The 144,179-nt window shown below is 32.8% G+C and overlaps 1 protein-coding gene across 1 annotated transcript; it reads left to right on the forward strand.

Annotated features, from left to right (window-relative positions):
• The first annotated feature begins 126,236 nt into the window (after positions 1-126,236).
• On the forward strand, positions 126,237-129,431 carry LOC143922335 (uncharacterized). The gene has a single exon (XM_077445559.1). It carries the CDS (start codon positions 126,237-126,239, stop codon positions 129,429-129,431), a length of 3,195 nt encoding a protein of 1,064 aa, XP_077301685.1.
• Positions 129,432-144,179: the final 14,748 nt, after the last annotated feature.

Here is a 144,179-nt window from a genome sequence, read left to right on the forward strand (position 1 = left end):
CAATCATTAATTACATTTAATTATTTTGTAAAGATGGTTCAACCGCAAATTCATTAATAAAATAATACTTGACAATTATAAATAAATAATTGTAAAGTATTTAAAGGTTTGAAAAATTTGGTTAAAATGCCATATAAAACACATATTTAGAAAATATTATCCTTTGAGGAGTACATACGAATTTGTCATCTCATTTGACAAAAGCGTTTTATTAAACTCTGCAAAAATTCAATGATGTCCTGATTCGACGAACTTTTTTTCCGTTGAACAAAATTTTCGTTTAATTTAAACTAAACTACATACGTAAATATGTACATATACATACATATGTAGTTACGCTGACCATACATCCTTTATTTAAGAGGACAGTCCTTTATTTCACAGCTCTGTCCTTTAGATTTATTTATATCCTAAAATTGCTCCTTTCTCCTTTTTACTTTATTTTTTGTAATATCGACTATCGCTAAAAATATTAACCCCTACATATTTAAAGATGCAATTCATAAATTGTATCAAACCTGTATTTGAGTACACTGAGCAAAAAAAAATTACCGCGAGGAGACTGATCAATCTTAACTAAATTTAACCCATTAAATTCAAATATGACAATGTTTATGGTTGGTTTTTTTTGTTAATGAGCTATGAGCGTTTAAATAATTCACAATTTTTACAATTTTTTCAACTTTTACAGTCTTTAACTGAAAAGATAGAATTGTTATGCCAAAAGTGAGTATTGAAATCAATAGTCAGATGTTTTCCCTATTAATTGTGATTGTTTTTTTTTATTGTGTTAAAAAGCCAGCAGTTTGGCTTAATGGTAGCGTGTATGTTTAACACCAAGTGATCAGTGGGTTCGATCCGCCATACTGCTGGTTAGATTTGCGGGTATTTGTGACTCTAAATCGATCGTTTCTTATTAGAGTTTGCCAATTTTATCTAATCATTGTTGAAACAGTTCTTTAAAATTGGCAAAAAATCATCTTTCCTGTCGTCACAAATTTTCTGTATTTATTGTGTGTATAATTTGTAAAAATGATGTACAAAATCTAAATCCATAGATGTCTCAATGGATTAATTATGTAATTAATTAATTCATTAATTGTTATTTCGTGTTCTTCAGCTTCTGGAAATACAGTGATTTATGTAATAATAAAAATTGCTTCATTGTTTGTAATTAATTCTCCAGGAAGGTGCATTGGGGTCTTGCTGTCAAGCCTTCCTAGTATATATGTATGTATCTATGTGAAAATAAAAATAAAAATAAATAAATAAAATACATATAATTGTTTATCTAGCAAATTTAACAATTCAAAAATATACTTTTTTTACGGAACTTGATGAGCTTCGCTAATTTTCCACTTAACTACGTTTATTGGTTTTTTATCTCAATGTTTTTTTAATCCGAGCGATAAATGTCTTTTAAATTTTAATAATGTGTAACACACATATGTATATAATTGTCCAAAATTCTAAATTAATGTTACTAACTTATAAAGCATGTTATAAAATGATTATTTGTTCTTTAATTTTCTCCAAAAATGGAAAAAATGAAAGGATGGGCATGGTCACCGTACATATAGTACATATATAGTATATATGTACGTACATACATAAAGTTGATAATTGATAACACTGAGCAACAAAAAAAAAATACCAGAGCGGAGACCAGCCAATCTTTACTAAGTTTGACCCGTTGAATTGGAATATGATATTGATTTTTGTTGGTGGGTGATCGTTTACGAGATATGAGCGTTTAAAAAAATCCGTGATTTTTATAGTTTTTTAGCTTTTGCGGTCTTTAACTCAAAATTTAGGATTGTTACGATCAAAGTGAGTATTGGAATCAATAGTCAGATATTTTTCCTATTTGTTTTTATATTTCATTGCTTTAAAATACTTCTAATTAATTGTCTAGCGAATTTTAAAAGTCAAAAATATATTTTTTTTTACGGATTTTTTTTCCGTGCTATTTTTCATTTATTTGGCAAATTTTTTATTTCTCCACGTTTATAAGGATTGGTTTTCTATCCCAATATATTTTTTTTTATCTAAACGTACTAACTCGAGCGGTTTTTGCGTAAGAAAGATTTTCATTCAGATTCCGTAATGCGTTTGTGCAAGCGAGAGCAAGCGAGATGGCAAGTCCGTCGCTTACGCGCGTGTGCTGGAACTCTCCTTTGCCGTCTCGCTTGTATAAACGCTTGTTATACATTCATACATTCATACATATAAACATGAAGCTGTAATTTTATATTCATCAAATTTAACATAAGTGCGAATACTATCAGGACAGCAGCAAACTGTAGAAAGTACATATGTATCAATCATTGTACATACATATGTGGGTCTCGTGAAATGATCTATTGACCCGGATTAAATGTGATAAATATGTAACGTCAGAAAGTGAAGCATGATCATATGACGATTTATTACATATGTGGCAACTTTTAATTGGGTGTAATCAGTAAATGTTCTTCAATATACATACTTTTTCTAGGCAAATTTGCAACAAAAGTGATACTTTATCATAGATAACTAATGATAATGTGGCTCATAAAATTGCAAAATGACCCGGATCAGATGTCAGATCAAATAATCTAAAGTTATAACAGGGATGCATAACTAATTGTCGGTTTATTGTTTATATGTTAGTGTTTAATTAAACTCAATCCATACAAATTTTCTGAAGAGTTAAAATACTACATACTACTAATACGATGCACTTTTAATGTATAAGGGCAATAGGAATACTTTTTAAAAATATAGAAATTATTTAATGTCCCTTCAATGTTACAACACATTGCACAAATGCTACAGCATGCTCGTTTCTCTCAAGTCTCGCGAGCTTTTGTTAATTTACTTCAATTGGAATAATTTGATATTAAAAAAACCTCACATGGGATATTTCTTCACCTTATTAAGGTACGATAAAAATCTGAAACGTTACGCGCGTACTTTAAACGCCAATATGATCGCGTTTCCGTTCATTATCAATGTGCCTTAAACATCGATTTTTATGTCTACTATGTATTTATCAAATATAATATAATTTTAAAATAATTTTATGTCTTGAAGTATTTTGTAGAGTAATTTGTATGTACATAAACAACTCATCTCATCAATATTCGTGATTCCTGATATTTGCAACAATTTCGAGTGGGCGACATCGTATGGTATGTATCATGTATCTTTATAATATATGCATGTATCAGTATCAGTTCATTCATGGAAAGATTCACGCATACTTCAACTTTCTTTTTTCCCGATAGCTGCTAGATTTTTACGTAGGCGTCTTGTAGGTAAGTCTGAAAATTCTCAACTGCAAAACCATATACATATGTGTTGAACTCAGTTTCGATACATTGTTTTGAAATGAGAAAGGATGATAGGCTGAAATTATATTATGCACTATGACTAATATAAATGAGGTCTATACAAAATATCGAAATAAAAAATAAATAACGAGCGTTTTATTAACCGAACGTGTGGTGCCATCAGATTTGAGAAAATTTTACCCGAGAACGGTTGGACGAATTTTGCGCTTCGTATTAACTCTCGTCGGACTGATGTAAAATTTATCCAACTTCAAGTTCAAATACATTTGCACATATGTATATATCTGCAGTTGGATATACCTATTTACATATTTAGGGCAATAAAATTCAAAACTTGGAAAGTTTCCGAAAATTGACAAGAAAATTATAACTACAATAAACACAAATCACAACCGGTCAAAATGTCTTATTTTATGTAGCTAATGTCAAATTTGTTGGTACTTCGTATGTAAACAACTGACCCCATTAATATTCTGGATTCCTGATATTTGCAAGACTTGTGTGGGCGAATTCGTATGGGAACGTAATTCTTTCATTGACACAAGTTAGTGTATTTGTATGTACATTTGTATCGTGTGTCATTATAATACATACATATACACATGTATGAGTTAATTCATGGAATGATTCACAACAACTTCAGATTTCTTTATTCCTGATAGCTTCTTATTTTTTATGCAGGCGTTGTGTATTCTGAAAATCCTCAAGTAACAAGACGTTTGTTTGTGTGTAAGCTAACATTGGTTCGCTAAATTCGTGAAATGATCAAACTAGATAGTCGAATCAATAATATGCACTTAATAAATTGATTTTAATGTAAATAACGAACGATACGATTTTTAATCTAGAGCTATATTTGAAATTCATTTGTTGTAATTCAAACACCACAGTCAATGCTTTTTTATAAGAAAACTATTCACCGACCAATTTATTAAATTAAATTATATTCTACCGATTTTTATTCTAAGTTTTTTTTTAATTAAAGCACCGTTTAGTAGATTATTTTTTTTTAATTTACATCAACATATAAATGGAATAATTTAATATTAAGAAAACTTCACATGGGATATTTCTTCACATTACTAAGGTACGAAAAAAATCTGAAGCTTCGTCGCGTGTACATTGAAAATGAACGGAAACGCGCTCATATTGGTGTTTAAAGTACATGCGACGTAGTTTTTGTATTTATTTCGTCCCTTAGCAAATGTGAAGAAATATCCCATGTGAAGTTTTTTTAGTATAAAATTATTCCATTTATTGATTATGTAAATTAAAAAAAATAATTTACTAAACGGAGCTTAAATTAAAAAAAAAACTTTCAAAATCGGCAAAACATAATTTAATTTAATAAATTGGTCGGTGAATAGGATTCTTATAAAAAAAATTCTTCTTCTTCATGTGCCATGTCCTCCTAGGATGTCGGCAACTAGATGTCCCATTCTTATTTTGTCCATTGCTGCTCGGAATAGTGCTCGGGTGCTGAGGCCGTACCACTGCCGAAGATTCTTTAGCCATGATGTTTTCCGCCTGCCCCGGCTGCGTTTGCCTACGATTTTCTCTTGGATTATAAGGCGCAGGAGATTTTTTTTTTCGTTCTGCATCACATGTCCGAAGTACTCCAATTTACGCCTTTTCACACTTTTGAGCACTTCGACATGTTTTCCCATCAGGGTAACCACCTCGGCATTGGTACGATTCGCCATCCATGAGATTCTCAGCATCTTTCTGTATGTCCACATCTCAAATGCCTAGTTTCTCTATGTGACATCCGTCAGGGTCCATGCTTCTGTTCCATACAAAAGGATGCTGAAAACGTAGCATCGTAGAAGTCTAAGTCGGAGTGCTGAGAATACTGAGATCACGTGTGGTTAGGACTTTTTTCAATTTCAAGAATGTAGCTCTTGCTTGCTCCACGCTAACGCGAATTTCCTTTCCACTTTCATACGTTTCACCCAGATAGCACCCAAGATATCTAAAACCATCCACTCTCTCCACCACGTTGTTATTGATCTGTAAATGAGAGCTGAGCGTATTGACTGTGTTTTTAAAAAACATTGACTGTGGTTTTTAAATTACGACAAGACATTTCAAACGTACATATATTAAAAATCGTACGAATCGTATCGTTCGTTATTTACATAAAAATCAATTTATTCAGTGCATATTATTATTTCGGACTATCTACATATTTACATACTTTGATCATTTCACGAATCAAGCGAAACAATTGAACTTATTTCGAATGTACATACATATGTAGATATGAAACTGTCTTGTTTACTTGGATTTTCAGAATATACGACACGACGCCTACGTAAAAATTGAGACACTATCAGGATTAAAGAAAGCTGAAGTTGGTGTGAATCATTCTATGAATGAACCGATACATTTATAATGATACATAATACATGAGACACACTACTTAAGTATTCTTAAAGAAAAAAAAAATCTTACATTTGCTAAAAAAAAATATCTTGAATTCGCACTTATGTTAAATCCGTCAGATTTAACATAAGTGCGAATACTATCAGGATGGCAGCAAACTGTAGAAAGTACATATGTATCAATCATTGTACATACAAATGTGGGTCTCGTGAAATGATCTAGTGACCCGGATTAAATGTGATACATATGAAGGTGAAGCATGATGATATGACGATTTATTACATATGTGGCAACTTTTAATTGGGTGTAATCAGTAAATGTTCTTCAATATACATAACTTATTCTAGGGAAATTTGCAACAAAAGTGATACTTTATCATTGATAACTAATGATAATGTGGCTCATAAAATTGCAAAATGACCCGGATCAGATGTCGGATCAAATAATCTATATGTAATATTTAATGTCCCTTCAATGTTACAACACATAGCACAAATGCTACAGCATGCTCGTTTCTCTCAAGTCTCGCGAGCTTTTGTTAATTTACTTCAATTGGAATAATTTGATATTAAAAAAACCTCACATGGGATATTTCTTCACCTTATTAAGGTACGAAAAAAATCTGAAACGTTACGCGCGTACTTTAAACGCCAATATGATCGCGTTTCCGTTCATTATCAATGTACCTTAAACATCGATTTTTATGTCTACTATGTATTTATCAAATATAATATAATTTTAAAATAATTTTATGTCTTGAAGTATTTTGTAGAGTAATTTGTATGTACATAAACAACTCATCTCATCAATATTCGTGATTCCTGATATTTGCAACACTTTCGTGTGGGCGACATCGTATGGTATGTATCATGTATCTTTATAATATATGCATGTACGTATCAGTTAATTCATGGAAAGATTCACGCATACTTCAACTTTCTTTTTTCCCGATAGCTGCTAGATTTTTACGTAGGCGTCTTGTAGGTAAGTCTGAAAATTCTCAACTGCAAAACCATATACATATGTGTTGAACTCAGTTTCGATACATTGTTTTGAAATGAGAAAGGATGATAGGCTGAAATTATATTATGCACTATGACTAATATAAATGAGGTCTATACCACTCATGGGTACAAAATATCGAAATAAAAAATAAATAACGAGCGTTTTATTAACCGAACGTGTGGTATAGCCATCGACAAATACCCTTCGCTTGCCTTCGTTGGCCCGGTGAGTACGCACTATTAAGAGGGCTGGATACCCGTTGTTGCCTTTCCTTTCTTCGATATATATATTGAGTGAATGTACATATATATTGAGTGAATGAGACAATATATTATATATCAATATATTAAGTGAATGCGGCAGTTGCGCTTCGACCAGATAATACCTATTTTAAATCGACAAAATCGAAGTTTCGTATTATCCAGTTTTCTCCTCCGAAACTGGACCAATTTGAAAAAATTGTCTTCGTATTTTTTTAAAAATCGTTAAATTTGAACGCTGGACTCTTTTCGTCGGTGTAAAAACGAGGCGATTTTATAGATGTTTGGTGGCTCCTAACTCCTATAAAAAATAATTAATAAAAAAAATAAAAACATAGAAACATGCCTATGGTCGATATCCATAGCATATTAAAAATAATTCTCTAGTGCCATAATTGAGGAAGGGAAAAGTGTAATACGTTTGTATGGACAAGGCGGTGGTATCCAGCCCTCTTAAACATCATTTTTATGTCTACTATGTATTTATTAAATTTAATATACAATTTCGAAAGAGACTTTGAATGTACATAAGTATGTAAGGTTTGGGTAGTAGAATCAGTGACGTTATATTTAATAAAAAAAAACAAATCAATATTGAAATAAATTTAAATAAAATAAAATTATCCAAATAAATTTAATAAAATGTTTACTATTAGATTAGCCATGTTTAAGCGGTTTATGTTACAAATACCGAGCGAAGCCGTCTAAAACCACAAGTATAATATAATTTTCAAATAATTTTATGCCTTGAAGTATTTAGTATTTTGTATGTAAACAACCCATATCATCAATATTCGCGATTTCTATCATTCACAACACATTCGTGTGGGCGAATTCGTATGGGAAGGGAAATATTTCATTGACTCATTATATTTCTCTTGTAAATGTATGTATCATGTATCATTGTAATATTTTAATGTATTATTTCATTATTTAATTCATGGAATGAGTCACACCTACTTCAGCTTTCTTTACTCCCAATAGCTGCTAGATTTTTACGTAGACGTCTTGTAGGCACGTCTGAAAATCCTCGAGTAACAAAACTTTATATAACTACGTACATAAGTGTTGAACTCAGTTTGGATATATTGTTTTGAAATAAGTATCGTAAATAGACTGAAATAATTATACACGCTAAGGCTGAATAAATGAATTTTAATTTAAAAAATGAATAACGCAAACGTCTCTAGAATGTTAGAAATCAAAACGTTTGTGGCGTGATTTATTTAATTGCATATGTATGAATGCTTCGACTAAACCTGTGCGAGAATCCTTGAGATGTTTCAGACGCAAATTCGCCTACGCAAAATCTCAAGAGTATTATGAATTAAGAAGGGTTGTGGGGTGATTCTTTTAATAACGATTCTATTAATAACGAATGCGTAAATATCGAACATATGTATGTGCATAAGATGCAATCAATACTCGACTTGTCAACAAATTTCAGACCCAAATTCGCCAACGCAAAAGTCCCACGAATATTATGAGGAATTATGAATAACCGGGAGGTGATTTGGTTAATCGCATATTTATATACATACATATGTACATATGCACATATGAATGTACTTTCGATGACAGATGGATGAAATAAGTGCTCGAATGGTACCCGAGAGAATGTAATAGGGTGCAGGGAAGGCTGTAAGGGGGATGGGTGGATGAAATCAAAAAAATGTGTGGGGTGAGGTGAATGAGAGTTGCTCAAAACAGAGATGAATAAAGCATAGGAGAGGCCTTCTTCCAGCAGTGCATGGCGAATGACTGTGAATGATGATGATGATTTGAAATAATAAAAAAAATCACATTCGTGTATTGAATTTCTACATATGTATAAGTCTGTAAATATAAAAATACAATACTATTAATCATTCGAGTTTTTATCCAATAAATATAAATTATTACTCAATAAATAAATTAGAAAATGACGGGTGATCCTTAATGATTCTATCCGCTTTTTTAATGTTCGATTTTTTTTTAACTTTTACAGTGCAGCGAGTGCTAACAGTGAGAAGCCTAGTTGTCATTCAATTTTTTTGGAAGCCTATTTTTTCACTTGATAATAATTTAAATAATATATTATATAATGGTTAAAAGCTAAGGACATCCATTCCACTGAAAATATCTTCAAGCAAAAATTAAAATATTTTAGAGTTTTAGAAGGTCTCGACCATAGATATAAAATAATAATTATTCTATATCTACAACATCTATATTCTATATTTAATGATTAATCTACAATTAATTACTAAGTATTTTATCGGGAATTAATTTATTTCAATTGCACCAATTGCTTAAATAAATAAATCCTGGTAGATACCGGTACTACCGCTATCTTACTACCGCCGCTGATACCAAGTTATAGCTTTATAAGATTAACGGGTGTTGGAATTATCTCCAAAATATAAAGACACACATATTTTTCTAAGCCACGAAATCAGTGATCGATTCCGAGTACAAAGTCGAAAAAGGTTTCATCTACTGTATGTGTGATTCATTATAATATTTTCCACAGATTCTTTAGAATTATGAAACAAACTAAAAACGTTATTATTTTTTTATGATGTACATATTACATTTTTCATCATTGAATACAACACAAGAAGAAGGTCCGTAATAAAAAAAGAAAACGTGTTTATGCGTAACGTAATTTACAAGCGCACACATTTCGCACACTTACAACCAATTACCCGTTGTATGCGAAAAACGTTACGATTTGTTGTCCACAAAGTAACCATTTTCCTCCTCTTCTTTTTTTCTCCTTCACATTATTATATACATATATATTATGTACATGTGCATTTGTTACAAGCCAGTCTTATAATATGCAACCCCTACGACCGTTACTCGTATTAATTACCATTGCGCGCAGTTCAATTGTGCACTGTGGTGCATTTTGTCGCGAAAAAAAGAAACAACAACCTTTTCTTGAATGGACGGGTCACCGCCGGATAAGGGTTAGGTCCGGGTCGAAAGGTTGACCTTTTAAATTATTGCGCACAGTCCGTGGAATGCCCGAGATTGACCCTTTGAGCGCCGGGGTGAACTCCCCGTTACCCCGTTTCGGACCTTTGATTTATAACAAAATACATAAATTAGACGAAGACCCTTTCCGGGGGATGGGGAGTGGGGTGGGGCAGGGATTTTGCAACAAAAGTAACCCCCGCCCCACCTCCCCTCCCTGGGCGCTCATTTAAAGCGCATTAAACTTGTACGACCTCCTATTGATGCTCGATTTGCATTCAAGTGCGACATTGTAATGAAATTTTATTGTGCATAAATTCAGCGAATCCGACTCTCCCCTTATAGGTGATATAATATATTGCTTTGTGTGTGTGAGCGTTTCTTACCCATGCTTTTAGAGACGACAAATAGACCCGTCTGTAACCGTTTGTCTAATCAAAAAATAGACCCATGTCCAGTGTTACCGGTCTAGTTGAAAAATAGCGAGCGAATTTTTTTTTTTTGGCTACAACAAAGATGCAACTGATTTTGCAATGAAGCGTGAGATATTTTTATATACATATACTATATAATACTATGTTTAAATGTTAAATGTACGAAGAGTCGATGCGACATGCTAGAATCTTGCATAAAATTTTAGGTTGAGAAGTGTGACATACTATGAGCCGTTATATTATATTTCAAAGTCGCGGATGTCCTATTTTCAGTTACAAAAACACTGTTTCTCTGTGATTTAATTCACACAGTTTCACACACTTCGTTTGATTCGATACGTCCAGAATCTTAGAAATGCAGAATAAACGTTTGATGTTAAAATAAAAGTGATTTAATAATCGCTGCCACAGTTCGAGAACATGTGCGACAACAAGCATTGTACCTATATACATATGTATTGTACGTGCAGATAACGCAAGCTCTTTGTCAACACGTGAATGCAACAAAGTGCATCGTATGTATATCCGCATGCACCGTATGCACTCCTGGCATTCTCCGATTTTCACATGGTATCAGCACATATATGTATGTATTATACATATATTGAACTCGTTCCAAATCTCTCGTGTGCAAATTTTATACTGAGAGCGCTTGCCAAACTACACTTCGTATTTATGAATACATACATACATATATTGGATACTCTTTGATGCACACCAAATTGCATAGTATGCCCACATCTAATATTGTAGACGAATTGTTCAGCATTTATTATTTTGGGAAATTCTAATCCATTTTATGCCCCACATTTTTCTGATTACATCCACTCATCTCCCCTGTGGCCGTTCTTGTACGCTTTTACATTCTCTTGGGTACCATTCGAGCACTTCTTTCGTTAATTTATCTAGTTACGTGACCCATCCATTGCTATTTCAATCTCTTCACTCTCTTCACTATGCTGACTAATCTTGTCATACTTCTCCACGTTATGCCAAGCATACAACGTTCCAAACTTCTTTGAGTGCATTGGATGTTGTGTAACAGCCTGGCGTTCAATGTCCAAGTTTCACATCCATACGACATTCACTAGCAAAACACATTGATTAAAGATCTTTTTCTTCAGGCGAAGTGTCATTTATAATTTGAAAACTGCCTTCATTCGCTCAAATTCACTCCATACTAATCTCATGCGTCTATTTATTTCAACTTTTTTATTGCGTCTACTGTCTGTATACTTTTATAGTGACCAACTCATTTGATTCAAGCAAAACAAACCTTCTTTATCTTTCTAGATTCCTGATAGTTTTGCGTAGGCCAATGTGTCTGGAAGAATTCTATTATAAAAGTATTGTACGGTATTGATTATCTGTAGTTTGTCAAATAAACAATAAACCGCTAGGTTTGTATGTATTCCTAATACCCAGCTATACCCATGATAGCATCCCGACATATTTTATTACAATGTATTTGATCCGGGTGATTGGCTCATATTACGAGACATACTTCCTTCGATTTGCTACTGTCCTGATAGTCGAGGCGCGTAGGCGAGCTGATGACAATCGAAGACAATATATAAACATACATATATACATACATACATTCAGCAACATAACACTTAAATAGATCATCCCATATGATTTCTTAATTCCTAATACTCGTGTTAATTTTATCTTGTCGAAGATTGTCATATGAATACATATGAATGGATGTATGTATATACATATATACACTTAAATAGATCATCCCATATGAGTTCTTAATTCCTAATATTCGTGTAGTTTTGCGTAGGCGAATGCTCGTCTGAACTATTTTTTTTACAATTCACATGTTAATTTTATCTTGTCGAAGATTGTCATATGAATGTACATATATGCACTTATATGAATCATCCCATATGATTTCTTAATTCCTAATATTCGTGATATTTTTGCGTAGGCGAAAGCTCGTCTGAACTATTTTTACAACTCACGTGTTAATTTTATCTTGTCAAAGATTGTCATATGCATACATATGAATGTATGTATGTATATACATATATATACTTAAATAGATCATCCCATATGATTTCTTAATTCCTAATATTCGTGATAGTTTTGCGTAGGCGAAAGCTCGTCTGAACTATTTTTACAACTCACGTGTTAATTTTATCTTGTCAAATATTGTCATATGCATACATATGAATGTATGTATGTATATACATATATATACTTAAATAGATCATCCCATATGATTTCTTAATTCCTAATATTCGTGATATTTTTGCGTAGGCGAATGCTCGTCTGAACTATTTTTTTTACAACTCACGTGTTAATTTTATCTTGTCGAAGATTGTCATATGAATGTACATATATGCAATTATATGAATCATCCCATACGATTTCTTAATTCCTAATACTCATGTTAATTTTATCTTGTCGAAGAATGTCATATGCATACATTCGAATGTATGTATGTATATACATATATACACTTTAAAAGATCATCCCATATGATTTCTTAATTCATAATATTCGTGATATTTTTGCGTAGGCGAATGCTCGTCTGAACTATTTTTACAACTCACGTGTTTATTTTATCTTGTCGAAGATTGTCATATGAATGTTCATATATGCACTTATACGAATCATCTCTTATAATTTCTTAATTCCTAATATTCGTGATATTTTTGCGTAGGCGAATGCTCGTCTGAACTATTTTTTTTACAACTCACGTGTTAATTTTATCTTGTCGAAGATTGTCATATGAATGTACATATATGCAATTATATGAATCATCCCATACGATTTCTTAATTCCTAATACTCATGTTAATTTTATCTTGTCGAAGATTGTCATATGCATACATTCGAATGTATGTATGTATATACATATATACACTTTAAAAGATCATCCAATATGATTTCTTAATTCCTAATATTCGTTATAGTTTTGCGTAGGCGAATGCTCGTCTGAACTATTTTAACAACTCACGTGTTTATTTTATCTTGTCGAAGATTGTCATATGCATACATTCGAATGTATGTATATATATACATATATACACTTAAATAGATCATCCCATATGATTTCTTAATTCCTAATATTCGTGATATTTTTGCGTAGGCGAATGCTCGTCTGAACTATTTTTACAACTCACGTGTTTATTTTATCTTGTCGAAGATTGTCATATGCATACATTCGAATGTATGTATGTATATACATATACACACTTTAAAAGATCATCCCATATGATTTCTTAATTCATAATATTCGTGATATTTTTGCGTAGGCGAATGCTCGTCTGAACTATTTTTACAACTCACGTGTTTATTTTATCTTGTCGAAGATTGTCATATGAATGTTCATATATGCACTTATTCGAATCATCTCATATAATTTCTTAGTTCCTAATATTCGTGATATTTTTGCGTAGGCGAATGCTCGTCTGAACTATTTTTTTACAACTCACGTGTTAATTTTATCTTGTCAAAGATTGTCATATGCATACATATGAATGTATGTATGTATATACATATATATACTTACATAGATCATCCCATATGATTTCTTAATTCCTAATATTCGTGATAGTTTTGCGTAGGCGAATGCTCGTCTGAACTATTTTTTTTACAACTCACGTGTTAATTTTATCTTGTCAAAGATTGTCATATGAATGTACATATATGCAATTATATGAATCATCCCATACGATTTCTTAATTCCTAATACTCATGTTAATTTTATCTTGTCGAAGATTGTCATATGCTTACATATGAATGTATGTATGTATATACATATATACACTTTAAAAGATCATCCCATATGATTTCTTAATTCCTAATATTCGTTATAGTTTTGCGTAGGCGAATGCTCGTCTGAACTATTTTAACAACTCACGTGTTTATTTTATCTTGTCGAAGATTGTCATATGCATACATTCGAATGTAAGTATATATATACATATATACACTTAAATAGATCATCCCATATGATTTCTTAATTCCTATTATTCGTGATATTTTTTTTGCGTAGGCGAATGCTCGTCTGAACTATTTTTACAACTCACGTGTTTATTTTATCTTGTCGACGATTGTCATATGAATGTTCATATATGCACTTATACGAATCATCTCATATAATTTCTTAATTCCTAATATTCGTGATATTTTTGCGTAGGCGAATGCTCGTCTGAACTATTTTTTTTACAACTCACGTGTTAATTTTATCTTGTCGAAAATTGTCATATGCATACATATGAATGTATGTATATATATACATATATAAACTTAAATAGATCATCCCATATGATTTCTTAATTCCTAATATTCGTGATATTTTTGCGTAGGCGAATGCTCGTCTGAACTATTTTTACAACTCACGTGTTTATTTTATCTTGTCGAAGATTGTCATATGAATGTTCATATATGCACTTATACGAATCATCTCTTATAATTTCTTAATTCCTAATATTCGTGATATTTTTGCGTAGGCGAATGCTCGTCTGAACTATTTTTTTTACAACTCACGTGTTAATTTTATCTTGTCGAAGATTGTCATATGAATGTACATATATGCAATTATATGAATCATCCCATACGATTTCTTAATTCCTAATACTCATGTTAATTTTATCTTGTCGAAGATTGTCATATGCATACATTCGAATGTTTGTATGTATATACATATATACACTTTAAAAGATCATCCCATATGATTTCTTAATTCCTAATATTCGTTATAGTTTTGCGTAGGCGAATGCTCGTCTGAACTATTTTAACAACTCACGTGTTTATTTTATCTTGTCGAAGATTGTCATATGCATACATTCGAATGTATGTATATATATACATATATACACTTAAATAGATCATCCCATATGATTTCTTAATTCCGAATATTCGTGATATTTTTGCGTAGGCGAATGCTCGTCTGAAATATTTTTTTACAACTCACGTGTTAATTTTATCTTGTCGAAGATTGTCATATGCATACATATGAATGTATGTATATATATACATATATACACTTAAATAGATCATCCCATATGATTTCTTAATTCCTAATATTCGTGATATTTTTGCGTAGGCGAATGCTCGTCTGAACTATTTTTACAACTCACGTGTTTATTTTATCTTGTCGAAGATTGTCATATGAATGTTCATATATGCACTTAAACGAATCATCTCTTATAATTTCTTAATTCCTAATATTCGTGATATTTTTGCGTAGGCGAATGCTCGTCTGAACTATTTTTTTTACAACTCACGTGTTAATTTTATCTTGTCGAAGATTGTCATATGCATACATATGAATGTATGTATATATACATATATAAACTTAAATAGATCATCCCATATGATTTCTTAATTCCTAATATTCGTGATATTTTTGCGTAGGCGAATGCTCGTCTGAACTATTTTTACAACTCACGTGTTTATTTTATCTTGTCGAAGATTGTCATATGAATGTTCATATATGCACTTATACGAATCATCTCTTATAATTTCTTAATTCCTAATATTCGTGATATTTTTGCGTAGGCGAATGCTCGTCTGAACTATTTTTTTTACAACTCACGTGTTAATTTTATCTTGTCGAAGATTGTCATATGCATACATATGAATGTATGCATATGACATTTTAAAAATCCTTTCTTTTAACAATCTTTCTGTCAGGCGACGACATTCTGATGCTATATTCTTCTTTAAGCTCATAAATGGTTTCCTTGATTGTTCTGATTTACTGAATAAGGTTAATTTCAGAATTCCAGTTCGATACCCTAGACGCGTTGCACTCTTTTCACTTGATCCTTTCAATACTAATTCCCAAAAATATTTTTATCTGCAGCGCGTTTATCGTATGTTTAACGGAGAGCTGAATGAGGTTGATCTGTTTGGTATTTCCCTACATCAATTCAGGTCTAACATCAAGAGAATCTTGACCGATTGATTCATTTTTTCTTCTATTCTATTTTTCCAATATTTCCATTATTTTTATACTTTAGTTTAGTTATGTAATGTGCTATTTAATCATATTATAGCTTTCATTCCTTTCCATTTCATTTGTTTATTTTGTATTTACCTTTTTCATTTGTTTTTTATATTTGTAAATTTCAATTTCTTCTTATATTCTATCTTATAACCTTTTCCAATTATTTTAATACTATAGTTTAATTATGCAATGTACTACATATTTTGTCATGCCTTTATTCTTTACTTTTTAATTTGTTTTCCTTATATTTATCTTTTTCATTTTTGTAAAAATCTATTATTGGACTCGGGTGTTACATATATTATTTATTTATTTTTTGTGTTTTTTATACCTATCTCTGTACATCCTGTCTGTTGATTTTTCAATTAATAAAATAAAATAAAATAAAATATATAAACTTAATTAGATCATCTTTTTTTACAACTCACGTGTTAATTTTATCTTGTCGAAAATTGTCATATGCATACATATGAATGTATGTATATATATACATATATAAACTTAAATAGATCATCCCATATGATTTCTTAATTCCTAATATTCGTGATATTTTTGCGTAGGCGAATGCTCGTCTGAACTATTTTTACAACTCACGTGTTTATTTTATCTTGTCGAAGATTGTCATATGAATGTTCATATATGCACTTATACGAATCATCTCTTATAATTTCTTAATTCCTAATATTCGTGATATTTTTGCGTAGGCGAATGCTCGTCTGAACTATTTTTTTTACAACTCACGTGTTAATTTTATCTTGTCGAAGATTGTCATATGAATGTACATATATGCAATTATATGAATCATCCCATACGATTTCTTAATTCCTAATACTCATGTTAATTTTATCTTGTCGAAGATTGTCATATGCATACATTCGAATGTTTGTATGTATATACATATATACACTTTAAAAGATCATCCCATATGATTTCTTAATTCCTAATATTCGTTATAGTTTTGCGTAGGCGAATGCTCGTCTGAACTATTTTAACAACTCACGTGTTTATTTTATCTTGTCGAAGATTGTCATATGCATACATTCGAATGTAAGTATATATATACATATATACACTTAAATAGATCATCCCATATGATTTCTTAATTCCTATTATTCGTGATATTTTTTTTGCGTAGGCGAATGCTCGTCTGAACTATTTTTACAACTCACGTGTTTATTTTATCTTGTCGACGATTGTCATATGAATGTTCATATATGCACTTATACGAATCATCTCATATAATTTCTTAATTCCTAATATTCGTGATATTTTTGCGTAGGCGAATGCTCGTCTGAACTATTTTTTTTACAACTCACGTGTTAATTTTATCTTGTCGAAAATTGTCATATGCATACATATGAATGTATGTATATATATACATATATAAACTTAAATAGATCATCCCATATGATTTCTTAATTCCTAATATTCGTGATATTTTTGCGTAGGCGAATGCTCGTCTGAACTATTTTTACAACTCACGTGTTTATTTTATCTTGTCGAAGATTGTCATATGAATGTTCATATATGCACTTATACGAATCATCTCTTATAATTTCTTAATTCCTAATATTCGTGATATTTTTGCGTAGGCGAATGCTCGTCTGAACTATTTTTTTTACAACTCACGTGTTAATTTTATCTTGTCGAAGATTGTCATATGCATACATATGAATGTATGTATATATATACATATATAAACTTAATTAGATCATCCCATATGATTTCTTAATTCCTAATATTCGTGATATTTTTGCGTAGGCGAATGCTCGTCTGAACTATTTTTTTTACAATTCACATGTTAATTTTATCTTGTCGAAGATTGTCATATGAATGTACATATATGCACTTATATGAATCATCCCATATGATTTCTTAATTCCTAATATTCGTGATATTTTTGCGTAGGCGAAAGCTCGTCTGAACTATTTTTACAACTCACGTGTTAATTTTATCTTGTCGAAGATTGTCATATGCATAAATTCGAATGTATGTATATATATACATATATACACTTAAATAGATCATCCCATATGATTTCTTAATTCCGAATATTCGTGATATTTTTGCGTAGGCGAATGCTCGTCTGAAATATTTTTTTACAACTCACGTGTTAATTTTATCTTGTCGAAGATTGTCATATGCATACATATGAATGTATGTATATATATACATATATACACTTAAATAGATCATCCCATATGATTTCTTAATTCCTAATATTCGTGATATTTTTGCGTAGGCGAATGCTCGTCTGAACTATTTTTACAACTCACGTGTTTATTTTATCTTGTCGAAGATTGTCATATGAATGTTCATATATGCACTTATACGAATCATCTCTTATAATTTCTTAATTCCTAATATTCGTGATATTTTTGCGTAGGCGAATGCTCGTCTGAACTATTTTTTTTACAACTCACGTGTTAATTTTATCTTGTCGAAGATTGTCATATGCATACATATGAATGTATGTATATATACATATATAAACTTAAATAGATCATCCCATATGATTTCTTAATTCCTAATATTCGTGATATTTTTGCGTAGGCGAATGCTCGTCTGAACTATTTTTACAACTCACGTGTTTATTTTATCTTGTCGAAGATTGTCATATGAATGTTCATATATGCACTTATACGAATCATCTCTTATAATTTCTTAATTCCTAATATTCGTGATATTTTTGCGTAGGCGAATGCTCGTCTGAACTATTTTTTTTACAACTCACGTGTTAATTTTATCTTGTCGAAGATTGTCATATGCATACATATGAATGTATGTATATATATACATATATAAACTTAATTAGATCATCCCATATGATTTCTTAATTCCTAATATTCGTGATATTTTTGCGTAGGCGAATGCTCGTCTGAACTATTTTTTTTACAATTCACATGTTAATTTTATCTTGTCGAAGATTGTCATATGAATGTACATATATGCACTTATATGAATCATCCCATATGATTTCTTAATTCCTAATATTCGTGATATTTTTGCGTAGGCGAAAGCTCGTCTGAACTATTTTTACAACTCACGTGTTAATTTTATCTTGTCAAAGATTGTCATATGCATACATATGAATGTATGTATGTATATACATATATATACTTAAATAGATCATCCCATATGATTTCTTAATTCCTAATATTCGTGATAGTTTTGCGTAGGCGAAAGCTCGTCTGAACTATTTTTACAACTCACGTGTTAATTTTATCTTGTCAAAGATTGTCATATGCATACATATGAATGTATGTATGTATATACATATATATACTTAAATAGATCATCCCATATGATTTCTTAATTCCTAATATTCGTGATATTTTTGCGTAGGCGAATGCTCGTCTGAACTATTTTTTTTACAACTCACGTGTTAATTTTATCTTGTCGAAGATTGTCATATGAATGTACATATATGCAATTATATGAATCATCCCATACGATTTCTTAATTCCTAATACTCATGTTAATTTTATCTTGTCGAAGATTGTCATATGCATACATTCGAATGTATGTATGTATATACATATATACACTTTAAAAGATCATCCCATATGATTTCTTAATTCATAATATTCGTGATATTTTTGCGTAGGCGAATGCTCGTCTGAACTATTTTTACAACTCACGTGTTTATTTTATCTTGTCGAAGATTGTCATATGAATGTTCATATATGCACTTATACGAATCATCTCTTATAATTTCTTAATTCCTAATATTCGTGATATTTTTGCGTAGGCGAATGCTCGTCTGAACTATTTTTTTTACAACTCACGTGTTAATTTTATCTTGTCGAAGATTGTCATATGAATGTACATATATGCAATTATATGAATCATCCCATACGATTTCTTAATTCCTAATACTCATGTTAATTTTATCTTGTCGAAGATTGTCATATGCATACATTCGAATGTATGTATGTATATACATATATACACTTTAAAAGATCATCCAATATGATTTCTTAATTCCTAATATTCGTTATAGTTTTGCGTAGGCGAATGCTCGTCTGAACTATTTTAACAACTCACGTGTTTATTTTATCTTGTCGAAGATTGTCATATGCATACATTCGATTGTATGTATATATATACATCATCATCATCATCATCATTTACAGCCATTCGCCATCCACTGCTGGATGAAGGCCTCTCCAACACGCTTCCACTCGTCTCTGTTTTGCGCAACACTCATCCATCTCATTCCGCACATTTTCCTAATTTCGTTCACCCATCTTCCTTGCGGTCTTCCTTTTACTCTTTTGCCTTCTCTCGGGTACCATTCAAGCACTTCTTTTGTCCACCTTTCGTCCATCCTCCTAGCTACGTGACCCGCCCATTGCCATTTCAATCTCTTCACTCTATCCACTATGTCCACTACCCTTGTCATATTTCTCACCCACGTGTTCCGCTTCCTGTCTTTCCTCGTTATGCCAAGCATACAGCGTTCCATACTTCTTTGAGTGCATTGGATTTTATTTTGCATCTTGGCGTTCAGTGTCCAAGTTTCACATCCATACGTCATCACTGGCAAAACGCATTGATCAAAGATCCTTTTCTTCAGGCAGAGTGGCATTTTTGATTTAAAAACAGCATTCATCCGTCCAAATGCACTCCACCCCAATTTCATACGTCTCTTTATCTCTTCATTTTTACTACCAGACATGTCAATTATTTGACCTAAATATAAATAATTATTTACTACTTCTACTGGTTTATCATCTAAGGGGATGCTATCAGGCATGCAATAACTATTGAACATTAGTTTAGTCTTATCTACGTTAATTTTTAATCCTACTTTTCTACTTTCCCTGTCCAGCTGTGTTAGTCTGATAAGTAGGTCAGCTGAATCACGAGCTACTAAAACTATATCGTCTGCGAACCGAAGGTGACTCAAAAAGCGACCATTGATGCTTACTCCGGCTGTATCCCAATCCAATTTCCTGAAAACTCCCTCAAGCACCGCATTGAATAACTTGGGCGAGATTGTATCTCCTTGTCTTACTCCTTTTCCTATGCTAAATCTATCTGTACCTGAAAAAATTTTAACTGAAGCTGTGGCATTCTTATATATTGTAGCTAACAGTCCCACATAGGGTTCCGGCACTCCCTGTGTTTTTAGAGCGTTAAGTACTGCATTATGACTAACTGTATCGAAGGCTTTCTCATAATCGACGAAACCTAGGCACAGTGGCCGTTGATATTCGTTGGCGCGCTCGATTAGTTCGCCAACTACTTGGAGGTGGTCCATTGTGCTGAAATTTGCCCTAAACCCTGCCTGCTCTATAGGTTGGTTCTCGTCGAGGATATTCTTCAGCCTTTCTGTAATAACCTTCGTGAAGAGCTTGTAGACCGCTGAAAGTAGACTAATGGGTCGGTAGTTCTTGATATCGCTTTTGTCGCCTTTTTTGTGTATTAAAATGATAGTTGCGTTATTCCATCCTTCTGGTATAGCTGCCAAAGGGTTCCTGCAGTATTGCCTAGCGAAGTAGAGGCCGCGCTAAAAACTGCAAAGAATGGTAAAACCCCAGGGGAAGATAATATTCCCATCGACTTACTAAAATGTGGCGGCCCCCCCCTAATTAATATATATACATATATACACTTAAATAGATCATCCCATATGATTTCTTAATTCCTAATATTCGTGATATTTTTGCGTAGGCGAATGCCCGTCTGAACTATTTTTACAACTCACGTGTTTATTTTATCTTGTCGAAGATTGTCATATGCATACATTCGAATGTATGTATGTATATACTTATACACACTTTAAAAGATCATCCCATATGATTTCTTAATTCATAATATTCGTGATATTTTTGCGTAGGCGAATGCTCGTCTGAACTATTTTTACAACTCACGTGTTTATGTTATCTTGTCGAAGATTGTCATATGAATGTTCATATATGCACTTATTCGAATCATCTCATATAATTTCTTAGTTCCTAATATTCGTGATATTTTTGCGTAGGCGAATGCTCGTCTGAACTATTTTTTTACAACTCACGTGTTAATTTTATCTTGTCAAAGATTGTCATATGCATACATATGAATGTATGTATGTATATACATATATATACTTACATAGATCATCCCATATGATTTCTTAATTCCTAATATTCGTGATAGTTTTGCGTAGGCGAATGCTCGTCTGAACTATTTTTTTTACAACTCACGTGTTAATTTTATCTTGTCAAAGATTGTCATATGAATGTACATATATGCAATTATATGAATCATCCCATACGATTTCTTAATTCCTAATACTCATGTTAATTTTATCTTGTCGAAGATTGTCATATGCTTACATATGAATGTATGTATGTATATACATATATACACTTTAAAAGATCATCCCATATGATTTCTTAATTCCTAATATTCGTTATAGTTTTGCGTAGGCGAATGCTCGTCTGAACTATTTTAACAACTCACGTGTTTATTTTATCTTGTCGAAGATTGTCATATGCATACATTCGAATGTATGTATATATATACATATATACACTTAAATAGATCATCCCATATGATTTCTTAATTCCTAATATTCGTGATATTTTTGCGTAGGCGAATGCTCGTCTGAACTATTTTTACAACTCACGTGTTTATTTTATCTTGTCGACGATTGTCATATGAATGTTCATATATGCACTTATACGAATCATCTCATATAATTTCTTAATTCCTAATATTCGTGATATTTTTGCGTAGGCGAATGCTCGTCTGAACTATTTTTTTTACAACTCACGTGTTAATTTTATCTTGTCGAAGATTGTCATATGCATACATATGAATGTATGTATATATATACATATATAAACTTAAATAGATCATCCCATATGATTTCTTAATTCCTAATATTCGTGATATTTTTGCGTAGGCGAATGCTCGTCTGAACTATTTTTACAACTCACGTGTTTATTTTATCTTGTCGAAGATTGTCATATGAATGTTCATATATGCACTTATACGAATCATCTCTTATAATTTCTTAATTCCTAATATTCGTGATATTTTTGCGTAGGCGAATGCTCGTCTGAACTATTTTTTTTACAACTCACGTGTTAATTTTATCTTGTCGAAGATTGTCATATGAATGTACATATATGCAATTATATGAATCATCCCATACGATTTCTTAATTCCTAATACTCATGTTAATTTTATCTTGTCGAAGATTGTCATATGCATACATTCGAATGTTTGTATGTATATACATATATACACTTTAAAAGATCATCCCATATGATTTCTTAATTCCTAATATTCGTTATAGTTTTGCGTAGGCGAATGCTCGTCTGAACTATTTTAACAACTCACGTGTTTATTTTATCTTGTCGAAGATTGTCATATGCATACATTCGAATGTATGTATATATATACATATATACACTAAAATAGATCATCCCATATGATTTCTTAATTCCGAATATTCGTGATATTTTTGCGTAGGCGAATGCTCGTCTGAAATATTTTTTTACAACTCACGTGTTAATTTTATCTTGTCGAAGATTGTCATATGCATACATATGAATGTATGTATATATATACATATATACACTTAAATAGATCATCCCATATGATTTCTTAATTCCTAATATTCGTGATATTTTTGCGTAGGCGAATGCTCGTCTGAACTATTTTTACAACTCACGTGTTTATTTTATCTTGTCGAAGATTGTCATATGAATGTTCATATATGCACTTATACGAATCATCTCTTATAATTTCTTAATTCCTAATATTCGTGATATTTTTGCGTAGGCGAATGCTCGTCTGAACTATTTTTTTTACAACTCACGTGTTAATTTTATCTTGTCGAAGATTGTCATATGCATACATATGAATGTATGTATATATACATATATAAACTTAAATAGATCATCCCATATGATTTCTTAATTCCTAATATTCGTGATATTTTTGCGTAGGCGAATGCTCGTCTGAACTATTTTTACAACTCACGTGTTTATTTTATCTTGTCGAAGATTGTCATATGAATGTTCATATATGCACTTATACGAATCATCTCTTATAATTTCTTAATTCCTAATATTCGTGATATTTTTGCGTAGGCGAATGCTCGTCTGAAATATTTTTTTTACAACTCACGTGTTAATTTTATCTTGTCGAAGATTGTCATATGCATACATATGAATGTATGTATATATATACATATATAAACTTAATTAGATCATCCCATATGAGTTCTTAATTCCTAATATTCGTGATATTTTTGCGTAGGCGAATGCTCGTCTGAACTATTTTTACAACTCACGTGTTTATTTTATCTTGTCGAAGATTGTCATATGAATGTTCATATATGCACTTATACGAATCATCTCTTTTAATTTCTTAATTCCTAATATTCGTGATATTTTTGCGTAGGCGAATGCTCGTCTGAACTATTTTTTTTACAACTCACGTGTTAATTTTATCTTGTCGAAGATTGTCATATGCATACATATGAATGTATGTATATATATACATATATAAACTTAATTAGATCATCCCATATGATTTCTTAATTCCTAATATTCGTGATATTTTTGCGTAGGCGAATGCTCGTCTGAACTATTTTTTTTACAATTCACATGTTAATTTTATCTTGTCGAAGATTGTCATATGAATGTACATATATGCACTTATATGAATCATCCCATATGATTTCTTAATTCCTAATATTCGTGATATTTTTGCGTAGGCGAAAGCTCGTCTGAACTATTTTTACAACTCACGTGTTAATTTTATCTTGTCGAAGATTGTCATATGCATACATATGAATGTATGTATATATATACATATATAAACTTAAAAAGATCATCCCATATAATTTCTTAATTCCTAATATTCGTGATATTTTTGCGTAGGCGAATGCTCGTCTGAAATATTTTTTTACAACTCACGTGTTAATTTTATCTTGTCGAAGATTGTCATATGCATACATATGAATGTATGTATATATATACATATATACACTTAAATAGATCATCCCATATGATTTCTTAATTCCTAATATTCGTGATATTTTTGCGTAGGCGAATGCTCGTCTGAACTATTTTTACAACTCACGTGTTTATTTTATCTTGTCGAAGATTGTCATATGAATGTTCATATATGCACTTATACGAATCATCTCTTATAATTTCTTAATTCCTAATATTCGTGATATTTTTGCGTAGGCGAATGCTCGTCTGAACTATTTTTTTTACAACTCACGTGTTAATTTTATCTTGTCGAAGATTGTCATATGCATACATATGAATGTATGTATATATATACATATATAAACTTAAATAGATCATCCCATATGATTTCTTAATTCCTAATATTCGTGATATTTTTGCGTAGGCGAATGCTCGTCTGAACTTTTTTTACAACTCACGTGTTTATTTTATCTTGTCGAAGATTGTCATATGAATGTTCATATATGCACTTATACGAATCATCTCTTATAATTTCTTAATTCCTAATATTCGTGATATTTTTGCGTAGGCGAATGCTCGTCTGAACTATTTTTTTTACAACTCACGTGTTAATTTTATCTTGTCGAAGATTGTCATATGCATACATTCGAATGTTTGTATGTATATACATATATACACTTTAAAAGATCATCCCATATGATTTCTTAATTCCTAATATTCGTTATAGTTTTGCGTAGGCGAATGCTCGTCTGAACTATTTTAACAACTCACGTGTTTATTTTATCTTGTCGAAGATTGTCATATGCATACATTCGAATGTATGTATATATATACATATATACACTTAAATAGATCATCCCATATGATTTCTTAATTCCGAATATTCGTGATATTTTTGCGTAGGCGAATGCTCGTCTGAAATATTTTTTTACAACTCACGTGTTAATTTTATCTTGTCGAAGATTGTCATATGCATACATATGAATGTATGTATATATATACATATATACACTTAAATAGATCATCCCATATGATTTCTTAATTCCTAATATTCGTGATATTTTTGCGTAGGCGAATGCTCGTCTGAACTATTTTTACAACTCACGTGTTTATTTTATCTTGTCGAAGATTGTCATATGAATGTTCATATATGCACTTATACGAATCATCTCTTATAATTTCTTAATTCCTAATATTCGTGATATTTTTGCGTAGGCGAATGCTCGTCTGAACTATTTTTTTTACAACTCACGTGTTAATTTTATCTTGTCGAAGATTGTCATATGAATGTACATATATGCAATTATATGAATCATCCCATACGATTTCTTAATTCCTAATACTCATGTTAATTTTATCTTGTCGAAGATTGTCATATGCATACATTCGAATGTTTGTATGTATATACATATATACACTTTAAAAGATCATCCCATATGATTTCTTAATTCCTAATATTCGTTATAGTTTTGCGTAGGCGAATGCTCGTCTGAACTATTTTAACAACTCACGTGTTTATTTTATCTTGTCGAAGATTGTCATATGCATACATTCGAATGTATGTATATATATACATATATACACTTAAATAGATCATCCCATATGATTTCTTAATTCCGAATATTCGTGATATTTTTGCGTAGGCGAATGCTCGTCTGAAATATTTTTTTACAACTCACGTGTTAATTTTATCTTGTCGAAGATTGTCATATGCATACATATGAATGTATGTATATATATACATATATACACTTAAATAGATCATCCCATATGATTTCTTAATTCCTAATATTCGTGATATTTTTGCGTAGGCGAATGCTCGTCTGAACTATTTTTACAACTCACGTGTTTATTTTATCTTGTCGAAGATTGTCATATGAATGTTCATATATGCACTTATACGAATCATCTCTTATAATTTCTTAATTCCTAATATTCGTGATATTTTTGCGTAGGCGAATGCTCGTCTGAACTATTTTTTTTACAACTCACGTGTTAATTTTATCTTGTCGAAGATTGTCATATGCATACATATGAATGTATGTATATATACATATATAAACTTAAATAGATCATCCCATATGATTTCTTAATTCCTAATATTCGTGATATTTTTGCGTAGGCGAATGCTCGTCTGAACTATTTTTACAACTCACGTGTTTATTTTATCTTGTCGAAGATTGTCATATGAATGTTCATATATGCACTTATACGAATCATCTCTTATAATTTCTTAATTCCTAATATTCGTGATATTTTTGCGTAGGCGAATGCTCGTCTGAACTATTTTTTTTACAACTCACGTGTTAATTTTATCTTGTCGAAGATTGTCATATGCATACATATGAATGTATGTATATATATACATATATAAACTTAATTAGATCATCCCATATGATTTCTTAATTCCTAATATTCGTGATATTTTTGCGTAGGCGAATGCTCGTCTGAACTATTTTTACAACTCACGTGTTTATTTTATCTTGTCGAAGATTGTCATATGAATGTTCATATATGCACTTATACGAATCATCTCTTATAATTTCTTAATTCCTAATATTCGTGATATTTTTGCGTAGGCGAATGCTCGTCTGAACTATTTTTTTTACAACTCACGTGTTAATTTTATCTTGTCGAAGATTGTCATATGCATACATATGAATGTATGTATATATATACATATATAAACTTAAAAAGATCATCCCATATGATTTCTTAATTCCTAATATTCGTGATATTTTTGCGTAGGCGAATGCTCGTCTGAAATATTTTTTTACAACTCACGTGTTAATTTTATCTTGTCGAAGATTGTCATATGCATACATATGAATGTATGTATATATATACATATATACACTTAAATAGATCATCCCATATGATTTCTTAATTCCTAATATTCGTGATATTTTTGCGTAGGCGAATGCTCGTCTGAACTATTTTTACAACTCACGTGTTTATTTTATCTTGTCGAAGATTGTCATATGAATGTTCATATATGCACTTATACGAATCATCTCTTATAATTTCTTAATTCCTAATATTCGTGATATTTTTGCGTAGGCGAATGCTCGTCTGAACTATTTTTTTTACAACTCACGTGTTAATTTTATCTTGTCGAAGATTGTCATATGCATACATATGAATGTATGTATATATATACATATATAAACTTAAATAGATCATCCCATATGATTTCTTAATTCCTAATATTCGTGATATTTTTGCGTAGGCGAATGCTCGTCTGAACTTTTTTTACAACTCACGTGTTTATTTTATCTTGTCGAAGATTGTCATATGAATGTTCATATATGCACTTATACGAATCATCTCTTATAATTTCTTAATTCCTAATATTCGTGATATTTTTGCGTAGGCGAATGCTCGTCTGAACTATTTTTTTTACAACTCACGTGTTAATTTTATCTTGTCGAAGATTGTCATATGAATGTACATATATGCAACTATATGAATCATCCCATACGATTTCTTAATTCCTAATACTCATGTTAATTTTATCTTGTCGAAGATTGTCATATGCATACATTCGAATGTTTGTATGTATATACATATATACACTTTAAAAGATCATCCCATATGATTTCTTAATTCCTAATATTCGTTATAGTTTTGCGTAGGCGAATGCTCGTCTGAACTATTTTAACAACTCACGTGTTTATTTTATCTTGTCGAAGATTGTCATATGCATACATTCGAATGTATGTATATATATACATATATACACTTAAATAGATCATCCCATATGATTTCTTAATTCCGAATATTCGTGATATTTTTGCGTAGGCGAATGCTCGTCTGAAATATTTTTTTACAACTCACGTGTTAATTTTATCTTGTCGAAGATTGTCATATGCATACATATGAATGTATGTATATATATTCATATATACACTTAAATAGATCATCCCATATGATTTCTTAATTCCTAATATTCGTGATATTTTTGCGTAGGCGAATGCTCGTCTGAACTATTTTTACAACTCACGTGTTTATTTTATCTTGTCGAAGATTGTCATATGAATGTTCATATATGCACTTATACGAATCATCTCTTATAATTTCTTAATTCCTAATATTCGTGATATTTTTGCGTAGGCGAATGCTCGTCTGAACTATTTTTTTTACAACTCACGTGTTAATTTTATCTTGTCGAAGATTGTCATATGCATACATATGAATGTATGTATATATATACATATATAAACTTAAATAGATCATCCCATATGATTTCTTAATTCCTAATATTCGTGATATTTTTGCGTAGGCGAATGCTCGTCTGAACTATTTTTACAACTCACGTGTTTATTTTATCTTGTCGAAGATTGTCATATGAATGTTCATATATGCACTTATACGAATCATCTCTTATAATTTCTTAATTCCTAATATTCGTGATATTTTTGCGTAGGCGAATGCTCGTCTGAACTATTTTTTTTACAACTCACGTGTTAATTTTATCTTGTCGAAGATTGTCATATGCATACATATGAATGTATGTATATATACATATATAAACTTAATTAGATCATCCCATATGATTTCTTAATTCCTAATATTCGTGATATTTTTGCGTAGGCGAATGCTCGTCTGAACTATTTTTACAACTCACGTGTTTATTTTATCTTGTCGAAGATTGTCATATGAATGTTCATATATGCACTTATACGAATCATCTCTTATAATTTCTTAATTCCTAATATTCGTGATATTTTTGCGTAGGCGAATGCTCGTCTGAACTATTTTTTTTACAACTCACGTGTTAATTTTATCTTGTCGAAGATTGTCATATGCATACATATGAATGTATGTATATATATACATATATACACTTAAATAGATCATCCCATATGATATCTTAATTCCGAATATTCGTGATATTTTTGCGTAGGCGAATGCTCGTCTGAAATATTTTTTTACAACTCACGTGTTAATTTTATCTTGTCGAAGATTGTCATATGCATACATATGAATGTATGTATATATATACATATATACACTTAAATAGATCATCCCATATGATTTCTTAATTCCTAATATTCGTGATATTTTTGCGTAGGCGAATGCTCGTCTGAACTATTTTTACAACTCACGTGTTTATTTTATCTTGTCGACGATTGTCATATGAATGTTCATATATGCACTTATACGAATCATCTCTTATAATTTCTTAATTCCTAATATTCGTGATATTTTTGCGTAGGCGAATGCTCGTCTGAACTATTTTTTTTACAACTCACGTGTTAATTTTATCTTGTCGAAGATTGTCATATGCATACATATGAATGTATGTATATATATACATATATAAACTTAAATAGATCATCCCATATGATTTCTTAATTCCTAATATTCGTGATATTTTTGCGTAGGCGAATGCTCGTCTGAACTATTTTTACAACTCACGTGTTTATTTTATCTTGTCGAAGATTGTCATATGAATGTTCATATATGCACTTATACGAATCATCTCTTATAATTTCTTAATTCCTAATATTCGTGATATTTTTGCGTAGGCGAATGCTCGTCTGAACTATTTTTTTTACAACTCACGTGTTAATTTTATCTTGTCGAAGATTGTCATATGAATGTACATATATGCAATTATATGAATCATCCCATACGATTTCTTAATTCCTAATACTCATGTTAATTTTATCTTGTCGAAGATTGTCATATGCATACATTCGAATGTTTGTATGTATATACATATATACACTTTAAAAGATCATCCCATATGATTTCTTAATTCCTAATATTCGTTATAGTTTTGCGTAGGCGAATGCTCGTCTGAACTATTTTAACAACTCACGTGTTTATTTTATCTTGTCGAAGATTGTCATATGCATACATTCGAATGTATGTATATATATACATATATACACTTAAATAGATCATCCCATATGATTTCTTAATTCCGAATATTCGTGATATTTTTGCGTAGGCGAATGCTCGTCTGAAATATTTTTTTACAACTCACGTGTTAATTTTATCTTGTCGAAGATTGTCATATGCATACATATGAATGTATGTATATATATACATATATACACTTAAATAGATCATCCCATATGATTTCTTAATTCCTAATATTCGTGATATTTTTGCGTAGGCGAATGCTCGTCTGAACTATTTTTACAACTCACGTGTTTATTTTATCTTGTCGAAGATTGTCATATGAATGTTCATATATGCACTTATACGAATCATCTCTTATAATTTCTTAATTCCTAATATTCGTGATATTTTTGCGTAGGCGAATGCTCGTCTGAACTATTTTTTTTACAACTCACGTGTTAATTTTATCTTGTCGAAGATTGTCATATGCATACATATGAATGTATGTATATATACATATATAAACTTAAATAGATCATCCCATATGATTTCTTAATTCCTAATATTCGTGATATTTTTGCGTAGGCGAATGCTCGTCTGAACTATTTTTACAACTCACGTGTTTATTTTATCTTGTCGAAGATTGTCATATGAATGTTCATATATGCACTTATACGAATCATCTCTTATAATTTCTTAATTCCTAATATTCGTGATATTTTTGCGTAGGCGAATGCTCGTCTGAACTATTTTTTTTACAACTCACGTGTTAATTTTATCTTGTCGAAGATTGTCATATGCATACATATGAATGTATGTATATATATACATATATAAACTTAATTAGATCATCCCATATGATTTCTTAATTCCTAATATTCGTGATATTTTTGCGTAGGCGAATGCTCGTCTGAACTATTTTTACAACTCACGTGTTTATTTTATCTTGTCGAAGATTGTCATATGAATGTTCATATATGCACTTATACGAATCATCTCTTATAATTTCTTAATTCCTAATATTCGTGATATTTTTGCGTAGGCGAATGCTCGTCTGAACTATTTTTTTTACAACTCACGTGTTAATTTTATCTTGTCGAAGATTGTCATATGCATACATATGAATGTATGTATATATATACATATATAAACTTAAAAAGATCATCCCATATGATTTCTTAATTCCTAATATTCGTGATATTTTTGCGTAGGCGAATGCTCGTCTGAAATATTTTTTTACAACTCACGTGTTAATTTTATCTTGTCGAAGATTGTCATATGCATACATATGAATGTATGTATATATATACATATATACACTTAAATAGATCATCCCATATGATTTCTTAATTCCTAATATTCGTGATATTTTTGCGTAGGCGAATGCTCGTCTGAACTATTTTTACAACTCACGTGTTTATTTTATCTTGTCGAAGATTGTCATATGAATGTTCATATATGCACTTATACGAATCATCTCTTATAATTTCTTAATTCCTAATATTCGTGATATTTTTGCGTAGGCGAATGCTCGTCTGAACTATTTTTTTTACAACTCACGTGTTAATTTTATCTTGTCGAAGATTGTCATATGCATACATATGAATGTATGTATATATATACATATATAAACTTAAATAGATCATCCCATATGATTTCTTAATTCCTAATATTCGTGATATTTTTGCGTAGGCGAATGCTCGTCTGAACTATTTTTTTTACAACTCACGTGTTAATTTTATCTTGTCGAAGATTGTCATATGCATACATATGAATGTATGTATATATATACATATATAAACTTAAATAGATCATCCCATATGATTTCTTAATTCCTAATATTCGTGATATTTTTGCGTAGGCGAATGCTCGTCTGAACTATTTTTACAACTCACGTGTTTATTTTATCTTGTCGAAGATTGTCATATGAATGTTCATATATGCACTTATACGAATCATCTCTTATAATTTCTTAATTCCTAATATTCGTGATATTTTTGCGTAGGCGAATGCTCGTCTGAACTATTTTTTTTACAACTCACGTGTTAATTTTATCTTGTCGAAGATTGTCATATGAATGTACATATATGCAATTATATGAATCATCCCATACGATTTCTTAATTCCTAATACTCATGTTAATTTTATCTTGTCGAAGATTGTCATATGCATACATTCGAATGTTTGTATGTATATACATATATACACTTTAAAAGATCATCCCATATGATTTCTTAATTCCTAATATTCGTTATAGTTTTGCGTAGGCGAATGCTCGTCTGAACTATTTTAACAACTCACGTTTTTATTTTATCTTGTCGAAGATTGTCATATGCATACATTCGAATGTATGTATATATATACATATATACACTTAAATAGATCATCCCATATGATTTCTTAATTCCGAATATTCGTGATATTTTTGCGTAGGCGAATGCTCGTCTGAAATATTTTTTTACAACTCACGTGTTAATTTTATCTTGTCGAAGATTGTCATATGCATACATATGAATGTATGTATATATATACATATATACACTTAAATAGATCATCCCATATGATTTCTTAATTCCTAATATTCGTGATATTTTTGCGTAGGCGAATGCTCGTCTGAACTATTTTTACAACTCACGTGTTTATTTTATCTTGTCGAAGATTGTCATATGAATGTTCATATATGCACTTATACGAATCATCTCTTATAATTTCTTAATTCCTAATATTCGTGATATTTTTGCGTAGGCGAATGCTCGTCTCAACTATTTTTTTTACAACTCACGTGTTAATTTTATCTTGTCGAAGATTGTCATATGCATACATATGAATGTATGTATATATACATATATAAACTTAAATAGATCATCCCATATGATTTCTTAATTCCTAATATTCGTGATATTTTTGCGTAGGCGAATGCTCGTCTGAACTATTTTTACAACTCACGTGTTTATTTTATCTTGTCGAAGATTGTCATATGAATGTTCATATATGCACTTATACGAATCATCTCTTATAAATTCTTAATTCCTAATATTCGTGATATTTTTGCGTAGGCGAATGCTCGTCTGAACTATTTTTTTTACAACTCACGTGTTAATTTTATCTTGTCGAAGATTGTCATATGCATACATATGAATGTATGTATATATATACATATATAAACTTAATTAGATCATCCCATATGATTTCTTAATTCCTAATATTCGTGATATTTTTGCGTAGGCGAATGCTCGTCTGAACTATTTTTACAACTCACGTGTTTATTTTATCTTGTCGAAGATTGTCATATGAATGTTCATATATGCACTTATACGAATCATCTCTTATAATTTCTTTATTCCTAATATTCGTGATATTTTTGCGTAGGCGAATGCTCGTCTGAACTATTTTTTTTACAACTCACGTGTTAATTTTATCTTGTCGAAGATTGTCATATGCATACATATGAATGTATGTATATATATACATATATAAACTTAAATAGATCATCCCATATGATTTCTTAATTCCTAATATTCGTGATATTTTTGCGTAGGCGAATGCTCGTCTGAAATATTTTTTTACAACTCACGTGTTAATTTTATCTTGTCGAAGATTGTCATATGCATACATATGAATGTATGTATATATATACATATATACACTTAAATAGATCATCCCATATGATTTCTTAATTCCTAATATTCGTGATATTTTTGCGTAGGCGAATGCTCGTCTGAACTATTTTTACAACTCACGTGTTTATTTTATCTTGTCGAAGATTGTCATATGAATGTTCATATATGCACTTATACGAATCATCTCTTATAATTTCTTAATTCCTAATATTCGTGATATTTTTGCGTAGGCGAATGCTCGTCTGAACTATTTTTTTTACAACTCACGTGTTAATTTTATCTTGTCGAAGATTGTCATATGCATACATATGAATGTATGTATATATATACATATATAAACTTAAATAGATCATCCCATATGATTTCTTAATTCCTAATATTCGTGATATTTTTGCGTAGGCGAATGCTCGTCTGAACTATTTTTTTTACAACTCACGTGTTAATTTTATCTTGTCGAAGATTGTCATATGCATACATATGAATGTATGTATATATATACATATATAAACTTAAATAGATCATCCCATATGATTTCTTAATTCCTAATATTCGTGATATTTTTGCGTAGGCGAATGCTCGTCTGAACTATTTTTACAACTCACGTGTTTATTTTATCTTGTCGAAGATTGTCATATGAATGTTCATATATGCACTTATACGAATCATCTCTTATAATTTCTTAATTCCTAATATTCGTGATATTTTTGCGTAGGCGAATGCTCGTCTGAACTATTTTTTTTACAACTCACGTGTTAATTTTATCTTGTCGAAGATTGTCATATGAATGTACATATATGCAATTATATGAATCATCCCATACGATTTCTTAATTCCTAATACTCATGTAAATTTTATCTTGTCGAAGATTGTCATATGCATACATTCGAATGTTTGTATGTATATACATATATACACTTTAAAAGATCATCCCATATGATTTCTTAATTCTTAATATTCGTTATAGTTTTGCGTAGGCGAATGCTCGTCTGAACTATTTTAACAACTCACGTGTTTATTTTATCTTGTCGAAGATTGTCATATGCATACATTCGAATGTATGTATATATATACATATATACACTTAAATAGATCATCCCATATGATATCTTAATTCCGAATATTCGTGATATTTTTGCGTAGGCGAATGCTCGTCTGAAATATTTTTTTACAACTCACGTGTTAATTTTATCTTGTCGAAGATTGTCATATGCATACATATGAATGTATGTATATATATACATATATACACTTAAATAGATCATCCCATATGATTTCTTAATTCCTAATATTCGTGATATTTTTGCGTAGGCGAATGCTCGTCTGAACTATTTTTACAACTCACGTGTTTATTTTATCTTGTCGACGATTGTCATATGAATGTTCATATATGCACTTATACGAATCATCTCTTATAATTTCTTAATTCCTAATATTCGTGATATTTTTGCGTAGGCGAATGCTCGTCTGAACTATTTTTTTTACAACTCACGTGTTAATTTTATCTTGTCGAAGATTGTCATATGCATACATATGAATGTATGTATATATATACATATATAAACTTAAATAGATCATCCCATATGATTTCTTAATTCCTAATATTCGTGATATTTTTGCGTAGGCGAATGCTCGTCTGAAATATTTTTTTACAACTCACGTGTTAATTTTATCTTGTCGAAGATTGTCATATGCATACATATGAATGTATGTATATATATACATATATACACTTAAATAGATCATCCCATATGATTTCTTAATTCCTAATATTCGTGATATTTTTGCGTAGGCGAATGCTCGTCTGAACTATTTTTACAACTCACGTGTTTATTTTATCTTGTCGAAGATTGTCATATGAATGTTCATATATGCACTTATACGAATCATCTCTTATAATTTCTTAATTCCTAATATTCGTGATATTTTTGCGTAGGCGAATACTCGTCTGAACTATTTTTTTTACAACTCACGTGTTAATTTTATCTTGTCGAAGATTGTCATATGCATACATATGAATGTATGTATATATATACATATATAAACTTAAATAGATCATCCCATATGATTTCTTAATTCCTAATATTCGTGATATTTTTGCGTAGGCGAATGCTCGTCTGAACTATTTTTACAACTCACGTGTTTATTTTATCTTGTCGAAGATTGTCATATGAATGTTCATATATGCACTTATACGAATCATCTCTTATAATTTCTTAATTCCTAATATTCGTGATATTTTTGCGTAGGCGAATGCTCGTCTGAACTATTTTTTTTACAACTCACGTGTTAATTTTATCTTGTCGAAGATTGTCATATGCATACATATGAATGTATGTATATATATACATATATAAACTTAAATAGATCATCCCATATGATTTCTTAATTCCTAATATTCGTGATATTTTTGCGTAGGCGAATGCTCGTCTGAACTATTTTTACAACTCACGTGTTTATTTTATCTTGTCGAAGATTGTTATATGAATGTTCATATATGCACTTATACGAATCATCTCTTATAATTTCTTAATTCCTAATATTCGTGATATTTTTGCGTAGGCGAATGCTCGTCTGAACTATTTTTTTTACAACTCACGTGTTAATTTTATCTTGTCGAAGATTGTCATATGAATGTACATATATGCAATTATATGAATCATCCCATACGATTTCTTAATTCCTAATACTCATGTTAATTTTATCTTGTCGAAGATTGTCATATGCATACATTTGAATGTATGTATATATATACATATATACACTTAAATAGATCATCCAATATGATTTCTTAATTCCTAATATTCGTGATATTTTTGCGTAGGCGAATGCTCGTCTAAACTATTTTTTTACAACTCACGTGTTAATTTTATCTTGTCGACAATTGTCATATGCATACATATGAATATATGTATATATATACATATATACACTTAAATAGATCACCCCATATGATTTCTTAATTCCTAATATTCGTGATATTTTTGCGTAGGCGAATGCTCGTCTGAACTATTTTTTTTACAACTCACGTGTTAATTTTATCTTGTCGAAGATTGTCATATGCATACATATGAATGTATGTATATATACATATATAAACTTAAATACATCATCCCATATGATTTCTTAATTCTTAATATTCGTGATATTTTTGCGTAGGCGAATGCTCGTCTGAACTATTTTTACAACTCACGTGTTTATTTTATCTTGTCGAAGATTGTCATATGAATGTTCATATATGCACTTATACGAATCATCTCTTATAATTTCTTAATTCCTAATATTCGTGATATTTTTGCGTAGGCGAATGCTCGTCTGAACTATTTTTTTTACAACTCACGTGTTAATTTTATCTTGTCGAAGATTGTCATATGCATACATATGAATGTATGTATATATATACATATATACACTTAAATAGATCATCCCATATGATTTCTTAATTCCTAATATTCGTGATATTTTTGCGTAGGCGAATGCTCGTCTGAACTATTTTTTTTACAACTCACGTGTTAATTTTATCTTGTCGAAGATTGTCATATGCATACATATGAATGTATGTATATATATACATATATAAACTTAAATAGATCATCCCATATGATTTCTTAATTCCTAATATTCGTGATATTTTTGCGTAGGCGAATGCTCGTCTGAACTATTTTTACAACTCACGAGTTTATTTTATCTTGTCGAAGATTGTCATATGAATGTTCATATATGCACTTATACGAATCATCTCTTATAATTTCTTAATTCCTAATATTCGTGATATTTTTGCGTAGGCGAATGCTCGTCTGAACTATTTTTTTTACAACTCACGTGTTAATTTTATCTTGTCGAAGATTGTCATATGCATACATATGAATGTATGTATATATATACATATATAAACTTAAATAGATCATCCCATATGATTTCTTAATTCCTAATATTCGTGATATTTTTGCGTAGGCGAATGCTCGTCTGAACTATTTTTACAACTCACGTGTTTATTTTATCTTGTCGAAGATTGTCATATGAATGTTCATATATGCACTTATACGAATCATCTCTTATAATTTCTTAATTCCTAATATTCGTGATATTTTTGCGTAGGCGAATGCTCGTCTGAACTATTTTTTTTACAACTCACGTGTTAATTTTATCTTGTCGAAGATTGTCATATGCATACATATGAATGTATGTATATATATACATATATACACTTAAATAGATCATCCCATATGATTTCTTAATTCCTAATATTCGTGATATTTTTGCGTAGGCGAATGCTCGTCTGAACTATTTTTTTTACAACTCACGTGTTAATTTTATCTTGTCGAAGATTGTCATATGCATACATATGAATGTATGTATATATATACATATATAAACTTAAATAGATCATCCCATATGATTTCTTAATTCCTAATATTCGTGATATTTTTGCGTAGGCGAATGCTCGTCTGAACTATTTTTACAACTCACGTGTTTATTTTATCTTGTCGAAGATTGTCATATGAATGTTCATATATGCACTAATACGAATCATCTCTTATAATTTTATAATTCCTAATATTCGTGATATTTTTGCGTAGGCGAATGCTCGTCTGAACTATTTTTTTTACAACTCACGTGTTAATTTTATCTTGTCGAAGATTGTCATATGCATACATATGAATGTATGTATATATATACATATATAAACTTAAATAGATCATCCCATATGATTTCTTAATTCCTAATATTCGTGATATTTTTGCGTAGGCGAATGCTCGTCTGAACTATTTTTACAACTCACGTGTTTATTTTATCTTGTCGAAGATTGTTATATGAATGTTCATATATGCACTTATACGAATCATCTCTTATAATTTCTTAATTCCTAATATTCGTGATATTTTTGCGTAGGCGAATGCTCGTCTGAACTATTTTTTTTACAACTCACGTGTTAATTTTATCTTGTCGAAGATTGTCATATGAATGTACATATATGCAATTATATGAATCATCCCATACGATTTCTTAATTCCTAATACTCATGTTAATTTTATCTTGTCGAAGATTGTCATATGCATACATTTGAATGTATGTATATATATACATATATACACTTAAATAGATCATCCCATATGATTTCTTAATTCCTAATATTCGTGATATTTTTGCGTAGGCGAATGCTCGTCTAAACTATTTTTTTACAACTCACGTGTTAATTTTCTCTTGTCGACGATTGTCATATGCATACATATGAATATATGTATATATATACATATATACACTTAAATAGATCACCCCATATGATTTCTTAATTCCTAATATTCGTGATATTTTTGCGTAGGCGAATGCTCGTCTGAACTATTTTTACAACTCACGTGTTAATTTTATCTTGTCGAAGATTGTCATATGCATACATATGAATATATGTATATATATACATATATACACTTAAATAGATCACCCCATATGATTTCTTAATTCCTAATATTCCTGATATTTTTGCGTAGGCGAATGCTCGTCTGAACTATTTTTTTTACAACTCACGTGTTAATTTTATCTTGTCGAAGATTGTCATATGAATGTACATATATGCAATTATATGAATTATCCCATACGATTTCTTAATTCCTAATACTCATGTTAATTTTATCTTGTCGAAGATTGTCATATGCATACATTCGAATGTATGTATATATATACATATATACACTTAAATAGATCATCCCATATGATTTCTTAATTCCTAATATTCGTGATATTTTTGCGTAGGCGAATGCTCGTCTGAACTATTTTTTTACAACTCACGTGTTAATTTTATCTTGTCGACGATTGTCATATGCATACATATGAATATATGTATATATATATATACATATATACACTTAAATAGATCATCCTATATGATTTCTTAATTCCTAATATTCGTGATAGTTTTGCGTAGGCGAATGCTCGTCTGAACTATTTTTTTTACATTTCACGTGTTAATTGTATCATGTCGAAGATTGTCATATGAATGTACATATATGCACTTATATGAATCATCCTATATGATTTCTTAATTCCTTATATTCGTGATATTTTTGCGTAGGCGAATGCTCGTCTGAACTATTTTTACAACTCACGTGTTAATTTTATCTTGTCGAAGATTGTTATATGCATACATTTGAATGTATGTATTTATATACATATATACACTTAAATAGATCATCCCATATGATTTCTTAATTCCTAATAGTCGTGATAGTTTTGCGTAGGCGAATGCTCGTCTGAATTATCTTTACAACTAACGTGTTTATTTTATCTTGTCGAAGATTGTCATATGAATCTACATATATGGACATACTTATCATCTCATATAATTTCTTAATTCCTAATATTCATGATAATTTTGTGTAGGCGAATGCTCGTCTGAACTATTTTTACAATTCACGTATAAATTGTATCTTGTCGAAGATTGTCATATGCATAAATATGAATGTACATATATTTATGCACTTAAATAAATCATCCCTTATAATTACTTAATTCCTAATATTCTTAATAATTTTGCGTAGGCACGTCTGAACTATTTTTATGATTCAAGTATTGATTGATCTCAATTTTAATCTCACGGCAGAACATTCACCTTACTTGGGAAATCATACAAACAAAATTGAAACGTTGATATAAACCGTTCAATAATCCCATAAAGGGATATCTGGGGTCGGATTACCTCGATGTAATATTTGCGGGTGCGTTTTTATGTTTATATATATATATATATATATATATATATATATATATATATATATATATATATATATTTTTTTTTTTTTTTTTTTCATTTGGAGTACCACAGGGTTCTCAATTAGGACCTCTGTTGTTTATTCTATATATTAATGATTTTATATATTTTAAGTTCATGTGTTTGCGGATGATACGTTAGTTTATATTATAGGTGATGATGTGCAAGTTATGAGTGATATTTATCTAGGGAATTACAGTATTTAAGTGATTGGTTATGTGAGAATAAACTGAAAGTGAACTTAAGTAAGACTAAGATGATGTGGATGAATAATAAAAGAGTTGTGAGTGATGTGATTATGGATGGGAGAGTGGTAGAAGTAGTAGATAATATTAAGTATTTAGGCATTTATTTGGATTGTAAATTAAGTTTTAAGGTGCACGCAGATTATATTATTAAAAAAATGGCAAAAAAAGTTGGTGTGCTTTGTAGGCTAAGAAATTTATTAAGTATAAAAAGTAAAATAATGATATATAATTGTATTGTACGGCCTCATACTGTATACTGTGCTACAGTGCTCAATCTATTTAGTGGTTTGTGTATTGATAAACTGCAGAAAGTGCAGAATAGAGCAATGCGTGCAATTTTGAATGTGAGGAAACGTAAGAATATAAGAAGTATGTTAGATGAATTGAAATGGTTGGACATTAGAAATAGTCTTAAAGTAAGCACTTTAAAGATTATATATAAGCTAGATAAGAATCTATTACCCAAATATTTTAATAATCTTATAGTTAGGAATAGAGATATACATAATTATAAAACGAGAAATAGGAAAAAAAAATTAATTATAGGTAGAGTTAAGAAACCAGGAGGTGTTTTTCACAGAGGTGTTCAAATGTATAATGCCCTTCCTGAAAGCATTAGAAGTTCTAATAACATTGATGCTTTCTTGAAGGGTGCTAATGGATACCTTTGTGGAAGATGATTTATAATTTTTTTTGTTAATTTGTTATTTTGTGTTATATGTATTAGCAGTTTGTTATATAAATAAATAAATAAATAAAAAAAAAAAAATATATATATATATATATATATATATATATATGTATGTATGTATGTGTTTATGTATAATTATGGTTTTGTGAGGTTTGCGGCCTCGCTTTGACCCCGTATCGGCAGTTCAACTTTTTAATACGTAAATGAAAAATATTCGAGCGAGTATATTTGACAGCGTCGGTGACAAAGTTCTCCATTGAAAATATAGCGTAAAACGCGCGTCCGGGCCAACTCAACAGGTGGCCAATACAAAACGAGGCGAAATATCACAAAAACAACCCCGCAGATAACTCACTGTGGGCCCGGGATGGGGGTGGCCCACCTTTACCCACCATCCGCCCCCGTATCGCGAGGGGGTGGTGATGGGTGGTCGGGGAAGCGCTCTATACAGCTACAACCAAGTGCAAATAAAATATTAGTAATAGCCGCTGTGATATTCGATTTACCTAGCATAATTTGTAGGATAACATACTCATCGTACGATACGATGATTTTTACTTTATCTATGTACGTAGTAACAATAGATGAAGTTTTGTGATCATGCGAAAATTCGAGCTCGAGATTTTGACTGATTTCGAACTCGGAATCAATAACTGATTCGAATTAATATCGGTTACTGAAATTCTTATCGACATGACGTAAATTTTTTTCAAATTTTTAAGTTGAATGGAAATGGTTAATTTTTTTACATGTACTAGAAATAATAATTTGTCTAACTATATATTTTTTAAATATTTTTATCTGAACCTGAAGTAGTACTTTTACTCTAGAGCATCGAGGTTTTTTACGTTTTTCTCAGAAACCTTTTGGTTTATTGAACTAAAATTTCATAACTAGAAGTTTATGCATAATAGCAAGTTGTGTATGAAATTTGGTAAGTATCCCTCAACCGGAAGTGGCAGTTTACTCTTAGAAAGTATCGATGATCGATTTTCCTTCCACTATTTTTTTCGACCTTTTATACATGTGTGATCTTCACGAAAAAATTCAAGTATAATTCTTGTACCAATGTGATCCAAATAAAAAAGCACTCAATTTAATATACCGGAAGTGGGATTTTTACCTCTTAGAAAGGTCAAAAATGTTGTCGCCTGGATTCTGTCCACCCCCCTGAACGTATTAAGCTGAAAATTTATATTTGTATTCTTTATGTACTAACTTAGAGCTGATAACATTTTGGTTAGAATAACTAAACCGGAAGTAGTTTTTTTTTTTTTTAAACAATATTTCATTATTTTTTCATTATTTTATTTTGACCTTTTAAATTATTTTAAGCTTCTTGATATTTATTGTGTATAATAAAGATAGTGATTTTAAGTAAAAATAAAAAATATAATCACCAAATTTAATGAACCGGAAGTGGGATTTTCTCCTCTTAGAAAGGTCAAAAATGTTGTCGCCTGGATCCTGTCCACACCCCTGAACGTATTAAGCTGAAAATTTATATATGTATTCTTTATATACTAACTTAGAGCTGATAACATTTTGGTCAGAATTTGTAAACCGGAAGTAGTATGTTTTTTTAAAACAAAATTTAATTATTTTATTTTGACCTTTTAAATTATTTTTATTTTCTTGATATTTAATGAGTATAATACTGATAGCGATTTTAAGTAATAAAAAAAATTTGAACAAAATCTGACAACCGGAAGTAGAACTTTTGTCTTGTGGAAGTTTCCATACATTTGCGCTCAATTTGTATCGAAAATGCTGTCATAGTTATTAGTATTTCATAATTTGTCTGTACTGTTCAATATCGAATTTTGTTTTGTAACCTTCTTATATTCCTCAAATACATAGATAAAGTCATGGGTTGGTCACATTCGATTTTTTTTGTTTAGGCAGAGTGGCATTTTTGATTTAAAAACAGCATTCATTCGTCCAAATGCACTCCATCCTAATTTCATACGTCTTTTTATCTTTCAATCTTTACTACCGGACAGCTAACAGCCCCCAAAGGGGGTAGTTAGCATTAGAAATTGGCATTTGAACATAAAGAACAAATAATTTTATCAAAATTTTTGTTTTATTTGACATTAGACCAGCGGTTTCCATACTTGGAGGTTCCCAGGGGAGGCGCGTTCGTAACGTCTTATTTATGCGAAACGGGCTTTTCGGCACTAGCTGCAATGAAAACCAAATATCGAGCCAGATTAATAGTCGAAAAGGAGTTACGAGTGGCACTCTCCATATTGCCCCCAAGATTTGATAAAATTTGTGCCAATAAAGAACAACATCCTTCGCATTCAATTTTGATGTGTTAGATGTAGTTTAATTAGTAATTTAATATAAAAATAAATATATGTACGTGTTCGTATAAATTTATGTTATAGCAAAACCTTTTTATTATTCTGTCTATTGTAGAGTTCAGTATTTTATTTTTCAATAAGGGTTTATTATTTAAAACGTGTCTATATTATTATATCTATTAAAAAATAAAAGGTAGGGAGGCGCGGAAAAAAAATATGTATGCATATGACAATCTTCGACAAGATACAATTAATACTTGAACTGTAAAAATATTTCAGACGAGCATTCGCCTACGCAATATTATCAAGAATATTAGGATTTAAGAAATTATATGAGATGATTTATTTAAGTGTACATATATATGTATATACATTCATATGTATGCATATGACAATCTTCGACAAGATACAATTAATACGTGAATTGTAAAAATAGTTCAGACGAGCAAGTACATACTAGTGGTTGCTTAATGGTAAATCGCCAAAAAAGCAGCTTTGGTAATTACCGGAAATGATTTTTTGGTGAATTAAGGACAGCTACTGGCATATTATAACGAAAGTTTAATGTAGATATCCATGTGGAATGGGGAGTTTTGTTTTTCGACTCTGGCAACACAGATAGACGGTGTGTTACGTGTCACACTGGTGTCAACTGTCACCAAAGAAGAGGTCATAATTAGAATAAAGGAAAGAAGAACGATATATTCCGACGTGGTTAATTATTTTAATGATTCTGATACAATAAATGATTTTGATGAATATGGAATATTTAATATAACGAATAAAACTACAATAATGGAAAAAATCATAGATATAACTAAGTATGAATTTTTGAGGGATGATAACTATAAAATTTCTGAACAAAAAGACAGAGGAAATAAGATAGAAATAGTCGAAATATTAGCACTGGAAGAAAAGCTTAAATTAGCAATAAATAAAAAATTAAACGACAAAAATAAAGTGAATAAACCGAAAAATGATGTAAACAATGTTATTCAGACAGAAATGTCATATTTGGAGCTCCAAAAAATTCGTGGCAAATATTTAAACATTGCATTTCAACATCTTATGAGTTATGACTTTTGAGTGTTATGACTAGAGGTAGGATAGTCACAGTGCTATCCATTGTTCCATTGTTGTAAATCCTTTGTAAAAAAGGTTCGGCAAACCTTTAACAATGCATTTACAACCTTTGAACAATATGCGGCACCTTCTGGGTCCGGTGACTAGTTATGACTTGCCGACCAACAAGTGTTGATTCGAGATTGTATCTCCTTGTCTTAATCCTTTTCCTATACTAAATCTATCTGTACCTGAAAAACCGAAGCTAAACTATCTAACTAACCGAATAACTAAATCTATCTGTACCTGAAAATTCAAAAAAAAAAAAAAAAAAAAAAAAAAAAATATATATATATATATATATATATATATATATATATATATATATATATAAATATATACATACATATTGTTTTAATGAATAAAACTCAAGCAAGTTTTAGAATTAAGAACAAGAAGTAGGATACTATAAAATGGCGAGGGCTTTGTTTGTAGCGTGTCAAGTTCACGAGAAAGCCAATCGATTGATTCGTCGTTAAGAAAAATGGTCTATTATTATATTCCAGAAATGGCGACTCGATATTTGGACTAGGACAACATGAAAAGAAAGCGCAATTACGAGTCTGCTACATGTTCATATATGTGTACATATTATATGTACATATCTCTCCATGTGTGTCCCATCGATTACAGCGAACGTCAAACTGTACATAGATGGGTTCCAATATAATAATTTATTATATAAGTAAGTGTCTGAATGGTGGTGCTCGGAAATGAATAACAAAGGAAACGTTACCTGTCGGCGTGTCGGTCCTTTCATCATTGCCGAAATTTATTGCGGCCCGAAGACGAATTGCACTTGCTAAAAAAAAGTGCAATCACGAATGTTCCGAAGGCGTTTCGTTTCTTTCTGAGAAATGCATTTTTGATTTGTATAGGTATTTATTTAGGAGGAAGAGCGATTAGTGTTTGATGTTTTTCATTTTCGTATTCATACTTTTTGGGTTGTAAATTACGCTCAGTATTTTCTTTGTATGACAGCTAAAATCTTTAAATCACCTTGCTTTACTGATTCTGAACTACTAGATTAGGATGTGGCCGTTGGTTTAAAATTGTTTTTTTTTATTGTTGTTAAATGCAGTGTCGTCCTTACACCCGATGGTGCCCCCGGGCATTTTTTTCTAAACACCCTTAGAAAAAACTTTCACTGTTGGCGCTGTAATCTAAAATTTTGAATGGCTTTTGGTGCTCTAATTTTAAATTTTAAAGCGCCTTTGGCGTATCGTGTCGGGTGCCGCCCGACCCAGCCCCCCCCCCCCCCCCCTAAAACCGGCACTGGTTAAATGTATGCGAGTTTTTGTTAATTTATTTTTAAATGATTTTTATTTTTCATAAATAGAGTTTTTGACCGATTCGATCTCTGATCACATATTTACTATCTATAAACGTGTGAAAAAGATACGACGTAATTTTTTTCAAAATTTTGAAGTTGACCGTTGAAATGGTACCCCCCTTATAGGTGTCTTCTTTTTTTTAAGTTTTTGATTCAATTATCTCTCAGCCGCTCAGCGAATCAAACTGAATTTTTTTTAGATGTAATGGATATTATAAATAAAACCCGGACCCTGAGGGGGCTGTATATTGTTCAAATGTAGTAAATGCATTTTTAAAGGTTTGCCGAACCTTTTTACTTTATCTATGTACGTAGTAACAATAGATGAAGTTTTGTGATCATGCGAAAATTTGAACTCGAGATTTTGACGGATTCGAACTCAGAATTGATTACTGATCACGTTTTCATGATCTAGAAAAAATGTGTGTGTGTCTGTGTTCAGTTCGATTTAGTAAGCGGTTTGCAGGTTCATAAACGATGCAAGTGAGTTGCTTTGTTCACGAATTGGACAGTGAATAATCTTCTAATCTATAATTTGGAAAGAGACTTTGTATGTAAATATCCTTGGTCGTCGTCGTCGTCGTCGTCGTCATCGTCCGTAGATCGGTGACGTCATCGAACACGTGATTCGATTTTTTTTTTTCGATCCATGGGCGCCGATTTTTTTTTTCATTTCAATGGATTCACCCCCGCGGGGGCGCAAGGCGAGTAGTTTCATGGGGCCCCGCCAGGGGCGCCACAAGGGGCGCAGCCTCATGGGGCGCAGCCCCATGGGGCTCAAAAGGGGGCGCAGCTTTATGGGGCACAGCCTTATCGGCCGCAGCCTTATGGGGCGCAACCTTATGGGGCGCAGTCTTATGGGGCGCAGCCTTATGGGGCGCTGTCTTATGGGGCGCAGCCTTAGGGGCGCAGTCTTATGGGGCGCCGCCTTATGGGGCGCCGCCTTATGGGGCGCCGCCTTAGGGGCGCAGCCTTATGGGGCGCCGCCTTATGGGGCGCCGCCTTATGGAGCTAAGCCACATGGGGCCCCGAAGGGGGCGCAAGGGGGCGCAGCCTCATGGGGCGCAGCCCCATGGGGCCCCAAAGGGGTGCAGCCTCATTGGGCCCCAAAGGGGGTGCAGGGGGGCGCAGCCTCATGGGGCGCCGCCTTATGGGGCGCTGCCTTATAGGGCGCTGTCTTATGGGGCGCCGCCATATGGGGCGCTGCCTTATGGGGCGCCGCCTTATGGGGCGCCGCCTTATGGAGCTTAGCCGCATGGGGCCCCGAAGGGGGCGCAGCCTCCTGGGGCGCAGCCCCATGGGGCCCCGAAGGGGGCGCAGCCTCATGGGGCGAAGCCCCATGGGGCGCAGCCTTATGAGGCGAAGCCCTAAACGGCAACTGATCATGGGGGCGAAGCCCTTGACGGCATTTAATCATGGGGGCGCGGAGGGGCGAAGCCCTAATAGGCATTAACTAAGGGGGGCGAAGCCCTAGGCGGCATTTAATCATGAGAGTGCGGAGGGGCGAAGCCTCAAAAGGCATTAGTTAAGGGGGGCGAAGCCCTAAACGGCATTTAATAATGGGGGCGCGGAGGGGCGAAGCCCTAAAAGGCATTAACTAAGGGGGGCGAAGCCCTAAACGGCATTTAATAATGGGGGCGCGGAGGGGCGAAGCCCTAAAAGGCAACTGATAATGGGGGCGAAGCCCTAGACGGCATTTAATAATGAGGGTGCGGAGGGGCGAAGCCCCAAAAGGCATTAGTTAAGGGCGGCGAAGCCCTAAACGGCAGTTAATCATGGGGGCGCGGAGGGGCGAAGCCCTAAAAGGCATTAACTAAGGGGGGCGAAGCCCTAGACGGCAGTTAATCATGGGGGCGCGGAGGGGCGAAGCCCTAAAAGGCAACTGATCATGGGGGCGAAGCCCTAGACGGCAATTAACCATGGGGACGTGGAGGGGCGAAGCCCTAAAAGGCAACTGATCATGGGGGCGAAGCCCTAGACGGCATTTAACCATGGGGACGTGGAGGGGCGAAGCCCTTATCGGCAACTGATCATGGGGGCGAAGCCCTAGACGGCAACTGATCATGGGGGCGAAGCCCTAAACGGCAATTGCTCATGGGAGCGTGGAGGGGCGAAGCCCTAGAAGGCAAAGGCTCAGGGGGGCGCCGAGGGCGAAGCCCTAGAAGGCAAAAAAAAAATTTGATTTTTTTTTTGATTTTTTTTTTATTTTTTTTTTGATTTTTTTTTTATTATTTTTTTTTAATTTTTTTTTTTGATTTTTTTTTTAAATTTTTAAAATTTTTTTTTTTTAATTAAATGTTTACTATTAGCTTAGTCATGTTTAAGCGGTTTATTTTATAAACACTGAGCGAAGCCGGGTAATACAGCTAGTATTCTTATAAATAAAAGCTTTTTGTGAATATCATTTAGATTAAAAAAATCGTAGCGGTCATTATTTACATTGAAATCAATTAATTTGGTCATATTAGTATTTCAGACTATCTACTTCGCTCATTTAAAAAAAAAATTGAAACGTATTTGAACAAATATAATAGTTTATGAGCATGAAAAAGTTTTTTCATGAAAAGAAAAGGATTTTCAGAAGTACAAGATGTCTACGCTAAAATGAAGCAGCTATCAGGATTAAAGAAACTCAATGTAGGTTTAACACATTGTAGAATGAATTATTTATTACGTTGAAATATACTCGAGTCAAAGAAAAATTTGCGTTTTCATGCGAAATACCTCACACAAAATATTGCGGCTACCAGGATTAAAGAAACTCAATGTAGGTTTAACACATTGTAGAATGAATTATTTACTACGTTGAAATATATTCGAGTCAAAGAAAAATTTGCGTTCTCATGCGAAATACCTCACACAAAATATTGCGGCTACCAGGATTAAAGAAACTCAATGTAGGTTTAACACATTGTAGAATGAATTATTTATTACGTTGAAATATATTCGAGTCAAAGAAAAATTTGCGTTCTCGTGCGAAATACCTCACACAAAAATATTGCGGCTATCAGGATTGAAGAAACTCAATGTAGGTTTAACACATTGTAGAATGAATTATTTATTACGTTGAAATATATTCGAGTCAAAGAAAAATTTGCGTTCTCATGCGAAATACCTCACACAAAAATTTTGCGAATATCAGGATTGTAGGAAACCGTAGAAAGTCTTACACATAAAATTGGCGAATAGCCCTGATTGAAAGTGAAAGAGGGTAATTGTGGATGTAATCGTATAATAGGAATACATGCAGAGTCGTTGATTCATTGCGTGTATAATGTGTATACATACATATGTACGTATTCGAATCTCTTCAATTTGAATCAATACTTGATTCGTAGACGAATGCATCCACGTAAAAGTCTTGCGAATATTAGGAATCGAAAATATTGAAGTGATGAGTTTTTATATCGAAAGTACATTAAAAACTTGAACGAAATCTGACATTAGCTGAAATAACACGTTTTGCTCGGATCTCATTTATGTATGTTTATGGTATACTATAATTTTTTTAGATCTGTGTTCAAATTTGCAAAATTTGGTTCACATAATTGAAACTGATAAGAATTGCATAACATGTACCATTGGCGTGCAGTCATTGAACTAAAGGGACTAAGCTAGTACCCTAAAATATTTTACCTAAAATTTAAAAATATCAACAATTCAATTACAATCAATTCAAATCGTTGCCTATATTCATATTGTTCACTCGGATTAGCAAGCAAAGTTCAGAAATCGGAATTGGTCCTATCCTAGGTAGGGTAGTGGTAGTGGTGGATTGTTATGGTATGGTCCGCCGCGTCGTTTGCTTGCACGGACTCACTGCGCCGTCTCAGTTCTGTTCCCTTCGCAGTACTGGTGAATTGTTAGGCATGGGTGTGCCGTTGAAGAAAAACATTTTTTTATTTACTCATTCGTCTCTTCAAGTATTTATGGCTATGATTGTTCGATAAATCATTCAGAAGATTAAGTTTTGAAGACAAACAAGATGTTACTAAGAAAGGTAAGCTACTTATGCTTATGATATTTCATTATCAAGACAGATCGGCAAACCTTTATTTATTTATACAATGCATTTACAACATTTGAACAATACGCGGCACCCTCTGGGTCCGGGCTTTAATCTGTATACCCAAGATGTTATAAAACTATCTGGACATATAACCAACGTTTAAAAACTTAAGTAAAGTGAACTCCGAGCAACGCCTAGTGTTTTAATGGTTCATTGAACACATCAATGACGTCTACTATCTACGTTCTCCATTGAAAAGTGGACGCTGCCCATTGCACATGCACCAGTTTCCGATCGATTTTCATTCACTTTCGCTGCTTGGCTTAGCCTGAATTGCACACAGGGGGTCAGACAGAGAGTAGGGTTCGGTTGCAGTTCAACTGCAGGAGGGTGGGAGGGTTGGGAGGCAGGATTGTGGGATGAAAGATGGGTTACAATATGTATTACAGGGCTACCATAGTTAACACGTCATATAAAAATTGACCGATTTTATCGAATGTCTTCATTAGTTATTTTAATTATATTATATTATATTAAATTTAAGATCTAAACCATTCAATCAAGTATACATATGAGTCGTTATATTTGAAAGTGGCGAAAGTCTAATTTTCAGCTCCAAAAACATTATGGGCGAAAACACACAGGGAAGAACGGCACGTCGTGTGCATGGCTCCCCGCTATGGATGTTCTCCTACATTTCTTGAAATATGAGGAAAATACACCGTTATCGATCACTGTCAAGCAAGGATAAATACAAGGATACAATTCTACCGAAAACACTCCAGAGGGTCATTCTGTGCAAGGCACGGCCCATTTTTTTCGCATGTTTAAAAGTATCTATAAAAAGCCATGTGCCACGTGGATCGCTGTGTGTTTTTGCCCTATTTCTGGTTGACTTAATTCACAAATTGCTATCACTTATTTTAATTTGATGTGTCCAGAATCTTGTAAAAGCAGAATAAACGTATTTACAGGCCATTATATGTAATGCTTTGCGAGATATGTGAATAAAAATGGACTTATGACACAAATTTAACGACTTAAATACATACATACATACATAATCATACTTGCTGCCTTTAACATTAATTTTCGATACTATTCGATACTATTTCGATACTATTCGAACGTCTCCAAATGCTGAACTGAGTGATTTTACACCACATATCTTTGAAAAAAGTCATAGTATATGTTATGTTCATATGTATGTATATCGTTCAAATCAAACCAATGGGTCCACATACAGTCAATTTGACACATGTAAAGTTAAGTCTTGGTGGGTAACATATATATGTACATGTTATTTCCTACTAAAGTGTCTTTAGATTGGATGAATGTCCCATTAATCCACAACACCTCGTTCATATTTCAAATACAGAGTGATTTCTGTTTAAGTTATACCAAGCATACTTTTAAAGACGCATATATATGTATGTATATATACAGGGATTCTTATACGTAATCATATTTAAATAATTTGTAAAAAGTATTGAAAAAATTATGTCGACACTCGACAGCCCTAATTTACTTCTCAATACACATGCTATCCTGTTCACGAGAAACGAATTCATTGATCTGGCTTCAGTGAATATAAATCGAAGGCACGGAAAATTGGAAAATAAATATATTATATAATTTTAATATTGCGTCAAAGCGACACTACAGATATCCTCAAAATGTACATCGCAATTAACAAGGCATATGTAAATCATTAATTCAACTTAACAATATTATTGAAAAAGGAATTAAAAAATATAGTTCACTTCTCTAATAATATATACCATATTGATATTACAAATTAAGCGTCAAAATCTTCGTCGTTTTTTTATTACTATTACTAGCCTCTTCTTACTTCGCTTTCGATTTTTACGTCTGATTTCGTCTGACGAAATTTGTTTTCTTGTCCAATCGTTTTCAAACTTTGCTATTTTGCTCGGTTTGGTCATCAATATTGTACATATGTGGAAATCAAGTCAGCCATTACGATGGTGAAAAATAATCGTAATAGACACGTTTGAAAACACGCTTTTACATAATCATTCTCGGTGACGTCTATTGTCCACATTGCCGGATTTATCCACACTACCCATTCCTTTTTTCCCTTTTCGCCACCCTCTCGCTATGTCAGATTTTAATTGTTTAAGCGCCTATAGCTTTCTCATTTTTCACTCTATATTTTATAAATTCATCACCATCCACTGCTGGACGAAGACTTCTCCAACATGCTTCCATTCTTCTTTGTTTGGAGTTTGGGCCAAATCATACGTGTATCATACGTGGTACCGTATTTTCATAATATATAGGATAAACACTACTATAGAATTTCAACGAAACGGGTCAAATGTTTCGGTTTGAAAAGACGGTACCAGGTATGATACCATGAACGTCATATTTTTTCTATATGTTTAAAACAATCTAAAAAAAAAACCACGTCCCACATCCCACGCTGTGTGTTTTCGCCTTAACTCTCATTCATCTCATCCCACACATTTTTCTGATTTCATCTACCCATCTTCCTTGTGGCCTTACTTGCACCCTTTTAAACTTTCTCGAGTATCATTTGAGCACTTTTTTCGTCCATTCTTCTAGTTACGTCACCCGCCCATTGTTATTTCAATCTTTCACCCTCTCCACTTTATCAACCACCCTTTTTTCATACTTCTCACCCACGTATTCCGTTTCCTGTCTCTCCTCATGACAGGAATAATTCCGTCTCCATATGTCCCTTTTTATATGTCGATTAAAAACATTATATGATACATGCCGATGAAAGGCATTTTCTTATAGCGTTTGTAGATTTGCTAATGCATTGTACATTATCAGCAAACACCCATATCTACTGACCCCTATGTACATACATATGTCTGTATTTACTGTAGCATTGATTATGTGTAATACATTGTAATTAAATGTTTGTTTGATAATATGTATATCGTGTAAATAATAAAAAGGTTGGACATGACGTTTTAATGGCGCATGCGCTTTAGTAACAAAAGAGTCACGATATTGGTGACTGAGCGACATGCATTCAGCAATTGCACTGACCCAGATGCACTAGTGCGTCACTGCACAAGTTCACGGCCAACCGCACTTAACCTTATATACATATTTATGCATTTATATGTGTACAATGTCACTCAATTGCTTAGGACAATCCAGTTGAGCTGGATTTTTATATGCTAGTATACATAAAATAAATATGATTGTGCTTGCACGTTTAAACGTACATACGTATACATAACTTAAATCTACAATTACTACGAGGTAGTAATTTGGATTTTAATCTATTTGCTAATTTTGAAAATTTTATACATTCTCAAGCACACATATACATACATATACATATAATGATCTTATGAAACTATCTGAATATCCCTATTCGGAATTATGTACATATGAACTCATATAGCACTGTCGTACACCTATACTTATCCATTTGTATATAAACACAGATGACCTAAACACAATTTGCTTTAGATCGTCTACTTTAATGCTTCTAGTTAAAAATGACATATAAGTTGTATAATATGTACATATTAACATTTATAAGAGTCTTAAATGGGTTTTTGAGTTATTTCCTCTATTAACCTGTGTATATGTTACAGTGAAAGCATATTTCAAGTGAAAATATATTTTCACCAATTCAATCAGTGAAAATATATCAAACAATAAAATTACAACGTTTAACTCTATAAATTTAACCCTAAAAATCTAATCTTAAATGAATAGGGCCAACCTATCCTAATCCTTAAATAATACCAACTCTAACAATCTAATCTTAAATTAATAAAACCAACTCTGAAAAGGTAACTCGTTATGTAATTATAATCACTGAAATGTCAGTGAAAATATATTTTCACTTGAAATATAATTTCACTGTGACATATATGTACACTAACATTAAAATAAGATAATACTATAAATATTAATAAGAAAAATAGCGTGATAATTATCACTGGATCAGTAGTTATGTACGTATTATAGTTAAGCTGACCATACGTCCTTTAGTTATATTCTAAAATTGCCCTTTTGTCCTTTATTTTGTAATATCAACTATCGCTAAAATATTAAAAGATGCAATTCATAAATTATTTTTTCTGTATTGATCATACTGAGCAAAAAAAAATCGGAATGGAGATTAATCAATCTTTTATAAAAGTATGACCTACTATATTCCAATATGACAATGCTTTTTGTTGGTTTTTTATTATCTTATGAGATATGTGAGTTTGAATTTTTGGCTTTTTCAGTGTTTAACTAAATAACAAAAACCTTGTAAAAATCTAATATTGTTATGCCAAAAGTGAGTGTTCGAGTCAGAGTCAGATGTTTTTCCTATTGATTGTGACTTTTGACTTGATATTTATAATTGATTATCTAGCGAGTTTTAAAAGTCAAAAATATACTTTTTTTTAATACATTTATTTTCGTGATGTAATGAGCTTATACCGCTAATTTTTCACTTTACCACGTACATATACATACATATAAAGATTAGTTTTCTATCTCAATATTTATTTTTTATCTAAACGTACTAATTCGAGCGGTAAATATTTTTTAAATATCATTTCAATACTCTAATATATGTATATTTTCGAAAGAGACTTTTCAATTTATTATCTTTGGTTGGGAACTTCATAAACAAAACAAAGTTTCAATGACGACAATTCAATTGGTTGAATATTATATTTTTTTCGATTCAAATAAATTTAATAAAAAACAAATGAATATTTACTATTACAGATTCGCCATGTTTACGCTGTTTATATTACAAATACTGAGCGAAGCCGGGTAAAAGAACTAAGTGTGTAATAAACATGATTGTTTCAAATTCATTTTTTTAATAATAAATTCTTTAAACCTATAAAGCTTTTTTTAATCTATAAAACGATTATTTATATGAGCCGCTATATTTTTTTTTTAAAGTGGCGGAAAAGCTCAAAAAACCCGGCCAATTATCGACCCATTAGCTTACTTTGCACGCTTTCAAAAATTCTGGAAAAAATAATCTACACACGTTTACTTAAAGTCGTAAATAAGAAATTAATAAATGAACAATTTGGATTTCGCACTGGACATTCCACGACCCAACAACTAACAAGACTAACTGAACACGTGACGAAGAACTTTAATATGAAGAGAAGTACCGGAATGGTATGTCTCGACATAGAAAAGGCCTTCGACACGGTTTGGCACGATGGACTCATTCATAAGCTCCTTATTAACAAAATACCAAACTACCTAATTCTCATCATCAAATCGTACTTAACTCGTAGAAAGCTAGTGGTTAGCGTAAATAATGAATTATCGTCTCCAAAAAAAGACGCAGCTGGCGTTCCGCAGGGGAGCTTGCTTGGCCCACTCTTGTTCTCCATATATATAAATGACATACCTATTCCAAAAAACTGTCACATAGCCCTATATGCAGATGATACAGCTTGCTTCACAAGTAGCAAAAAACCAGACACTATTCTTAAAAATCTTGAATTTGCAATTAAAACAATGACTGAACACTTCACTAAGTGGAAAATTCAAATTAATCAAACCAAAACAGACGCCATATTCTTTAGTGTTAGAAAACATAAGCCAAGTTCAGATCTGAAAATCCCCTCTGGAGAAAGTCTGAAATGGCAGTCAGTAATAAAATATTTAGGAGTAACGTTTGATAAAAGAATGAGATGGGCACCTCACATTAAGGCAGCGAAATGCAAGGCGATGCGGGGTATATCCTCAATATATCCAATATTTAATCGCCATAGTTCTTTATCAACGCTAAATAAAATAAAATTATATCGCGCGCTCATATTACCATTATTAACCTATGCTTCACCTGTATGGAATAACGCCTCGAATACTAACCTTTCCAAGCTCCAAGTAATACAAAATAAATCCCTTAAAATAATTTATAATACACCCATATATACTAACCTGAAAAAACTGCATGCTATATATAATATTCCGTTTGTTACAGACATTACTAACAAACTAACCAGTAGATTCTATGACAGAATCACTAATAACCATACTAACACACTTGTGAAGAGTCTCGGTGATTACAACAAAATGTCTATATCCTTCAGGTATAAACACAGATTACCTAAACACAATCTGCTTTAGGTCATCGACTTTAGAGAGTCTTTAATTAATATTATGTATTAGATGTATTATGAACATTTATAAGGATTGTAAATAGGTTTTTGAGCTCTTTTTCCTATTATGCTTTAGATTAACATTAGAATAATATAATACTGTGATTACTAACCAAATTAAATTAAAATTGTAAAATAGAAAATGATCAGTAGATCAGTAGCTATTAAAATAGATATAAGATTAGTATTGTGAACATAATTTCGTAATAATAAAAAGCATTTAAAAGTCAAAGTCAAAGTGGCGGAAGTTCAATTTTCAGTTCCAAAATCACTATTTCTGTTTGTCTTAATTCACAAATTGCGATCACTTCTTTTAATTCGATATGTCCAGAATCTCGAAGAAGCACAATAAAGGTATTTCACGCCCCAGTATTTTTAAATATTGTTAAACGCAAAACGTAACATTTAATGTTTTGCGAGATATTTCTTGAAATGAAGAAAAGGGGACTTATGCCACTTTCAAATATAGCGGCTCATATGTACATTCATACATACATATACATATGTATGTTATCAAATTAATTAATCAATGTAATTAGCCTTTACATATCATGTAATTACGAAATATGAGTACTTCCAAACTTGTATACATACATACATACATACATACATACATGCATACATACATACATACATACATACATACATACATACATACATACATACCCATATGTACATACATTTATGCGATTTCGAATACATACGGAGAATTGCACACAATTTGTATTTTCATTTGTATAGTCTTGCTTTAAATTAACATATGTATGATAAATCATATCAACACGATAAAGTAATGGAAAATTTACAGATATTGTATAGTTTTATTGAAAATGCGGTGTGGCAAATCTCTTTGTTCTCTATATTACATACACACATAAAATAAATCGAGAACACTGTTTTCCGAGAAGACGGTGCTCAGAGTTGATTTTACTGATATTATACGTGCATGGATATATACAATCTGTGATAAAACAAAGTTTCTTTGTGGAAGACCGAAATGTGCACTAAGAATGCAGACGCTATTGTAACAGGGGTAGGTAAAAATCGACTTGCGGTCCGATTCAATGTCGTTTTTAACTTTTATTTTAATTTAAGCTGTTTTATTTTATATATTTTATTTTATTCTGATCATTTTATATATGAATGTATGTACGGTAATTGAATTTATATATATATGTGACTTTAATTTGCTTTATTATTAATTATTATAGTGAAAAGATGTTAAATAAATAGCCGTACCCCTTCAGGTATAAGATTTAATCTATATTTTTTTAAGAGCTTTGTACTTCAATTAAAAATCAAAAATTCTCAGCAAAAGGGACTACTCTAATGTATCAAAGCACACTGAAGTGAAGAATATTCAAATTACATACACATGTATACTATATTTTTAGCATAAAAGTTTATCGTGAAATTTGTTTCACTTGAAATCACTTTTCACTAATTTTACAATTTTAACTAACTGATCTGTTTAAGATGATATGTATGTTGAAAATATGGACATCATCGACAAGAACTTAAGCACAATTGGTGATAATAATCACTTTTGTTCTGCCAAATTATAAGTTGTAGTGAAATTGTTAATTTCAGTTAAATTATAATTTCCCTAAATCGCTTGAAAATTTGCTAAAAAATCACAATCAATAGGAAAAACACTTGATTTTGATTCCAATATTCACTTTCAACACAAAAATACTAGTTGCAAAAGCCAAAAAACATAAACGAGAGAAAAAAAAAATATTATAATATTCGAATTTAGTGGTTCATGCTTAGTAAAGTAAATTCGTGTCCTCTCCGGTATTTTTACTTTATCTATAACCATAGATGAAGTTTTGTGCTCATGTGAAAAAACGAACTTGATATTTTGACTGATTCGAACTCAGAATCGATCACTGATCACGTTTTCATGATCTAGAAAAAATGTATGCGTGTCTGTGTATTTTGGGGATTTTTTTTGCTGCACAGTTTTATCAAAGGGTAATTTCGGTTATTTTAAAATAATTTTTGCATGATTTATTTAATAGTGAATGGTTGTATGGCTCGTCTTTATTAAGTTCAATTCGAGATTTGATCGTAACAATAGTTTAGGTAATTTGTGTGATCGTAATCAATTACCTGATGTTTCTGCTATAAAATAATCTCATGTTGGCATTACACTATCATTCAACATTAATAAGTAGTCACCGGAGCCTGAGGGGGCCGTGTATTGTTCAAAGGTTGTAAATGCATTGTTAAAGGTTTGCCGAACAATGGATAGCACTGTGACTATCCTACCTCTATTAATAAGCTATAATTTTACTAACTAGTATCCGTTATTTCCGCAATGAAAATATACGTAATTATAGGATGTGAATTCACTGAACCGTCAATGTATGTAGTTATGTATAATTTTACTATTACAATGTATGCAAATCAAAACAGGAATGCACATCATGCAAGTGGTTCGAATATTGAATATGTACATATATATATTCGAATAACAAATTGCACAATATTTCTCGTTTTATGATGCACTTGCAATGCCAAAGGTTGCAAGGTGTGCAGGGGGACGTCGATTCGATGGTTGAGCTCCGCTGGCTGCATCATAAAGCGCATCTCTTGGTGCATCCGCCGAGCGAGGCGCGTCGTAACCTTGGCAGTGAATTTTTGAGGGACGAACAATAAAAAAAAATACAGAACGCGGGACTTAGAAGTTTGGGCGCATCTATCGGACAGCGGTCGTCAACCTTTTCACCGCTTGACGCTTCGATGTATCGAAATGTATGAGCCGTATGCAAAATTTTGTTTTCCAGCTTGTTGAAAGGTCTCCGTTCAAGATCAGTCTAATTTACAATAAATGTTTAATTATATTATATGTATGTATGTAATCGGTCTCCGTGACGAGTCAGAATGTTAAATTATAGAAAACGCAAATATCGGAAGGCAAAGATCGAAAATCGAAAGATCTTAAGTCGAAAGATCAAAAAAAAATGGTGCATGATAAATGGCACATACTCACGCACATACTCACTTAATTTGCGCGAGCAGGATACAACAGGAACAAGAGGAACATGCTTTTCCTCCCGTATTCTGCGCGCGCACATTAATACGGGAGGAAAAGCATGTTCCTCTTGTTCCTGTTGTATCCTGCTCGCGCAAATTAATTGAGTATGTACCGTTTATCATGCAGAATTTTTTTTTGATCTTTCGACTTAAGATCTTTCGATTTTCGATCTTTGCCTGCCGATATTTGCGCTTTCTGTAATTTAACATTCTGTCTCATCACGTAGACCCGTATGTAATGTACTCTTGAGTAACTTCACTTGCTGACCACTGAGAACTTCATTGCCAATAACCATTACAATTTAATTTATTGCCTAAATATTTTAAAGATCATATGTACATATATCTAATATATGTATAATTTCGAAAGAGACTTTGTATGTATGTACATATTGTCGGTTCGTAAATCCGTGACGTCATCGATTTTTTTTTTCGATTCATAGGCGCCGATTCGATTTTTTTCGATTCAAAGGATTCAAAATCCCCGGGGGCGAAGGCGCCGAGGGCGCAGCCACTGGATTCTGGTATACATATAATTTCGAAAGACACAGTATATATTTGTTTATTATTTTTTATATATATATATTTATTTTATATATATATATTTTTTTATATATATATTTAGTATATATTTCATTTGTTTAACAAATTATTTAATAAAATCTCCGTGATCAAAAAAAATATAGTTTTAACTTTTAAAATTCGATAATTAATTATAAGTATTTTAAAATAATAAAAAATAATAATCAATAGAAAAAAATCGATTTTATCGCCACACGATAAAATCGATTCCAAACTAAGAAGAGGTTAGTAAAAATCACCAGAAACGGAAATTATAGCAACGTTGTAGTACGGTTTCCACGGGATTTCCTGTTTCAAATACTACACATTTTGACATCTCAAAGGTTTTGACAGTTAAAAGTTTCATGCGATACCTGGTGGAGTTTGGGTTATATGGAGGCACTCTTGAAATTTGAACCACGTGCTTCGAACGCCGATGGTTTCTAATCGCTGACTACTCTGTACCAACGTTGCCGGATCTTTGTTGCCGAAGGCATCTCCGAAAGAGAGGAGAGCCGATGCACACTGCACAGCGTGCATCATCACATCATTGCATCCAACTTGGCCTTGCACTAGCCCTTCTCGATGCAGAAGAATCGAAGATGCATTTTGTTCGTACACATTTTACATGATGCGATCGTACTTACATACATATGCATACACATGCAGTTGGTCTACGATCGTACATATATTTGTCGTATGATTTGATACATGAGGATATCGGTGTACTACGACAATCCATTAAACGCACGAAGCATTGTTCTGTACATATGCATTGCGTTTAATTTTTTTTAACGCAGTTTAAATTAGTTTTTTATTCGACTTTCGGTTTACAGTATTTAATATACATACATACATATGTAGGTCCTGATTTGACCGGAATCATCTCGGTTTGAATACGGGTTCAGGAGTCTCAGTTTGTTATTTTGTAATGTATGCAGGGCTGATGAGAGGGGGGTGGGGGAGGGGACAAACTCCGTGGCCCGTGCTATTTGAAGGACCCTAAATTGTGGAGAAAATCATAACTAAAATATATTTAAAAAATCTGATAAACGCAAATAACGAATCTTTCGCTGGGTATCCACATTTAAAGCTACATAGTTTTCGAAAAGGCTTTTTTTTATCAAACAATCGAAGGTATTTACAGAGATAGTATAAGAATAAGATGCATGCTTGCTAAGGTTCTGAATGCTCGTACGTATTTATTGCTTGGAACAAAAGAGACGATAAATAAAATGTTCAGTATTTTTCAAGTAACTTTTACGATAACAGTGTTTATTATGAAACAAAAGCTCTGACTAGTGTAATACTAATAATTTTGGATAAATTAAAAAAGGCAATTTCAAGTTAAACAGTAAATTTGTAATAAATTATTAAAAAATTAGTGTTTATCTTGAAATTGCCTTTTTTAAATTGATGGTCAATATATTATTATTACTAATAATAATATATTGACCATCAATTTACTGACCAAATAAACACAGACAAAAAATATATTCAACAATAAATACAGTACCAAATTCATATAACCATTATTTATGATGCCGATCAGTATTAAACTATAAATGTTATTAATGAATATATTTTGCATTTCGGTCAGTGTTTATATCGAATTAGAAGAGTTTTAATTTAACTTATAATTATATGATTTAAACCTTACAAGCTTTTGTATTTGGTCATATAAAGAAATTTTTCTAACACAATATGAGCCTTACTGCAAATAGAAATTATATAACTTTTAATATTCAATTCATATAGGGATATGTATCCAAGCTAGTCATTTAGTTATTATATCGGGTATCACAGGTGTTTTTTTTTAGATTTTTTTAAATTAAATTGCATTTTTAAAATCCCTTATTTTTTCTTTCACCTCTTCACATTTTCACCCTTTTACATTATCTCTTCTATATACATATATTGTATGTATGTTGAGATCGACGACTCGAATATAATTGTAATAAACTCGAAATCTAATATGATTATAAAATAGATTTCGAGTTGAAACAATAAAATTTGGATGCTCATCAAAGAGGTAAGCTTTTGAGCATCTAACGCATTTGTGCGTTTGCTGCATAGCTTTTTTTCCCCCCGGTGTTTTTTTTTTATTATTATTGTTTGGTCCGACGATCGTACACTTTTTTTGGTCGTATGCACCTGCCTTTCTTCTGGTCGGATCGTGTACCAAACGAGTTTTTGTCCAAAACTGGTCGAATCGATCTCAAATTGGCTGTAATTTTTTGTTTGGCCGCGGGGGTCCGTGATCTTACCCCCACAACAAACGCAGGATGTTCTCAATAAAGCTCCCAAATCGAAAATCGGAACATACGGAATGAACCTTCGATCAAATCCACTAAAGACCAGTACAAAATATGAGAACAAAAGAGTCCAAAAGCAAAATATATGAGCACAATGGATAAAACTTACAATGAAAATCTTTTCATTTTAAAATTGCTATATACAAAGTATCGCGTCTTTAGAACTCAATGGCAGAACGTAATATGACTAAAAGACCCAATTAATCAGAAGACCATTTTGACGATTGATATAAATCACGGGGGCTGGATATATACCTATGATAATTCTTCATAATTGTACTCAATTGTAAGTTCCCTTGACATTAATTTTCAACTAGTATTTTTCCTGATGAAATTTCAACGGATGGTTTGATAAGAAAGGAATTGATAAGTGAATTGAATTGAATTTAAATTTTTTTAACAAAAGATAAATCAAACTAAATATGATAAAATATGTAAATAGAAAAAATCCTACATTACTCAATATACGCAAATCATCGTTGTGCTCCAAGGGTGTGATAAAATAATATTTACATGCACTTTTATATATTGTATCAAACTAAAATATTTTAATTAGGTTTAAAATTTATAATATTTGTAGGATCTGTACATAAAATTTTATATATACGAATGATTTAAACTGTATTGTTAATTTTAAGTAAGTCCATGCATTTACCTGATTACACAGAGAATGAAGTTAACTTTGTAAATTATTTTACTGCTTTAACTAATCTTAATAACTAGTTTGAGAGCGAAAAATGAAACTTAAAAAATACCTGCCTATATGCACTTACATATGTATGTAATATACTAATATGTGAATGTACGTTATAAGTTTTGCGTTATATACGACTCAAACATGGTCTACGTTTTTTTTAATATACCTGTCACTTCTTCAAATTTGGTAGATAATTTTAATGTTAGAACTGTTTACATTTTTAAAATGATTTGTTCTTATGGACATATGGATATATGGACATTTATGATTATTATTTATGATTTATACTTATGTATGTACAATGTACATTTTAATATTAATATTATTTAGTGGCATTATAGAGTGATCCAATGCACCATTGTGGCCAAACAAATTAGTTACATTTATTTATTTTACAAGTATGCAACCCATATATATGTATTTTTATACATTAAACACGACATCTATTGATTGATCATTATGTTTGATGTGCTTGTTTTATATACCTATACATATATTGTGTTCTCATAATTGAATTATGTTTGTTTGTTTCTATAATTCAAAATTTGCATTATTTATTTTCTACATATACATATTATTTATTATGATTATTATCTACATATAACTATTATTTATGTATGTACATATATGGACGAGGGGGATTGCATTATTCTCTCTATCGTCTGGAATAAAAGGTTTTATTATTATTATATGTATTCCAAAATGAACTCCGACAAAGCTGTGTACTATTACATAAACAATTGTATATATTTTTGGAATTTGAAATTAGAGTTTGCCAATTTATTTAACTATTATTGTGACGAATCTCATAAAATCGGCATCCTCTCTCTATTATGAAAATTTAATTTAAATTGTTGCAAGCATGCAAATACTTGCAGTTTGTAATTAATATTCGTATACATATCTGCATTGTATAATACAACCAGTCACAGTGTCGATTTAGGGTGACCTGTCATGGCACTCTAATGTTTAAATGAAAAATAATTAAAATGTTAGTAATGCAACTTGTACGCCCCTGTTTCAACCGAGCGTGGTCATATGCATTTCCGCAAAGAAAATGATAAACAAACATAGTAATAAAAAAAAGGGTTTCGTCAACCGGTCACTTCGGAGTGTGGGTCAAAGTTCGTGCGGTTTAATTGTTGCGTGCGAATTGTACGTTGCGAATGTCGGATGATAAATGGATGAGAGCCGTGATTTTATGATGTGAGGTGAGGTGGTGGAGGGTTGGGGGATGAGATTCGTGGGAGGGCGGAAGGGTGAGTTGAGAGGCGGGCGGTGGGTGTTGTCCCCAAAGTTTGGGAAGCGCTTGCGAGTTATTGTGTCCTACACAGCCTCACTGTTTCTTTTATTCGTACGCGTACTTACATATTACGCGCCAAAACGGTGTGGCCCAAAATGGCAAGCCTCCCGATGATTTTATATCAAAATATTTTAGACTTTCTCTATCGATACATATGCATACATATTTATGTACTTTCAATGTTTCAAAATTAATTGACGGTGTTCTAATATTAAATTAGATTTTATTACGTGTGATAAATTGTGTCACGACAAAAGCTCCACGGACATATAGTCCAACGCCAAAGAATCCACGACAAAAGATCTAGAAACTCCAGTTTAAACCATTGATCCACACTCCATTATACATATACATATGTACATCCCACAACAAATAAAATTTCAAAATATCTTTTTTTAAGACAGGGCATTTTTTAAAGTCGGTGAATACGTAATAGGATAGATATTTTGTCGGTTGGAACTTTTATCGTGGATTTTTAGTCCCTGAATCACATGTCCTTTTGTCGTTAGTTCAAATTTAACTACATTTTTATTTTTAAGTAACGCACGTCGGCCATTTTAAATCAGATTTATAAAATTGGTGTTAATCATCAGAAAAAGGTCATTGTTTTGTCCAATAGAACTAACTGGTTTTTGATTTTTTATGTCTGCAACTTAACTTACGTGATAATTTTTTGGTAATCTTTACTAAAACTAATTTAATTTACACTACTCATTTTTGACATATGTATGTAACTAAACAAAACATAAATGTTTTGATATTTTTAACATCTTTTTGGACATTTAATACTGAAAAGGAATAAATTCTAGACTACATAATCCAAAATACGTTGTTTGCATCGATTTTAATAACATGCCTGTACACAGTACATGTACTTAAAATAATTCTCGATAAAGATTTTGCAGATTTACCGGTAAACTGTATGCTGGTATTGCAATCTCTAGGTATTTTTTTTTTCGGTTTTTAAATGCTTTTTATTATTACGAAATTATGTTCATAATACGTCCTATATCTATTTTAATAGCTACTGATCTACTGATCATTTTCTATTTTACAATCTAATTTAATTTGGTTAGTAATCATAGTATTATATTATTCTAATGTTAATCTACAGCATAATAGGAAAAAGAGCTCAAAAACCTATTTACAATCTCTAGGTATGAGTTTGCTTCTATAATGTGTAGTAGTCAAAAAAATACTTTATTTCCTCTAAATATGACAACGATTTTGTTTTCTATAATATACTTTACCTCCAATAAAATTAATACAAGTCACACTGAAAATGTTGAAAATATGTACATTCATACACGATTAATAATAAAATTGAACTGTCATAATTAGAGGTAGGATAGTCACAGTGCTATAAGTTGTTCCATTGTTGTAAATCCTTTGTAAAAAAGGTTCGGCAAATCTTTAACAATGCATTTACAACCTTTGAAAAATACGCGGCACCTTCTGGGTCCGGTGACTAGTCATAATAGAATAATATTTTATTTTCATATACACTTTTGGCGGCTTCTGTTCGAGCATCTTGTCAGAGGACCGCCAACCTTTATCACAAATTTATTCGTGTGCCCACGATTTGTATCATCATCCATCCTTCATCAACATTTCAATTATCGTTTATACTTTTTCATCGAAGCAAAATTAACCAAATTATTTTTTGAACCAAAATCAAAAGATGACAGAACTTGCTTTACATAGCATAGCATTTCGTTAATAATAGAATATACGTACATATGTATATCGAATCTGAAAATATATTACATACATACTTTGAATCAATATTTATATACTAATGTACATACATATGTATTTTTTTACGTTTCATTTTTCCTCAAAGAAAATTCCATACCTTAGAAATTCTTTACTTATTTGCATGATCAAGTATTCCGATTTTTAAAATCCTTTTAATTGTTCATAAAACATGTTCAGAATACACACCCAGGTCTATTGTAATTGCTACTGATCCAGTGATAATTATCATTTTACACATTATCTTATTTTAATGTGCATAATATGAAAAAAAAAGGTTAAATACTGATTTATGTACATTTAATCCGCTTAAGTATTCATCAAAATTTATTCCAATATTGGCAAATTTTATGTCCGAGTCTTCTTTGTTTTCGTCTGGAACCTTTTGGTAACGATTCGAGTGCTTTTTCATCCATCTTCAATCTTCACGATCACTTCATTAAGTCACCCAGCTTCGAGCATACATATCTGCCAGGTCATCCTTCCCACCCATGCTCCGATCTCCTCTTGTTATTCAAAGCATACATAAATTCCAGCCAATTAGTTCAAGTTTCAATCATTCAAAATATTTCTTTAAATATACACTTGTAAATAGACAAGTCACCGACCTGTTGGATTGAATCAGCTGTAGACGTGTACATGTAAGTGGTTGTATATAAAGTCGAAATTACTATCAGCAGTACAGAAACAACAGAATGAATATACTTTTGAACTTAATATCATGTCCACTCCTTAGAAAGCAATCTATCTAAAATCAATTATCAAAATGTTTATTTGTTGTAGATCATCTTGTTGAAAAGCATGTATGCCATATTTACATAAAGGCATATATGGCAATCAAACTGTTCACTTTCAAATTATTGCATTTTTGTGAGACGAAAAGTATTCTACATCTACATATGTAAGATAAGATTGTTTATTTCCAGATGAAATATTACGTGGAGCTCATAATATTACCATGCCTTTAGATATTACAAGCTGTTTATTAGGTTCACTTGTTTAACCCAATTTACGTAGTACTATTTATTATTCAATTTCAGATTTTATTTGGGATTATAATGTACATTGGTATACATTTTAGCTTTAATTTCAAATCACGCAAACATTCGTTTACAAAACCACTCGATTAAATGTCGACGGGAAAAATACTGGTAAACTATTAATTCAATCCTTCAGATATATTTCAATATATCTGAATGGGTATTGTTCATAGACAGGGGGATGTCTATTAGGGCTAGGCAAGTAAGGCCTAAGGATGGCACATTTTGAGGGTCGACATATATTTTGTCATTCAATAATCAATACTCAACTGATCTAATTGAGCGCATCCTAATAAATTTCATTAAGACATATAACAAAATTTAATTTAAAACATGTATAAAATTATTATTATGGTTGTTGTTTCGTTTTAGAAAGGACAGTATTTTTTAAAATTTACTGGGGACGTCACTGTGTATGCAATAGTTAGTGCCAGACGTCTCGTGTTGACGGGACTGTCACTGTATTACAGTATACAGTCCCATATTACTTGTCCCGATTTTGTCCCGTTATTTGCTATATTTCCTGAACGCATCAAAAATTATATTTTTCTCGTTCTATTCTTTCCATTTTTGCTAGAATGGAAAGAAATAGAACGCATTATTATATATTTGCAAGAAAAAACAACGATTTTAGCAACTTTACAGATGACTCCAAAGCGACGAGTGTACTAATACTGATACAATACACCTAATACAATCAATACGAGCATTTATACAATGTGAATTCATACAAATATCATCCACATTGACATATTACATATGGAGACATTTTTGTGGCATTTTATTATGCAAATCGGCGAACCTCAAGACGCTGAATAACTTGAGATTTGCAAGAAAGATTGCAAAAAAGATGCCAATTTTACAGGAACCGCTTCAAATCAGAAAAATTGGCAAACTGATAGGAAGCGATCGACCTGGAGTCACACACAACGGTCTGGCCAGTAGCTACTAGTGGGAATCGAACCGTGATCACTATGTTCAAAAACACTATATGCTAGCCACTAGTTCATGTTGGATATAAACCGTACCCTCAGTACGAGAATATAGTACAGTATAAGTAGTATGTAGTATAGTATAATATATATATAATAGTGTGAATCAGTTCAGTATAATATGTAGTCAATACAGTCATTACGAGCATGAGTTCGTTATAGCCAATATAGTACAGTATGATCAGAACTCCGGACCCACCCATTTAAAAAATTAATCTACTACGCAATAAAGTGATCCACAGAGATATGTATATACGGAGACATATTTTGCAGCATTTTGTTTACAAACCGGGGAACCTTGAGACGCTGACTAACTCAAGATTTGCGAGAGAGATAGGGAAGGAAATGCCAATTTTCCAGGAACCGTTTCAATGAAAGTCTAAAATTGGCAAACTCTAATAGGAAACGATGGATCTGGATTCACAAATCAAGGTCTGGCCAGCAGCTGCTAGTGGGAATCGAACCGTGACCACTCTGCTCGAAAGAACAATATGCTAACCACTAGTCCACGCTACTAGGCCCCAGAATTTTGTAGTAAGTCCGCCACTGTATGTAACATATACTTACTAGAGGTAGGACCGGAAGCGCGCCGTCTATTGTTCCATTATTGTAAATGCTTTGTAAAAAATGTTCGGCAAACCTTTAACAATACATTTACAACATGTGAACAATGGACAGCGCGCTCTGGGTCCGCTCTTTAATACTTACATAACAGCAGTGGTGTCACCCTAATGGTTTACATGGGTTTCCGGAAAGCCGTTGTTAAAAATCAAAAGTATTAATGTGCGCGCGCAGAATACGGGAGGAAAAGCCTGTTCCTCTTGTTCCTGTTGTACCCTGCTCGCGCAAATTAAGTGAGTATGTACCGTTTACCATGCACCCTTTTTTTATCTTTCGACTTAAGATCTTTCGATTTTCGATCTTTGCCTTCCGATATTTGTGTTTTCTGTAATTTAACATTCTGTCTCGTCACGTAGACCCGGTTTTCGTGTTAATGGTAATTTTTTATATCTCTTATCTCTTATCCGATCGTTTACATACTGTTACGTACGCCGCGGATTAAGCGAATAGAATCCCAGAGACTATGTGACCGTTCAAGGGTTATCTGTTATCGGATTAACTATGTAAGTGCTTGCACTTACTTCCAGGATTATATCTGGACTCTAAGTGCATTTAGGCTAAACAATGACCGTTATTAGTTATTTCTCAGAATCGGTACGGGAAGACCCAATGTCGTGGAAATACATATCCGAATACGTGACTATACAACAGGTAAACAGATTAGGCGCCCTGAGAGATCTACCCCTTATAAGGCGGTACGTAGGCGATATCAGGTCATTCTGGACGGAGCAGTGACAGTGCGTGTAACTCCTTAATCATCAATAAATGCTGTGAAACGACTGTTGGCCTTTTGCTTGGATCCTCCACCCACCCCTACGCAACAATACTTTGCCATATTTCCTATTATGCTGTATATTAACATTAGAATAATATAATACTATGATTACTAACCAAATAAAATAAAATTGTAAAATAGAAAATGATCAGTAGATCAGTAGCTATTAAAATAGATGTATTGTGAACATAATTTTGTAATAATAAAAAGCATTTAAAAATCAAAAAAAAAAATAATTCGAAGCACGGAGCTGGAGGTTGGAGCAAGTATTTGGGTGTTGGAGCGGAGCAACTCCAAAAAAAAGTGGTTGCTTCAGATCTCCGATTTCATTTTATTTGCCGGGTCGATAAATGGTACCCTTTGAGAAAATAAAACTAACTATTATATCAAAATTGCCCAATCGAGAGTGTCTCATCGTTTTGCCGGGAAAATTAACCCGTCTGAGCCGAATGCGGATGTGAAGTTTTCGCGGCAGGTGACGTCTGGGGGAAACGATCGCACTTTTCCGCGGTTCGCGACCCCTGACAGCCGGAAAAAAGCGAGAGTCTCGAGTGTGAGTGTGTACGCGCCCGCACGCACACAATCACGCACGTGTTCGCGCACGCGCGCTCTCAATCTCACCGAGACGAGTGTATGAAGTTGTCGGGCCAACAGGGACCATGTTCGGGCTGGTCAGGCCCGCCGACACCCACCCAAAAAATTCAACTAATCACAGCGGTCCTCAACGAGAGAGTCGCGGACCAATCTCAGACAGAGCCGCAGTGTTTCTCACCCGGGTCAGAATTACAACAATATCAATTTGTACATATGTTTCAATTTTGAGCTTGACTATAAACACATAACTTATGCCAGCAGTATGGCTCAGTGGTTTGTTTATGTTTAGCACCGAGCGATTATTGGGTTCGAGCCCGCTATACTGCTGGTTAGACTTGGATATTTGTGTTTGCCAATTTTATCTGATCATTGTTGAAACGGTTCCTTAAAATTGGCAAAAAAATCTTCCTACCCGTTGTCACAAATCTTCTGTATTATGTATGTACAATTTGTAAAAAAAATATAACAAAAGTCTAAAATCCATATATGTCTCAATGGATTAATTAATTAACTTAATTTAATTAATTGTTAATTTCGTGTAAAATGCTGCATTGTTTGTAATTAATTGTCCAGGAAGGTGCATTGGGGTCTTCCTGTCAAGCCTTTCTGGTCTGCATATATGTATCTATGTAAAAATAAAATAAAATAAAATAACGGTGTATCCCATATTGGAAGAAATGTAGGAGAACCCCCACCGCGTGGAGCCAAGCACACGATGTGCCGTTCTTCCCTGTGTGATTTCTCCCTTAGGGCGATAACACACAGTGATGAATGTGGCACATGGTTTTTTTTTAAATAGTTTTAAGCGTGCGAAAAAATGTAGGGTGCCTTTCACAGATTCATAGCACGCACCGTCCCAAAATCACCCCCTGGAGTGTTTTCGGTAAAATTTTATCCTTGTATTGTTTGACAATGATCGATAACGGTCAGTGGCGTGCGGTAAAATTCTCTCTCTTTTTGTCGTACAGCCTTACTTAATGTGCGTGAGCAGTCAATCTCGTCAAGCCTTCCTGGTATATATGTACATATGTATGTATCTATGTAAAATAAAAAACTTAGTTTTACCAGTAGAGAAGCTGTAATTTACCAGTAGAGAGGATTCAAATAACGGCCGGAATATTTGACTTTCTCGATGATTACGAGAACGTCAAATTGACCGCCAGAGAACCAGATTGACAGCCTCTTGTAAGATTTTGCCAATTCATATAAGTATTTAAATTCGATCCGATGTAGCGTGAGACTTGCGAGAACCAAACTGCTGTCGCATTCGTGCAATGTATTTTTATTGAAGGATATAAAATAATTTCTTTATTTTTATTAAATTATTTCTTATTTAACTGTATAATATTATTACAATATAATTCAATGCAAAGTCTTAAATAATACTACTGTGAGTTTTTTTCGAATTTTTAAGTTGACTGGAAATGGTACCTCTACTTATACATAGGTGTCCTCTTTTTTTTAAGTTTTTGAATTCAATTATCTCCCAAACCACGAACCAAATCAGACTGAAATTTTTTTACATGTTATAGAAATTATACATTTTATACCCTAATATTTATTGAATATTTTTACCTGAACCTGAAATAGTACTTTTACTCTAAAGAGTCTTTTATGTTTTTCTCGGAAACATTTTGGTTTATTGAACTGAAATTTTATATCTACATATGTATGTAGAAGTTTAAGCTTAATACCGAGTTAAGTATAAGCATCCGTCAACCGGAAGTGGCAGTTTACTTTTGTCCGATTTTTCTTTCACTATTTTTTTCGACCCCTTAACCCTTTGAGTGCTGACGTCTTTTCTGTTAAAAACCCACCACGCTGAAAATTTCGCCAACATTTCCAACGAGAGTTATTTAGAAATCCAAAAGAAAACAAGTATAAAAATGTAGCTAATCCAAACAATCCCTAGATCAGGCCTGGGCAAACCACGGCCCGCCGAGTATTTTGGTGCGGCCTGCGAGCAAAATTCAAAAAAGTTTACTTTTTTCGGAGCTAAAAATATTTTGTTGATTTGTTAAATGGTTTATCGTTTCTGACATAAGATAGAATTCAAATTTGGGCCAAACTAGACAGCAAACTAGAATACAAACTTTAATAAGCAATTATCATCAATATTAGAATCGATCACATGGTACTCGATAGCTCTCGACGAAAGTAATTGTCCTGATTACAATTTAATTATAATTCATTGTATTATATATCAACAAGTATTTTTCAAAAATGTGTAAAAATTTGAACATCTTGTATTATTAAACTTGTAAATTTAATACGATCGAGTGGCTTGAAACACACAATTCATTGCTTTCCTTTAAGTTATTGAATCTGAGTTCAGCCTAGGAAAAATACTTCGGCGAGTATGGGATACAAAAGAAGAAATCGTTCGAAAATGAAAAATATTATCGACTTCCCCGAATTAACTGTTAATGACTGGCTGTGTGATTTTGCATTTGCTTTGGACATCGTGACACATTTAAATACTTTCATCAGTGTTCCAAGGGGAAAATTTATATGTCCATAATATGGTGAAAAGTTACGACTGTTTCTTCACCATTTATTGATTAAACGGGTAGACCAATTTTCGACCATGAAGTTGCTGAAGATACCAGAAAATAAATTTGAAGAATATGCTGAAATTATCAACGATTTAAGTGGTGAGTTTCCATGAAGATTTGGCGACTTCCGAAAAATTGAGATAGACTTCGTAATTATACGAGATCAATTGCAATATATATTGATAGCGTATCGACGGAGTTATAAATTAAGATTATATATTTACAACGCCCTTATACGGAAAAATTCGACAAACTTAGAGATTTTGTTCTAAAAATGTTGGTGGTTTTTTGATCAACCTAAATATTTAAACAAACATTTTCAATCATGAATATCAATAAAAATTCTTTACGATCAAGCATCACAGATGAAAATTTACAAGCATTTTTAAGAATTTCAACTACAAAATTTTCTCCTGAAATTAAAAAACTGTAAAAAATGTAAAACAGTTTCATTCCTCAAATTAAATTGTTGTTTTGTATGAAATTTAAGAAAAAAAATATTTTAATTTCTTTCACGATAATAAATAATGTACATAAATAGTATTTTACTTGCGGCCCGCCGCTCATTTTTAATTTCTAATGTGGCCCTTCATCCAAAAAGTTTGTTAGCGAGGGCCCTAGATAACTACCCTCAGCGGTAGTTATCTAGGGCCCAGGCCTGCCCTAGATAACTACCGCTGAGGGTTTTGAGTTTTGTAAAGGTATGTTTAGACTCTCTAACGATATGAAATAAACAAATGAATGTATTTTTCCAAAATTCCATCTTCTTCATTGTTGTTAAAATGTAATGCTGACAAAGCCACAATCTAAAATACGCAGTTAGGGATTTCCATCGAGAAATTCTGCTATGGTTATAAATTGCGAAATTCCGGTGTAAGCCAGTCTTTATAAACATTGACACGGATTACACGACCCATGTTCAATGCATTTTTTCCATGTTACTTTTAAAGGCTTAGCAGGTAGTATTCTTGTTAACTTTGTACATGCTCAATATACAACGCCTATCGGCGTTTTGCAGGCCTATGGACTTGTCAGCAAAACGCTGATCGGCATTGATGAGCATTCAAAGGGTTTATCATGTGTGCGCTTCACAAAAAAATTCAAGTATAATTATTGTATTGATGTGATGAAAATTAAATAAAATCACTAAATTTAATAAACCAGAAGTGGGATTTTTTCCTCTCCGAAAGGTCAAAAATGTTGTGACCATGATTCTTTCCACACCCCTAAACGTATTAAGCTGAAAATTTATATTTCTATTCTTTATGTACTAACTTAGCTCTGATATGATTTGGTCAGAATTCGTAAACAGGAAGTAGTAGATTTTTTAAAACAATATTTCATTATATTAATTCGACCTTTTAAATTATTTTAATCTTTTTGATATTTATTGTGTATAATACTGATAGTGATTTTAAGTAATAAAAAAAAATTGAACAAAATCCGAAAACCGGAAGTAGAACTTGTCTTGTTTAAGTTTCCCTGCATTTGCACTCAATTTGTATCGAAAACCGGTATGCGTGAACGTGTATGTATGTTTAATTTTCGAATTTTGTTTTATGACCTTAAATATTCCTCAAATACGTAGATAAAGTCATGGGTTGGTCACATCCGAATTTTTTTTAATTTTTGCTTACAAAAATTTCCTTTACATACGTACTTGGGTCTAAAGATAACAATGATTTGATAATAATGTGCATACAGTGACTTTTACCAGTACCAGTGGCGTACAGTGACTTTTAAAATAGGGGACTAGGTATGGACAAAAAATACATACATACATATGTAAAAAATATATTTTTAATTTTTGAATTATAATAATCTGTCTTGATAATTAAATATCATAAAGTAGACAAGTTTCAGCTTCAGTTTCGGTTCGATAGGTCGAACGGTGTTCAAAAAATCCCCAAAATACACAGACACACATTTTTTCTAGATAATTAAAACATTCCGAGTTCGAATCCGTCAAAATATCGAGTTCGAATTTTCGCATGATCACAACACTTCATGTACATATTGTTACTACACACAATACAAAGAAACAGATTAACCAATGATAGAGTATCAAAATTAGTTTCTGTTAGATATAATCTAATATTACAAGCAGTAGATGATGAAATGCATACAACATATCTAATAAGTGCTTCACATGATAATTCCGTTATGGAAAATAATTTAACTATAGTCTCTTCATAGATATATAATACATAGATGTATTATACATCTATGGGTCTCTCACATTTTTGTAACTAAAAAGAGGGTTTAATTTTTTTTTGTATCTACATACATATACACATAGGTATATGTATATACAAAAATATATACATATATTCATACTTTTTTGTGAATTGATACAAAACTATTTCGTTTTTATGCAATAAAATATTTATAAATACACTATTGTTACTTTTTACAAAAATAAATATAATAAAATTTTAAATTTTAAAAATGATTGTTTATCATATTAAATGTATTGTATGCATACATTTTTAATGAATGTGATATTTGACATCCAAATATTTTTATAAAAACTCTTATGTTTAAATTAATGTGACCTTTCTTTAATTATAACCTACATATGTATGTACAAAAATATATTGTATTATTTTGGTCTTTCTCAATTCAAAAAATACAGTTTTATGTAAAAAAACTCCAATTTTCCCAAAGTTACCGTTTATTTTCCAAAGTTCCCGGTTTTTTCCTTTTCGTTCAAAATTCCCATTTTTGCCCATCTCTAAATATTACTACGCACATAGATAAAGTACAAAACCCTGAGACAAAACAAAACGTGATAAATTAAACATTTTTACGATAACGACGGGACGAACACAAGGGACGTAAAAAACTGTCCCGGCCAAAACGGGACGTACCCTAGTTACCCTAGTCATGCAAGACGATAATGTTAATTTTACAACTTTCCAAGTACGCTTTACAATTAACGTCGATGATACATATGTATGTACGTTCGTTCTGGGAATGATCACACTTTTTACTTTATAATATTTATTGGTCTACGTTCCAAATCTAGCGAGCATTATCTTCCATCTCCATCGATCATGCTTCGCGCGATCAGCTATTTCGGTATCTCAGAGACAATACGACGTATACGTCTATAGCTGGAGCCTCGTGCAAAAACATGTTTATGTACACACAAGTACAATAAGTACATATATAATAAAATAATATAATGCGAGGGCGATGAATGGGTTTTCTGCGCTTTGAATGTATTTTAAGCCCATTCATCCAGACCGTGAGTGCCGAAACGATAAATGTGTATTATCAATGCCCCTTAGTTTTACTGTATGCAATAGAAATAATAGTGGCTGCGATCAGTTCATGCTTCGACTGTCTATGTATGTATGTATGTAATATATTAAAATCCATTATTTGTTAAACATTACAGGGATGCGGAATACGTATTCATTACTATTCGTGCTATGGATTGATCATACATATACATATGTATGCACATACATATGTATACATATATTTATGTACTTGAGGGATTTTTCAGGAACTTGGAATGGGACACAACATAAGTAAAAATCAACGGTCGCTTCTTGAATCATCTTCGGTTCGCAGGCGATATAGTTTTAATAGCTCGCGATCCAGCTGACCTATTGGACAGACTAACACCGTTGGACAGGGAATGTAGGAAATTAGGATTAAAAATGAACGTAGATAAGACCAAATTAATTGTAATAAGTTATTGCATACCTGATAGCATCTCATTAGATGTTATACCAGTAGAAGTAGTAAATAATTATTTATATTTACGTCAAATAATTGACATGTCTTGTAGTAAAGATGAAGAGATAAGGAGAAATTAGTGTACACATGCATTTGGAAGAATGAATGTTGTTTTTAAATCAAAAATGCCTGAAGAAAAAGAGCTTCGATCAATGCGTTTGGCCAGTAATGATGCATGGATGTGAAATTTGGACATTGAACGCCAAGATGCTACACAAAGTCCAATGCACTCAAAGAAGTATGGAACGCTGCATGCTCGGCATAACGAGGAAAGACAGAAAGCTGAACATGTGGGTGAGAAGTATGACAAGGTTAGTGGAAATAGTAGATAGAGTAAAGAAATTGAAATGGAAATGGGTGGGACACGTGGCTAGAAGAATGGACGAAAGGTGGAAAAAATAAGTGCTAGAATGGTACCCTAGAGAATGCCAAAGGGTAAAAGTAAGACCGCAGGAAAGATGGGTAGACGAAAATAGGAAAATGTGTGGGGTGAGATAGATGAGAGTTGCGCACTACTGAGACGACTGGAAGCGTGTTGGAGAGGCCTGCATCCAGCAGTGAATGATGATGTGGAAACTAGCATTTTGAATTTTAAAATAAATGAAACTGAAAAAAGTAGCTTTACCACTGTTTTAATCGGCGTTTTGCCAACAAATTCACGGAACTGAAAAAAAGGCCGATAGGCGTTGTTTTTTGAGTATGTAAAAAGTAAACAAGAATACTACCCGCTAAACCTTTCCAGGTAGCATTGAAAAAAAAATGCATTGAACATGGGTCGTGTAATCCGTGTAAATTTTTATAAAGACTGGTTTACATCGGAATTTCTGAATTTATAACCATAGCAGAATTTCTCGATGGAAATCCCTACTAACTGTTTAGGCATTTAGATTGTGAGCATCATATTTTAACAACAATAAAGAAGATGGAACTAGTTTTGGAAAAATACATTAATTAATAGACTTCTTTTGTTTATTTTATATTGTTGCAAGATATATTAGAGAGTCTAAATACACCTTTACAAAACTCGAAATCCTCGGCGGTAATTATCTAGGGTTTGTTTGGATAAGCTATAATTTTTATACCTGCTTTTCTAAATAATTCTAGTTGGAAATGTTGGGGAAATTTTCAGCGTGGCGGGCTTTCAACAGAAAAGATGTCAGCACTCCAAGGGTTAATGAAAGTGAAAAAAGTAGCTTTACCACTGTTTTAATAAGTTGCAAAGGGGTGGTAGAAAGAGGCGTATAGATCACCCAACTGTCATCGCTCTGATCTGACAAGATTTCGATGTAAATTTGATTGAGTTCGTTCTCCTCTTGAGCTTCGTGTCGACACGTTAGCTTTCTTCGATATTAGCTAATCCTCGTATGTTGGTAAAATACCGACGGATAAGATTAGTTTGTCATAGTAAGTGATTCAAAATCAGATCACAATTTTTTAACAGGCAGGAACGTTACTGAACAGAGTGAAGCTAATAAAAGCTTGTAAATAAACTATATCACCACACGCCACTGGTATGTGCCTCATACATATGTAAATTTAAATACGTATATAAAAGTTAAAAATTTAATATAATATTATTTTAATGCATATTTATTTCTATAATACCACACTAGTCTGAATTTTTTATATTTTTTTAAATATATACATATGTATAAGTACACATATGTATTTTAAGTATATACATATAAGTACACATATGTATGTATTTATCCGGAACCATTTGTACCTAGAAAAAAAATGCAAAATGCAAGACGATAGCGAAAATGAACAAGTACAAAAATGAAGTACCTACATACATACAAACACTATTACAAAGCCTGCATGTACGCAAACCTCAAAGCCAAAAAGGAAAAATTTAATCAAAGAAATGCTCGATTCAGAGCTCGCACATTTTTTTCACTTATTTTTTTTTTTCTTTTTTTGAGCTAAACTTTGTTCGCGCGTTGTAGGGCATCGTGAACAAAGCCCACGAGACGGTCAGGCCCTTTGTGAAGATGGACCCTTTCGGCGAAGATAGGCGAATCTAGGCTCGCAAAATAGGACCGATAGGCTCCTGGGCCGATACGACGGTAAAGCGGGTGCTGGGGGGAGGGGGGTGAGTCCCGGGATTCGGCATAGAGAGGAATGAGGGGTGGGTTCAACTAGCGATAAGCCGTGCATGCGTTATTTGATAAAGAGCAGATATATGAGGGGCGAAATCAGCGCGGCCCTGCTGCAAGATAAGGATGTGATCCTCATGCCAAATAGACGATATCCACGTCTCCAACCCCTTGGATCCTCGCGAATAACTTATTCCGGCTGAATGAGGTCGATATCCTCGAACCGGAAATACTCCGGGTATATACATACATACATTCGTATGTATGTATGTATGCATGATAATACATATATGTACATAGATATCCCATGTTTGCCGTGACGATAAAAATTATTGGTTCAGTGGGAATGGATATTTATTGCATAAAAGCACAGATCTAAAGTCGTGTCTTGAGACATGATTAATATGTTTAAAGACAAACGTATTTAAAAAATCTATACATGACGTTGATCGTTTTTTGTGTTTTCCCAGAATCTTGAGTTTGTCGTTTTAGATTCATCTATGCGTCCAGGATTTAGTTTAAAGGGGGAGGGGAATGGGGGGGGGGGCATTAGAATGGACTAAATATTTTTTTGAAAGTTAATTCAGTGATTATAAAAATTTATTAAAATAATAAAAAAATTAGCTTTTGAATACATGTACCTACATATATACTTGAATATTTGAATACATGTACATATGTAATGTCAATCGTGGTTTTTTTGAAGTTATAATTTTGAAGAAAGAAAAAGATTTTACTATTTACTTAGTGTATTCACAGTGAGTTTATTGAATTCTCAATAAAAATATCTCCCTATCCTAAGATTTAGTCCTAGATGCGTCACAGAATCGCAGTGGCTCCTTTTTATTTTACTGTCAAATATGTAAATTCGGAATAAAATTATTTTTGAGAGAATTTTGATGTCATTACTAATGACTCATTAGTAGAAATCAGGTGGTCATCGGGACAAATAAAAATACTCCCTTCCAATAGTGTTCATAGAGCAAAAAAACTAGTAAAAAATGGTTTTTCTACGAAATTAACAATAGCAAAATCCTCTGCTCCGATCTCTAGCCTAAATCTACTCATTACATAATTAAGTAAAATATAAACAAATATTCGTCTATAAACAAATTTACATAGGTATGCGACTGTATAACTTAATTTAAAGTAACATTCGTCTATATAAAAATTTAGATATGCAAATATGCATCATAAAATTAACAAAAATGTATAATTACATACACATATAATAGAGCAGTGGTTAGCGTGTAATGCTTTCAAGTGAGCAGTCACGCGTTCAATCCCTGGCCCGGCACTGCTGGCCAGACATTGGATATGTGACTCCAGGTGGATCGCTTTTTTATCAGAATTTACCAAATTATCTGATTTCATTGAAACAGTTCCAACAAATTGGCAACCTTGTCCTATTTCTCGTAAAATTCAAGTTTTCAGCATTTCAAATTTGCTGATTTAAGAAATGCTGCAAAAACTTTTATCAAATTTATCCATAGATATGTACATATGTGCATATGATGCTCTGTTAAATTGCTCTATAATTTTTTTTATCAATATTCAAAATTTGTCCAGGAAGGCGCATTGGGGTTTACCTGTATGGCCTTCCTGATATATGTACATATAAAAAAAATCAATTTTAAAGAAATATTTAATTTTCATTAAAAATTACATCAACAACTTTCAAAGACGACGCTTTTTTATATAAATATGTTAAATTGGTAACCAGGTGCACGCATTCGTGCACTTGTGAGAACCGTTTCAACACTGTGCATTGTCTTTGTGACGTCTGTACGAACGATCAGTGTAATGTTAGTCACAGTGCATGCACATTATCAGTGTAATATCCGTACTGAGGGATTCAGATATACATATTTCCTATATTTAGGTATACATATGTACTTAAGATCTATGAAACGATACTGCAAAATATTCTTGAGCTTACATAATTACGTGCCAATTTTGAAGTAAGCGTCAAAATTGGCACCAACCACAACACAACTGCATAGATACACTACGGAAAGTCTTGAGCAGACAATGAAAATTATACCACCTGGACGACTTGTTTGATTCTTCTACCCATTTCTTTAGCCCCCCCCCCACCTAATCCACTCCTCTCAATCCCGGTGTCTATCGGTTCGGCCGTCACTCAAAGGGTTGAGAGCGAGCGTTGATTAGGGCCGATAGCGACAGAGAGAGACCTCTAGTTAGCCCTATCCGAGTTCGGGTCAAACTCGATTGATTGGATCACCTCAAGTCGGACACGCGACCCACCAGGTGTGGTGCCAATTCAATTAGGCGACCGGAAAAGACGCCGCCGTCGCATGAATAATAAACGCGACATAATCCCGTTGCTCTGATTGGCCCGGCACGTGGGCACACACGCCAAATTGATCCCAGACCCTTGAGACCCTGTATTCAGTCCTTTTACGGATAAACTGCAGTCAGATCTTCCCGAGAGCCGCATGCGGATCGCGGCCCGTAGCCCGTACCGTAACAAATACATATAATAAATAAATACATTATGGCTAATGAGTGGGGGGATGTGATATAATAGCCAGCAGTGTGGCTCAATAGTAGCGTGTATGTTTAGCACCAAGTGATCAGTGGGTTCGATCCGCCATACTGCTGGTTAGATTTGGGGGGTATTTGTGACTCCGAATCGATCGTTTCTTGTTAGAGTTTTCCAATTTTATCTGATCATTGTTGAAACGGTTCCTCAAAATTGGCAAAAAATCATCTTTCCCACTGTCGCAAATCTTCTGTATTTATTGTATGTACAATTTGTAAAAATTGTGTACAAATATAAATCCATAGATGTCTCAATGGATTAATTATTTAATTAATTAATGAATTAATTGTTATTTCGTGTTCTTCAGCTTCTCGAAATATAGTGATTTGTGTAATAATAAAATGCTGCATTGTTTGTAATTATTTGTCTTCCTGGTATATATCTATGTAAAAATAAAAAATAAATAAATAATGATTTGTAACGAAGGGAGCGGGGGAAAGGTGGGGGGAAGGGGTGTAGATAGTGTAACGTCACAAAACTACGTAAAATGTAAATGTAAAATGTAAAATGTAAAATGTGAACTTATGTATTTGTTATGAAAAAAACTGCTACTATACATTTATTACGCATGCAAACGATTAGCTTACCATATGACGGTTGATGTTCAAACTATTTTTTTAAATTGATCTTTTTTTATAAACTTCACTCTATTAGTTCCATGAAATTCCTGCGCGTCAAAAAAATTTGATCTGATTTTGAATCACTTACTCTGTTTCGATCGCTTTGATATTATTCCGATATATGGGAGCTAGCTAATGTGTCCGACATGAAACTAGAGGAGTTTAATCATTAACGAAATTTAACGAAGGAGTTTAATCATTAACGGAATCTTGTTTCAGATCGAAGCGATGATAGCTAAGTGTCCAAACGCGACTTTCTACCGCACCTTTTGCAATAAAAATTATTTCTTTCACACTCATTTACTTTCATCTCTTAATAAACTTACAAGCTTTTATACTTCATCATATACATACGTTTTTAATTCAACAGTTCATTCACTAAAATAATAAGAAATTCGTGGCCCGTTTCTGCAAATTTAATTTAAATTTATTTTAAAATCAGAACAGAAATAAGTGCCCCTTTTGTTAAGACTGCAGGGAAGATGGATTGTCGAAATAAGAAAAATATGCAGATTGAGGTGAATGAGACTTGTGCAAAACAAAGACGAATGGAAGTGAGTTGAAGAGTTCTTCATCCAGCAGTAAGTGCTGATGATTATGATGATGATGAAACACACATACCAATGTATGTACATACTTAAGTACCCGGAATTTACATAAAAAAGCACCCAACTGCATCATTCTGTTAGTTCAGTGACATTCCCGCCCGTCAAAATATTGTGATCTGATTTTGAAACACTTTCATACTTCAGGTCACTTTAGTATCTTACCGACGCAAGCTAATGTCTCCGACATAATGCTAGAGGAGAATGAACTCAATAAAATTTACATCGGAATCTTATGTGAAACCAGAGCAATGACAGCTAGCCTCTTTCTACCACCACTTTGAAACTTATTAAAACTTTTTTCACTCTCATTAATTTTAAAATTCAAAATGCTAGTTTCCAATAACTGTGCACTGGACAGTTATTGGCCAGATGAGTGGAGGGATTCTGTCCTTGGTAATCAATTAATTATTGTTGCTATCTATGGTGACTCCCACCGATCTAATCTTTAGTCACCCAGCAGCATATGTAGCTAAGTGGTTAGCGTATAATACTATCGACTGAGGCGTCATGGGTCCAATCCCTGGTCCGGTATCGCTGGACAGACCTTAGATACATATATGTGACTCTAGATCGATAGTTTCTTATCAGAGTTTGCTAATTTATCTGATTTCATTGTTGAAACGGTTCCAAACAAATTGACAAGTATCCTCATTCGTCACCAATATTTGAAAATAATTTCCAATTTATAATACGGACACTTTTGCTAACATTGTACAAACGGTGACCCAGTGTTTGTATGTTCATATGTCTGTTCATACACTGGGTACGCACGCAATCATCATCATACATATTTTATCACTTTTTTTTGGAAGGGAGTGATCAACCGGTAGGGGGGGGGGATGAATTGGGGACGATTCGACCGTCAGCTTCTCCATGAAGTTGGCGACACGGTAATTGGCGAATTTCGTGAATTAGCACGTCGTCGGTTGGCGGCAGTGGGACACGCGCGTGGGCGAGCGCGCGCGCAATTCAAGGTGGATACGGAAACCACGAAAGAAGGGGACGATGAAGCGAGAGTGGGGTAGGAAGAGGATGGAGGAGGCCAGTGCGGGGGTCGTGCGGCGCTAATAAACCGAGTACGCGACCGGAATTTGTCGTCGCGCGCTGCAAATTGTCGTAAGGGGGTCTGTCGGGGGGAATGGTCGGGGTGTGAAGGGGATGAAAGTGGGGGTGAGGGGGGTGCAGGCGAGCACGACGTCCTCACCCTCGTCGTGCACATCTGAATGGCCGCGCGGACAAATTGATAATCGATCGGAGGCGTGCGCGCCCCCCCTTTCCCCTCTTCCACGCGCCCCCTCACCCTTCCTCGCTTTCCTCCCCTGTGACCATCCCCCTCTTTCCGATGTTCCGTCGGACGATGTCACTTGCGACATCGTCGTCACACGACGATCCAACTATTGCGCAACCCTTGGACGCGACCGTGTGCAGGGCAATCCGTCCCAACCCTTCCTCCTTTCCGTGACCCCTTGAGTGTGAGCGTAAAGGCGGGCATTCACGGAGAGATTTGTAAGCAGACAAATCTCGTTTGTACGTGCGAAATGCTATTGGTCGAGATGCGGTGTCAGAGACAGGATGTGCGTTTTAAGTGTCTTCCTACAGCGGACGAACTGCAGAACAATGTTACTGCAAAGACACTTATGTAAGTAACCCGTTTCAAAAATAAAACACAGAATTTTTTTGATAAGGATACACAATACCTATATACTTACTACAATACATACATACATACAAGCTACACAATTCCTATGTACTTCAAAGGTAGCAAATTCGAATCCATTAAAGTCTTGTCTTTAAAAGAACACCAGCGCTTTGCCCATACGAACGTATTACACTTCTCCCTTCCTCAATAATGGCACTAGAGAAATTATTTTTTAATATGCTATGGATAATCACTGTAGGCATGTTTGTATATTTTTATTTTTTTCATATTGTCGTGTTTTTTATAGAAGCTAGGAGCCATCAAACATCTATAAAATCGCCTCGTTTTTACACCCACGAAAAGAGTCCAGCGTGCTAATTTAACGGTTGATTTTTAAAAAAATACGTAGACACAAACATAGAAAATATCTTTCTCATACCGATGATGAAATTTTTTTTTAAATTGGTCCAGTTTCGGAGGAGAAAACTGGAGAATACGAAATCTCGATTTTGTCGATTTAAAATAGGTATTATCTGGTCGAGGCGCAACTGTCGCATTCACTCAATATATATATTGATATATTGTCACATTCACTCAATATATATATATATATATATTGATATATTGTCGCATTCACTAAATATATATATATCGAAGAAAGGAACGGCAACAAAATTAAGGTTTCAGGTATCCAGCCCTCTTAATATGAAAATCTATCTTAAATAATTAACAAAATTATACAATACTACATACTTCTGATATTGATCGTTTATATGAAAATGTCTGCTATGTGTGCCTACATTCCAAATTCAAATGAAATTCGCGAAAGATATTTAGTATAATGAGTACGGTCTGGAGAAAGGAGAGAAACAGACCATTTTTAAAAACTGTAGAAGCTGAATTAACGATCAAATTAAATTACAATTCGTGAAATTTTTCGAGCAAATACAGCGAACATATTTTGAAACAAGTTATAAGCTCGAAAAAATACTTTTTATAAAATGATTTGGTAACTTTGTCAACAAAAATTATATTATCAAATACATTTAGTACGAATAAAAGTCTATTTAAATTGTACAGCACTGCAAGGCCACAGCAGTGCACGGAAAATGGTACCTAAACAAGTTTTGACCTTGCTTATGTCGTATCATCGAGTTAATATTGTCACAATATGACGTTTCTGAAAATATTCACATGCGCATGTGCACTTTAGTACGCGTGCACTCGCTACTATGACGTCGCATCGTGATTGACTATTTCCACATTGGCCAAAGAAAATCGGTTTTGCTTGATACGTTACGGTGACATGTACTGCTGTATAATATGAATAGATTTTGTCAACTTTTGTTATTACATCTACATCACGTACACATTACGGAACATATGAATTTGTCTATACAGAATGTACCAAGGAATACTTTTTATACTGCTGTTGCCGGTATGTGCTATGTCAGTATAAATAGACCTTATAAAATACAAAAATAATGTTCTCATTATATACATACATATGTACATATAGGGGTGTGTTGATAAATTGCTAGCACCGGCTCACTTTTCAAAAAAAAAAATACAAGATGTCAGTGCGGAATTTTCAAATTTAAATCTCTTACTTTCACTGCAACTAAAAAGTTAAATATAATATTTCAAATTAACAAACAGGAATGATTAAATAATGGCAATATAAAATGTGGAAATTCACCAGTTGTATGAAGTCTCCATAGTAATAATTAGCGCCTTTGCCAATCATCTTCTTCAATACACGTTTAAAACGATTGTTCATAATTTAAAAAAACTGATATTTATTTTGGATGCCGTTTAGAATTGTATAAATTATTTTTAAAATTTAAATTCACCATATACAAAAAAAAACAAACGAATTTATTTTTCACTCACAATGGAAAATTTCAATACAACTAATAAACAAAATTGTAATGAAAAACAAGAACTGAAACCACTTTTATCACGATACGTAGCAAATAGTCACTAGTAACCGATGCCAATGATGATTTACCTGAAATAAATAAATACGCGGATGCTGCGTACGAATTTCGGATTCGCGGACGATAAAATTCAACAAAACTGTATTGACACTTAAATTACGATTAATTTTCTTGAAAATTTTCAACTTCATTCGCGAACGATATCATTGGACTAATTGATATGTTTGATGATGAATTGAAACGTTAAATATTCGCGTACAATCTTTGCCTAGTGTGAGGCTCTTCCATTAATCGTCGACTGCAATTGAATAAAAATAAACAAGTGAATTAATTTCATTAAATTCAAATGCACTTTTTGTGTGGATTTATATGTTATTTAATTGTTAAAATCAGTCACTAAGAAACACCTACTTGAGGCACGTCTGCCAATTTTTCTGCAGATAAATCTCTCCGTGAATGTCCACTTTAATTGACGGTGTCGGAGTTGTCGAGCACCGAGGTGAAGTGGCGTATAAAAGTTTCGGGTCATAAATATTCATTTGTTAAAAATACCTGGTCCTTCACAGTTTCACGGAATACGGTATATAAATATATATGTATATGTAAATACATCTCATATCTCATGGGTCTTGATGGGGGAGTGCGCCCTTAATGGTGTGTATCTGCCGATGATATGAGGTAGGAATGATCCCTTGCCCCTCAGGGAACACTTATATGTACATACATATATAATACATAAATAATACACATGTAACTGAAATTGAAATTGCATATACATAATATGCGATTCGACTGATTTTTGGATGTTGGGCGATATGCAAATAGGCCAAAGTTTTTAGATTATGATAATTCCAAGGAGGAGACTAAACTTTGATAGGTTATTTTTAATGATGTTAATGCCTTTTTTGTTCTAAAGGTTTAGATGTAAGCTACGAATCTCTTCTCAAAATCAAGTTTTTAAATACATTATCATCATCATCATCTACATACATATATGCCTTTAACGTCCTTTTTAAAAATCTTTATTTTTTCGTCTACTATGTGCATTATATGTATATGTGTGCAAAACTTACGAAGTTGCCGAAAATGGCAAAAAATTACAAATAACAATCGGCAATATACTCAAGTCACAACCGTTCAAGACATTTTTCTTTAGCAAATGTAAGATGTTTTTGTCTTTAAGAACACTTTGTATGTAAACAACTAATCCCATCAATATTCTCGATTCCTGATATTCGTAAGATTTTTGTGTGGGCGAATTTGTAGGGAAACGTAATTTGTTCATTGATCCGAATTAGTGTATCTCATGTATTATCAATCAGTTCATTCATAAAATGATTCACACCAACTTCAGATTTCTATAATCCTGATAGCGTCTTAATTTTTGCGTAGGCGTCGTGTCGTATATTCTGAAAATCCTCAAGTAATAAGACAGTTTCATATCTACATATGTATAAGTTCAAATTGTTTCGCTTGATTCGTGAAATGATCAAAGTATGTACATATGTATGTAGATAGTCCGAAATAATAATATGCACTGAATTAATTGATTTTTATGTAAATAATTTTTTTTTATGTAAACGATTTTTAATATACGTTTGAAATGTTTTGTCGTAATTTTTTATACGAATACTATTCACCGACCCATTTATTAAATTGAATAATATTTTACCGATTTTTGAAGGGTTTATTTTTAATTTAAGGTCCGTTTAGTAGATTATTTTTTTTAATTTACACCTTCATATCTTCTTCTTGTTAATAATGCCTTGTCCGCATCCGTACGTTGGCGACCACCTCACTAAAAGAAAACTTTTTCCTGCCAATCCATTTTTTTCCTTCTATTTTCCCCATGGTTATCAAACGTAGAAATTCGTACCCCGTATCATGTGTCCGAGGTACTCCATCTTTCTCCGCTTGATGACAGAAACAAGTTCCCTGCCTCTCCCCATCATGCCGAGGACAGCTTCCTTTGATATCTTTTTGGTCCACGGAATCTTCAGCATACGCCTGTAAACCCACATCTCAAAAGCTTCGATGCGGCTGATCATCTTGGTCTTCAGAGTCCACGTCTCACATCCGTGTAGAAATACTGTCCAGACGTAGCTCTTCGCGAATCTCAACCGCGTATGAAGATTGAGATGCTTGTTTGTATTTGAATCTTTTTACTCTTTCTATCACCTCTCCATCCAACGTTAAATCACCGGTGGCTGTTTGTAAATTAAATTTTGTCTTCTTTAGATTTAAGCAGATGTACACAGGTTTACGGACTTCTCTGCATCTTTGGAGTAGTGTTTTCATATAGAAAAGGGCCTCTCGGGTACCCAAGCCTTGTCTGAACCCAAACTGCTCTCTGCTAATCGCCTCTTCACACCGTGAGTAAATTCTGCCCTGTATTACTGTATTATCCTCAGTAGGATCTTTAATGTGTGACTCATTAGGCTAATTATTCTGAAGTCGCTACACGTCCTCGCGTTACTCTTTTTTGGCAACGGGATAAATATGGATTATAACCAATCGCTAGGTAATTCGCATGATAAATATATTTTATTGAAGAGTTTTCTGAGATCTTCTATGTTATCGTCGTCCAATAACTTGAGGAATTCGGCAGGAATCAGATCCGGTCCAGTAGCTTTCCGACTTTTGCTAGTTTTATAGCATGTTCCACTTCGGATTTCAATATATATGGTCCCTTTTCTGGATCTTCAATATGCCCTCCGGTTTCTCTATTGTCTTTAAAGAGCAATTTTGTGTACTCGGTCCATTCTGATTTCTTCTCATCCATATTTAAAATGATTTTTCCATTTTTATTCCTAAGGAGTATGAAAATTTTTTTTCTGAATGATCCCGTTGCTTCTTTTAGTTTTTTATGTACGTTAAATTCATCGCGTTTTTCTTGTAATTTTTCAATTTCGTCACATTTATTTTTCATCCATTTTTCTATGATTTCTTTAATTTTCCTTTGAATTTGGCGGTGAATATTTTTATATTGTGTTGGATTATTATGTTTGTGTTTTCTACGTTCTTCCATTAAATGTATAATTTCATCCGTCATCCAAGGTTGTTTTTTATTAATTATTTTATTTGTTTCAAGAAACTTTTTCCCAGATTGGGTCATTGCTGATTTCATATCTTCCCACTTTAAGTTAACATGGCTATTTTCTTCAATACATTTTTGTTTAAAATTTTTATTGAGATCTTTTGTAAGTTGTTTGTGGATCGTAAGATTTTTAAACAGCTCTATATCCAATCTTGGTTTAGGTTTTGATGCTCTTAAAATCTTTTTCAGTCTTATCTTCAATTTCCCACAAAGTATATTATGATCGGATGCCACGTCTGCACCAGAGTAGTTTTCACCGATTTTCTACTATATTTAAATCTACTGTTTATCAAAATAAAGTCAATTTGGTTTCACACAATATTATCAGGACAGTCCATTGGGGATTTCCATGTGTATAATCTTCTTTTAGGTATCATATAAATGGATTAATTTAATATTAAAAAAACCTCATAAGGGATTTTTCTTCACACTGCTAAGATACGAAATAAAACTGAAACTTCGTCGCGCGTACTTTAAACGTCAATATGAGCGCGTTTCTGTTCATTATAAATTTGCTTTAAACGTCGTTTTTAATGTTTACTATGTATTTATCAAATCTAATATATAATTTCGAAATGGACTTTGTAAGTTTGTATTTAAGTATTTTTGGAGAACTTTGAAAACAAAACAAAGTTTCTCTGTCGACGATTCGATAAAAGTGTGCGAAATTTGCAAATTATAAACTGACAATAGGATGAATCAGGTCATGAAATTTGCGCACAGATCGACGAATCTCATGTATACTTTTATTGTAAAACCAGTGTTGTGCCCGTTGATTTCAACGGGTGGCTTCAGAAAGGAATTGATACACGAATTAAAATAAAGTTATATGATATCTAATATATAATTTCGACAGAGACTTTGTATGCAAGTATGTATATTTATAAGTATCTTTGGTTGGGAACTTCGTAAACAAAAGTTTCTATGACGACAATTCAATTGGTTTAATATTATATTTTTTCGATTCAAATAAATTTAATAAAAAAATAAATGAATATTTACTATTAGATTCGCCATGTTTAAGCTGTTTATATAATATACAAATACCGAGCGTAGCCTGGTAAAACCACTAGTATAATATAATTTTCAAATCACTTTATGTCTTTTAAGTATTTTGTATGTAAACAACTAATCTCATCAATATTCGCGATTCCCGTCACTGTCTACATAAATTCACATTTCAAAAAGAAAAGGATTCATGATTCAACATACGTACATACCATACACGTCAATAAATTATAAATAGCTTGACTTGAGTTTTATCAAGAGAACTCCTTCCTGGCAAAGAACTTCCTGTAACGTTGGAAAGTTTGATATGATCACAAGCCCCCTGAAATTTTGGGAGGTTTACCTCTAGCGTGATCGAACTACGGATCAACCCTTTACCCTCCACTGAAAAAATTCGCAAAATTTCGCAGCGCATAATTATCCCGGTTGCATTAGACGTTGCGATGGTCGTAAAACGGGGACGTACACACACACACACACACACACACACACACACACACACACACGCCCCGCAATTACTTTTGGTATGCTAGAAACAGGGCCGGGCCAGGATTAATGACCACAAGAAATGTCACAAGGAAGGACCTCCTCTGCCCTCGCCCTACACCCTCTAGCCCCTCATATCTCTGCGCATTGGCCACGTGTTTCCTAGATCCGCATCATCAGAATTTGTGAAGCGGACCGTGGCCACTGTGAAATTTTCGCTCGGGTATTACTATTCTAGTACATACATATATACATACATACATTGTGGGCTCTTAATGTGTTAACTCGTAGGAAATAACTAGAGACACGTATTTTGGGCATCCATTTTTGTCAATTTTAGCATTTTAATTTTGCATTTTAGCGTTTTAGGGCATTACAAATGTTCAATTTTAGCATTTATTTTTATGAACAGTTTAATTTTAAATAATAAAAAAATTTATATACATACATATATACAATTTAAAGACAACGCAACAATAATAGAAAAATTCAAAAATGTTTTGGAATTAAAATTCCAATGAAAAAAATATGAATATAAAAATACAAAGACAAAAAATATGAATGTAAAAATATAATACCAATTAAAATTTATTAAAACTCAACATGGAGCATATTTCTACAGATTCTTTTTTGCGATTTGTGCGACGATCGGTAACAATTATATTGTATTTACTAAAATACCTTTCAGCATCCACACTATTGACGGGACACCAAATAGATTTCAGAATGCCACAACCAAACTCTTCATATTTATTTTTTGTTGCCATCAATAATAGTAATATATCCGGCGTGGATTAACTTTTTATATTCTCTATTAATTGTCTAAAAAAGTGCCGATATCCTTCCAAACATTGAGCCTCTGTTAATACATTAAACAATGGCAGGATTCTTAAAAACAAAACTGTTTATTTAACATTAATATTAGATTTTGTACCTGCCACAGATGGATTGGATAGTTTACTCAATGTTTGGAGCAATATATTTGTCTCATTTAGTCTTAAGTGCGAGTCTAGTTTTAAGACGCTTTTTTGAGCAGCCTTTTGGATACACAGCTCCAACTGTCTTCTTTTGTTTACAGTAGTAGACAAAAGCAGTTGCTTGGTTTCGTCAGGAAAAACACCGTCTATGGTAAACTGCAAGCTCTGTTTTATCCCCTCAATTTCTTCACATACTAAATGGGCAAAGGGATAGGAACAACCTTCAAAATTGTCTATTAATTTTATAAATTTTTTGCGAATTTCACTTTTATTTGTTATTTTAGCATCTATTCGCATATTTTACGAATTTAGCATCTATTAGCATCTATTCCGAATTTTAGCATCAATTAAGCATTAATATCAAAATACGTGTCTCTAGTAATAAGTAATAACTAAGCGTGCGCGTAATTTCGAATTTATCCACTGATGGTGATGGTTGATTTTAATTTTAATCTGAAAGATTATGTATAGGTGCATACAAAGGAATTTTATTCGCGACCTAATTTCGTTTCGCTCTTATTGCTTTACACGCTAAAATTCCGAAGAGCTAACTTTTTTTCATGCATACTCGAGTCTGAGCGTAGCGGACTTCAATGTATCAAATATTAGTACCGTTTGCCATGTAGTGAAGTTGTCTTGGGAAAAGTTTTCATCTCCGGTGGTTTCCCGTTTGCCTTCTGGAGCGGAAAGAATGGAATTGGATTATAATTTTGGCCCAACAATAAAACCTACAACCTACGATCTGAATTTTGTAATCATTCATATCTCACCAGCAATTATATAATTACATATATACGTACTCAAAACACTGTTCGACAAATGACGACTTTTTTTTGGTTCGGAGACGAGATATGACTTTTCTTATAGATATATTCCCAATGAACACGAATCTGGTAATAAAAAATGTTGATTGGCTCGAAATTCGGAGATATATGTGTTTTGTAAATCGCGCGATTTTTCTTTATCTTGGTGTTGTTAGGTCGATGTCTCAAAATATGTCAATTTTCTGTTCAAAATGAATATTGGAATCTATAGTCGGGTATTTTATCTTTCATTTGTAGTAATTTTTAGCTTTCAAATCTCTCTAAGTAGTCGTCCAGTTCAAATCAAAAGTCAAAAGTACGTATTTTCACTTGGGATTTTTTCTTACTGTTAATACTATTTTATATTGAGTTTTTTCTATTGAAACATGTTTATTGGGATATTATTTGACCACACTATTTTTTCTTTTCGTTTAAAAGGGTTAATTGGAATTGTGCTGAACTTTAAATGGGTAAAATTGCGAGCATAAAGCTCTACTCTATTTACTCGTATTTACACGAATCTGAATTGAATTAATAGGGATAATATATTTAATTATCTTTGTATGAGAATTAAATAAAATTGCACTTAGAAAATTCACATTTCGACTATTCTTGTGAATTAATAACAAAAATTCTATTGATAACTGGCTTACCTCGATAAAATAAACGAATGTGTGAAAAAAGTTTAAGCAATTTTAAAAGGTTTAAGTGACATATCAACTTTGAATAGCGTTACAGGTAGATTCAAAATGAACTGCGAATCTAGAGTTTTTAATCATCAAGATTATGTCAAGACAAAGGTCTGATGAGAGGGGACGAATTCCATGCCATTTAAAGGACTTGATTCTACAAATAAAGAAAATCATAATAATAAATCGCAAACAAGGAATCTGCACTCGCCAGAACAATTCGTTTTTGTAAAATATAATATTTTATATGAGATTTGTTTATTTTTTTTAACTTAATTTGAAATTTTTTAATAATAAATTTTAACAATTAAAAATTTGTTCACATTTATATTTTTTTTAAATGGAAAAATAGCATTTTTTGTTTTTATAGTTGTTTTAAACTTAATGGTAAAAAGTCTTTGTGATTAGCTCAAAATTATGAAAATGCATTTGTCGGATTTTAATACTAAGGCAGCGGTTTCCAAACTTTATGCTACTACGCCTCCCTAAAAAATGAATAACGCAAACGTCTCTAGAATATTAGAAATCAAAACGTTTGTGGCGTGATTTATTTAATTGCACATGTATGAATGCACATATCGACTAAACCAGTGCGTGAATCCTTAAGATGTTGCAGACGCAAATTCGCCTACGCAAAATCTCAAGAGTATTAGGAATTAAGAAGGGTTGTGGGGTGATTCTTTTATTTGCGTAAATAACGAACATATTTCTACATACATATATATACATACATTTGTATTGAACTCAGTTTGGATATATTGTTTTGAAATAATCAACGTAAATAGGCTTAATTAATTATACACACTAAGACTGAATACATTAATTTAAATTTGAAAAATGAATAACGCAAACTATTCTTGAATATTAGAAATGAAAAAAGTTTATGACGTGATTTATTTAATTGCATATGTATGAATATATGTATATGATAGCCTTCGTCAGTGCGTGAATCCTTACGATGTTTCAGACGCAAATTCGCCTATACGAGTATTAGGAATTAAGAAGGATTGTGGGGTGATTTTTTTAATTGCGTAAATAATGAACACGCATACGTACATAATAATCATATGTACGAACATGCATATGTACAATCAATACTCTGCTTGTCAACAATTTTCGGACCCAAATTCGCATACACAAAAGTCCCACATATATTATGAGGAATGAAGAAAGACCGGGAGGTGATTCGGTTAATCGTATATTTATATATGTACATACATACGTATTACAGATGTACATATGTGCTTTCGAGAAGCTTCCATTGGAAATTTTTCCACAATATTTCTTCGGAAACTCATTGAATGGTTTCAAGGTTTTTTTTTACTAAGCCAAATTGTTATTTCATTGAATTTTCAAATGCACATTCGAATATGAAAAAGTTTCACAACTATCAATACTATAAGAAAAAAAGTCCCATTTGTAAAATTAATAAACTGCTAATTATAAAAGTTTTACTAGAAGTATTATTCCGTTTCATTCTATATATATTTATTATACATATGATTCTCGATTGACATTAGCTCGCCTGCACGCATCGACTATCAGGACAGTAGCAGATCGAAGGAAGTATGTCTCGTAATATGAGCAAATCACCCGGATCAAATACATAAGTCGGGATGCTATCATGAGTGTAGCTGGGTAATAGGAATACATATAAACCAAGCGATGTACATACATATTTGCACTTACCGGTAAAATTGTATACCGGTGTTGCAATCCCTAGGGATGAGTAGAGATCGGTGGTCGAGTTGCCACCATAAAATAACAATAGCCCTCTCCATTGTCCGAGAAAGCAGGAGAGCAAAAATGTGACAATGTGTGAAATATAAGAAGGTCAGAAAACAAAATTCGATATTATATATGTACAGACACATTCTCACATACCGCCAGCATAATGAAATACCAATAGCTATGACAGCATTTTCGATACAAATTGAGTGCAAATGTATGGAATCTCGCACAAGACAAAAGTCGGTTTTTGTTTAATTTTTTTATTACTTAAAATCACTATCAGTATTATACACAATAAATATCAAGAAGATTAAAATAATTTAAAAGGTCAAAATAAAATAATGAAATATTGTTTTAAAAAAAATATTACTTCTGGTTTATGAATTCAAAAAATTATCAGTTCTATGTTAGTACATAAAGAATGCAAAAAATTATCAGCTCTATGTTAGTACATAAAGAATGCAAATATAAATTTTCAGCTTGATACGTTCAGGGGTGTGGACAGAATAAGTGGCTACAACGTTTTTTATCTTTTTAGGAGGAAAAAATCCCACTTCCGGTTTATAAGATTTAGTGATTTTTTTTTATTTTCATCACATTGATACAACAATTATACTTAATTTTTTTCGTGAAGAGCACATTTGTTTAAAGGGTCAAAAAAAATAGTGGAATAAAAATCGAACAAGAGTATACTGTCACTTGCGGTTGACATTTTACTCATAGCTTGGTATTAAGCTTAAACTTCTAGATATGAAATTTCAGTTCAATAAACCAAAAGGTTTCTCAGAAAAACATAAAAAAACCTCGATTCTCTAGAGCAGCGGTTTCCAAACTTTATGCTACTACGCCTCCTTAAAAAAAATTTTTTTTCCGCGCCTCCCTACCTTTTATTTTTTAATAGATATAATAATATAGACACGTTTTAAATAATAAACCTTTATTTAAAAATAAAATACTGAACTCTACAATAGAAAGAACAATAAAAAGGTTTTGCTATAACATAAATTTATACGAACACGTACATATATTTATTTTTATATTAAATTACTAATTCAACTATGTACATCTAACACATCAAAATTGAATGCGAAGGATGTTGTTGTTTATTAGCACAAAGTTTATCAAATCTTGGGGGCAATATGGGGAGTGCCACTCGTAACTCCTTTTCGACTATTAACCTGGGTCGATATTTGATTTTTATTTCAGCTAGTGCCGAAAAGCCCGTTTCGTATAAATAAGACGTTACGAACGGTAGCAGCACTTGCATTTCTTTGCAATACAACGATTCATCCACTCTCCACTAAGATTCATCCAAAATTTAATTATGGTTTCATTTTGAAACTTTTGTTTTAGTGAGCTATCGCATGGTAATTCTATCAATTTTTATTTTTCGATGGTTGTCAGCTCGAATTCGTCTTCTTCATTGTCGTTAAATGGATTCTGTATCCACAAAAACTTTGAGAAATCAAGTTCTTTGAAATAATTGGAAAAATGCAGCACTAAAACATCCAAGTGGTCGGTAAAAATATTTTTACTTGCTTCAATATTGGCTGTGGCCCAGAAATCTTTGGAAAGTGAAAACCTATCCAACCCATTCTTTTGTAAATTTGATTTCCATAACCTTAATTTTTTAATGAAATCTTTTCTTTGTCTTTTTGAACAAGTGGGTGTATTTGTGATCCCTGCATTGAATTATTTAAACCGCTCAATTTTCCAAAAATTTCAACCAAATAGGCAAGTTTAACAATAAAATTATCGTTCGTCCACAAATGTGCCTCTTCATGATGGTTTTCTTCGAGAAAGGTTCCTATTTCTTCTTTGAGTTCAAACACCCTTTAAAATCATTTTTGCACGAGATAGCCAGCGAACTTCACAATAATACAAAAGTGAGGTATAATTGGCTTCCATATCAGCACACAGCTTTGCAAACAGCTTTGCAAACAGCTTTGCTCTCAAAGGACTATTCTTAATGTAGTTTATAATTTTTATAACTTTTGTAAAAATGCTGTTCAGTTCCTCGCTCATATTTTTTGACAATAGAGCTGCTCTGAGAATCATACAGTGTGTCCAGATAGCATGTGGTGCTTTCTTTTTGATCAATGCTTTAAGACCTGCTTTGTGTCCGGACATTGAGTGAGCTCCGTCGGTACACAGTCCAATTATTATTTTATGTCGTTCACAACGTAATTATTTCACTTTATGTCGTTTTCTTCAACAAAACTGTCTATTATATTAAAAATTTCAATGGATGTGGTCTTCCCAAGAATGTGTTTGCAAAATAATATATCTTCTAATATATTATTATCCACGACATATCGAACATATGCAATTAAATGGGCATCTTTAGCTAAAACAGAGCGTTTGCAAAGGCGCAATTTTTAAAATCTTCTTCTCCGGATAATTTTTTATAGGAATTAAATGTATATATAAAAATGAAAGAAAAATAAAAATAAACATTCATGCATTGAATTTTTACTGTTAAGCTACGATATTAAGTTTTATTTATTTGTAGATATTATGGTATGGAAATTATTTTTTTATTAAAAAGTTTTGGCGCCTCCCCTGGCAATAGTCCGCGCCTCCCAGTTTGGAAACCGCTGTACTAAGGTCACATAAAATATTCGGAATCATCGTAAACTTCATTGGAATAAAATCGTAAAATCTTGTTCTCAAATAATTTTTATTTTAAACGGCACATAGACAATATTTGTTTGCGGGCCACAAAAATGCTGGGATTCTTAATACGAGTTATTAAACCTTTTCAGAGTGCGTTGGTGCTTAAAATTCTTTATGAATCTCTAGTACGTAGCATTCTAGAATTCTCTTCCTTTATGTGGAGTCTTAACCATATGACTCATTCATTGAAGATTGAGAGAACTTTATGATTCAATAGTCAATTCGCCAATGAAATTTAATAATATTTTTAAATCAAAGTTTAAATAAATGGTTGATTAAAATTTAGTTCATTTTACTTACGGGTGCGGTTTACGGTAATTGAAGAATTTGTGATTGTGCATACATGTACTTCTGGAGATCCGGGGTTCAAAATTTATTTTTCTTTGAATATTTATTAACTTTATATAAAAATGATGATACATCTCGTTTGGAGGCCCCTGGATTTTGAGGCCATAAGCTCTTTTTTAGTACATACATACGTAGATAAATCTGGCGACCAAATTAGAACAAACTTTTTTTTAGTATATAGAATGAGTACAGACCAAATTAGAACAGTGTGTTGATCTTCGAACTCTTTCAAGGAAAAGAGTCATACCTTGAAAAACTTTGAAGGTGAATCTAGGGTAGCCATCTTTCCTGTTTTCACGCGGAGTTTTAGGATTCGGTACTATAACAAAAAGTTAGACACTGTTAATTACGTAGATTTTATATTATTTTGTTTCTTGTTTTATTCATAATGTTTATAATCGGTTTATAAAATTGACTAATTGTATTCTATATTAATCAAATAAAATTTCCCGCCCCCCCATCGCTTAAGTTCCCCCCATTTTTTTTTTAATTTATTTTGATTATGACCTAATAATATGGACCTAATAAACGGACAGAGGAATATTTGTGGTAAATATATTTTTTTAATATTTGATTAATACACAATGTATTTTATACCAAATTTCTTAATGATGTCTTTAATCATCTTTTTTAATATTCATTTATAAAATAATACGTTAAATTAATGATGGGGTGGGGGCTGTTTTAATTCTACGAAAAGGATAGGTCAGTCGTGTTATTCGGAGGGGTCCACAGGTGTGCTTTAGGGAATAAAAGGTTGCGTAGCATTGAAACGACCACTCGACAATTACACGAAAGAAACAACGTCATTTGATTCAATACTTTAACATATATTATAAAAATAGAACTAGAAATGAATTTCAACGCGCAAATCTATAAAGAGATAAATGTTTCTTCGAACTTTGAAAATTTACAGCTTTCAATTAAGATTCGCTAAATTTCGTATACAACTTCATGCTAAGATCACAGACTGTAAAATTGTCTGAAAATTTTGATTTATTTTTTAATTTTCCTTCAAATTTCACCCGTTTGAGCGACGCCGGGCAATTTGGATATTATAATATTATACTTGTGTTAAGTTAAGTTCGTACGTTTGTGATAAATCGGAAAACATTCCCGAAATATTAATTTCGTATCACGAAACAATTGGTTTTTTTTTATTCTACTTTCAAATTGGTCACCCTACGTATGACCCAATTTTCGCGCATACGGATTTTTCGCGACCCACTGCCCACATTCCGGAAGACAGACAACAACACGCCGCAAGAAAACGTCACACCGGAACCGGAAAAGTCGAAACACTAACAACAACAAAAATAAACACAACACCATACCCAACCAATGAACAATCGAACTCGACGAATCCAACAATTTATCAAAACCAACGAGCAACCTTATCCAAAATCTTATATTATACATATATAATATATACACAGACCAAAAGTTCATTGTTCTCCCCGGTACGATACATTAAATGTATGTATATATACATACGTATATATGTACGTTAACGCTTTCGTGGCCACCACTACCATCGTGCCCATCAGAATTAAGCTCTCTCGGCTTCATGCAATTTCAGATTCCATCAGATATCCGCGATGGACGTCTACATCACGAATAGAGCCTGAGTTATAGGTAAATAGAATATTCACGCGCACACCGGAATCTTCCTACGCACATAAGGGGGGGGGGGCGGAAGGCCCGCAGGCTTAAGGGGTGGGTGGAGTAGCCCGGTGGAGTTTCCGTGAGGAGGGGCGCAGGCTCCCCGACTCAGGCTCGACCCCCCCCTCATTCGCCCCCCCCTCGTTTTCCACCCTCCTCCCCCCGTAGTGGCCCTCGGCGGTCTCTGCGTCCCCACTGGACCCCCAGCTGCCCCTCCGCCCTTGCTCTCCGCTCCGGCCCCTTCAAGTCCACCCCCTCTCCCCCTGCGCCCTCCCCCCCGCGTCCCCTCGATGGCCCCCTTTAAAGCCACTGGCGAGTACGGCAGGAGAAAGTGACGTGTGTGTAGAGGGAGACGTGGAGAATGCTGCGAGCGGCTAGTTATCCCTATGTTGTGTTCTTCGTACGGTCACTCCGTTATACAGAGACACTCCGATTATTATTATAAATTATTTTTTTCTACATTCGCCGGTGAATGTGCACACGCATCGCCCGATAAAAATTGTTGAGAAAAAAATATGCGCGAATTATGTTCACATTTACCAAAATCGGCCGGAGAATGCGTACATTCGTTGGCTCTATGAATCAACGTATAACAACTGATAAAAATACACGAGCGCTTTATGATTTATTTTATTCGTAATTTGTATCAATATATCAACAGTTTCAACAAGCAAAAGTTTCAACAAGCAAACAAAGAGCAAAAGCAAAAATATTCGTATTTTTTTAAACGGCCATAGCTCATAAACGAGAAAAAACATTGACATATTCGAATTCACTGGGTCAAACTTAGTAAAGATTGATTGGTTTCCGATCAGGTTATTATATTTTTTTGTTACTAAAGATCTTCGATATATTTAAAGGGTCGATAAAATAGTAGTAAATAATGTTTATATTTATGTAGGTCAAATAATAGACATGTCCAGTAGTAAAGATGAAGACATAAAGAGACGTATGAAATTAGGATGGATTGCATTTGGACAAATGAATGTTGTTTTTAAATCAAAAATGCCACTCTGCCAGAAGAAAAAGATCTTCGATCAATGCGTTTTGCCAGTGATGAGATGACGTATGGATATGAAACTTTGACATTGATCGCCAAGATGTTACAAAAAGTTCAATGCAATCAAAGAAATATGGAACGCTGTATGCACGGAATAGAGAGCAAAGACAGGAAGCGGAATTCGTGGGTGGGAAGTATGACAAGTTTGGTGGATATAGTGGATAGAGTAAAGAGAATGAAATGGCAATGGGCGTGCCACGTGGCTAGAATAATGGACGAAAGGTGGACAATATAAGTGCTAGAATGGTATCCGCTAGAATGCAAAAGGGTAAAAGGAAGACCACACGGAAGATGGGTAGACGAAATTAGGCAAATGTGTGGGGTGAGATGGATGAGACGTTTTGGAAAGGTCTTCATCCAGCAGTGAATGGTGAGCTGCTGTAGATGATGATGATGATGATGATTTGATATATACCAGGAAGACCCAACAGATAAACCCCAATGCGCCTTCCTGGCCAATTATAAACAATTTATAGAGAAGTTTTACATAACCTCATAGAGCATCATTTTATAAATCGGCAAATTTGAGATGCTGAAAACCCGAATGATGTGAGAAATAGGACAAGGACAATTTGTTTGAACCGTTTCAATGACATCATATAAATTGGCAGACGATCGACCTGGAATAATACATACAAGGTCTGGCCAGTAGCACTGGACAAGGGATCGAACCCATGACCAATCATTTGAAAGCATTTCACGCTAACTACTGATCCATGCTGCTGGTTATATTATATGATGGAGATATTTTTCGATAGGAGAAAATACATTTCTTTTATTTGTGCGAATTGTGAGATAAATATTCCACCGTAAGATAAAATTATATGAGACCGTGTGAAAAAAATATTATTAATACCAATTGTGACCGTCCAAGTGTATAACGTGTGAAATCGCATGCGGGTTACGCGAATGTCGTCGCGATAAGACACCTGTCATCACGTCGATGTGTTTGTTATTCTGTCATTTTCGATTATGATGAAATTGTAATGATTTCACGGAGAAATTCACTTAGGCGAACGAACCAACTCTAGTGTAACTAATGAAAACCTTTTCAACCCTGACTGCAATTAATATATTCGATCCGATTAGCGTGAGACTTACGAGAACCGAGCATGCTGTCGCATTCCTGCAATGTGTTGTAACATTGTAAGGACGTAAAATAATTTCTTTATTTTTTTTTAATTATTTATTATTTAAATGTAATATATAATTTCGAAAGAGACTTTGTAAAGCATGTATTTAAGAATTTTTGGTTCGTATATCCGGGACGTCATCGAACAAATGAATATTCAAATAAATTTAAATAAAATAAAATTATTCAAATAAATTTAATAAAATGTTTACTATTAGATTGGCCATGCTTAAGCGGTTTATATTACAAATACCGAGAGAAACCGGGTAAAAACACTAGTGTATAAATTTATATAATATAATTAAATGCGAGGTCTTTAATAATATTACTGTAAGTTTTGCTGTCCATAACATGATGTTGACTTTTATCGTCTAAAAATATAAATTTTCATTAATATAAAATACTAGTGGTTTTACCCGGCTTCGCTCGGTATTTGTAATATATACCGCTTAAACATGATTAATCTTATAGTAAACATTTTATTAAATTTATTTGAATAGTTTTATTTTATATAAATTTATTTGAATACTCATTTGTTTTTTATTAAATTGACTATCACGAACAAACAAACATATATACTAAGTCTCTTTCGAAATTATATGTATACCAGAATCCGGCGCCCCCCGGGACCAGAGGCGAATTTATTTGTCGTCATGGAAACATTGACTTGTTTTCGTTTCCCACCCAACTAGGTACAAAGTCTCTTTCGAAATTATATATTTAGATATACGCATTCCATAAATAAATTAATAATATCAACAACTTAATTATTTTATATTAAAATGTTATTAATGTAAATATTTCAAAATACGAAACACGAACTCAAAACTAACAAAAACAAAAGTCAAATTCTACTGACCGCTATACGCACGAATAACGTTGTATTTATTTCTTGACCAAAATGCAATGCGAAATTAAAACGAAATGTAATTGGCCATCGTGGGCCGAGTGGGGGGTGAATGCGATAGCATATATATTTTACTCAAGTCTCATGGTATATCAGTTCGAATATAAATGCACATTACATTGTAGTTGCATTTTGTTCACAATGAAGAGGGTAGACCGCTATGACGTCGATTTGAGTAATAAATATAATTTTTTTTTATACAGTTTGTAACACTGACTTTACTTGTACCAAGTAGACCACGCACTGACTCGTCGGGTTGCTTTTAACGCGAACATTTACACGATGCATTTACATATGAACCCTGGCATGCGTTGCAATGCCATAATAATTCCCGTTCCCATTTGTCGGCAAAACGCTGGTAGCGAACACATTTGAAATTATAGCGTTGCAATGACACTCATTCCCGTTTTTTCCTATTTTTTTTTCACAGTAATCTTCCCGGACATGCACACAACAAATCCTGAAAGTTTAATCGTAATCGGTTCAGTGGTTTAGCAGCCTATTCGAGACACACACACACACACATACACCCAGACATTATTTTTTATATCTATATGTGTGTGCATTGTGGGCAATGTGTACATATCCCTTTTGCATACTGTAGCGACAAATTATAGTAGTTATAATATATACATAAATATTAGTCGAAACTACAGATGTATGTATAATAAAGTAGAGGACGTGTCCAAATTGTGAACCGCGCGCTGCTTCTCACGAGTGAAAACCTAAGGGCGTGTTTACAACGAAGTCCAATTCAACTTCGAAATGTTTTCAGCGCTTAAAAACTACCCGAAAACTTAGTTTGATTTTGTGTCGGTATAAAATGGATTAACATGAATTTATAATTGAAAAAAAATATTAATACATACATACCTATTTACACTGAGTTGATCAATTTCTGTTACAGTTTCCGTTCAAGGCTGGATTTTAATTTAATTTAATAAAATTTCAAAATATACAATGTGATGGTATTTCAATATTGATCTTCACGTGGGTTAAATTGCAGATTTAAAAGTTTAAAATCAAATATATTGAATATATTTCGGCGAGTCGAGTAAACTTGCAAGAGTGAGCTCGCCCTTGTATACTATGTACAGCCAGCGCAATGAAATCGATTTCGATAGTGCACTTTATTTCAATTTAATTTCAAATATGTTTTAGGTATAGTTTCGATGTAACTTTAATGTGTTGAATTATTCATAGAAGATTCTCAGATTCATATTGAGGGCAAACGGTGATTCGATGATTTCCATTTCTGAGAGAAGTGAGTAAGTGTGCAGTGATTCTTGGAACAATTGATCATACCTTTACTTTTAACGGATTCTATATTAGAAAGTTTTTATGTACCTTATTATTTTGATGAATCGTCAATACATACATATGCATATGTACTGAATGTTTTTTTATGAATTAAATGTTTACTATTTATTTTAATGAAAGTTTAGACAATTCTTGCTTAATTTGATCATATAAACAAACGATGATTGTAGTTGAATGACAAACTACAATGAAATCGTCAGTTCAAACGAGCTAAATGAAGTGATAAATTGAAATGTAGTGATAAATAAATGAAGTGATAAATTGAAATGTAAGTAGTGATAAATTGAAATGTAGGATTTACGTTTCTTGCAAAGTACTTCAAATGACTTTTAAAATGTGATTTATGTATGTTTAGATCGGAATTATGTGCTCAATAAATATATTGCTTGGTTGAAGACTGCTTTTCTTTAATAAGTTAATAATTAAGTTAATATTCTCCATTTTAAAATGGCTTTCAATTCTACTCTTATCTACATATATTCAAGGTTATTTAAATCAGTTTTCATTTCGTATTTTTCGTATTTTTTTTTCTTTATGGAAACATTTAAATATTTTCAAAGTGAACCATTTCATTCAGTGTCTTGGGAAGGTAGTTGATCCAATGTCATCTTTTGAAAAGAAAATAAAGGGATAAATGGAAGAAACAACGGCTGGTGTCGACTTAGTAGTGCCAATAAAAGTTATTATATAAATAAATACATTTATTTTACACATTCATTTATATCGCATGAAAGAAACTTATTATTAAGAATATTTTCCAGAGAAAAACATTTATAAGAATAATATTAATTAAATATGTAAATTTTTTATGAAAAAAACACATTATAAAAATTATATGTTGTAAATTCCACTCATTAAAATTATGTGACGTGCCATTATTGGAGTAGAGGGACTAGGCTAATCCCCTAAAATTTTAAAATATTAACAATTTAATTTCAATAAATCCGAATTGCTGTCCATATTGCTATTGTTCACTCGAATTAGCGAAGTTCAAAAATCGGAATCGGCCCTACCTGAGGTAGTGGTAGTGATAATGAATTGTTATAGTATGGTCCACCGACGCGTTCGCTTGCACGGACTAGGCACATTATAGGCGATCAGACAGCGGTGAATGTGGGACGTGGTTTTTTTTAGATAGTTTTAAACATATTTATTATATTACATTTTATATGCGATCTATAACGGTGTATCCCATATTCGTTATCGATCACTGTCAAACAAGGATACAATTTTACCGAAAATGGTCCAAAGAGTCGTTTTGGTATATATCACTGTCAAGCAAGGATAAATACCACCATACAATTTCAACAACATAGATCGAATGTATAGTTTTGAAAGGACTATCCCATGTACGCGTCCCATGAACGCCACATTTTTTCTATATGTTTAAAACTATCTAAAAAAAACCACGTCCCACATTCACCGCTGTCTGATTTCGCCCTATACGTTGTAGGTATACTACAGATATTAGACGTCGATGACTTTCCGCTGCGTTTCAATGCGTGATATTATATTTTACGACCGTGTTGGCAGTGATGGATGGCGGTGAGACATACCTTTCATATTCGTATGCACACGTGCACTCTGAAAGACTCGGCCCGGTCGACTCTAAGCAACTTGAAAAAGTTTCACTTTCACAATGTATGGCTTAACGAACTATTGTTTTATTCCCCCAATTATTCCAAATTGGTCCCATCCATATACATAGCACGTTATACCTATAATCGCATATGTGCGTTCATACATACATACATACATATGTGGCAAGTGTCGTCCGGCAGGGCACCGTCTGCGCCGACTGTACTATTTTGTACGTCGGCTTCGCATCTAGTTTACATCCAAGTCTAAAATTACTAGGCCTGCGAAGCTACATACGCACGGGTGGCGACGACGGGGGCCCCGGTGGCCCCTCGGGCCGAAGGGCCCCAGCCTCCCCCCTCGATTGTAGCCCGGGCCCTAACGTCTCAAGTGCTGGGCCCGTGGCCAAGCGGAACGGCCCAGCAACGCGTACAGCCCTACAACCCCGAACGACCCACTTCGGCCCATGTCCGCACCACGCAACACGATCTTCTAGTTCCGAGCAGGCACGAGACCATTCCTTCCTCCCGACCGCCACCCACCACCCACTACCACCCCACCACCGCCCACCCTAAGTACGTTTGAATCGAACGCACGCTCCGACTGGTGTGGGGGACCTGGGAACCCCCCTACGGCCACGGACCGGACCACCCCCCTTCGTCCAGGGGTGGTCCAGGGGTCCAAGCGGATGAGGGAAGCAGCACGCAGCGGAGAGGGGAGTCAAGAGGGGCAGGGGGGAGGGAACTTTGGAGGAAGGGTGGGAAATGAGGGGGAGGGAGGGTGGGAGGGGAAGGCGAGCGCGCGCGCGGGGGAGGCCCCACCGGGGGGGAGAAGTGTATAGTGGACTTCTCGCATGGCTTGACTTGTATTTTCTATTCCTCTTCGAGGAATATACGAAATTTCCCTCTCTCGGTATAAATACCTACCCCTATACGTACAATGTATGTATGTACGTACAATATAAACCCTTACGTTTTATACACACGTATGTGGCTATGCATAGGTGTATGTAAATTGGTGAAAATACGAGGAAACCGCACGAGAGGACTCGATCTGGAGTCCTCCGGCACATTGCCCCACAAAACCGGAATGTGCCCGATCGTAATATTGATTATCGCGGTTCCCCCCCCCCCCGCCGCTTTATATGATCGCATGGAGTCTTAAACTTTAATAAAGTGTACGTTCGCTTAGTTAGGGTAGTCGAGAATGACAGATGATCCGGAAATGGCCGAAGCGAGGTAATGTAAAACAATATGAAAAGAGTACTGAATTCAGCTTTACGTCGCAAATAATAAAAGAAATGTGTGTAATTGATATTTGTTTGCCAACTTTTTGCCATAAAATCCGAATTTTCGACCTTCTGAGAATAATCCCGAAGGTCGAATAACAAAAGGTCAGATAATCGGGACCACTGAAATGTTTTACACATTAAATACACGGCAAATATTTCAAGACAGTGTATTTTTTTCTTTGCAAAATGTTATTTCAAAATACGAAACGCGAACTCAAAAATAACAAAAAATAAAAGTCAAATTCTACCGACCGCTATACGCACGAACAATTTTGTATGTATTTCGTGAACAAAATGCAATGCGAAACTGAAACGAAATCAAATTGGCGACGAGTAGGGTGCTAATTGGGTCCACTATTGTCAATTTCTAATGTTAACCTTATTACTTTTTTTTTTGTTCTCTATAGAGCAATAATTCACACAATTAATTTTATAAACATAATCATAAACATATACATATTATTTACAAATAAAGACCTCTCCAACAAACACACCCATTCGTCTCACTCATCTCATCCCACATATTTTTTCTAATTTCAAACACCCGTTTTCCATTTCCCTTGCGGTCTTCATTGCACCATTTTACATAACTTGGAGTACCATTCAAAAACTGATAGACAAAATAAATACAAAACATATAGATATGTACATACGTATATTTAACAATAAATGTTATATACATATTATGATCTCAATTTCAAATAATTTTAATACATAATCTTACATGTATGGAGTTGTGCTGGCAGGTTTTACATATGTACATATGTACATACATACATACATACATTCATACATACCAGTGGCAATCCGTGGCTTTTAAAACAAGGAACTAGGTATTGACAAAAAACGCCTGTCTTCACCCTAAGTACTTTTATGCGTTTCAAACTTGAGAAGGTACGATTACGTTTCACCGTTGAAGTACTGTTTGGAATAGTTGAGATCAAGCAACAAGGTTTAAAAATTCCTATCTATTCGAAACGCTTCTGCCGCCAATTCTATTTCCTTCGGGACGTTTTTTTAGCGGTTTAAAGACATTTTTACTTAATCCCATCCTTAATTATTTCTTAATTTCATCTTCAATACTCTCAATAATGCCATTTGTACCTTATTCGAGGTTCCTTTGAAAATATTGGAGCTTTTAAGATGAGTAATTAATTTGGTAATGAATATGTTGATAAAAATTGAATATAGTTTCCACTGTTTAGTAAATACATATATAGTTTGTACTCTCGTTTTGCGGTTTAAAAAAATTACTTGTCTAGCTAATGAACAACATTGTGACCGGAAAAAGGCACTCGAGATACATAGTTGCACTCTTGAGACATCTTTCAAAGATGCTCAAGGAGGACTTACGCAATGGAATTCCACAAAAAAGCGTCAAGTGGTATTCGTATGTTATCCGAAGGTGTTAACCTTTTTTTTGGAATTCTATTGCCTAAGTTCTTTTTGAGCGCCTTCAAAAATTTAAATTTTTCGAAACTGCACCACTATTCAGTGCAATTTAGTGTATTTTTCTGGGAGCTGAACAACAGACATCAACGAGCTTTTTCATAATTTCTCTACTGAAGTGAATTTTGCCGCTGTGTTTTATTATAATTATAACACTGTTCGACAAATAACGATTTTTTTTTGTTCAGAGACGAGATATGACTTTTCTTATAAATATATGCCCAGTAAACAAGAATCTGGTAGTAAAAAATGTTGATTGGCCCGAGATTCGGAAATATATGTGTTTTTTAAATCGCGCGATTTTTCTATATCTTAGTGTTGTTCGGTCGATGTCTCAAAATCTATCAATATCCTGTTCAAAATGAATATTGGAATCTATAGTCGGGTATTTTATCTTTCATTTATAGTAATTTTCAGCTTTCAAATCTCTCTAAGTAGTCGTCCAGTTCAAATCAAAAGTCAAAAGTACGTATTTTCACTTGGGATTTTTTCTTACTGTTAATACTATTTTATATTGAGTTTTTTCTATTGAAACATGTTTATTGGGATATTATTTGACCACACTATTTTTTGTTTTCGTTTAAATTGGAATTGTGCTGAACTTTAAATGGGTAAAATTTCGAGCTAAGAGCTCGAACTAGTATTTACTCGTATTTACACGAATATGAATTGAATTAATAGGGCTAATATATTAAATTGTCTTTAAATATTAGCAGACCAAACTGACATATTTTGAAGCAATGTGTCATATTGTACGTACATATGTACATCTACATATATACATAGATGTAACCTCTTAATAATAATAATATTCGTAATTACGATTTTACCGACGCGAAAGTATGAAGCGCCATTGTGTAGTCAAGGGAATGTGTTTGTTGGTAACGACGTTATCAGTTGGTTTATGACGACACCGCGTTGAATAGACGTTAGTTGAGTTAGTTAGCTCCAACCATCACTTGAAACGGGAACGGGAATTTCATGCCTTGTTCTGGCATTGTAACGCATGCCGGGTTCAGCTAGTATGTAATAAAATTAAATAAAAAAACGAAATAATAATTGTTAAAAAAGCATATAAATATACACATGTACGTGGTTTCTAATATATCTGGTTTTATTGTATTTGAAAAGTATTGCTACATTAGTTTCAATGCACAACTGTTGATTAATTATTTATTATTATTCGATTGAAGTAGTATTGCGATAGCTAATGAAGACCCATACTTAACATTCCAATTGGCTTTGAACTCCAAAAGGTACGATGACCCGTCATCGATTCTAATAAATCGATCGAATATTGGGTGAACAATTTTTCAAGGATTAATTTCAAGCTTAACCCGAACGATTATAATGGGCCAAATCTCATTCAGATTTTTTTTCAACGAAACCAAGGTCGAATCGTTGAATGAATGAATGAATATTACACGGTGTGGAATCCAAAAGAAACAATTAACCTTGCCGGTAAAGGAAACGCGAACTTTCTGAACAGCGATGTTCAAAACTTGTTGCGCGCACATTCAACCGCCTAAGTGCCACAAAGGAAAAGTATATTTTAATAAATGTCGAAATGTTTGCGGTGTATCATATTATATTTAAGCAGATCTTGTATCTGACTTGATTGGGTTATTTTATTGTCTATGACTCGATTGAACATATGATATATCTGTACATGCTGTTTGGTTCTATATTTTTTTTTATTTCAGTGGAAAATTATTTTATAAACATATAAGAGTGTTTAATATTTTGAATCAACTTAATGCACATTTTGGATATTATTTAAATTATCATCAGCGTGGCTCGGTGGTTGTGTTTATTTTAAGCACCGAGTGGTCACCGTGTTCGATAACGTGAGCTGACCTCGATTGAAAAGAATTTATTCTGAGTATAATCTTTAATGCTGCTGGTCACACTTGGATATTTGTGACTCCAAGTCGATCTTTTCCTATCAGAGTATGCCAATTTATCTGATTTCACTGTTGAAACGGTCCCTCCTACTGAAAAGTTGGCAAAAACCATCCTGCCCACTATGTCACCACTATTTGAATATGATTTATGTACAATAAAATTTATGAACAAGTTTAAATGCATATATAGATATCTCGTCGATGTCGAGTTTTTCAGCATTTAGAAATTCGGCGATTTATCTAAAAGAAAATGTTGCAATATTTTCAATTGGCCAGGAAGGCGCATTGGGGTTTATCTGTTAGGATTCCTGGTCAATTAAAATAAAATGCCAAAATTAATTGACAGGCAAAATTTTTAAGTTTTTTTAATAAAAGAAGATCTCCGACGATACAAATTTTAATGTCGAGTGTGGATTCGTTATTTGCGAATTTATTAAAGAATCGGCTTTTTATGATTAGAGGGTGAATGGTCGGTCATTATTAGTTTTCGGTGTTGGCTGGGTGCTTTTCAAATAACAATAGACCACTTTATTAGTGTTCAAAGCAAAAGAACATAAAAGTATGGTTGACAATAGTGAACTGTTTGTGCGAAAAGCATCGACCGAACACCTAAATCTTATTGTTAATTTAATTATATTTATACTCATAGTTAATTTAATTATATTTATACTTATAGTTAATTTAATCTTGATATAATAGTGCTATATATGTAGAACGATTGAAAAAATGGTCACTTCAGAGGCCGCACTGGGCAATTCCTTTATATTTTTCAGGTGCCACTGTTGTATACTATCTCTAGCTATGAATTTCTCCAGAATCAGAGTCCTTCTCTCTGTTAGTTTTGACCGTAATATAATTTAAGAATATAATTAAAATTCTAAAAAGTCGTGTTATTTCGTCTACCATGCTATACATATAAGAATTTCTTTTAAAAAACCGATTTCTTTCAATAGATTTAAAATGAAATTTTATTTAGGTGTATTATAAATTATAGGTGTATTTAATTTATTTCCCGTTATTTTTTTTGTTCGTCACTTTTATTTCGAAATTCAAAACGTATTTGTTTTGTACGTATGTACATACGTGTGTATTTATTTTATAGCGTCTTCTTGAAAATGTCACATTTCTAAATTAGTATGCCAATCAAACTACATATGTTTGTATATGTGTGTGTGCGCCTTTTTATTAACTTAGAAATATACTATTGTTTTGTGACGAAAAGCATTTGTGCTTTATTATGTGTATTTCTTAAAATTAATGCTAGACCATTTGTCTCAATACGAAATTATGAAGCTATTGTACTTGTTTATGCGAAAAAGTATCTTATATCCATTTGTTTACATTCAAATGAAATTTATTTCTCAATTGAAACTGAATTATAAGCTTGTTATGTATCTTTCAATAAATCCGAAGATTTCAAAATAATCTTATTTTGAATATAGGAGTACTGAATATTGAATGTCTTAAGCTTCTTATAAATATATCCGTTGATTATTTCGCTATTATTTAAATGTATAAAGCAGTTTACATATAGGTATGTATGTATGTATATGATGTGTTTTACTATAGGTATATTCAATAACATTACATATGTATATTATATATATATTCATATTTATTTACATACATATATGTTGTATATACATTTATATACTTTAAAATAATATTAAAATTAAAATTATTTATTTTATTTTAATAAACATATGTATACTACAGTGTCTTCACAGGTAACCCCAATATGACACTGTGTCTAGATAATATATAATAAGTATGCAGAAATAAACACAAAATAATAAATCCAATTACATTTTCACTTAGGTTAAGTTAGTGAATTTGTAATTCTATTGTTACATCCGTACTCACTGCTTTGAAATTATAATTTCACTGACAGTAACAGTTTCACTGTAACATATACATATATGGATGTATTTTAACTAGATTTTATTTGTTAGGATTTTATTGTATATTATATTTTTATCATCTTCGTGTATATATATATGATAATACAAATATTAAATTTTAAAATACATTTTTTAATAAACATAACAAATAAAATTGATGAATTATGAACACGCGGGATATTACAAAGCCTATTGTTTTGAACATTTCACTTACATAATGGCAGAATTTGTTTGTATTTATACATAATTCATTTAAGCAATTCACGAAATAATATCTAGGAAGGTTTATACCACATACAGTAAAAATAAAATTAAACAATAAATAAATTGATAAATTTGTCTTTTGGAAATTAAGTTGTCCAGAATTTCAAATTTCCTAGTTTGAAGGATGACAAATTATATTTTTTGAATAATTTAAATCAAGTGTAAAATATGAAAAATTTGAGATGCGAGAAAACGACTCCATGATTCATTACTCGAATATGACTCATGAATTTGCTGATAATTTTATTTAATTATATGCAAATTTGTTGAGGGTCCAAATAAAGATGTAACACAGGATTGATATCAACAAAGTTTTATTTGCGCGAACAAATTAACACCGTTTATTCAAATGAAGTGAACCCAACCGATCGTTGAACTTCTCCACATATTATAAATACAAAATGAGATACATACATATGTAGATATGTATGTACGTCTCGAGACTTCGAAGTTATCGAAAATCACACATTTATTCACTAATCGTCTTGACTTATATCAAATCAAAATCAATTATATCAATCATATAAACTGTCATTTGGATGACTTCCTTATTCATCATATGTATGTATGTAGTATGTAAAGAGTTATCCAAGATTTTTTCGTAAAAAACAACACATGTTTAATACACATCGGGCTACTTAAATATCTGAAAGTTTGATTTATGGCAATTGTATGTAAAACGCAATTGGGTTTTAAACCAATCATCCAAATATAAACAATTCCGATAACTTTTTACAATAAAGGTGAATAAATCTTTTTTTTTTTGCATCATGTAAAACTAGGAAAACTTTCACGCTAACAGGTCAGTCTTTACATGCGAAATACATTTTTACAAGCAGGTATACATTTTTTTTTATTTTGAAAGCCCATATTTTAATTGCTTTTTACATTTTTCCAGATACTATCAAGGTATTTCCAAAAAGCAAATAGCTTAGTTTGAGTTTTTTACTATAAAAAGGCTTTGCATTATTGCCGTTCTGTTCAAATTCTCCAGCTTTCGACAATAGTGCCAATTCAATGCATAGGAAAGAGATGACAATATATATGTATGTATTTTGCAAATTCAATTTAAGTGAGAGAGAAACTGCTGTTTTCATTTTTGTAGAAAAAACGGACTAAGGATTAAATAAATGGGTCTATATTACTTTATGCATATTGAAATGAAGTGCAATAAAATTTTCTAAAATCAAATCACAGGTTTGAAACCGGGTCGTCTTTATTATTATGTAATGAGAAACGGTAAGGAACTTTAGTTTGAGAAGATAGAATTAGAATTAATATTAATTTTGGATCAACTGAAAATTTTTCGAAAGCACTAAGCATTATTTGACTTTTATAATGAATACATAAAGAGTTATTAAAATTATATTATCATATCTGTATTTTATCACCTTCATTATTTTATATTAACTGTTTAAATATTACGTAATTCAAATCACGGTTGTAATACAAAAACTTTGAACTTTTTTTTTGAAATATAGGACCAATTCGGAGAATTCTGATAAAAATTTCCAACCCTTGAAAATATCTCCGCAATACAATTAACAATTAGCATTAAAAAGATATAATCAACTGTAGTGTTTCTCAAATTGTAATTTAGGGTAAGTTTCCGATTTTCAAATTATAAAATATGCAGAAGTTAAATAAACAAAAAGTTTTTGGAAAGATTGAAATTGTATATTTATGTTCGTTTGATAACCTAACTTTGAGGGATCAAAATAATCATCCACTTACGAAAATTGGTATGGTTACACTTTGTTTATGAATATTTAGCACTTTTAAATAATTCGGATTATGTAATGTTGAAAGCTTTTATCAAAAATATTTTTAGAATTGTAAATAGGTTTTTGAGCTCTTTTTCTGTACATAACATTATTACATTAACATTAACTTTTTCGAATGGCTCCTATTCCAAGAGCTATTCGACTTCTCAATGAAATCGTTGCTGCTGTCCCTGAATGTGATATTTTCCACCTTGGGGAGCGTAGATTGTCGGATATTATCTTAACATATTTATCTGGTAACCTGCGCTCATCATTACTTTCTTAATTTGAATGTGATGAATGAGTGGAATCTTAATCTACTCTCTTCCATTTGGGCCTCGCTGTGATTTTATTTTTTATTCATATTTTGTTTTATTTTATTTTATTTTTTCTTTCTCTTTTGTACATTTTATATACTATTTTAATTTTGATCAGTGTAAACAAAGAATGGGATTTATGGATTTTATTTTTAATTTTTACACTTTTGTTATTTTTTTTTTCTCTCTGAATGATGTATTATTTTCCTTTTGTTACTTTTTTGTTATTTTATTTTACCATGTTTTCTGCTTTTGCTTTTTTCCTTTATTTACAGTTTACTTGTTTTTATATCATGTTTTTATATATTTTTCAAATGTAGGCCATTGTGGCGCATTAGGTTCTTCCTGTAATGCCACAATGGTCCAAAACTATTAAATAAATAAATAAATAAATAAATAATAATAATATAATACTATGATTACTAACCAAATGAAATTAAATTGTAAAATAGAAAATGATCAGTATATCAGTAGCTATTTAAATAGATATAAGATGTATTGTGAACATAATTTCGTAATAATAAAAAGCATTTAAAAATCAAATCAAAATCTTTTTTGTTGAAATAATGTGTTTACATATAAGAATCGAATATGTGAGGATTCATAATTTTATGAAAAAAATAAGTTCAAAATTCGAATATTAGCCTATTCTTTATATATAAAAAATATTTATCATATAAATATTATTTAAAAAGAGGAGCTGGAGTCGAAGCCGGAAACGGAATCCGAGCCGACTCCACAATTATTTTTTAATCACCAAAAATCTATTCCGTTTTTGATATATTTTTTTAATTAATATTCAGAGACTTGGTTTTGAAAAATGTAAAATTCTAGCAGCAAATTTTATTTCAAAACTAAATCGTTTTCAAACACTTTTTACGTTCTTGCAAACAACTACCTGCGTATTTTTTCACTTATAAATAATGCACACCGGTAAGAAGTGCGATAAGATCGCACGCCGTTCGTAGAAATGCATTATGAAAAAAATGGGTAATTCCAAAAGTGATCTTTAAATTTTGCAATAACCGGTAAAAAAAAACAAAACAAAGAACACCCACACCAGTCGTAAATTACCTTTCGCTTTTACACGTGCGACTTTCACAATTACATATTGACCCTTCAAATGTGTAATACACCCTTTAGCACGCGTATACATACATACATATTATACAAACGCTTAATAGGTCGGTCCCGCATCTCGTACCTGACCTTTTTTATGTAAATGTTTGGGGATTATTCGGCCAATCCGATATTCATAATCTGGCATATGTATGCCCATATATGGGTATGTACATATATGTGGACCACCTCCAAGTAGTTGGCGAACTAATCGAGCGCGCCAATGAATATCAACGGCCATTGTGCCTAGGTTTCGTCGATTATGAGAAAGCCTTCGATACAGTTAGCCACAATGCAGTACTTAAAGCTCTACAAACACAGGGAGTGCCGGAACCCTACATATGTGGGGCTGTTAGCTGCAATATACAAGAATGCCACATCTTCCGTTAAATATTTTCAGGTACAGATAGATTTAGCATATGAAAAGGAGTAAGACAAGGAGATACTATCTCGCCCAAGTTATTCAATGCGGTGCTTGAGGGAGTTTTCAGGAACTTGGAATGGGAAGTAAGCATCAACGGTCGCTTCTTGAGTCACCTTCGGTTCGCAGACAATATAGTTTTAATAGCTCGTGATTCGGCTGACCTACTTTACAGACTAGCACAGCTGGACAGGTAAAGTAGAAAAGTAGGATTAAAAATTAACGTAGATAAGACCAAACTAATGTTCAATAGTAATTGCATGCCTGATAGCATCCCATTAGTTGATAAACCAGTAGAAGTAGTAAATAATTATTTACATTTAGGTCAAATAATTGACATGTCTGGTAGTAAAGATGAAGAGATAAAGAGACGTATGAAATTAGAATGGAGTGCATTTGGACGGATGAATGTTGTTTTTAAATCAAAAATGCCACTCTGCCTGAAGAAAAAGATCTTTGATCAATGCGTTTTGCCAGTGATGACGTATGGATGTGAAGCTTGGATACTGAATGCCAAGATGCTACATAAAATCCAATGCACTCAAATAAGTATGGAACGCTGTATGCTCGACATAACAAGGAAAGACAGAAAGCGGAACACGTGGGTGAGAAGTATGACAAGGGTAGTGGACATAGTGGATAGAGTGAAGAGATTGAAATGGCAATGGACGGGTCACGTAGCTATGAGGATGGACGAAAGGTGGGCAAAATAAGTGCTTGAATGGTATCCGAGAGAATGTAAAAGGGTAAAAGGAAGACCGCAAGGAAGATGGGTGAACGAAATTAGGAAAATGTGCGGAATGAGATGGATGAGTGTTGCGCAAAACAGAGACGAGTAGAAGCGTGTTGGAGAGGCCTTCATCCAGCAGTGGATGGCGAATGGCTGTAAATGATGATGATGATGATGTATATGCGTATATAAGTTTATTTTTTAGCTTTCATTTTTATATATGTATTTTTTTATGTTAAAACCTTCGAGCTACTTTCGTTCGCGTGCGATTTATCGTACTTATTTCACTTTGCGGTTTTACATTCGGTGTTTGTCATTTGGAGATGTGTTACTCACAAACTCGTTATTTTGATATCGGGTTTTTGCCGAACGTTTGCAATTTGCGGCGTCACGCGTGCTCAAACTGTGGGACGTGCTCAAGTTCAAGTGAACGGTACGAGGTTTATGAATAGAAATTATATATTGAAATTTTGGGCGCTTCTCACGTTTGGTATTTCAAAGTAATAATAAAACATTATATATATAATTTTTTTCGTCTTGTATTTTAAATTCTAAGAAAATGTTACGATGCATTGAACTTTTGAACGATCTTTTTCCTGTTACGCATCGCGATTCTTAAAACCGTATGTTATTAAATCATAATCGAATTTCGCATTATTTATCATATAAATTTAAGCGTTTTAAATTGGCATAGAGTTCGTTGTGATGATTTGAATTGTTTCTCTTTAGGTTTTTAGAAAGATGCTAAGTTTGTGTTTTGAAATTATCTCGTTCGGACGAATGACGCAGTTGTATGTTTATATTGGGTCTACGTAACGAGACAGAATGATTACAGAAAACGCAAATATCGGAAGGCAAAGATCGAAAATCGAAAGATCTTAAGTCGAAAGATGCTTTTCCTCCCGTATTCTGCGCGCGCACATTAATACGGGAGGAAAAGCCTGTTCCTCTTGTTCCTGTTGTATCCTGCTCGCACAACTAAAATAGTTTCATATTTATGTCACAAGTTTTTCATCATAATTTATAATTTTTGATTGCTAATTTTTTACTACTGATTTGATTTTTGTGTCATACATGTATGTATTTAAATATATTGTACACACAATTTTGGAATTCGAATAATCATGCTTTTTACCAAATGTTTCATTGTATATTTTTTTAATGTTTTTCTATTCTGTTAATTTATTTTAAAATAATTGGGAGAGGTGGCATAGCTGATGGGCCAAGGGGATTGTTAATTATACAAAATAACACAAAGATATAAAATAAAATAAGATAAAAACAAAATACAATAAGAGGAACCACAAAAACCCATTAAATTTTAGGAAATCGTCACGTTTATTTTTATTGAGGTTTACATTACTAGAAGTACCTAATTTATTTGGTCCGAATTTTAACCACTCTATTTGAAAAGAAGGTTCCTTTAATTTTTTTGTAATAAATATCTTTCTGGAATCTGAGATGAGTGTTTATCTCAGGGCTGTGGAGTCGGAGCATTACAAGCGGAGTCGGAGTTGGAGTCGTAAAAAATCAACCGACTCCGACTACTGTTTATTATTTTATTATAATTAAGAGTATGACGTATGCGTCAACTTACGTCCACTATTAAGTCCACTAATTATAAATAAAATCATTGAATTGCACGTATTTTGATTGCTCTGTCTACTATTTTTTTTATTAAATTGATTTATTTGCGTATGAAATTATCATACATACACTATGAATGGACTTATTTTTTATTCATTCTTATTTCAATAAATTACAAATAATTACCAATACTTCAATAAATTGGGTCACATGTCAATTTTTAGTGAGTCAGAGTCGAATCATTTAATTAAGTCGGAATAGGAGTTGGTATACTGCGAAACCGACTCCACAGCCCTGGTTTTTATTCAACGTATAAAGGTTCATTATTGTATGTACATAAAGAACAATTGTTATGGTTATTTATAATTTTTCAAACTTTGATTAGATCTCTAATGTGGACAGATTCATTATTTTCAATCTCAGTATCTAATAAAAGTAATTTAATTTCACATACATAATTGAGTCGTTATTTATAAATAAATAGATTTCATTATAAATTATAATGTTACTGACATGGTAGTAAATTAATAAAATGGTGCATAGAGTTAACAATGAAAAATAAAGAATAAAAACTAAAACATGACGAAATAGATCATTGCATAACTAAAACATTAAGTGATATATTATTGGATAAAGATTATATAATATAAATATAAATAGAAATGGATCAATCAGTAAAGAATCTCCTGATGGAAGTCCTGAATTGATGTAAGGAAGAACCGAATAGATCAATCTCATTCAGCTCCTCATTAAGCATAAGATAAACACGCTAGAGATAGGAATATTTTAGGGATTTGATATTGAAAGGGTTAAGTGAAAAGAGTGCAACGTGTCTAGAATACCTAACTGGGATCCTGTAATCAACCTTGCTCAGTAAATCAGAACAATCAAGGAAACCATTTAGGAGCTGAAAAAATAATGTAGCATCGGTGACACCTGACAGAAAGATAGGATTTTTGAAATATCGGGAACAGTATTATGGGCGTAGGTAGGAAAAATGTAGCGTAAAGATTTAATAAATTTAAGTTGGACTTTTTCAATACAGTTAATATAGGATAAATAAAAAGGTGACCAGATAATTGAGGCAAATTCAAGGTGAGACCTTAAAAGGGAAAAATAAAGTAATTTATAAGTACATAAGGATCATTAAAGCGTTTATTTTATTTTGTTTGCAAAATTTACAGTTTTATTATTTACTAAATATAATTATTAGAAGATAAACCATTTTGAAAATTTCGCATTAAACATTAAAAATAAAAAAGGGATATCAATAATATAGTAACAATGATGGTAGTGAGATAATAATATTAATAATAATAAAAATAATAACCTAGATTATAGTTATAATAATAATAAACTAATAATAATAATTAGATTCAAATTAAGCGAATTAGTTATAAATAAAGCTTATTTGAAATACACAAAAAAAATAATAAAAAATTCACAATCCCAATTATCAATTAACAACAATGCTCTTTATTGAAAAAACATTTTTTTAATAATCCCTCTAGTTTGGTTTGTATTAACATTCAATAAATCGAAATCACAATCGGTAGTAGTGAGAGCATAACTAGTGGAGCTTGCACGCCAGATAAATGAGCTTCTTCCATAATTTGAAAATATATTAGCCACGTAAAGGAGCTCTGCTATATGTTTCAGTAATAATAATATAGGGCTAAAAGCTTAAGATTAAACCGTAAATAAAACATTAATAATTGAATACCCAAACACAATCTGCTTTAGATCGTCGACTTTAGAGAGTCTTTAATTAATATTATGTATTAGATGTATTATGAGCATTTATAAGAATGGTAAATAGGTTTTTAAGCTCTTTTTCCTATTATGCTGTACATTAATATTAGAATAATATAATACTCGGTTACTTTAAACTTTTTTTCGAGGTTATACTTCTTGAAGTTGCAGATTGGCGTTTGAACGTCTAGTTTGGATATCCCTGATCGTTGGTCTTTGAAACAATTTAATCTATGTATCTATAGTAAAATATGAAACTCATATAAGCAAAGGGAGGCTAATCGCGGATGCTTTTGCAAATGTACTCTCGATTATCCGGATGTGAATCATCCGTGCTAGAAATAAATTCATTTTTTTATTTTATTTTAAATATTTATGTACATATGAGAACACGTAATAATGAGTAGATTTGGAGCATTGGTTGATCAGTGGGCTTATTTTGTTGAAGACGTACATATCTTTGACTTGGTGCACAATATTGTGTCCATTTTTGAATTTGTATCGAATTTTAAGTTTGTAGATAAGAATTGTAAATAGGCTTTTGAGCTCTTTTTCTTATTATGCTGTACATTAACATTAAAATAATATAATACTACGGTTACTAACAAAATTAAATTAAAATTATAAAATCGAAAATGATCAGTAGATCAGTAGCTATTAAAATAGATATAAGATGTATTGGGAACATAAAATAAGTTATAATAAAAAGCATTTAAAAATCAAAAAAAATACATTAATAAAGCGCTCATGTACATACATAAAATAATGTAAATAGAGAGCGTTTGTTATTTATTTATTTTATTTTAAAAAGAAATCAAAACAAAACAAACAAATAATAAAATACATTACAAAAGACCAATTATAGGTTCCCGCCGGTAGTAATAAACTAAACATACACGTAGTCATACATAAAATTTGGAAATTAACATGAGAAAAAACAGAGAAATTAAATGATTAAATGTGAGTATTAAATTTTTTATTTATTGAAAAATTTTTATATATTGAAAAAATTTTATTTATTGAAAAAATTTTATTTATTGAAAATTAGTCCTGAATTGATGTAAGGAAACACCGAACGAATCAATTTCATTCAGCTCCCCGTTAAACATACGATAAACACGCCGCAGATAAGAATATTTTTGGGATTTGGTATTGAAAGGATTAAGTGAAAAGAGTGCAACGTGTCTAGAATTTCACAGTTAGTAAGATTATTAAAAAAATGACTTAACTATTATACTTATTTATTTAAATAGGCACACATACAGAATAAAATATAAAAAGAAAGTTGTATAGCGAGACAAAAAATTATAATAAACATAAATAAAAATATAATATTCCATTTATAGTGAGCACTACATGGTGATACAAAAAAGTAAAATTACAAAAACATCAAGATTTTAAATAAAAGAAAATAAACAGATAAAGTAAAAAATAAAAAGAAAGACAATGAAGGTGAAAGAAGCAAATCAACCACATATTATTTTCTTCACCTTTGTCCTAAAAATACTAAAAGAGTCACTAAAGAGGTCAGGACAATCATCTAAGCTATCGTAAATACGGCATATACGAACGATTGCACTATTGAAAGAAGTGTTGCTTTGACAAATTGGTGGATAAAAAAGATTTGTGCATCTGGTGAATCTGGCATTAAAGTTAAAATTAATCTCACTTAAAACAGATGTGTCAATAATACCATTAGTAATCTTATATAAAATTAACAAATCAGATACCCTTCTGCGCTGAGACAAACTATTTTTTATCCTATAAGACCAGTCTTATAGGATAAATGGCGCAAAAAACGCTTCTGGATTGTCTCTAAATGCTCAATGTGAGTTTGGCAATAGGGAGACCATATGATTGAGGCATACTCCATATTACTACAAACCAAACTGTAATAGAGTAGAATCAGAGTATGGGGATTCATAAAGGGCTTCGCAACTCGGCAAATAAATACCAAGAGTTTATAAGATTTAGTAACAATATGTGGACAATCTTCATACTGTTATGGTCGCGCCCCACCAGATATATAGTATATATATATATATATATATATATATATATATATATATATATATATATATATATATATATATATATATATATATATATATATATATATATATATATATATATATATATATATATATATATATATATATATATATATATATATATATATATATATATATATATATATGTATAAATAGAGGGCTACCGACGGTGTACTGTGTCTAATACAGTGGTTCTCAGGCGAAATTTTACCGTGGCCGCACATGTGATAATAGTGGTCCCATGGAAATGTCTGGTGGCCGCACCAAATTTAATCAATTAAATTAAAGTTACAAAAAAATTGGATCAATTTATTCATAAAATAAAAGAAATTTTAACATTTTGGTATCTATTTATTTAATAATAATGCAAATGGAAATTGCTCAATACTCCATTCTTCCAATGCAAGCCGCATTGCTGCTTCTAAGTTTGCGTCTGTCAGCTGGTTTCTAAATTTGTTTTTAATAAAGTGCATTACACTGAATGATCTTTCGCAATATACGGTAGTGGGAAAAATAGACAATATTAATAAAGCAATTATTGCCAAATCTTTATATTGGTTTGTTTCATTGTCAACGTATATTTCCAAACAAAATTTTTGAACCGAAATATTATTAAAATGGTTATTAAGTACTTGATCATGACTAATTTCTAATAATGCATATTTTACGTTAGCCCAGTTAATTAATCTCAATACTGAAAATGATTTTAATCTATTTTGTAGTACTATGAAATTTTCATTTGTCATCATAATAAAAGGGGAAGATACAAAAGAAACAGTTTTAAAAATATTCAATTCTTCGAACCTTTTATCAAGTTCCAGATTCAGAGATTTTAGACACTATTATTTTAAGTTTTAATTTTAATTTTGAAGTTGTTTCTGTCATCTTATGTATGAAATCACTAACAGATGATAAAATTGTCATTTTCAACTTCTGTCACAAGGCTTTTCGCTATAATTTTAGTTTCTCAATGATGAGCACGGTTTCTATAATATTATTGTTAAGTTACTTTTTTGTAGTTTTTAAAATATATTTAATTTTTTTTTAAATATTAGTATTATTTACTATTAAGTCGCTGGTAGCCGCAGTAAAATCCACTAGTGGCCGCACTTGAGAACCACTGGTCTAATAGCACAGTGTCAACCTAACATTAATTGGTGATGTGCCAATCACCATACACCAGCCGACAGTCCCTCTTCCGCACTATCAATTAAAGGAAAGTAAAAACAAACAGAAAGGAATTATTATTAACAATATCAACTACACATTTTTCCAATATGATTAATATGTTCATTAAATTTTAATTAATAAGTTCATTTAATCCTTAACGGCTCGATCGACTGTCCTCAATTATTGAGCAGACTATCGTTGCGTGTGCCAAATAGAATGACCAGATGTAATGAGCTCCTTTACATACCTAATATTTTTTCTAATTATGGAAGAAGCTCATTCATCTGGCGTGCAAGCTCCACCGTCAATAAACTACTTTCTACAATTTCTATGTTTGACGTATTTAATATTAATGCTATACAAGCTAGAGTGATTATTGCAAATTTTTTTATCGATGATTAATTTTATTGAATATTTACGATTGTGATTATCAATTTTTATTTTGATGTATTTATTTTGTCTTTTTGTTTATTGTTATATATTATATTATTTTTATTATTTCATAATTTTTATTTATTTATTTTATTAATTGAAAAATCAACAGACAGGATGTACAGAGATAGGTATAAAAAAAAACAAAAAGTAAATAAATAATATATGTAACATCCGAGTCCAATAATAGATTTTTACAAAAATGAAAAAGATAAATATAAGGAAAACAAATTAAAAAGTAAAGAATAAAGGCATTACAAAATATGTAGTACATTGCATAATTAAACTATAGTATTAAAATATTTGGAAAAGGTTATAAGATAGAATATAAGAAGAAATTGAAATTTACAAATATAAAACAAATGAAAAAGGTAAATACAAAATAAACAAATGAAAAGGAAAAGAATGAAAGCTATAATATGATTAAATAGCATATTACATAACTAAACTAAAGTATAAAAATATTGGAAATATTGGAAAAATAGAATAGGAGAAAAAATGAATCAATCGGTCAAGATTCTCTTGATGTTAGACCTGAATTGATGTAGGGAAATACCAAATAGATCAACCTCATTCAGCTCTCCGTTAAACATACGATAAACGTATGTTTTATGCACTATCAAATAAAGGAAAGTAAAAACAAACAGAAAGGAATTATTATTAACAATATCAACTACACATTTTTCCAATATGATTAATATGTTCAATAAATGATAGTTTTGAATCTATAAGTATACCTAAGTCTCTAAGAATATTAATTAATATTCTTATTAAAATGACTTAACTATGTACATACAATACGTATTAATATTCGGCAGATCTGAAACGGCGTGAACGCGCTCGCGCTTGTTTGAGTGTGTGTGAGTGTGTGTGTGTGTGTGTGCGTAGGTATGGTAATGAAGGGCGTAAAAAGTTGCGTGCAGGAAGAAAGTTGCGCGTGCATGTGCAGTGAGTGAGTGAGTGTGTGTATGTGCAGGGCGACCACGTGCGGCGGCGAAAGTTTGATCGGAAGAGACGGTGCGCGCGCGCGCGCGGGAAGAGTTTTCCTACGGAGCGGGAAAACACGGCGAGATGAAGCGGACGGAGGACGGAGGGGAGAGTGTGTAGGGAGGGAGGGGGTGTTGGGAGTCTTGGGAGGGGCGTAGGAGGTGTCGGCGGCGCAAGGGGGTGGGGGGCCGGACACGACGGCCGCCGCTTCAATTTGAAAAAAATCTGGTGTCCGGCGGGCGGTGGGGTTGGCGCGGCGGGGGCAGGGGGAGTGAGAGCGAGAGCGAGAGAAAGAGAGAGAGAGAAAGAGAACGTGTGCAGGCGTCCCGTCCCGCTCAGTGCGCGAGGCACCCCATCCCCGGCAGAGGAAATCTGGCCCCGGCGTCCGGCAGTCGACAGTTGGCCGGCGCGCCGCGCGGTTGCCCGCCGGGACACACGCGGACCCCCACTCACAATAAATATATCTCAGCCAGTGTCCCTCGGCAACGTCAGCCAGAAGCACCTTACCCCCCGGACGCGAAATGCTGAGTCCGCCCGCCCCCGCACCCTCGCCCACCGCCGCGCGTAAACAACAAGCAACCATGTGATTCGCGCACAACAACAAACATGTTTTAAATTTTTTCGTTGTTGCTATTTTTTCGTTTTTAATTTGTTTTTGTAATTTGAATTCCGCGCGCGCGTGTTTGTGCTCCGCTAGAACCGGGGACCAGTGGGACAAGGGCGCATCTCGCCTAGGCGACGGCCACCCCTCGGCCGCCCTATGGCTAACAACGCCGTGACATCAGCGTTCCCATCGACGAGACACCACTGCAAGGACTGTGGCCTCTTCTTCGAGTCGGGCAAATCTCTCGAAGTGCACTTCCAGTACCACAAGGAGAACTTGCTCAGCAAGTGGGCTACCCAGGCTCAGACTCAGCAGAACGATGTCGAGAACAACAACAATACCAAAGTGAAGCGTGAGGTGAATCCGGCTGTTCCGGATTCCGTTCCGAATGACGCGATGATGACTAAGCCGAGTCCGGAGTTTCAGCAGCGGTCCACGCCGGAGACTTCGGCTCCTTTTGGACATCCGGCCACTCCGCAGAGTTACCACAGTGCACCGTCGCCCTATCAGACTCCGGAACAGACCGGATTTTCACCGGGGCAGTTTCCGCCTTACGGTGCACCACCATTTGCCGGCGATCAACAAACACCGGCGGCTGCTTGGGAACAGAATCATTACGCTGATTACGGCGGACATCGTGCTCCACGCTTTCATCCCTACGGTGGTCTTCCTGAACGCTCTTCGCACGTGTCATCTTCGAGTCCCGTTTACGGACAGCCGCCGAGTCAGCCCACGCCGTCTCCTTCGCCCAAACAGTGCGACAAGTGCGGATTCGTATGTGATTCGGCTGCCCAACTCAACGAACACTGTTCGACGTCACACCCGCCCACCCCTCAGAACCACTACAGACAGCCGCAGCCGTACCCGCCCAAACACTACGGAAACTTTCAAGCGGACGCTGAACAAGAGCCGAAAGAAGAACAGGAGGAGTCTGCTGACATATTAGATCTCGATTCGCAGAAGGTGGTCCATCCTGGTGGGGATGAAAACGGACTGTTCGAACACGGTGCACCGCAACCGCACCACAACGGGCCGAACCCGCATTCTGTTTCGGCTATGTTGTCGTGGCCGGACAGGTACGGTCACGCACACATGAACGGAGATTCCCAAGAACACAAAATGTATCCGGAACAGAAGCAATTTCCGCACGACCAGAAGCTGTATCCGCATGAGCAGAAAATGTACCACGAACAAAAAATGTTCGAGCAGAAGAATTTCGTGCATCAAGATCAAAAGTTGTATCAACCGCATCAGATGTCAATCAGTGAATATCAAGCTGGGCCGTCTTCGTCGAGACCGGATATGCATCAGGCGGGTCCGTCGTCGACGAGACCGGACATCCTTCAACCCGGTCCGTCTTCGTCGCGACAGGACATGCACCAGCAGAACACGTCGTACAGACCGTTCGAATCACCGGCCGGCTCGCAAATATCTAGTTCGCAAACGTCAAATTCTTCCGGTAACAGTGGTCCGCCGATTTCCGGTCGCGGCGCGAATTGGAAATCAAACGAGGCCCGTCGGCCTAAGACTTATAACTGCACCGCGTGCAATAAATGGTTCACGAGTTCGGGACACCTGAAGCGCCACTACAACACGACGCTGCACAAGAACGCGGTCCGGTCGTCGGGACAACCGGATCCGGCGACGATGCCCATCAGCACGCACCATCATCCGGCCCGAGACCCGAATCATTCGGGACGCGGGCAGCCGTCCAGCGCCGGAGATCCCAACACGCAGAGTCCACTTCCGTCAGATGACGTGCGCAGTCCAGAAGACGCGCAATCAGCATCTCAGTTCACGGCGCAAAGTTTCGACAGGACGCCGCACTCTGGTATGTCGCAAAGCATTAAAGGGTCTTACATGCACCATCCCGGCAATGTGCCCAACAACCAGCCGCTGGGGAACAACCCCCTGGCGAACCACCCTCTCCCCCATCAGATCGGCACGCACCCGCTGACGATGGGGAACCAGCCTCCTGGACTCGGGAACCCGCTGGACACGGGCCATCATCCGCAAAGTGTCTCCGCGCCAGACCAGTCCAGCACATTGAGCAACTCTGTTGGGAATTCCCCAAACGGGTTGGCAGGTCCCTCCGTGCATTTAAATCACCATTCGAGGGGCCTGCTATCGGTTTCAATCAACAATGCTATATCTCCTCTTACGGCGCACAACATGCCGCCGTTCAGCCACTTGCCGGCCAACCCCTACAACCCGGGTGCTACGGACCATCCGGGGCTTACGCCTCAGGATCCCCCTCCCTCCATTTACTTGCCACAGAATTTTCAACAGAATTTGGGACCGAACCACCCAAACGCGATGTCCCCCCACGTTATGGATACGGCTTCCAACATAACCAGTACTATTGGTGAGGTGAATGCGGAGCAACAGCAATACGGACTGGAGGCATCCGGACCGCTACCCAGCTTCGCGCAATTCCAGTCTCAGCGTTACGGTATCGTATTGCCGAACTTCTCACCAATGCATAACGTGGGGGGCCCCACCCCGAGCGAAATGCCGCAGATACAAAGTTATGTGATAATAGACTCACCTTATACATATCTTCAACAAGTACCTATGCAAATGTCGCCGGACGGGAGCAGTGCTCAAACTTCAGATTCCCTCTCTCAGGACTATCAGGAGCTGACTAATGTCGAATTGGCCCGCGACAAGGACGACGACGAGTTCGAAATGCACAACATCCACAACTACGAAATCGTCAAAGAGCAGAAGGTGGGCTACGACCAACTTCACATGACCAACGTCGATTTGGCGAAATCGATCAAATCCGAATACATCACGTCTGATTTGTTGGAGATAAAGCTCGAAGTTCAAGACATATCAAACAAAGAGAACTACGAATCTCAAGTGCGCTCGCCGCCGAGTCCCATCATCCAGTCCGAGTACGAGAACAACGGCTCACCTTCGATCACATCAACAGTATCTTCGCTCCCGTTGACGTCCAGTAACAAGCAAGCGGGAAAGACGGCAACCCCCGGCATCCACAAGTGCTTCGAATGCGACAAGCTTTTCAACAAAGCTTGCTATCTGACGCAGCACAACAAGTCGTTCCACTGCGGCGTGAAGCCCTACAAATGCGGAAGATGCGGTAAAAGGTTCATGAACGATACAGCGTACGAGGAGCACTATGTGAAGCACGCCGGAGACAAGCCGTTCAAGTGTGACCTGTGTCCGAAGCAGTTCAACCACAAGACGGATCTGCGCCGGCACATGTGCCTGCACTCTGGAGAGAAGCCTTTCTCCTGCTACACCTGCGGCAAGGGCTTCATCCGAAAGGACCACATGCTGAAGCACTGCGAGACCCATCGCAAGAAGCCCAAGTGCCCCGCATAGTACGGGGCGCGCGGCGAAGGCCGCCCCCTCACCATCAGCCCCCCACACACATATCACAGGCAATATATCTACTTGCAAAGCAATCGGTCTATGCAATATGCATATCGTCTTTACCAATTATTAGTGATAGTTTTGTTGTTTTTATCAGGGTTTAGAGTAGTACGACTAATCGTTGGGGCACGTAAACTTTCGGTCATTGCACTAACCTGCTCTCCTCTATATCAAGGTGACTCCGGGACGAAGGGTTATTGTCTCATATTTTTACCTGCCAGATAATCACTTGTTTTGATCGGTGCAGTTGCGTTTTGTTTTATCCTCTTTCATATCAAATTGGTGATGCATTTTTTTTCTGATTTTTTTTCGGAAAAAAGTTTAATGTTATAGATATCTATATATTATATATATATACTAAACTTATGTACATGAATGAAAACATACAAAGCAATCCTGTTAGTTAAGTTTCGTCTTATGGAAGATTCCTCCTTTTTTATCACTAATTTTTCTAGCTGTTAAACATTTATATGATTTTTTGTATAGTTTTATTGTATTTTATTGAGCATGAATATTATTGCTCTTTTTCTAAATCGACATGCTTCCATAGTTTATCATTTCTTTGATAGTTGTACTTACTTACAATTAGTGAAAAATTGTTATCTCCTATGTTCGGAAGAGTTATCGTAATTTTATAAGTAAATCGGTCGACCCACGGCCTGTTTTGTATTTGTATAAATTAATTCTTTACCAATGTTGAGTTACTAATTATTCTTAAAAATCATCGTTTGCCGAGGCTCAGCTGAAAATACGGGTATTCGTATTTTTTTCTACGTCGGTTGTAAATTTTTTTTTAATTCCGAAGCTGAGTATGCCGATTTATAGTTGTGATTTTTTCGCGATACAGTTGCAAATATGTTATATAATATAAATTAAATTGATGACGAGCTTTCGAACTCGATTCGGCGAAGGTGTTATTTATAATAAATACCGCTGTCGAATAATCTGCCATCCGGCTGAAACAATACGAAAAGAATTGTAATTTGTTCGTGATTTTAAATAATCTCAAGTTTGCCAAATTAATTTTGAAAATTATGTGAATCATGACAATTTGCATAGAAGGATAAAAATATATAAATATATGATACTAGGATAAAGTGTAATTAGTAATTGATAAATTGAGAATTGAAAGAGTGGGAAACGAAGCATATACATATTATAAAATTAAAATATAATTTGAAGTTAGATTTTAGGTATTAAATAAAATAATTGAGAGAATAAAATGCATTGAAAAATAACTACACTTAATAATAAAATAAAAATGAGTCTAACGACGAAACCACAATGTACAAAAAATACAAATTAGATTTCAAGGACGTGTTAAAGATTTAAATCAAAATATTTTTTGCAATATATCTTAAAGTACATACATATATCTGACACGAAACTTAATCGTTTAAGGGCGTGAGAAACATTCAAATGGGTACAAAATCAAATTTTTACAATTTTTAGAACCGGGTATTTATTGTGTACTTAAAAAGTAAAAATAAATAATTAATGAGAGTTAGATAGAAGAGTGAGAGATCCACTTTTGCACTTGTATATTTTTTTAAAATAACTTTCAACTACCGTGTACATAACTTATATTTGACAAAACAAACTTTCTGACCGTTCCTGAACAAAACAATACTAAATAATGTACAACTACATAAATGTCTAGCAATAATAATCGAACTACGGTATTTCTGTATTTCAAATTATATAATATTATTATATATTATATACCTACATATACATATATATGTTTATATATTTTTAAACATACCTTTTTAAATTGTTTAGAATTTCTTAGACATCATCATCATTTCAGTATTGTTGTTATATGTATATATTTTTTTAATTTATTGTTAGGGATTAGTTGGTTGTTTCTTTGTAACAATTCATTGGTTTTTTACTTTCTTTTTTAATGTTATCTCGAAATAACTAAAAACTGTTGTACATCTCATAATAATTGGCACACTAACTGTTTAGATTTCTTTAAATAACTTATTTCACAATACACTTATTGACACTACCTCGATATATATCTAAGATGTGATGCCGTATTATTCTTTATCATTCGCGTTATTATATATACACAATCAATTGAATTTTTTTGACTTTTACATAGGTTTAATCAAATCAATCGTTTACGTAGATGAATTTGTATATCAAAAATCGCGAGTGTTGTCTTCTAATGTGGCCTCAGCATCTCAATAGATTTACTTACTCTAAATACTAAATGAATAGATGAACTTTCAGAAATACATAAATATATCAAACTGTTGATGAACCTACGGGGTTCGATTTTTATTTTTTTGTACTGGACCATAGTTTAATATTGAAAGAAATACAAATTAAAGTCAAGTAAATGAATAAGTAGAATATTTATTTACCATTTATAGAAAAATTATACTGATGATTTTTACAATTGTTACTTATACATTTTGTGTATATTGAAAAAATGACTTATGTATGTATTTTACACTATGAAGATATATGTTTTTGTTGAGCTAAATCTTTTATAAATGAAACACACCAGTTGTACGTGCAGAGTTAACTTATCTACCTCAGGGCTTCGGAGTGTTGGGAAAAAATAGTAATTAATATTATTAAAAAAAATATATGTGAAACATTCCGCGACCCTAGCAATAGACTTTTTATTTTATTGTGAACATAAAATAAAAAGAGTATATAGTTAATTAATTATTGAAATTAAAAAAAAAGATTTGTACATACGATAATCGTAAATATGACAAAAACCTCTAGTGTTAAAAAACAATATTTTAAAGAAAAGTAACTGTTTCTATATTATTGTATAAGAAATATTTTATATAACTTAAGTTTTACATGTTTTTTTGTAAGATTTAGTGCCATCGACGAGAATTTTTGTGACCCTCCGGTTTAGCGCCTCTGGCCGTTGTTCGTTGTGTCAAAAAACTGGTGGCAAGAAAAGCCCGGAATTATGCCATTGGGTCAGGGGTGACCAACCGCGTCTCCCACACCCTAGACCTATACCATTTTATTTTCACGCTTTCTACATTCCACGCATACTATTATTTGTACATAAACATCCTCATAGCTTTACGTTAAATTCTAATTATTATTAATCTTTATATTTTGATGGATAGTTACCAAAAAAAAAAAAAAAACAAAGTACGCACGATCCCGACTGTATCTTGCCACGAGTTAGTCCATTTTGACTTTTTTTTAAATATATTATACATATTATTTTCCTGCGTGAATATATTACATATATTATACGTGAGTATGATATTAATTGAGTGTGTATAACTTTTGTTGAATTTTTTGTAACAAACCTCATTGGTTGTGTTTGATAGATATTATTTTAGGAGTTATTTTCATATTTTGTAATTAAATGTTTAAATATTATTATTGTAATTCGTTTTGATTATTTTTATTATTGTGTATTTAACTTAAGTGACCAATGTGATAATTCATAGCTTGAACAACTATGTCTTAATCCCTTGCCTAACCTCGCCCAAGTGGCGGCTCGCGAGGGCCGCCGTCTAATTATTATATTATTTAATTCAAAAAATAATAATTTAAAAAATCAGGCTTGAATTATTGATTGGACGGCTTCAGAGATTATTTGGAGATAAACATTTATAAAATCGATGTAAATTGTATAAATAAGGAACTTTATTCACAGATATGAAATAACAGAAAACGATAACATATCGCAATTATAAATACGAAAAAAATGAAAAAGATTTTTTTATTTACTTACTAAAAAGTTTTTTATTTTGTACATGTGTATGTAAAAATTTTGACCCAAGGATTACAAGGATACACTTTAATCAATGCGAAGTTCGTTGTGCACGCATCGACTTTTGTCAAAACTTGTGAATACGATTTTTTTTAGTTTCGTAGCAAAGGAATTTAGTTGTTAAGTATAAAAATACAGCAAAACGAAAGTGAAAAATGAAAAAAATCACACTAGACCATTTTCCGGTCAACATGTCGCGCATGTATTCGGCTGGTAAGTTTTTCATTCTAAGACATTGATAGTGCGTCGATGTGATTAAAATTGAAGAAAAAAAAATAATTTTCCTGCGTTAGTTACTTAACAAATGTGAAATTTAATAAAAATAATATTGATACAGTTTTAAAGGTTAAAAAAATTAAAACCCTATTATGTAAGCAAAAATTAATTAAGTTATATTTTAGAATAGTGACTAGGGCGTACGAATTTTTTTTTACATATGAACATTTTGATTTATTTTATTTTAAACAAATCTCCCATATTGTATGAAAATTTTCTCTGTTGTGTGTATGTTTGGGAAAGAAGATTGATTTTATTTTTTTTTTCGTGTTTCAAATTATGGATGTTAAATAACATTGCGATTTACTGTGAATTGGATATGTCGCCTTTTCGTACGTTTTAATATTGAAATAATCTAAATTATTTCAAATTATTCGCACGCAAGGGCTCTGGTTTGCCACAGAGTCCGAAGCGCATCTGCAGTTCTCACACTATAGCGAGGTTATTGTAATGTCATATGCGAATTTAATTGCTATTGCGAAATACATACATATTATATTTGTTTTTATCATGCCTCAACTGTTGTATACAATTTATGATGTTTGCATTTGTATTATATATGCTATGTCTTATTTTTCTTGTTTTCCAGGTGCATATTCATCATTTATCATACATCAAACCTACCAATAATAATAATTTCTTAAAATTGATTATGAAAAATTTTGAAAATGCACCCATCATTGCAGCGTATGTTTTTTTCATTTCGCCATATTTTGTTCGGTGCGATTTTGAAGCTCATTTGATTCTAAACTTCAAAGTCGTACCAATGTGAAATTTCCTATTGTTTTCGTTTCAACAGTACTATATATGTGTGTTGGTTACTTATTTTGTGTCACACTGTAACTAAGCCTACATATTATATTTAAAAAAAAAGCACATATTGTACTATGAAACTACATGAACATTATATTCTTCCCTTGCATACATGTTTAAGCTAGTTAAATTCTTACAGGATAATATAATTTTGGATGTAGATGAATGTTTCTATTATATTCAATAAAATACATATCCATTATAAACATTGTTTTTATTTTGATACAAAATATGCAAATGCTATGCGAATTTGGACGAAATTCAATGTGTATTTATTTATACACATTGAAATTTGTGCACTTATAAAAAATACAATGAAATAAATAGACACAATCGAATCACAATAATTCAATTACAGAAAGTACATAATTTTCATATAGTAATAATAATAGTGAATAGAATTCGATCGTGTCTTAAATATATAAAGTAAATAACTTTTAGAAAATCCGTCTTTTATTTTGTTAGAATATCGATATATCAAAAGCATCAAGTACAAATAATAATTACAAGAGCTGGCGGAATTTTTGAAAATGTGTCTACTTTATATAATATATATTCTATACATCTAGTTTTAAGGTTTTGCATTATATTTTTAAATAAAAGTATAATATTAAACAATCAATAATACAAAACCTTACTAATTTGATATTTTGTACGCAGAATGCAGCGAATATTTTTAATTTATACCTTGATTGCGAATTTATTGCTTTAAAAAAAGAGCGAACGGTAAGTCTGAATTTATGAATGAATGAATGAACCCTCTATAAATCAACATTCGCTAAAAATAAAAACATTAAATTTGAATTATAATTAATTTAGTCGATTAAAAAAACCAGAAGCACACACCGGTACAAAGAAGATAAAATAAGAAAAAGCTTATACGATTGATTGCTTTTCTCATGCCACTGTCCATATTTGAGAAGTTTATCACGAAGGCTGTAAAAATAAGTTAAAAAGTTACGTAAGTATCATAATATTAAATATAATCTTCATCACTCTAGCGCTTTAGGTACATAGTTGGTTTTGTACAAGGGATTGAATACAAACCACCTGTTGAATGTATACACCGAAATCTGACATTACATTTCTCATTGTGTTCATATCGCTGTATGTACATTATTACTTGTATAAATATCACTTGGTCACATTAAGTATTACATACTAAATAAAACTAATCCATTACTAATAATATGAGAAAAAAAGTTGATCTTAACTGACGAGCACTCTTGCCAGTGACGTACTGACCTCCGAAGAATTACATTTTTTATATTTAATATTATTCTATTTAGAATGTTAACGACTTCACACATCATCCGGATATACTTGGGCGATGAATCATAAATATACAATCATATCGATCCGGTTTTTTGGCCCGCAAGTGTGTTATTTAATATCTGCCGAAATGCTTAGAGCACACATACGTACATACATATCCTTGAAAGAGTTACATATTAGATTATTTATATATATTTTTTTGTAAATAATAGTGACAGTGTATTTGTAAATATACCATTGTAAAGATTACGATTGTGTTGATTAGTTTTTGGATAAGAGCGTAAATTTATTATCGATACGTGTCTCGATTGATTTGAGATTAGTTGCGTTTCTTTTGTCGTGATTTTTTTATCAAACGAATCACAATTTGTATGGAAAGTGTAAATAAATTATTTAAAAAAAATTAACGGTTTTTTGTTATTTGCGCCTTTCTTACATTTACACATTTAAGTATGAATATGTGTATTATTTAAAAAAAAATTAAGACCAAAGGTAAGTATGGATCTGCGGCTGATTTGTTATCAATGCTGATCTGTGCAGTGGCAGAAAGTACAGGTAAGTTTACATGAGATTGTAAAAGACAATCGGGGTTGTGCATATGAAATTCTAAGTCGTAGATTTTAGTATTTTTTGAATCGGGATTCAACGACCCCAACTCGATTTTATTTGAATTTAATCTTAGTTTTGAATTCTTAATTTGTTTAATATTGCATTAAATAGCATACGCTATTTTAATACAACAATGTAATAAAAATACTTATTACAGTATTTTAATAGTATTTATATAACTGGATAATAATGTAATAAAAATACTTATTACAGTATTTTAATAGTATTTATTTAACTGGAGAATAATGTAATAAAAATACTTAAACTATATTATTACATTATATATGCATTTCTAAGTCTTAACTTAAAGTTCAACTTATATATTTTGTCGAAACTCCTTTGGAGGAGCACAGCCCTGGATTATTTTTTATAGATTTAAACAAACTAAATTTCAAGCTGTATTTTTCATATACATAGGTACATATGAGCCGGTATATTTTTCTTCATTTCGCAAAACATTAAATATAATGTTTAAAGTTTCACAATATTTAAAAATAAGTTTGAAATAAATGATAACAATTTGGGAATTAAGTCAAAAAGAAAATTTTTTTTGGTACTGAAAATTGGCATTCCGCCACTTTTGAATGTAGTTGTAGGCTCGTATGTAGTTGAAAAACTTTTTTTTTTATAATCTTTTAAGTAATTTTTATGATTTAATATAACATTCGATTTGTAATTTTAATCCAGGAAACTTTGTTTTGTATTGTGAAGTTCAATACTAGAAATTTTTAGTATATTTTTTACATTATTGATTTAAAATCATTAAAAGATAAATCAGAGAAACAAAAGAAAATATTTAATTCTCAAAATTAAAAATAGAGAAAAAAAAATAGAAAAATAATAGAATAAAAAAGAACTACAAAATCCCATTAATATTTAGGAAATTATCAAAAATATTTTTTCTACATTCTTACATTCGATGTATATTCAATTCATTTATATAATCCTATTTTCCAATAATTATAAAATCCTTCTAAAATTTTTATTATATTTTATACTACCTACATATGTACTTCCATACATACATAAATAAGAAAAAATCTTTGATTGCAAATATTTGTAGTTATGCAATAGAAAATAAAGCACATGCGTGCATGACTATTTAAATCCATTCGTGTTGCATAGTAATATTACAATATTGCAAATTTTCGTTCAAAATCATGCACATCAAAACAAAATTCATTAGGCCGTCCTTGAAGAAGTTATACTTCAAAAACTTTGGATCGACTTTTATGTGCCCTCAAGAATAGGCGTAGATATTGCTTTAGAATATAAAACAGCAGAAGCAATTAGAAATTATATATATGTACATACATATATTTGGGCCAGTATATAGACATGTGCAGTAGCAAAGAAAAGTCGTTTGAAATTAGGATGGAGTTCGTTTGAGCGAATGAACGCCGTTTTAAATTAAAAATCCTTAAGATAAAGATCTTTGATCGATGTGCTTTGCCAATAAGAAGGTACGGGAGTAAAACTTGGGCATTGAGCGCCAAAATGTTTCACTAAGTCCAATGCAAAGAAGTTTTAAATGCCGTATACACAGCATAATGAGGAGACAACGAAATGTGTGGGTGAGAAGTATGACTGGAACAGTTAGTATAGTGAAGATATTGAAATGGCAATGGGTGGGTCACGTAAATATGTAGAATAATGGACAAAATAAGTGCTCGAATGGTACCCGAGATAATGTGAAAGGGAAAAAGGAGGTCATACGGAAGATGGAATGATGAAATATGAAGAATTCAGGATTGAAATGGATGAGAGTTGCTCAAAACAGAATGCAAGCGTGTTGGAGAGGCCAGGAGAGGAATCCCGGGCCATGGGGAAAATAATCCCAGGCCTTATGACAAACTACAAAAAAATCTTATAGATATATTTTTAATATGCGAAAAATCTATCAGAACTATTAGAAAAATACCTATATGTTGGTTGTTATTTTTTAAAATAATGAAAAATAATTATGATATCATCATCACCTACAGCCATTCACCATTCACTGCTGGATGAAGGCCTTTCCAACACGCTTCCACTCGTCTCTGTTTTGCGCAATCAACTCTCATCCATTTCACCCCACACATTTTCCTAATTTCGTCTACCCGTCTTCCCTGCGGTCTTCCTTTTACCCACTACCCTTGTCATACTACTCACCCACGTGTTCCGCTTCCTTTCTTTCCTCGTTATGTCGAGCATACAGCGTTCCATACTTCTTTGAGTGCATTGGACTTTGTGTAGCATTTTGGCGTTCAATGTCCAAGTTTCACATCCATACGTCATCATTGGCAAAACGCATTGATCAAAGATCTTTTTCTTCAGGCAGAGGCATTTTTGATTTAAAAACATTTATTCGTCCATACTAATCTCACACGTCTCTTTATCTCTTCATCTTTACTACCGGACATGTCAATTATTTGACCTAAATATAAATAATTATTTACTACTTCTACTGGTTTATCTAATGGCATGCAATAACTATTGAGCATTAGTTTGGTGTATAACAGGTACGATTTCACATGGACACAAATATGTAATGTGTGGATCGAAAAATAATAAACATTTAAATATATTCAAGTATTTATATGTAGAACTAGTTGTTTTACCTGGCTTCGCTCAGTATTTGTAATATAAACTATATATTCAACCAATCGAAAAAAATATACATATATTCAACCAATCGAATCATCATAGAAACTGACTTGTTTTCGATTTCCAACCAACTATAGTTACAAACTTACAAAGTATCTTTCGAAATCATATATTAGATGTATTATATATTATACCAGAATCCGGCGGCTCCCCAAAGGGCATTCGCCCTCGGCGCCCCCCGTCCCCCATCCCCATGTCATCATGGAAATTTCGACTTGTTTTCGAAGTTCCCAACCATTTTCCAACCAACAATACTTAAATACAAATCTATTTCGAAATTATATATTAGATAATATAAAATACTAGTTGTATTACACGGCTTCTCTCGGTATTTGTAATATAAACCTCTTAAACATGACTAATCTAATAGTAAACATTTTATTAAATTTATTTGAATAGTTTTATTTTATATAAATCTATTTGAATACTCATTTGTTTTTTTTATTAAATTGACTGTCACGAACAAACAAATATATATAGTAAGTCTCTTATAAAAAAATTATATGTATGCGAAATCATATGTATACCAGAATCCGGCGCCTGCGCCCCCTAGAGCTTCACCCCCGGCGTCTGCGCCCCCTAGCGCTTCGCCCCCGGCATGAAGGCGACTTCGCCCTCGGCGCCTTTGCCCCCGGGGACTTCGAATCGTTTGAATCGAAAATAATCGAATTATTTGTTCGATGACGTCACGGATTTACGACCCAAGGAACGAAGGTTACATACATACATACATAAAAAGTCTCTTTCCAAATTATATATTAGATCGATATTGGTAAGTTGGACGACCCGACACGGGGTCCCTCGAATAGTTCGGGCCCTGGAACTTTACCCCAACTCCCCCCCCCCCTCTCGTCGACCCTAGCCATCATACTGCAGTAAATGGTAAATGGCTGTAGATGATTATGTTAAATAAAGTCATAAAATTTTGCCTATATTTATAGTAATAGGAAATTTCACACATATTTTTATAATTACATATATATATTTTTTTATATATATATATGTGTGTATATTGTGATGTGTAAGGGGAACGAGTGTGGTGTGTTGTCGTCCTTGACATTGGTAAGGCTGAGGTCGGCGGCTTAATTAGGCACGAAACTGAGAGTGGACCGGTCGTCCTGACCACCGGCACTGTGCATCGAAACCATGCACCAACACCATGACCGACACCATGCACACAGATGCACCGGCTGCAGCTGCAACGTTGCCATGGCCACGTCTAGCGCCCCCGACACCGCCGCAACAACACAACATCATCAACAAACCAAACCACTTATACCTATCCACGTACAATGTACCCATCTACCTACCTGTGTATCCACTACTATACACCTTCCAGCCGTATAAAAACAAATGCACTCGTACCTATGTACGATCGAAATCGAATTTTATCTCGGGGTATGTACATATGTATGCATATGTTTCTTCTCATGTGTCATTAACACTACATACTGCAGTGTTAATGACTCACGTTTATTTATTTTATTTTATTTTATTTTATTTATTGAATAATCAACAGACGTAGATATGTATAAAAAACAAATAGTAAATATATAATATATGTAACATCCGAGTCCAATAACAGATTTTTACAAACATTATAAAAAAAATGAAAAAGATATATATAAGGAAAACAAATGAAAAAGAAAAGAATAAAGGCTATAACATGACAAAATAGAACATTGCATAATTAAACTATAGTATTAAAATATTGGAAACAGGTTATAAAAAAGAATATAAGAAGATATTGAAATTTACAAATATAAAACAAACGAAAAAGGTTAATACAAAATAAACAAATGAAAAGGAAAAGAATGAAAGCTATAACATGATTAAATAGCACATTACATAACTAAACTAAAGTATAAAAATATTGGAAAAAGGTTATAAAATAGAATAGGAGAAGAAATGAATCAATCGGTCAAGATTCTCTTGATGTTAGACCTGAATTGATGTAGGGAAATACCAAATAGATCAAACCTCATTCAGCTCTCCGTTAAACATACGATAAACGCGCTGCAGATAAGAATATTTTTGGGAATTAGTATTGAAAGGATCAAGTGAAAAGAGTGCAACGTGTCTAGAGTACCGAACTGGGATTGTGAAATTAACCTTATTCAGTAAATCAGAACAATCAAGGAAACCATTTATGAGCTTAAAGAAGAATATAGCATCAGTATGTCGTCGCCTGACAGAAACATTGTTAAAAGATAGGATTTTTAAAATATCGGAAACAGTAGAATGGGTATAGGTAGGAAAAAGGTAGCGTAAGGATTTAATAAATTTAAGTTGAACTTTCTCAATACAATTAATATGGGATAAATAAAAAGGTAACCAGATAATTGAGGCAAATTCAAGGTGAGACCTTACAAAGGAAAAATAAAGTAATTTAAGTACACGAGGATCATTAAAGGGTTTTGTTGAGCGGAGTAGGAATCCAAGAGATTTAAATGGTTTGTTAGTAATAAAAGAAATATGTGCAGAGAAATCTAGTTTATTATTGAGTATTACACCAAGATCCTTAATAGAAGATGACGTTGTTAAGGATTGAATGATTTAATTGATAGTGATTGGTGATAATTGACTTATTTCTAGTGAAATTTAAAATTGAGCATTTTTCTAGATTAATAAAAAGATCATTATTTAAACAATATATAGAGAATCTATCTAGATCTTCTTGTAGCTTATGACAATCGTCTATGGTGTTTATTGGTTTGTAAATTTTATTTAATATATGAATGTACATATAAGCTTATGAATCATATTTATTGATCATAAGTTACATATTTGGAATGATCAATAAATGTGGGCCCTGCAGTACTTGAAAATTGGGTCCACCTTATTTTTTTTACTTTATCTATATACTATGCACGTAGTAACAATAGACGATATTTTGTGATCAAAATTTTGACTGATTTGAATTTATCACGTTTAGTTTAGAAAAAATGTATGTATGTATGTCTGTGTACATCTTTTGTAGATAATTCGAATACTGTTAATCATATCAAATTGAAGCCTTAGTATATCAGTTACTGAAATGTTTATCGTTATGGTACCCTTCCTTATACATATTCTATGCCTACACGATTTTTTCAACACTACTGAGCGTATTGAGTTGAAAATTTATATTTATATTATTTATGTGTGGTTTTTGAGTTGAAATGTTTTGGGTTAGAATTCGTATACCGAAGAAAGTATTTTTTTTAAACAACATTTCATTATTTTTAAATTATGTCTTTCCTTTTGATGTTTTTTACTTATCTTTAATAACAACAATATGAACAAAACCAGACAGCCGGAAAAAGAACTGTTGTCTTATTGAAAATTTCAAACGTGTATCGAAAACATTCTCATAGTCATTGACTCGTAGCCTATACGACTGTATGTATGTTTGTCTGTGTTATTAAGTTATTATTATTAAAATTAAAATCATCCTTGATTTATTGCAATCTTTAAAACAAATAGGTCTTGTGAAATCATCTCTGCACTCTTAATAACGTGATATTTATATATATGTACATATCAGTGACTTATAGATGTACCAGTATTTATGACTCGGGAGAATCCATTCCCGGGAATACTCGGATTTTTAGATGTGTCTAGTCCCGGGAATGCTTCTATCGAGTCCCTGGAATTGAAAAAGTACGGGTATTCATAAACACTAGTATGCACATAGTATGCAAGCAGACGTGGGTGTACGCCATAGTATGGAAGTGTGGGTATGCAGAGGAGACATCGACGCGCGGTGCGCTACGGTGCGTCACCGTTGCTGCGAGAGCGAGAGTGCAACAAGCAGAGCTGCACTGATTGCACCGCATCCAGTCTCTCGCCCACGTCAAAACCGGTTCCACTTGCAACTAGCGGTGGCCAGCCTTTTTCAAGCCAAAATTGAGCCGTCTGTCTACGTACGATTATTTTCAATCGAGGTCTGACTCACTCGAACCCGAGACCTCTCTGTCCCTAGCAACTGACATATTCTGCTGAATATCTCTGGAGTACTAACTAGTATAGGGTGTCATATAATACATATGTACATATATATTTATAATGAGCTGGTATATATCATTAACTTTTAATTTTTTTTTTTTCAATATTTCTCATTTTTTATTATGAAAATAATAAAATTTTGTAATACGTATTTGGCGTAACATATTTGACAAACATCAGGCTTCTCCTTAATTCGACTTAAAAATGAGAAAAAGACAAAGATCTGCATACATTAGCGTTACACGTTTATTAATACTACATATTACTACATATCGGCGTTGAAAGGATGCTTTTCAAATAAAAATATAATAGGTTTTTGAGCTTTTTTTCCTATTATGCTGTAGATTAACATTAGAATAATATAATACTATGATTACTAACCAAATTAAATTAAATTGTAAAATAGAAAATGATCAGTAGATCAGTAGCTATTAAAATAGATATAAGATGTATTGTGAACATAATTTCGTAATAATAAAAAGCATTTAAAAATAAAAAAAGAAAAAATAGACTGTTCCATCAATACAGCAAAAAAACATAATTTTTTTAAAATTAAATAGTTAAAGTGAATGGAAAATTTCGGATTTGATAAATGACTAAAAATTGTTATGTATACAGAATTAATGCACGATATATTCCATTCTCCAAGTTTTCTTCCGCTTAATATGTTCTCTGTGTTTAGGCACAAAATATAGGAGTGGATTAAATAAAATAAATATAAAGTAAAAATACTATTGTAAATTAATAAACTAATAAAATAACTTCTTTGGACAGATGAACTTAAGGATTAATCTTAGCTTCGCACTGGATTTATTAAATAAGTATATAGACTTGGGAAGCATTACTATAAATTTACCAAAATTCTCGACCCAGCAAAGACCACTATATTCCTCATACATACATATAAAACATGAACTTAAAGCGAAACTTTAAAATATTCGTCAGTTTCAAATAATAAAAACCGTTTTATATCAATATACATATGTAGAATTAGACTAAGGGCAGTTGCGTTTGGCACAAAAATGGATTCCTTTTGTTAAAATCTTAAAAAAATCCATGCTTTTTTGTTATTTTACTTTGAACTCTAATGGAATGGTCTATTATTGTAATACTGTAATAATGTATTACAGTATAATCTCAATTATCTGGGAAAATGCTGGGAAGTACGGGATCGGATAATAGAAAAACACGGGATAATCCGAACAATCAATTTTTAATATCGTTTCTATTATATTTTTGAGTGAGTTCTGTTTGTGAGTAAGTGTTTGATTGGAAATAGAAACGATATCTGCATTCAAATCCTGGTTCATTTGAATCGCGAT

This window comes from Arctopsyche grandis, chromosome 2, assembly GCF_051622035.1.
Source record: "Arctopsyche grandis isolate Sample6627 chromosome 2, ASM5162203v2, whole genome shotgun sequence".
NCBI classification, from domain to species: Eukaryota; Metazoa; Arthropoda; class Insecta; order Trichoptera; family Hydropsychidae; genus Arctopsyche; species Arctopsyche grandis.

Bases quoted from the DNA above. Each gene is read 5' to 3' on its own strand.
- LOC143922335 (XM_077445559.1), top strand. From the start codon at position 126,237: ATGGCTAACAACGCCGTGACATCAGCGTTCCCATCGACGAGACACCAC.